This window comes from Muscardinus avellanarius (assembly GCF_963383645.1).
Source record: "Muscardinus avellanarius genome assembly, chromosome: 15".
NCBI lineage: Eukaryota > Metazoa > Chordata > Mammalia > Rodentia > Gliridae > Muscardinus > Muscardinus avellanarius.
This window is the reverse complement of record NC_137801.1, coordinates 2,061,739-2,203,187: the sequence shown is the minus strand read 5'-3', so window position 1 is coordinate 2,203,187 and position 141,449 is coordinate 2,061,739. Positions and strand designations below refer to the sequence as shown.

At 51.8% G+C, this 141,449-nt stretch overlaps 5 protein-coding genes across 5 annotated transcripts; 2 read left to right on the top strand and 3 right to left on the bottom strand.

Moving 5' to 3' along the window:
* Window positions 1-4,937: 4,937 nt before the first annotated feature.
* On the bottom strand, window positions 4,938-19,811 carry COLEC11 (collectin subfamily member 11; the record flags this gene model as incomplete). The annotated part of the gene is made up of 6 exons (XM_080711465.1): window positions 4,938-5,347; window positions 5,474-5,569; window positions 7,050-7,103; window positions 9,225-9,296; window positions 16,252-16,323; window positions 19,679-19,811. 6 exons carry the CDS (start codon window positions 19,809-19,811, stop codon window positions 4,938-4,940), a joined length of 837 nt encoding a protein of 278 aa, XP_080567591.1.
* Window positions 19,812-26,452: 6,641 nt separating this feature from the next.
* On the bottom strand, window positions 26,453-31,151 carry RPS7 (ribosomal protein S7). The gene is made up of 6 exons (XM_080710961.1): window positions 31,073-31,151; window positions 30,919-30,990; window positions 30,539-30,682; window positions 29,308-29,372; window positions 26,810-26,960; window positions 26,453-26,566 (listed from the first exon to the last, which is right to left on the bottom strand). Exons 1-6 carry the CDS (start codon window positions 31,145-31,147, stop codon window positions 26,489-26,491), a joined length of 585 nt encoding a protein of 194 aa, XP_080567087.1. The 5' UTR covers window positions 31,148-31,151; the 3' UTR covers window positions 26,453-26,488.
* Window positions 31,152-34,796: 3,645 nt separating this feature from the next.
* Window positions 34,797-44,096, top strand: RNASEH1 (ribonuclease H1; the record flags this gene model as incomplete). Its single annotated transcript, XM_080711029.1, has 8 exons — window positions 34,797-34,924; window positions 36,574-36,689; window positions 40,894-41,055; window positions 41,658-41,757; window positions 42,240-42,294; window positions 42,721-42,805; window positions 43,207-43,331; window positions 44,010-44,096. The coding sequence occupies 8 exons, from the start codon at window positions 34,797-34,799 to the stop codon at window positions 44,094-44,096; spliced, it is 858 nt and encodes a 285-aa protein (XP_080567155.1).
* A 10,974-nt stretch (window positions 44,097-55,070) lies between these two features.
* Window positions 55,071-67,854, top strand: ADI1 (acireductone dioxygenase 1; the record flags this gene model as incomplete). The annotated part of the gene is made up of 4 exons (XM_080711585.1): window positions 55,071-55,190; window positions 63,694-63,813; window positions 65,730-65,909; window positions 67,735-67,854. 4 exons carry the CDS (start codon window positions 55,071-55,073, stop codon window positions 67,852-67,854), a joined length of 540 nt encoding a protein of 179 aa, XP_080567711.1.
* A 7,249-nt stretch (window positions 67,855-75,103) lies between these two features.
* TRAPPC12 (trafficking protein particle complex subunit 12) lies at window positions 75,104-140,921 on the bottom strand (the record flags this gene model as incomplete). Its single annotated transcript, XM_080711028.1, has 11 exons — window positions 75,104-75,346; window positions 75,496-75,583; window positions 76,371-76,471; window positions 85,025-85,123; window positions 89,414-89,487; window positions 91,128-91,200; window positions 102,741-102,853; window positions 111,676-111,814; window positions 113,985-114,098; window positions 128,965-129,081; window positions 139,692-140,921. 11 exons carry the CDS (start codon window positions 140,919-140,921, stop codon window positions 75,104-75,106), a joined length of 2,391 nt encoding a protein of 796 aa, XP_080567154.1.
* Between the last annotated feature and the right edge of the window lie 528 nt (window positions 140,922-141,449).

Here is a 141,449-nt window from a genome sequence, read left to right as displayed (position 1 = left end):
TCAGGCCCCTCCGCAGGGACACCACTGCCTCCCTGTAGACCTGCAGGGGCAGCCCCTCCTTGGCCCCAATAGGTGCACCTTGACATCCCATCAGATTGGCTTCAAAACAGCTGTAATCATGCAAAGGTAAATTGGCTGGGTACAGATGCCAGCTGTGTGTGACTTCCCTGAGATTAGCACTAACATGAACTTCCCTCAGTGACCTAGAGAAAGAAAGGGGGCACTGTGTGATCGCAGATCCTAAGGTCTCCTGAAAGCACAGAGCTACTTCTGCCCAACAGACTCACCTCTCTGGGAAGGAAACCCAGGCCCAGACAGGTGTAGGGCGCAGCAGGAGGAGACCGCACCGTGGCCATCCAGCCCTCAGGAGCTAGACCCGGGCTGCGGCAGTCGGGACCGGAGGGGGATGGGCAGGCTGTGTCACAGGTACCATGGTGCCTTATTTTTCCTACCCCAGCACTAGATTATGTTAGCTTTAGATACATAGCACTCTGGTCCCGGGTGAGCAGGCTGGAGGACCCAACCACCCCCTTCCTGGACAGCACCCCTGACTCAGACCTCCAGGACTGGCGGGTGTGGAGCGGTGGGAGAGGCTTCACAGGCAGTGGATGTCACTGGTCAGCAGAGAGCAGCCGGGATGGCCCACACAGGCAAGGCTTGTTGGTGCACTCGGCAACAGAGCAGGGTCAGGAAGCGTCCCTACTCCCAGAGCCTCCGCAGAGCAGGTGAGAGACCAAGATTGCTTAATTAAAGATGATTGGAAGAGTCTGCTTCCTTCTTGACTGGAATGCATGCTGCGGGAAAGGCACTCGGCATGGTGAGGGCTCATCCTCTAGACAATTATCTCTGCCACCTCGGGCAGGAGGTAGAAAGGGGATACCCTCACCTCGTCCTCAGCGCACAGGACCCAGGACCCTAAGGGAGCACGGGCATGGGGCAGCTGCCTGGCACTGCTGCTGCCAGGATATGCACCGCCCCGCCCATGCTCCTGCCCCAGGAGAACCCGCTCTTGCCTCTCCTGCAGCGAGCCACAGTGTGGCAGAGTGGTAACCAGGACCATTCAACCTGCAGGTCTGCGGGTAATCAATCTCCTGCAAGAGCACACAGGGGTGCCCCAGCGTGGGGCGTGGCATCGAGCCCAAGAGTGGAGATGTGGGGACAGCCAGTGTTCATGGACACGGGAAGGGTTGGTCACACCAAGGGATCAGTGCCACAGGGTAAGGAGAGTGGAACAGGTCCCCGTGACCTGCCTGCGAAGAGCGGGATGCCGCCCGCGAAAAGCCGGGGAGGGACACACTGCAGGCCATGGCTCATTCTGCCGTTATTTTGTAAAATAATCACATATATTTAGCTGAGTGCAGAGGCTCACATTGGTAATCCTAGTGAATCGGGAGACAGAGGCAGGAAGATCATGACTTTGAGACCAGGCTGGGCAACATAGCAAGACCTTCTCTCAAAATAAAATAAAAAGTGTGGGAAGCCATTAAGGTTTTCCCCTAAAAGAATATTTCTGACTCAGCTGACTGTCCTTCGCCCAGAGTCAACAAAGTTTGGGATCATGGAAAGTTCAAAGTAAAAAGTCTGAGAGAAGATCAGGTGGTGATGGCACGAGGGATTGATTGACCTGACCATTATGCGCACAGGTGGTGATGGCACGAGGGTACTGATTAGCCCACCTGTAATGTATGTGCTTTGGATTGGCCTCTATTGTATTCTGGTGGTGGTAGCACAAGGATGTTGATTGCCCTGTAACTGTATAAATACCTCAAGAAAAATAAACCCATTGTCAGCCAGTAGGTGGCCAGGGAGTCAGCGAGAGAGAAATGATATTGACCTAGAAGTAGGCGTCAGTCAGTAGGTCGGCCAGTAGGATGCCCAGTAGAGATATTGACCCAGGATCAGGGGTCGGCCAGTAGAGATAGTAGGCTGATGCCCGCCCCCACGTTAGAGTTAAATATTCTTTGAATCAATTCTTCATCCTCACGGCCCTCTTCAGAACCCGTACTTTTGCCAGCTGGCTCCAGCAAAAAATGACAGGTGTGGTGGTGCACCCTTGTAATCCCAGCATTTGGGAGGCTAAGACCAGAGGATTGTGGTTCGCGGCCAGCCTCAGCTACTTAGTGAGGCCCTCTGCAACTGAGACCCTGTTTCAAGATAAAGAATAAAAAATAGGGCAGGAGGTGTAGCTCAGAGGTAGAATGCCCCTGGGTTCCATCCCCGGTACTGCAAAAAAACAAATGAAAATTAAACAAGAAGGACTAGTGGTGTAGCTCAGTGGAAGAACGCTTTCAATCCCCAGAACTGCAAGAGAGAGAGAAGGAGGAGGAGGAGGAGGAGGAGGAGGAGGAGGAGGAGGAGGAGGAGGAGGAGGGAGAAGAGAGCAGGAGAGGAGAAGAGAGCTCTGTATGTGTAATATACATACTTTAACAAATAAACATGGAAACACAGACTCCCAAATGGAGCAGAGTCCACTGGGAGACAGAAGGGAAGGGTTTTCTCTTGTAGTGTTTATCTGTGTGTCTTATTAAATGTGTTACAATCAAAACATGTGCACATTTTCCCAGTGTGGTAGCACAGGCACCGCCCCGGCCTGTCTGCTGTCCTTCTCGAGGCCCCGCTAAGGACACCAGTGCCCTGGCAGGTGGGGCGTGGTGTGGGGAAGCCCTGTGTCCCTGAGGAGGAAGATGGACCGGGCTCAGTCTGCGCCAGACCAGGAGCAGGGATCTCTGAGGACGTAGCCGTCTTCCTCTCTCCCTCCACATCACTGTCCCCTGGATACGGCACGCCCGGTTCATATGCTGGAGGAGAGGCTATCTGAAAGCTGGGGCCCATTTGGGTCAGACAGAGTGGACACATAAGAAACATGTAGCCAACGGTGCACATGTCCTGAGGCCGGCTGTGCTGGAAGGAGGTGGGCACCAGCAGGAAGGCAGGCCTCTCCTGGTCAGCCTGGACAGAGGACGCAAAAGATGTGGCGTCCTTGGAGGACCCCAACAGGGAGCTCTTCACACGAGCTCCTCTGCCTACACATCATTCATTTAATTCTACTCTTGGCCCCACAAAGGTAGAGAACCCATCTTCTCACCACGTCAGGTACCTCTCAGACCCCTGAGACCTGAATAATACACTTGTTTGCTATGCTCTTCCAGTGAGGTGAATAAATCCTTGGAAGTTTCCAGAAACTCCCGTCAAAAACTGTGAAGGGTCAGCCAAGAGTGGTGGTGCACACCTGTAGTCCCAGTACCTGGGAGGCTGAGACAGGAGGCTCGCAGGTTCAAGAATAGCCTCAGCAAGTAGTGAGACTCTCTTCAACCTAGCAAGACTCTGTTTCAAAATAAAAATAAAATTGTGCTAGGGGTATAGCTTGGAGATAGAATGCCCTTGAATTCAATCCCTAATACAAAAAAAATTTTTTTTTTAATTGTAAAGCATCTAAGATTTGCCCTACTCACAAACCATGCAGTGTGGAGCTCACAGAAACCCTGGAGCTCAGAGAACCCAAATCGTTTGTAGCAGGCAGTAAGCACGCATTCACTTTTCTCTAGCTGCAGACCTCATCTTTAGTATGCTGGGCAGGAGCATGCCTGCCCGTTGGCCTGAGAGAGCCACCGTCACTGTCTCCAAGGCTGCACACAAGCCTGCCTGCCTTGTCTCCAGAGGGGATGCTGGTGGAGGGAGATGCCGTTCTCCTCTCCCAAGGCAGCTCACCATGAAACATCCTTAAAAGGAGAATCCAGGCCGGGCGTGGTGGACACGCTTGTAATCCCAGTGCCTGGGAGGCGGAGGCAAGAGGATCACAGGTTCACAGCCAGCCTCAGCTACTTTGTGAGGTCCTCCAGAACTTGGTGAGACCCTGTTTCCAAATAAAGGAGACAAAACAGAGCTGGAGATGCAGCTCAGAGGTAGAATGTCCCCACGTTCAATCCCCAGTGCCACAAAAAAAAGACAGAATCCCAAGCAAACACAAGCTGGGGTTGCAATCCCTCTAGGATTGCAAGTGCATGCATGTATGTCCCTAGGAAAACAAAGATTTTTTTTTTTAACTAGGGAATGTGGAATGCCAAAAGAGAAAGAGCCGTGGGGACTGAGGAAGGCTCCCCACGAAGGCTCCCCGTGGCCCCCGCACCACCTCCTGAGCCATTCACTCGAGCCGACCAGAGCCAATGTGGAAGGACGTCCCTCCCGGCTCAGGGGTCTCTCTTTGGCTCGTCCTTGCTGCCCTGAGGAAGCTGACTCCATGTCGAGCTGCCCCTCCAAGAAGCCGTGTGTCGTGGCAGTGAGGGCAGACCCTGGCCGGCAGACCCGCAGCCCACAGGCAGCTGACCCTGCCAAAACCGCGGGGTAAGTGGCTCGGCTCCGGCCAGTGAGAACCCGAGGCAGAGGGCTCAGCCGGGCTCTGCGGACCCACAGACGCCTCCCCGGCCACTGAGGCATGGGGCAGTCATCTACGGGCAGCCGACAACTAACACAGCCTTGGAAGGAGTTAAGACGGCCAAATGATGCTACAGGCCCACGCTAAAGTTGGGAGAATTTATTTCTGTTCTCCTGAAATCTGGGTTTGAAGCAAAGCAAAACTGTGTCTACTTGGTGTATAGGGAAAAGGAACCTATATCCCGGTGTCCCTTATAGGAACATCGGTCACCGTCAATTGGGTTCTCTTCCATTTGGAAATTAAAAGGCAAGTCGTCATCCCAGCCTCCGCGACAACTGCTTGCACTTAGCTAGCGAAATATTCAGGGACTGCATTTCACAGCTGGACCCAGGCGAGAGCTGTAGGGCGGAGTGACTCTGAGTAATAATTTCATAATGAACATCTTGGCTATAATACAGGTAAGAAAACTCGGCTTCTTCAGGAGGAGCGCCCAGAAACACTGCCCTCCTACCATGCACCATTCTGGAAGGCCCGGCGGTCGGCCCTCCCACCACAAGCCTCTAGCTCACACGCTCTCCTTGTCGAATTCGCACATGAAGTACATGGTGGTGTGGCAGGCCACGTCGTTCCAGCCCCCCGAGGCCACCATCTCCACGCAGTCCTCCTCGTCGAAGGCGTTGTTGGGCTCGCCGCTGCGCCACTTGTTGAAGGTCTGCATGGGGGAGCGGTCGGAGTACACGAAGGCACCCTCTCTCTCCAGGTCGTTGATGCCAATGAAGACACGGGCCAGGCCGGCCTGCGCCAGGTACGCGGCCATCAGCCCATTGGCCGCCTCGTCCTTGGGCATGCTCAGCGTGCCGCCCCGCCCCTGGCAGGCCAGCTGGGCGTCCGCGTACCTCTTCTCCTCCTTCACCAGCAGGTAGATCTTGTTCTCAGTCTCTCGCACGCCGGCGACAGCTGCGGGGGAGGGCAGTGCTGAAAGGCCAGCACTTGTATTTCTATAAACAGACTCGAGAGGCACACCGCGCCCGGCCGGCCAGCACGCGCAGTGGACGGTGGCAGGTGGGGGCTCGGGAGAAGGGAAACCTCAGCCCAACATACCGTTTTTTATGAATTTTAACTCGGTCGTCAGCTGGGTGACCTGGTTGTCCATCTCCCCGATGGCCTTCCTCAGCTGGCTGCACTCACAAGGAATCCCTGCAGGAATGGAGCCCATGGAGGGTTAAGCCCAAGCCGGGCGTGGTGGTGCAGGTTTGTAATCCCCGAGGTTGGGAGGTGGAGACAGGAGGATCACGAAGGTTCGAAGCCAGCCTCGCTGGCTTAAGAGATCTTGTTTCCAAATAAAAATATAAAAATGGGTCTGGGAGTGTAGCCCAGAGAAGGGTTCCATCCCTAGGACCACACACAAAAAAACAAAAAGGGTTAAGCCGGGGGGCAGGGCTCAGGAGAGGAAGAGCACCCTCCCCCAGACAGAGCTGTCACTCAACAGACTGGATGATGATGGCACCAGTGCCCGTGTGTTTGAAGGTCACTTGGCTGCGGCTGGGAGACAGCAGAGGTGTGCGGGGTAAGAGGGGCCCTGGGGGCAGCGGGAGATCGCTGCAGGAGTCCTAGGGAGCCTGAGGGGTGGCACTGGAGACACTAGACCATCCTGGGGACAGAGCTAGTGAGACTCAAGATACTGAGCACCAAAGCCGGGCGTGGTGGTGCACACTTGTCATCCCAGCATTTGGGAGGCTGAGACAGGAGGGTCACGGTTCGCAGACAGCCTCAGCCACTTAGGCCCTTTGCAACGCAGTGAGACCCTGTTTCAAAACAAAGAGTCAAAAAAAAAAATGGACTGGGTGGGAGTGTAACTCAGAGGTAGAATGCCCCTGGCTTCCATCCCCAGTACCGCAAAAAAAAAACAAAAAAACAAAAACTGCCGAGCACCAGCAAGCTGGGGAGAAGAGGAGGTAGCATCTAGCCCAGAGCCCCTGCAGGGCGCCTGTGGATGGAGCCCCGGACAGTCAGGTGGAATCTCGGTACGTGTCTGGGCAGGGTAAGTCCAGGGTCCTCAGTGCATGCATAGGAGTCTTGGAGGCCGCTGGGGAGGAGTTGAGAGTGACCACAGGTGCACCCGCAGGTAAGCAGCAGGGCTGAGGTGGGGGTGGTGAAAAGGTTGGAAGAGCCAACGGACAAGGGGCTGCTGAAGGACCCAGGTGTCCCTCACAGGGACACACGGAGGCGGGCCTGGGACATCTCATCAGGATGCAGGCAGAACGGGAGGGCATACGGGACTCTGAGCAAACCCTCGTGGGACCAGACATGGAGCAGATAGAATAGGGCTGGGGGTGCAGCTCAGAGGTAGAACAGCCTTGGTTTCAGTACTCAGTACCACAAAAAGTAAAGTACCGTTTCAGTCCTTCTTTTTTTTTTTTTTTTTTTTTTTTTTGGCGGGTTTGGGGATGTAACCCAGGGGCATTTGACCTCCGAGATACACACCCTGCCCTATTTTTTTTTTTTATTCTTTATTTTGAAACCAGATCTGAGTTGCAGAGGGCCTCACTAAGTAGCTGAGGCTGTCCGCGAACCGTGATCCTCCGGTCTCAGCCTCCTGAATGCTGGGATTACAAGTGTGCGCCCCCACACCCGGCTTCAGTCCGTTTTATTAAAAATCTCGGTCTTTGTGTCATACCTGGCTCCCCACTGGGGCCGGGGGGTCCCATGTCTCCAGGATCTCCTTTATCTCCTGGAAAAGAGAAGCAGAATAGAGGTGACGCAGCAGAGGCGATGGGCTCTGAGTACAGCACATCAAAGTCAGGCAGGCCATTTCTTTTATCTGCAGTGCCCGCCCCTGCGCCAGACCCCACTCTGCTCCATGAACATGGGGAGCCATGGAACGTGGTTGGAGGACTCTTGAGGCTTTGCTCATGAATGCAGATGACAGGCCTTTCTGGGACTCCCGGTGATCCAGAGCACTCTGCAGGCAGCTCCCAGGAGTCCTCAGCACCACGAGCGGGGTGACGGTCCTCACCCCAGCGCCGCCTGCCCCTCCTAGCAGCAGGGAAGCCCAGAAGGGTTAGGGGGTCAGAGCTGGAGTTGTGTTTAGCAACGCCTGATCCAGGAAGGGTGGACGTGCTTTTAACTCCACGTAGAAACCCAAGTCCCTCTGACTCTCTCCAGGCAGCATGGCGTTCTGGAAGATCCAGACGCCAGGAGCCTTGGTCCAACCTCCTGCTAACCACGTAACCCCTTGCCCTTGATTTTTCTTGACTTCTAGAACAATGTGTTTCATGAAATGACAGCAGCAAACTTCCTGGCTACTGTAAAATCAAACCATGGGTCATGGCTCAGGAGTCGGGTGGGCATTCCTGAAGCACCGTCTTCCCTCTCACTGGGAGAACTGCATGTCCCCATGGAGGACAGCGGCCTCCCATCTGAACACCCAGTCCACTCGCATTCAGAGGAAGGAGCTTGGCCGTCACCATCTAACTCGGCCCTCTGAGTTCTTTCAACCAACATCGAGGCCTTGAAAGTGACTGAAAATTTGACAAGAGCCCAGGGTGACTGTCTCAAAGACAAGCAAGTCACATAAGCAACCAAATAGGGGTGGTCTTGGCAAATTGTTCTTTGGGGAGACTTGAAATCTTTCCAGAGCACATGTTGCATACTAAAAATATATAGATTCCTAGTTATATACCAATATTCACTAGGCCATCATTTACAATAGCCAACAGGTGGAAACACCCATGCTCATAGACAGATGATAGACAAACAACGTGTGGTATGTCCATGCGATGGAATATTATTCAGCCTTTAAAAGGAAGGGAATTGCCGGGCGTGGTGGCGCACACTTGTAATCCCCGCGCTTGGGAGGCTGAGACAGGAGGATCGCACAGGTTCGAAGCCAGCCTCAGCTACTTAGTAAGGCTCTCAGCAACTTAGACCCCGTTTCCAAATAAAATATAAAATAGGTCTGGGAGTACAGCCCAGAGGTAGAAAGCCTCTGGGTTCCACCCCCAGTACCACAAAAAAATAAAAATAAAAATAAAAATAAATAAATAAATAAATAAATAAATAAAAGGAAGGGGATTCTGGCACCTGCCTCAACATGGGTGATCTTTGAACATATTACACTAAACAACAACTGTTTCCAAATAAGAACATAAAATAGATCTGGGAGTACAGCCTGGAGGTAGAAGGTTTTGATCCCCAGCACCACCAATAAATAAATAAATAAATAAATAAATAAGCCAGATACAAAAAAACAAAAACTATGTTTCCACTTCTGAGAAATACTTGGAATAGACAGATATGTAGAGACAGAAAGCTGCAGGCTAGGGTTATCAGGTCTGGAAGGAAGATGGGGAGATATTGGTCAATAAGTGTAAAGTTTCTCTTTGGGGTAATGGAAAGGTTTTGAAAATAGATAGTGGTGATGGTTGGGCCCATTGCAAAGTACTTAATGCCACTGAATTGTACACTTAAAGACAGCTGAAATGGCAGATTTTATTTTGTGGTACTGGGGATGGAACTCAGGAGATCCTGCTTCTCCCCCCAGCTCCCTGGTACTCAGTTTTGTTTTTTTCCAGTACTGGGGATGGAACCCAGGAGCATTCTACCTCTGAGCTACACCCCCAGCCCTATTTTTTATTCTTTACTTTGAAACTGGGTCTCACAGAGTTGCAAAGGGCCTCACTTCACTAAGTAGCTGAGGCTGGCCACGAACTATGATCCTCCGGTCTCAGCCTCCCAATTGCTGGGATTACAAGCATGCGCCACCATGCCAGGCGAGAGGGCTCAGCCCGCTGCTGCGCTCAGACGCCGCGGGCCTGGGGAAGGGAGGGGAGGGAGAACCGCTTGGAGATACCTTTCGCCCCGATGGGCCCAATCTTTCCGTGGCGGCCCACGCTGCCTTTCTGTCCTTTGTCCCCCATGTCTCCTGTAGAAAACAGTAAGATCACAGTTGGTTGATGCACAGGCGGCCCGACGTGCCTCCTTATCAACACGCGCGTGCACACACACACACACACACACACACAAATCATTACGGGAGGGCCAGTCTGTCCTCCAGCCCAGCAGGATGGTGCTGCCAGCTCTTACTCCTGCACCCAAACCCAACCACGGCTTGCAGTTCTGTGAGCAAACATATCAGGGCGCTCCTGAGACCACCCGGACGTGTGTCAGGTGGCAAAGCCCTGGGCTCCTCGCTGGCTGCATTTGAAGTGTGGTCCAGGAGGGAAGGGAGCCGGGCAGGAGCCTGGGCCACTTCCTTGCTTGGCTGGGCATTCGGCCTGTTCTCCAGCAAGCGCCTGTCCCAGGTCCCCCTGCTGGCACCTGTCAGCATGGGGCAGCAAGCCCTTGCCCCCTCTTCTCTCATCCCTGGCAAGATGGAACAAGCTTGGCCGCGTGCCCATCGTGTCGCCCAATACCGTCCCTCTGGTCACTGGACTAAGAGAGGCTGTGGTAGCCCAGCCCCCAAGCAAGGTAATCAGAAGACAGAAGGGCTCAGGGCCAAGTTTTTCTCCCACAAAGGTTTTACACCCTGGGCAACCGCTCCTGCTTGACCGCTGGCGGCTCCCCCCTACCACACACCAAACTAAGGAGCGGGAAGCAGGTGCACAGGAACGCCGGGGAAGGAGCGGGCAACCCACTCGATTTAAGAGTGCCACCGCAGGCGGACACGCTCACGGGCGGCCGCACAGCCCACCGAGTGGCGGAAACAGACGGAAGCCCAGAGCAAGCCGCTCTCCCAGGAGGGCAGGCGACGCCCACACTGCACTACAGCCATGCTCCTGACAGCCCAGGGCTGCCCGCCAGAGCCCAGGGCTGAGAGTGGAGAAGGTGTTCCCGGACCCAGAATAGGAGGAGACCAGAGGACAGCACTCGGGGAGTCAGGCTGCCGTGGGAGGGTCACAGAATCAAGTGCCAATTTCCGAAGCACACCTGCATGCTTCTGTCCTCTAATAAAATGATCCTCCGATCGCTTCCGCAGAAGCGACTCAGGGTTTATGAACACTGTAGAACCAGACCGAGAAGCGGGACCTCCTGATCCAGGAGCTGGCGTGGTGGCAGCTGGGCCTCCTGCAGCCTGGGGTGCCAGGAGGGCCGCAGGGCCTGGGCTCCCATGCCACACCGGCACAGTCCTGGGCCCGTACAGTGCGTGGTGCTGGGGTGTGAGCAACAGCTGGGTCCGCTGGGGAGACCTGGGGACAACCCAGCAATTGAAACAGAACGAGGGTAATGGCAGAAGAGGCAGTGGGCAGAGGGGAGCCCCAGGGCCCTGACCACCAGGGGACAGAGGCGTGGCATGAGAGTAGGCTGCGCTGCGTCCACATCAGGGACGGGACGACTGGGGACAGCAGAGCGAGCAATCTGATTCCTGCCTGGGGAGCTACTGGTGAAGAGATGGAACCGTGCGCGGTGGCACACACTTGTAATCCCAGCATTCCGGAGGCTGAGACAGGAGGATCCTGGTTCGCAGACAACCTCAGCTACTTAGTGAGGCCTCTGCAACTTAGTGAAACACTGTTTCAAAATAAAGAATAAAATATAGGGCTGGGGGTGTAGCTTGGAGGTAGAATGCCCCTGGGTTCCATCCCCAGTACCACACACACACACAAAAAGGAAGCCAGGCGTGGTGGCACATGCTTGTAATCCCCGCTCTTGGGAGGCGGAGACAGGAGGATCGCACAGGTTTGAAGCCAGCTGCACTGGCTTAAGAGACCCTGTTTCCAAATAAAAATATAAAAAATAGGTCTGGGAGTGTAGCCCAGAGGTAGAAGGGCTTCCAGGAATCCCAGTACCACCAAAAAAAAAAAAAAAAAAAAAATGGAGACAGGTAGGGGCAGAGGTCCAGGGATAAAGGTAGACATCTATCAGAGCCTGGGGGAATGGGAAAAAGGGGCCGGATTGGAGGGGTACTTGTGAGGCAGAGTTGGCAAGCCCTTGGGAGTATAGGTACAGGGTGCCCACGCAGGAGCTGCAGACACAGCCTGCTGCCCTGGACTGAATAACGCCCTCAATCCTCACATCAAAGCCCCAGCCCCAGGAGGTGGAGCCTCAGGAGGTGGCCAGGGTTAGACAACGTCACGAGGGCGGGGCTACGGTCCTTACAGGAAGAAGAAGCCACCAGGAGACCCTGCCAGGCACCGCCCTGCTGGATCTCCATCCCTGAACTGTGTCTGTTGTAATGGCAGCCCCCGTGGAGCACCAGGCTCCCCTCATCCTGGACTCTCTTCACGTGGCCAGAAGAGCCCGGTTGAGGAGACACTGTCTTTCTCAGGACTGTCCCCAGCTGACTACTCCTGGGCCAGCTCCTCCACGCGCCCTTCCTGCAGTCCCAGTGGGCCCCAGTGTCAGGGACGCCGGCTGAGATCTGTGATCCCAGAGTGCTGCCCGTGTCCCTGACGCTGACAAGAAGCGCCTCCTGTTTGTTCTCCACTGGAGCTGGAGCCCGCAGCCCTCAGGAGGCGCACGGTTCACGTTCACTTTAATGAAGATCCTGCACAGTCCTTTGAAGTGGAGACAGGCGAGAGGAGGGCTTGAAATTCAGCTTCCTCGGCGATTTTTTTTTTTTTTTTTTTTTTTTTTTGGTGGTACTGGAGGTGGAACCCAGAGGCTTTCTACCTCTGGGCTATACTCCCAGACCCATTTTATATTTTTATTTGGAAACGGGGTCTCACTTAAGTTGCTGAGAGCCTCACTAAGTAGCTGAGGCTGGCTTCGAACCTATGTGATCCTCCTGTCTCAGCCTCCCAAGTGCTGGGATTACAAGCGTGCGCCACCACTCCCGGCTTCCTCGGCGATTTTTAATGAGGATAATGGCATGCTGCGGAACGCAGAGCCCACTGCTGGTGTGTGGCTGCCTCTGCCTTTGCTGGAGCCAGGAGGCCCGGCCCCTGTTGCAGAGGGTCGGCCAATGCTCTCTGCTGCAGCGTGGGACCAGGAACTAGACACCGTGGAGAAGGCTGAGACACATTAGGGTCACATCAGCAGCGTACCTACTGTTTCCACACAGCCCACAGCTTAGAAACTGGGTCTCAGAAAGGCACCCCACCAGCAGGTTCTCCTCCTCGGTAGGGGCTGCTCAACGTGGCAGTTCCAGGCAGCTCCTGCTGTGGGCCGGCCCCTGCACAGCCTGCAGCTGGTAGAAGCTGATCTGTCCAGAGCCTCCCCAAGCCACCCCAGGCAGCCCAGCCCCGTGGAAGCAGCACCTGGGCCTGCTGACACTTGTGCAGCCTCCCCGCCACCTCCTGAAGCCAGCTCTGCAGTTTAACAGGAGCGTCAGCTGCATAGGCGGAGCCCCCTCAGGAGCAAGCAGAGGGTGCAGGCCAGGAGGCGGCCAAAAGCCTCAGCCACAGACCTGCTTCTACACCCAGGTGGGGCAGCCCCCGCACCCGGAGCCAAACCGAGCCCATGGACTGGGGATTTAGCCCTGGCTGAGTTCATTCCCAGATTTCAAAGATGCTCATAGATATTAAACCTCAAGATATATATATATATATATATATATATATATATATATGTATATGTATATGTATATGTATATGTATATATGTATATATGTATATATATATATTGTTTTGTTTTGTTTTCGCATTCTACCCAGGGGCATTCTACCTCCAAGCTACATTCCCCAGCCCTATTTTTTATTCTTTATTTTGAATCAGGGTCTCATTGCATTGCGAAGGGCCTCACTAAGTAAGTAGTAGCTGAGGCCGAATGCAAACCTCAATACTCCTGTCCAGCCTCCCGAATGCTGGGATTAAAAGCATGCACCACCATGCCTGGCTTCTTTGTTTTATTTTATTTTATTTTATTTTATTTTATTTTATTTTTGTGGTACTGGAGGTGGAACCCAGGGGCTTTTCTACCTCTGGGCTATACTCCCAGACCTATTTTATACTTTATTTGGAAACAGGGTCTCACTAAGTTGCTGAGAGCCTCACTAAGTAACTGAAGCTGGCTTCAAACATGTGCAATCCTCCTGTATCAGCCTCCCAAGCTCTGGGATTACAAGCATGAGCCACTAGGCCCGGCTTCCATTTTATTTTTTAAAAGAGATTTTAGTACATTGCCCAGGCTGGTCTTGAACTCACGGGCTCAAGTGATACTACTCCCTCCACCTCCCAAGCAGCTGGGAGGTGGACACACCACCATGCCCGGTTTTCAGATAACTCCACGCTGCAGGGACAGAGGGAGGAGAGTAAGGACTCATGGGAGCGTGCTCCAGGACAGGGTGGTGGGGGAGGCCACCGGACCCTACACAGTTTGTGGCCACACAGATCGCACATCGGAGGACACTGGCAGGAGGTGAAGGCCAAGCTCAGCTACCAACAGGGTCGTATTTGCAGCTGCTAGACATAAAACCCAAGACAAGAAAAGCTCTAGGCAGCCAAGGCCATTGGAGGACCAAGTGGTTGGTGTCGTGTCCACATGAGAACTGCACCTGGACGGGGCTGGGGATTCTCTATCTGTTGGCCCAGGGTCTGACACCAATGGGCCAACAGGAGCTGGAGATGAAGCAGGACTGGGGTAGAGTTTCTTAGAGGAAGAGGCGCTTCAGCACCTCCTGATGCTTCTGCAAACACCCAGTCTCCTTCCCCAGGTCCAAGTCCAAAGCCTACAGCAGCCTGGAATTGTAGCTCCAAGAGGAAGCACAGCTCTGGCCCTTGGGCTGGTCACAAGGACACTCGCCCTCCTGTGCTCTGGAGGGCTAGGCAGGCATCCCACCCGCCCGGCTGCAGCTGCGTGTGCTGGCTCATGGCCGAGATGCCCAATAGCTGTGGCCATGAGCCCCACCCTGGCCTCCTCCATAGACAATCAAATGCTCCCGAAAGCGGCCCTGGGCAATGGAGCAAGCAGGCCCAGAGAGCACAGCCCGCAGGGCTTACAGGAGCATTGAAAGGAATGCGGAAAACAGAACGGTGCTAAGGCATCTGAATCTGAACGGAGGGCCTCACACCCATCTCCAAAGCTAGGAAAATAAATATGAAGTATTAGTCTTCTAACAATCTCAGAAGGAATCGCAATGGTAGAAACAGCCCTCACCAGCCAGGCGTGGGCACACACTTGTCATCCCCGCACTCGCCGGGCGTGGGGTGCACGCTTGTAATCCCAGCATTCGGGAGGCTGAGAGAAAGATCACGGTTCGCAGACAGCCTCAGCTACTTAGTGAGGCTCTCTGCCACTTAGTGAGTTATTCTCATCCTGTTTCAAATAAAGAATAAAAAATAAGGCTGGGGGTGTAGCTCAGAGGTAGATGCCCCTGGGGTTAATCTCCATTACCACACACACACACACACACACACACACACACACACACAAAGGCATTCAAATTAAAAAGAAGTAAAATTGACTCAGTTTGCAAATAGCATAGCATGATCTTACATAAGGAAAATGCTAAAGACTCTATCAAAAAAAAAAAAAATAGGGCTGGGGGTGTAGTTTGGAGGTAGAATACCCCTGGATTCAATCCCCAGGACCACACACACACACACAGGGAAAAAAAATTAATGAAATACTTAGGAATACATTTGAAGGAGAAAAAAATATCTGTGCATTAAAAACTATAAAACACCGATGAAGGAAAGTAAAGATGACACAAATAAAAAGAAAGATATCCTATGTTCATGGATCAGAAGAACTTGTATCATCAAAATGCCCACACTACTCAAAGCAATATACAGTTCAAAGAAAGCCCTATTGAAATGCCAAAGACACTTCTCACCTAAAGAGAAAAAACAATCCTAGAATTCACATGGCACCACAAAAGGCGACATGTAGCTAAGGCACTCTTGAGAATAAACAAAGCCGGGGAGCTGAGGGCACCACATTTCCCACTCTCAAATTACAGACCTACGGTCATGAAAATGACGTACTGGCAAAAAACAAACACTAGCATAAAAACAGACGCAGACCAAGAAAGCGTGAGAGACAGCCCATAAATAAAGCCAGGCATATGCAATCACATGATCTTCAACAAAGGAACAGAGATACAGGATGGCGAGCTAGGCGTGGGCGCACACTTGTAATCCCAGCATTCGGGAGGCTGAGACCGGAGGTTTGCGGACAGCCTCAGCTACTCAGTGCCGCAACGTAGTGAGACCCTGTCTCAAAATAAAGAATAAAAAATAGGGCTGGGGGTGTAGCTCAGAGGTATAATGCCTCTGGGTTCTATGCCCAATACTACAAAAAAAAAAAAAAAAGTTAGAATCCTAAAAACAGTTACATCCTACAGATGCTGACAGCCACTTACTGAACACCTGCTGCTCAGCGCGTCCGACTGTACACGTATGAGCCTCCTCCTTTACGAGAGTGCTCCCGCTCCTTCCTATCTATGTTCTAGCTCCTGTACCTACATGTCCTGGCTCCCTTGGTCCACGGAGGCTCAGGCTCCTGTGTGTATCTATGCTAGCCCCTCTACATGTATGACCCAGCCCCTTTACACGTGTGTTCTCATCCCATGTGATCACGCTCTATTCTTTTACATGTATACCTAGTCTTTACCCATATAACCGGTTCTGTCGCACATCTGTCTGTTTGCATGCGTGACCTACATGCTTGAGAGCCATGGTGCCGCTCACAGGTGGCCGGGCCACGCGCTCCTGGGGGAGAGCGCTGTCCAGCCCCAGGCTCGCCCTGTCCCTGGCCACTCACACAGCGGAGCCGGCTCACCTCCGTCTCCTGCTCACGCACATCCTCCCTCCGGTTTTCCAGACACAGCCAGAGAGTTGTGGGGGCCAGAGAGCCGGCTGCGTTCCCAGGACGCACTCTATTTCTTAGGGCCGTGAGGAGGACCATGGAGCGCTCCTTGCAGAGCCCCCAGTGCTCCCCAGCAGCCCCGTCTGCCTCCCTGAACTCACCTCCCTCCTCCCCCACGTGGGCTCAGGTACCTTTTTCTCCCGTAGGGCCGACTCTTCCAGGCCGTCCTGGGGCGCCTTTGTCTCCCTTCTCACCCGCGTCACCTGCAGAAGGAGTCACCTCTGTTTAGCAACTGCTCTGGCCGCCCAGGACCAGGGGACCGTGTGGAGGGGCAAGCCTCGGGAGGGTCTCGCCCTACACGGCCAGCCAGCTCCCGGCACCTCTGCGACACCGGCAGTGCCCTGCCCTGATGTCCCTGGGCTCAGTTCCATCCTTAGGACTATTTCCTGGAACCATCACCCCCCATTCCCCCCCTGGCCCGGCTCCCACTTCTGGTGGCGTTCAGTAAGTGACAGTCGTCTTCTGGCCACAACCCCCAACACCAAGGTGACATTCTGGCAAAGAGAAACGGGTGTCCTTTGGCACCACCCTTTTACCAGAGCAGGAGCCCACAGTGGACGCTGCCTAGCCCAGGGCTCCATTGCCTGGGGACGGGGACACAGGAGGCCTGGGACTCTCCCTGCCCCCATTCTGATCCTTACCAAAGTGATCTTCCTAAAACAACATCAGACTATTTTATATGCCTTCCCAGCAGGCATCTAAAACTATCAACAGCTGAATCCAATTATCAACAATGCATAGGATTTGGGTTTGTTTTTTTTTTTTTTTCCCAAACTGGGGGTGGAACTCAGGGGCATTCTATCTCCAAGCTACACCCCCAGCCCTATTTTTTCTTCTTTATTTTGAAACAGGGTCTCACTGAGTTGCAAAGGGTCTCACTAAGTAGTAGCTGAGGCTGTCCGCACCAAGATCCTCCTGTCTCAGCCTCCCGAATGCTGGGATCACAAACATGTGCCACCACGCCCAGCTAATGCCCAGGTTTTAAGATCCTCCTCCATATTGTCTGCCCGGAAGCCAGGTCTTTCACACGTGGCCAGGTGCGCCCTCTCATCTGTCTGCCCAGCAGCTCTTGCTGGCTCTCGGCTGGGCCTCTCTTTCCCCGGTGCCTGGGAGCCTACTCCATCTCGCAGCCTTTGACCCCGCCTCTTGCCCTTACCTGCCACCCTGGCCCTCCTACAGACCCTGCAGGAGACTGCGTGTCAGCTTGGACAGTGCAGGCCGACACTGCAGTCATCTCTAATTCCCTGCCACACTCCATCCACACCCTGACTTGTGAGCGGTCAACGGAGAGCACGGGTTTCCCAATGGAATCCCCTAAGCTGATCACTGGCCCTAACAGGGTCACATTCAATCAGATTAGGTTAACAGGGAGAAAAGCAAGGTGACCGCCACAGGCAGAGGAAGGCGGAGCTGGAGCTCCAGTGCCCAGGCTGGGCCCTGGCTGGCGGCCACCCGCGGGGCAGCCCAGCGGCTCGCAAGCTTGCCTGGTCTCATTCATTTGTGACCTAAGTCTCTGAAAAGGCTCAATTTTTTTCTCTCTTACCTTACCATTTTTTTTTTCTTTTTTGGTACTGAAGATTGAAGCCAGGAACATTTTACCTCCAAGCTACACCTCCAGTCACCTTTTGTGGGGTTTTTTTTCTTTTTTTTTTTGTCTCATTTTGTTATGTTTTGTTTTGTTTGTGTTTGCTTTTGTTTTTGAATAAAGGGCTTCAACCTGCGATCCTCCTGTCTCCGCTTCCCAAGTGCTGGGTTCTCTCTCTCTCTCTCTCTCTCTCTCTCTCTCTCTCTCTCTCTCCTTTTACAAAGAAAGAAATTATGCTGGTGGCAGTTCTTGGAGCAATGTTGACAGTTGTGCAAGAGATGTCAAGTATCCAGATGGGCACCATGGAGAGCTTACTTCCAAACTGTGCAAGAGAAGTGACCGCCAAGGGAGCGAGGGAAGGGCCGTGCCCAGGCCATCCTCGGGAAGACGGGAGAGGAGCCGGCGCCTGGCGCCAGAGTCGATGGCTAGGGGCAGGAGCCCTGCGTGAGCAAGTCCCCTCTGAGATAATCCGCTCTGCAGACAGGCTGAACTGAGAACAGCCAGCCCTGAGGAGGACCAAATATGAGGACCAAGAATTTCCACACAAGCCCTGGGAAGCTTCACTGGTTTTGTTTTGAATCAAGTTGAGAGATACAAAGGGGAAAAAGACCCCATAAATACCGATATATGCCTTACATGAATTTCAGAAAGGGAAAACAGACATTTGAAGCCTAGTGAGCGTGCAGGCTTGGCTACAGTTCCCCAGTACTAAGAAGACATCAAAGAATAGCAGGAATCGGCCGCAGAGACCAGCGGGAACAATGTAGTCACGTCAGAGTGCAGAACGTCAAGAAGAAAGAGAAAATTCTGCAAGCTACCCAAGAGGGAAAACACACACACACACACACACACACACACACACACTAAGGCCTGCACGCATGCCGATGAGGTTGACAAGAATTCTCACTAGCAACGCAGGATACTGAAATGAGACTGCAGCAAAAATGGTATGATTTAGGCTGGAAGACCAAACAGACTCTCTGATAGAGTGGCCTTTGAGCTGGAGCTACTGAACGAGCAGTGTGGCCTGCACAGTAATTGCTCTGAAGAAGGGACGGGGCACAGATGGGGTGGGGAGTCAGGTGTGCCAAGGGAAGCTTCACAGCTGGGCATGGTGGGCACGCTTGTAATCCCAGCATTTGGGAGGCAGAGAGAGGACAACTGTGCTTCGAGGCCAGCCTCAGCTACTTGGCGAGGCCCTCTGCAACTCAGTGAGACCCTGTTTCAAAAGAAAGAATAAAAACTAGGGCTAGGAGTGTAGCTTGGAGGTAGAATGCTCCTGGATTTCATCCTCAGTACTGAAAAAAAAACAAAAAGAAAAAAACAGACCCCGTTTCAAAATAAAGAATAAAAAAGAGAGGGCTGGGCATGTGGTGGCGCACGCTTGTAATCCCAGCACTTGAGAGGCTGAGACAGGAGAATCACGGTTCATGGTCAGCCTCAGCTACTTAGTAAGGCCCTTTGCAATTCAGTGAGACCCTGTTTCAAAGTAAAGAATGAAAAATAGGGCCAGGGGTATAGCTTGGAGGTAGAATGCCCCTGGGTTCCATCCCCAGTACTACACACACACAAAAGGAACAACTGTCAGGAACGCCCTGTAGAGTCTTAGGCAAATTGCTGGACCTCCGAGCCTCAAGGCCCTTGTTTGTAATAAGGGACCAAAGGAGAGCCTCCCAGGCTGGGCTCACGCAGGCTCGGCTGACAAACACCAGGAGCCTCAGCTGGGTTCCGTGGGGAAAGCTAAGTCGCAAATAGATTGCTAACTTCAGAACAACACAATTCCATGGCAGGAAAACATCACATAGTCCGACCTTTTACTTTGCAGATGGGGAAACTGAGGTCCAATAGATAGACGGGCACAATTGCTCAGGGTTCAGGGGAACCAGAGCCAGTCCTTGTGCTCTTCTGCAAGTTTCCTGACTGCACAGAGGCTCCCAAGCCACCCCCGGGTCACAGCCGAGCAGGACGGTTACCTTTGAGGCCTGGGACGAGGATCTGCACAGAGCAGGCATCCTCCGCGGTCTGCTGAGGACATCCAGATGGCAGCAGCGACAGGACGACGGCCAGGCTGATCAGCACGCCCACGAGAGCCCGGTCCCGCTCCATCGTGAGCACGGGCACCCACTCCTGAGGAGGAAGGAAGAACCGTGTGTGTGTCTGTGAGCAGCAGCCCCTCCAGGTCCTGGCGCCTGCAGCCGGTGCATCTCCACGAGGGTCCACATGGCCGCCGGGGCAGATGGGGCACTGGGCAAGCCCAGCCCTCCTGCCCTCCCTCCCTGAGCCTCAGCTGGAGGCTCGGGCTGTGACAAGGCCCATCAAGAGCCCCCTCTGATCCTTAGAACAGAGACTCAGGCACAGAGGACAGATCGCCCAGGACAGCACAGGCTGGGGGGAACAGCTGGAGACCTCGAGGAGCTCCGAGTTTCATGCCTCATGTCTCTGAGGGCCCAGATGGCCTGGCAAGACCAGTAAGGAAGCCGGGCGTGGTAGCCCTCCCAAATCCCAGCATGTGGGAGGCTGAGACCAGAGGATCGTGGTCACAGACAGCCTCAGCTACTTAGTGAGGCCCTTGGCAACTCAGTGAGACCCTGTTTCAAAATAAAGAATAAAAACTAGGGCTGGGGATGTAGCTTGGAGGTAGAATGTCCCTGGGTGCCATCCCTAGTACCCCAGTAAAGAGAGGGGCCGCCGCCCTCGGGGACCAAGTTGGGGTGGTGGCATGGTTGCCGTGGGCTTTGTTCCTGTCTCAGGAAGGTGGGGACCTTTTTCTTTCTTCATGAGGGGCAACAAAACTCTGTCTGTATGCCTCTACCATCTTGTACTCCATTAAGACGTATGACTACAATGTACCAATAAAAAAAATGAAAGCAGAGGACAACGGAAACCATCAGACTCGAAGGAGGAGAGGGAAGGAGAAAGGCGGCCAGGGTGGGGGGCCAGGCGGGCAGGGTGTGAACAGAACCAAGGGTAATAGCTCCGGAAGCCCGGGCAGGATCCAGGCTGTGACGCCCCAGCGTCTCAGCCCGGAGCCCACGCTCCTAACACGCCCGGGCCTGTGCACCATGCGTGGTTCATCACACACCGAGGGCGCTGCCTTGCATCCGCTCTTAGCATGGTGAGAAGCGGAATGTCAGGACATACACAACGAAGGCAGGGGTCTCCACCACCGCTCCCGGCTCTGACAATGATGCATGTCTCCGATGAGTTGCTTTAGATTCTCTTAGTTCAGACAGACAAGTTGGTAAGCGAAAGGGCTCCGGTGCTCCGGACGCAGGACCACAATCAATGGCTGCTCCCCCATGATGCCATGGTCTTCCCTGCATCACAGATGCACCCAGAATCCCCAGGGCTGGCCCACAGGTGTGCGGCTGAGGCCCACACTGGGATTATCACTGTGCCTGGCTCTGCTACTCCTGAGCGTTCGGTAACAAAGGGACCGTGAAGCCGGCAGGCAGCGCGGCCTCCAGAGTGCTCTTAACCGTAAGGCACTTAGCTGCCGCCTGAGCAGGAAGCCGGCCCCTGGGTTCCTCCCAGAACACAGCTACTGAAAGCAATAGTCAACCCTTACTGCACCCACTCTGAGCTCAGCCCATGTTACTCTTGGTGCTTGCTGGATACGAACTGTGCTGAGATACTTTTGAATTTCTCAGGTGTCCAAAGCCGACAGAAGAATTTCCCTCTGTTAGCAATGGCTCTGTCCAGAGCCAGATGTCTTCGCTGCTCTGGGTCCACAGGTCTGGGCGGACAGGCACACATGGCTTCAAGAAGGATCAGCTGTCGTCTCCCAAGAAAGGACGGAGCCAGGAGAGTTAGGAGCCCAGAATCTGCCCGCGCTTGGTTTTTGTTCTGTCTCCCGCGCTCTGATCCCCCTCGCCGTGAGTGTCTCTACGGGTGGCTGTGCAGGGCAGGCCCTCTCCAGCCGCCTCTCGCTGGTTCCAGCTGTGGGTTCTGCCCTTAGTTAGCGCCAGGGCAGGTAGGCGCCGGGCAGAGGCAGCACGGCTGGGAAGGGGTCCTGTGCCCCGGAGCTGTGACTCTCCTCCGCCTTCTCAGAAGAGGAATTCGGTTTTATAAACGGAGACACTGCAGCAAGCCCAGGATCTGTGTAAGAACAACATCCTTATCTCCCCACCAGAGCCCAAGGCGAGGAGGCCCTGCTTCAATGAAAGAGGTCAGCTTTGTGGGGAGAGGGGATTAAATGTGCAATTCATGGAAGAAACAAAAGAATCAAAGAGGAAGAAAACGTGACTTGAGTTGCCAAACATACGATTCGATATTTCCAGGAAGGCCCTACGGCATCTTATAGACACTGAGCCCCAGCCGGGGAGCACGGGAGGGGGCCATTTTAACCAGCACTCTGACACCCCCTCCACCCACTGCCCTGCTTCCTACAGCGACAGGGTGCCCCTCTCTCCCCAGTTCACAGTGGGAGATTTCTGCCCATAGACACAATCTTAGCTTATTACCAAGACCACCGTAAAAAAAAAAAAAAAGAGGCCTCTTCCCTCTTATCTCTCCCTGACTTTTAAGAAAATCACTGGCCCGTTCCCATCTTTGGTACATAGATTTCTTGGAATCATAGATAAAATCAAATAGCTATGAAAATTTGGGACATGCTCTGCCTAGCACTAAGCAGAATCCCATCAAAACAGAAACCCAGTTCCACATAAGCAGTGGCTTTAAGGCACCACCACTTAAATTTGAGGCGCTAGCTGGGCGTGGTGGCGCCTTGTAATCCAGCATTTGGGAGGCTGAGACAGGAGGTGATCCGGGTTCACAGCCAGCCTCAGCTACTTAGTGAGGCCCTGCACAACTCAGTGAGACCCTGTTTCAAAATAAAGAGTAAAAATAGGGCTGGGGTGTAGCTCTGAGGTAGAACGCCTCTGGGTTCCATCCCCAGCACTGCAAAAGTAAATAAATAAATAAACAAATAAATAAATAAATTTGAGATGCGGCCGGGCCCCTGCTCTAAGCAGACAGCCAGCTCCTAAGGGCCAGTTATCAAGGCAGGGCCGGTGCCACCCTCTGGAACTTTCCTGGCTTACCCCTCTGGTACCAAGGTCGGCGCCTCTGTGCGCTGGCCTCCTGCATTCCCCGCGGCCTCACACCTGGGATTCCCTCTGCCGGGAACAGGCAGAGTTGTGGGTCCCTGAAAGACCATCACTCACAGCGCTGACCCTGCCTCAGGCACGCCCAGGAACGCAGACCAGGTCTGTGGCCAGTTGGTACCCGGGGTTTGGAATTAGGAAAGATGACTCCTCACACTGGACCTCAAAGCCTTTGAATGCCACATAACCCCAGAGGTCAGGACTCCATTACCTAGCGACTGGTCCATCGGAACCTCCTCCTCAGTAGGCTCCTAGAAGTGCTGGTGCTTTCTGGAATCCCGGGGGGCTGGTTGGCTGACAGACTCCATCTTGTGCCTGGGTCTAAACAAACCCCCGCCTTCCTCCGCAGCCCGAAACCACGTCCTGTTTCACAGAGTCCCAGCCCAGCACCTGTACCACCCATTTCAAAGTCCCAGTGCGGCGCCTCCTACCTGGGCCCTCACTAGACCTGGGGTGCGTCCTGATCGTCGCCGGCCCTGGAGGACACTGCGCCCTGGAGCCTCATGGGTGCTATTTACAGAGCCAGCACCGTCCAGCAGCGGGAGCCCGCAGAGCCAGCTGGGCGGCCGCAGCCTTATCTGCCGGAGCTTCCTGTCTGAACACAGCAGCCTCCAGCAAGGCTTGGAGTGTGGGAACTGGACCGCGGGCTGGCCCCTGCCCCACCCCACGCCCCCTCGCTCTCTTTTGGCTTCCCTTCCTGTTTTTCTTTCTTTCTTTCATCTTTCTTCCCTTCATTCCTTTCTTTGTTGTTTTGCTTTTACAGTACTGGGGATTGAACTTAGGGGCACTCTACAACCGTGATACACCCCAGTACTTTTTCTTGAGACAGAGTCTCCCTAAATTGCCCAGGCTGGGCTTGAACTTGCAATCCTTTTGCCTCAGCCTCCCAAGGTGTGCACCATGTCCAGCCCTTCTCTTTCTCTCTCTTCTGGTGCTGGGGATCAACCCAGAGGCATTGACCTTCAAGCTACACCCTAGCCCTATTTTATGTCTTATTTGGAAAGTATTGGGGATGGAACCCACAGGCACTCTACTCCAAGCTACACCCCCCAGCCCTATTTCTTATTCTTTATTTTGAAACAGGGCCTCTCTGAGTTGCAAAGGAACTTACTAAGTAGCTGAGGCTGACCCTGAACCGCAATCCTCCCAGATGCTGGGATTACAAGACACCGGGCCCGGCTTCCCTCTCTTTTTAAAAGAGCATGCATACTGCAGAAATTCAGAAGTGTGAAGAAGGTGGCAACAATTGCCTGGCAGCACATCAGCCAGAAATCAATCCGGCTGAGATATTTCCTCTCACTCCTCTCCTTTGAGATTTCACTGCTGAAAGCTAGGAAGTTCTTGATCCAGGGAGACCCCAGCCACTCAGGTCCACTCAATGGAAGCACGCATCTCAGTGGAGTCTTGCAGGCAACGCCAAGCCTGCTTCCGCACACCTGATTCTTACGCACTGGGGGTCGGGGGCTTAAAAACATCTAAAACTAGAACCATAAAAACCTAAGTCCAAAGAGGTATATTCATTTAGAATATTCACAAATTAAAATTGTAAAAACAGCTGAACGTGGTGGCACACACTTGTAATCCCAGGACTCGGAGGCTGAGACAGGATTGTAGGTTTGCAGCCAGCCTCAGAAACTTAGTGAGACCTGTTTCAAAATAAGGAATAAAAAATAGGATTGGGGGTGTAGCTCAGAGGTAAATGCCCCTGGGTTCAACCCTAGTACAACAAACAATAAATGTTTACATGGTATAGCCAACCAATCCCTTGAAGTCACCCGGGAAACGCTGGCCACTTTCCGTTCAGGCGGCTTCTTCTCTCAACTTACTCACCACATCGAGGACGAGGCCACTGGGAGCGGCCTCTTGCCTGGGGAGCTCTGACCCTGCAGACCGATCCCTTCCGGGCCCAGGACCACACTCTGACCCACATCCAGTGAGCATTTACATTTTCCGCAGATACCCGAGAGGTTGGATAGCAGAAGTCAGATGAGAACCGTCTGTCCCTGGATGGGAAGCCGCGCGGGCCATGCCGGATGTGCTGCCGTATCTCTGGGTGTTTGTCCATCAGGACATTCGCCCTGGCTCGTTCCTCTGTCGTCCCCAAACCCTGCGATTCTGCAGTTTCCTCAGAGGGCAGACCAGCTCGGAGGCCTCGCTCCCTGCAGGCTCACTGACCCCATCCTCTCCTGAGCAGAGCCACTGGCCAGAGAACGGATTAAGAGTCCAGAGGCATTTAAATACTTTTTTTGGGGGGGGGTGGTTACTGGGGGTGGAACCCAGAGGCTTTCTACCTCCAGGCTATACTCCCAGACCTTTTTTATATTTTATTTGGAAACAGGGTCTCACTAAGTTGCTGAGAGCCTCACTAAGTAGCTGAGGCTGGCTTCGAACCTGTGTAATCCTCCTGTTTCAGCCTCCCAAGCACAGGGATTACAGGCGTGCGCCACCACGCTCGGCTCTTAAATACTTCTTTAAAATCTTGAAGCCTGGCATGGTGGTGCACGCTTGTAATCCCAGCATTTGGGAGGCTGAGACAGGAGGATCACGGTTCACGGACAGCCTAAGCCATTACTTAAGTGAGGCCCTCTGCAACTTAGTGAGACCCGGTTTCAAAATAAAAAATAAGGTAGGTGTAGCTGGGAATGCTCCTTGGTTCCATCCTCAGACCCAGCCAAAAAAACAAAACAAAACAAAACAACCTTAAGGTCCTGGATCCAAGGCCTTGCCAGTGGCCACACCCCATACCAGGACAAGGTTTAGCACATATACAGAACAAACTCTTCCACTGAGCTACAACCACAGCCCCAGCTTTGCAGTGTTTTGGGGGGTATGCATGTTACCTGGGGAGATTGAACCAGCAGCAACCTGCCTGAGCTACACCCCCATGCTGAGGCCAGCCCTGAACCTGTGGCCCTTTGGTCAGCCTAAGTACTAGGATTACACACAGGCACCACATCTGGCTGGCTTAGCAATTCTGCTCCTTGGCACAAAGCAAGACTGGAGAAATCAGCTTTCCTCCAGGACATCTCCCCACTCCAACTGCCGTGTAGGACTAGAGCCCCTGAGCCGTGGTGCCTCCCGCCGCTCAAAGGACGGCACGCCAGAGCTCCCAATTCCTCCAGGCCTTCACTGGGTAGGCTAGAAAGCCCTGGAGCTCAATGCCCACCCAAGCCTCCACACCCATTACAGTGACTACAACCCATTACCCATACTCCTACATTAAGTCCTGAAGGACCTTTGAACCTAACAGCTTGTGTAAAGACAAGCACCTCTGGGGAAGAGCAGCACTGCTGGATTATGGGTCGAGTTCCGGTCCCACAAGATGGCTGAGAAAGCTCTGGAGACGTGTTTCACAACAATATAGATGATATGTTTACGGCTATAGGCTTGTACACTTAAAACAGGAAAGATGGTAAACGTAGGTCTTTATATAAAGTGACTTTTATTTTAGGATTCTGCTATTTACTGCAGACATCAGCACGATTACGCCTATTACAAAAGCACTGGATACAAGCACCCTTCGCTACATCAAGCTCCCTGGTGCAAAAAGGCGCCCTCGGCCCAGGCCTTGTAGCAGCGCAGGAAGCTGCAGAAGACATGCAACCTTGCCCCTGGAATTTGAAAAACATTCTTAAAACAGAATACTGTGAATGATAAACTTTATTTAGTCATCTCTGCTTACAACTGGAACTCTGGGAACTCAAAGTTAACATCTTTGCCTGTGAGCTTCTTATAGACACCAGAAAACGTTTCAACCTACAAGAAAAATAAAATTCATCACAAAACTTATAAACCCACACTTCTACCTTAAAACTTAACAGCTCTGTGAAATCGCACCCGGTGTGGCCTTTCTCCTCACACGCAGCCCTGAGAGGGCTGCACAGAGCCCCGGCCCTCCAGCGCAGGGCGGGCCAGCCAGGGTCTCCAGGAGGGGACCTGGATGAGGCCCGCCTCCCGGCCTGCACGCCCTCCCCCGGCGGGCGGGGCCCTCCCAGCTACCTTGTGCTCCACGTTGTTCTGCTGCGCCTTGTCCAGATGCACCTTGATGAGCCGGCTGCCGTCCAGCTTCACGCGGATCCTCTTGCCCACGATCTCACTCGGGAACACCAGGTCCTCAAGGATGGCGTCGTGCACGGCGGTCAGCGTGCGGCTGAAGAGAAGGACCCATGTGAGCACACAGTGACGCCTGCCCTACGGCCAGCCCGCCCCAGGACAGGCAGCCGGCCGGGCCGAAACCTGGCAGCACCAGATTCCAAAGAGGCCTCTGCAACACGCAGCCCACTGCTTTTCACGGTCCACCCACTTTAAACATGGCTCCCTGCTGGACGTGACCACGTCTTCACGCACTCAGCCGCAGAACGGCTAGAGAGGAATCCACCTCAATCTTCACACGCACGGCTTCCCTTTATCTCTGTGGTGTCAGTGACTGAACCCAGGGCCATTCATTCTGCCTCCAAGCTACACACCCAGCCGCATTTAATTGTTTTGTGGTACGGGGATTGGACTTAGGAAGCACTCTTTTTATTCTGAAGTTGCTGAGGCTGCGAACCTGCCATCCTACCTCACTGCCTCCCAGCTATGGGATTACAGGTGTGCGCCACATCAACACAATGACCTAGTTACTGGTGTTGCATATCTTCAAACCCTGTTGTGAAAGTAATCTAAAACACCAAGACAAGAGGGCACACATACAATCCCAGTACCCGGGAAGCTGAGACAGGAGAGCCACAGGTCCACGGCAGCCTCAGCAACTTTGAATGCAATTGGGCTGAGGGTGCGACTTAAGATGATGGGCGCTTCTGGGGTTCACCCCTAGTACCATACACATGACACTTCACCCATCAAAGAACCTTCCAGAGTTGCCTGTCTCCAGGATGCTGCCAACACCCCTGCTTTCTATCCAGACGTTTTCCTGCACAAGACACTGCTGCCATAGCCCTGGGACAGCGGCCGGGCCCAGATCTCCTCTTGCTTGTCCAGCGCCATCAAGCTCACAACCCAGATGCCGCTTTACAGGAAGGTCCACTTACACACGCCCTTGACTTACAACGGGGCTGTAAGTGACTCCTGGCAGTCAGAGGGAAACCTCAAAACCACTGAATGCACATGTGCACCGCTTCAGCACCCGTTGCCCCAGGTACTCTGTCTCCTCGTGATCCTGGGGCAGGCTGGGGCTCACCGCTGCCCGGCACAAGGACAGTACCACCGCCACGAGTCTGGGAAAGACCCAAACTCAGAAGGCCACATCTCTACTCTGATCACTCTCGCAGCACCACGAAGCCCAAACACCCCACGCCTGGCCGTGAGCCTGTGATTCAAACCTTTGGGGTACCTGCACCGTAACACGTCACGACTAAGTCGAGGCAGATCTTACTTCTGAGAGCAGGCTGACATGGCCTCTGTCTGGGTCCACGCACCACCCAGGTGAGAGGCGTAGCTCTGCTCGTTGGCACACACACACACAGGAAGTGCTCCGAGGGGCTCAAGCCTGCCTCCCCTTTCACAGGGTCACTGCTACTCGGCACTCTCCACGGCGCGAGGGAGGAACGAGGGCAGACACATCTCAACTGCTCCTTTAATGACCACAGGCCTTGGACTTGAGACTCCGAGGAAAAATAAAGACCACGTAGAGTCAGCAGGTGATCCGAGCTGAATAGAGATAACTGCTGAAGAATCCCCAGGACCTGCCAGCTGAACCCTGGCGTAGATGGCAGGTGTGGGACGGGAGGCGGCCCTACCTGCGCCATGCCAGCTCCCACCTGGGATCGCAAACGCACATTCCTACCTACTCCAACTGCCCAGGGACAAGTCCCTGTGCCAAGCCACATGACTCGAGTTCTAGAAAACCCAGACCTACCTTCCCAGCCTCACCGCTACCCCTTCCTCCTGCACCAAATGCACAGCAGCTTCCACCCACACACCAAGCACCAAGTCGTCTGTAGAACAACTCAGCTTTAAAGCCAGCACTGCTATCAGCAGCTGTAATGAACTGTACCCCTCTCATCTGCTCACGAGGGACCCAACAAGTTACACTTCAGTCTCCTTTGGTGTTTAGAGCAATAACCAGGGCTTTCTCAAACTAGTCTCTAGGGAAAGGTCTTCAGGGCTCCTGCAATCGGAAGGAATCACCAGGCCCGAGAAGCCAACTAAGTCTACGCCATGAGGCTGCGCTCACGGTAATTTCCAGCAGCTTCGACACCAGCGGCCTGCCTCAGCCCAGGTGGGCACCAGAAGGCCCCTTACTCCTCTAACCCAGCAAGTGACTTCTCACAGAGCAGGACTGAAGATCCCTTTCAGAGAGAAGGGGAGGAGACAGTCTCACCTCCTGTGCCATCACTGATGAGACCGCCAGCTCCTGGGTGCGCACGCCTAAGCTTCGGTCTGGAACGAGCTCTAAAGCCTATCACTACACCCAGTGGAGACTGCCATGTGACCACCGCGGCACCATGCACCACCGCCCTATCAGACGCGGCGCAGAGCCGCCAGCTAGGACTCACCTTCGGGGGCGCTTCTGCTTGTTTTTCGTGCGGCTTTTCCGAGTTGGCTTAGGCAGGATTCTCCTCTGTAAGACAAGTTATGTAACAAAATGAGAAAGACCTAAAAAGCTGACCGAAAACCAAGAACTGTCAAATAGAGCAAGCCAGACTGTGATGGGGCCAAGGACAGTCTCAGTCTAGTGAGGCCCTCGGCAGCTTATTAGTAAGACCCTGCTTTAAAATAGAAAACAAAGAGATGGAGGTGTTACCTCAGAGGTGAGGGGAGTAGCAAAGTTCCAGGTTTGAGGAAATAAGCCAGAGCACGGAGGCCCAGGCCTGTAATCCCAGGACCTGGGAGGCTTGCAGGTTCAAGGAGCCTCAGCAAGTGAGACCATCAACCCGACTCCATTTCAAAACAATTTTTTAAAATCACCGCAGCTGAAGCTTAAAGGTAGAATGCCTCTGGGTTCAATTCCCAATAGCAAAAGATCTTGGAAAATTAAAACCTAGCCCAAAAATTTTCCTTAGTTTCTCAATAATCCATCCAGAATCCATAGTTTATACCATGAGGTTACTCAAGAAAAACTCCCAAACGCCCTACAATCTTTCTAGAAGCTCCAGCGCCTTTCCTAGGAACTGCTCCCTCCCAGTCCACATCTGACTGCGCAGAGCAGCCCGAGGCAGGAGAAGGTTCCAGCAACAACCGCATGGTCCTCAGCCTGGCGTCACCACCTCTCTACATAAGCAACTCCTGAACTTTTGGAACTGTAAATACAAAACGCCACCTTGGCAGCTTCAAAATACACCACTCATTTAACAGACTTCTTCTCTGGTACCGGGAATTTAACCCAGAGTGTCCTATCTCTGAGCAATACCTCCAGGGTCCCCCTCCTATTTGAAACAGGGTCTAAGTTGCTGTGGCTGGCCTTGAACCCGCAATCCTCCTGTCTCAATCTCCCAAGCACTGGGGTTACTGAGTGCCAGCAACAGACTTTTCGTATTAGTATTGTTTCCTTTTTATTCCTCATAGAGGATGGATTGCTGTCTCAATGAGATCCGGTTCTCTCGCACTCTACCTGCCCCAGCGTCTTTGTATCGTAACAGGCTTGTTTCTATCTTCTACCAACATGGCCTAAACACGAGGGCTAACAGTCCAGGACACAGATCAGCAATGAAGACACGAGGGCTAACGTCCAGGACACAGGCGCCTGAGCACTGAAGCCACAAGGGCTAACGTCCAGGACACAGGTACCTGGGCAATGAAGACCACATGTTTCCCGCTGAACTTCTTCTCCAGTTCACGTACTAGCCGGACTTGTATTTTCTGGAAAGACTTCAGTTGGGGAACGGGAACGAAAATTATGATAGCTTTCCGACCACCGCCAACTTCAATCTCCTAAAGAAAGAGAAAACGCGCCTTTGATGTCCGTAGTCTTTATTCTTCCCACGGTAGCACGATCCTACCTCTACCAATCAGTGTGGATGCCAGCTGTCGTGCATCAGGACACGGGGATCACCAGGACCTCCTTTCTACTCAAGACTGCACCCAGAGGCGTCGCCTGTCCCGCACCCCCGCCCCCACTTCACTTTTTACTGACAGGTCTCAGGCTGTGACCGGCCCGGCCCGCGCACCTTGGCGGCCGTGATGTTGAGCTCGCGCAGCTGCGCCTTGAGGTCCGAGTTCATCTCCAGCTCCAGCAGCGCCTGCGGGGAGACGGCGTGAGCCCGCGCCCCGGCCCGGCCCAGCGCCCCGCGGCCCGGCCCGGCCCGGCGCCGCCGCCCTCACCTGGGAGATGCCCGACTCGAACTCGTCCGGCTTCTCGCCGTTGGGCTTCACGATCTTGGCGCTGGAGCTGAACATGGCTGGGGCTGGGGAGACGCGCACGGTGAGGGCCCGCCGCCCGGCCCCCGGGGCCATCGGCGCGCGCCGCCCCGGCAATCCGCCGCATCCCCGCCCCGGCCGCGCGGCCCGCCGCCCGCACTCGCCCCACCCGGCCTCCCGCCGAAGCTCGCCGCGGAAAACCTCCGCGGAGCGCCGGCCGCGCACCTACCTTGCCGGGAGCCGGTTTAGGAAGAGGCCCGAGTCTCGCGAGAGCTCGTCAAATCCCGGCGGCGGAAGGAAAGAGGCGGGATCAATGGGACAGGGAGGAAACCGGAAAAACCCTGAGGACTGATGGGCGGCTTGGAGCGGCTCCGGAAGTGCCTCCGGAGGACCACTGCATGCGTAACGCTGGTCCGCCTAAGGAGTCTTCCGTGCTGTTTAGGAGAAGACAGTATAAGAGAGTTCCGGCTGGGCATGGTGGCACATGCTTGGAATCTAGTACTTGGAGGGCTAAGACAGGATGAGACCCCGTTTCAAAGTAAAATATGTAAAAATAAAATAAGATAAAATAGGGTTGGGGTGTAGCTCAGAGAGGTAGAACGCCCCCGGGATCAACCCCCAGCACCATTAAAAAAAAAAAAAAAGTTGGTACGGGCTCCCACAATCTGGTACTTACTTGGTCTTCAGTCTAAGAAGCTCGGACCTAGGTGGGCCTCGGAGAAAGAATGGTGTTAAACTTAAGGTATTAGGGAAGGCAGAATTTTAAAAAAGGGCTTCAAAGCCGGGCATGGTGGCTCGCTCTTGTAATCCCCGCTCTTGGGAGGCTGACACAGGAGGATCGCACAGGTTCGAAGCCAGCCTCGGGTACTTAGTGAGGCTCTCAGCAACTTAGTGAGACCCTGTTTCCAAATAAAATACAAAATAGGTCTGGGAGTATAGCCTGGAGGTAGAAAGCCTCTGGGTTCCACCCCGAGTACCACCAAAAAAAAAAAAAAAAACACAGTTCAAGCCACGTGTGGTGGCACATGTTTGTAATTCTAGTACTTAAAGGCTGAGACAGGAGGGTCACACAGGTTCGAAGCCAGCCTCAGCTACTCAGTGAGGCCCTCAGCAACTTAGTGAGACCCTGTTTTCAAATAAAATATATAAAATAGGTCTGGGAGTATAGCCCCGAGGTAGAAAGCCTCTGGGTTCCACCCCCAGTACCACAAAAAAGGGGGGGGGAGCTTAATCCTGAGCAAAGTATCCCACTGGAGCAATGGAAAGGAAGCAGATGTGGGTTCCTATAGGGAATCAATAAGATGATGTTTGTAAAAAGCTCTTTTGAATCCAAGTGCTTTGAAAATAAATGGGTGCTTTTTAGGCCGGGTGTGGTGGCGCACGCTTGTAATCCCAACACTTGGGAGGCTGAGACAGGAGAATCACATAGGTTCGAAGCCAGCCTTGAAGCCAGCCTCAAGTACTTAGTGAGGGTCTGGGAGTATAGCCCGGAGGTAGAAAAGCCCCTAGGTTCCACCCCAGGTAACACACACACACACACACACACACACACACACACACACACGTATATATATAGAGAGATATAGATATAGATGTAGATATATGGGTGCTTTTTCAGGTCCTAAATACCCAACTCTAATATCTATTGCTTGGTGCAGTAAACAGTTCTGGAACATCTAGAGAAAACTCTGTCCTCAGAACTTTTTCTGGCCCATTGCAATTCATATTTATGGGGTGTCGGCCATGAAGCTGAGGGTCAGCAGGGCCAGCCATAGAAGATACTGGGCCATGCCTGCCAGGACATCTGTGAGAGGGGAGGGTACTTATGCTCTTATGGTAAAGAAAGCATGGAGGCCTGAGGAGTGACACACGATCCTAGTGAGGACCGAAATGGAAGGAAGGTAAGCTGCAGCCTGAACTGGGGGATTTCATTTAGTCAGGGAATGGGCTGAGAGTAAAGGGGAAGTAAGTGTGATAAAAGATTTGAGGATGGTAAGTTGAAGTGGGCCAAAAATACACAATTCAAGCCGGGTGTGGTGGCGCATGCCTGTAGTCCCCGCGCTTGGGAGGCTGAAACAGGAGGATCACACAGGTTCGAAGCCAGCCTCGGGTACTTAGTGAGGGTCTCAGCAACTTAGTGAGACCCTGTTTCCAAATAAAGTATAAAATAGGTCTGGGAGTATAGCCCGGAGGTAGAAAGCCTCTGGGTTCCACCCCGAGTACCACCAAAAAAAAAAAACAAAAAACAAAAAAAACACAGTTCAAGCCACATGTGGTGGCACATGTTTGTAATTCTAGTACTTAAAGGCTGAGACAGGAGAATCACAGATTTGAAGCCAGCCTATGCTACTTAGTAAGGTCCTCTGCAACCTACTGAGACCCTGTTTCAAAATAAAGAGTAGAAAAAAAGGGGCTTGGGGTGTAGCTCAGAGGTAGAATACCCCTGGGTTCAATCCCCAATACAGGGGAGAAAAAAAGAATTAGTTTCTTTTCTAGAGAGGAACTAAAAACATGATTAATTCACATGTTTGATAATACCTTTACGATATGCTAGTACTATACTAGATATTATAATTATTCAGTAAAATTGACTGAGTTCTGGTCTTTCTACACTAATACACAGTTCAGTGAAGACACTATATGTATGTAGCATAACAATATATAATGACAAGTTGTAATCATTCATACAATGGTAAAGTGAGGGAAAGGTGGGGGCAGTGAGGGTGAATGCTACAAGAATTCACAAAGTCTTTTGAAAGCAGTGGTATTAACCTGAAACATGGAAGAGTACTGAGAGCTGGGGATGAGGGGAGGAGCAGGCCAGACATGGACATCGGAAACAGCTTCTGCCAAGGATCCAGCTGTGGACAGATAACTGAATACAGCTGAGCCTTAGCTGTCTGTCAAATTCAGTGGAAGTTGTTACCTACCATGGGCCAGGCACTGTGAGGCATTGGAAGCGTGACACTAGGTGCTAAGATTCCTAACCACTACTGCTAAGCGATTATCTCCTTGAAAATTAGGAGTCCAGCCGGGCGTGGTGGCACACGCTTGAAATCCCAGCGCTTGGGAGGCTGAGGCAGGAGGATCGCACAGTATGAATCAAGCCGTGTGTGGTGGCGCTCGCTTGTAATCCCAGCATTCCGGAGGCTGAGACAGGAGGGTCGGGTCGTGGTCCGAGGACAGCCTCAGCTACTTAGTGAGGCCCTTTGCAAATCTGTGAGACCGTTTCACAATGAAGAATTAAAAAACAGAGCTGGGGGTGTAACTCGGAGGTAGAATGCCCCTAGATTCAAGCGCCAGTACCGCAATAAAATACAATAAGAAAAAATAAAAATAAAAGAATAAAACATAGGGCTGGGGGTGTAGCTTGGAGGTCGAATACGGGTTTCATCACCGAAAAAAAGTAATGCAAGAATAAAAAATAGGGGCGGGGATGTAGCTTGGAAGTAGAATGTCCCTGGGTTCCATCCCCATACTGCAATAAATAAATACATAAATACATAAATAAATAAATAAATAACAAAAACAGCGGTGTCCACAGTCCTGGGCCTCGCCCAGCCGGCCCAGGCATCCCGGAAGCGAGGCGCGCAGGCCCCGCCCGCCGGCAGTAGGCCCCGCCCACGCGGGGCGCGGACGTCATCTCCCCGCGCCGACCCGGAAGCGCGCCGGCCGCCGGGCGGTGGCGATGCGCTGGCTGCTGCCGCTGGCCCGCGGAGTCGCCCAGGGCCGGGTGCGCTGCGGGCGCGGCTGCTGCGGGCCCGGGATGTTCTACGCCGTGCGCCGGGGCCGCAGGACCGGGGTCTTCCTGAGCTGGTGAGGAGGCGGGGAGGCCGGAGTCGCGTCTGCATCAGACACACCGCCTCCGAGCCGCGCGACGTGCGCGCTGCCGATCCCGGTGCTGGGGCGGCTGAGACCCGGGGAGGGAGGCTCGCGGGCAGCCTCAGCGACTGTGAGGTCCTCCGCAGCTCAGTGAGACCCTGCTTCAAAATAAACGCTAAAAAATGGGGCTGGGGGTGTGGCTTGGAGGTAGAATGCACCTGGGTTCCACCCCCAGCCCCGCAGGAGAAAAAGAGAGGGAGGGAGGGAGGGAGGAAACGAAACGCCGCTTCTAGTTTTGGGGTGGGCATGGGCTTCTGTAATCCTTGGTTGCAATTGAGGAATTTCCCAGAGGTCACACAAAGTCAATACCCACCAGCGCTACCAGCGTTCCCATACATTAGCCAGGAGCTAGAACTCATAATCTCATCTGTGCTTTTAAAAAGAAAAATCCTGGTAAACTAGTATTTGCACGTGGGCTCCTGTGACAGTCCGTGGGGTGAGTGGCATTTCCCGCGTAGTTACTGACGTCAAGAAGTCCTCACAGGGCAGGTACCTGGCAGAAGGAGGACTTGAGCCCAAGTTTGATGACTCCATGACCAGGAAGCGCCCTTTTCGGCGTGGTGTCAAGGTTTCTGTTGTCTGTGCCCAAGTGTGTTTCCATAAACAGCTCCAGGACTGAGGAAGAAGTATCTCAGGTGCTGACCCTTTTGCCACATAAAGTGATTAACAGACTTCCAAAGACCTCGACATACTTAGTGTGCTTTGAGTTTGAGCAAAGTCTTATGTTGCCGGTTTACCACTCTGCCGGCATATGGCAGGACAGGCGATGTAGAATCTGTCATGCAGGATAAAACCATAAACTTTAAGGTGACCCTTTGCCCCAAGGAACTGATAGCCTACCCTTTTTACACTGTGGGTACGCTAAGAATATAAATCGATTCAAAAGAAGGTACAGAGACAGTGCACCAATAAAATTTTTTTACAAAGGAAAATTGCTGAGTAGATTTTATTTGTTTATTTATTTATTTATTTATTTTTGCTGGTCTGGAGATGAAATCCAGGGGCATTCGACCTCCGAGCTACACCTCCTGCCCTGTTTTTTAGTCTTTATTTTGAAACAGGGGCTTACTAAGTTGCAGAGGGCCTCACTAAGTAGCTGAGGGTGTCCGCAAACTGCGATTCTCCGGTCTCAGCCTCCTGAACGCTGGGATGACAAGCGTGCGCCACCACGCCCAGCTGCTGAGTATATTTAAAGTCTTTGTCATCACAAACAATAAGTGTACGAGGCAATACACATGTTAAATATCTCAATTTACCCATCCTACAACGTATACATATAATAAAGCAGGTTGTGAGCCGAGTGTGGTGGCGCACGCTTGTCATCCCAGCATTCGGGAGGCGGAGACCGGAGGATCGCGGTTCACAGACAGCCTCAGCTACTTAGGCCCTCTGCAACTCAGTGAGACCTGGTTTCAAAATAAAGAATAAAAAATAGGGCAGGGGGTGTAGCTCGGAGGTAGAATGCCCCTGGGTTCCATCCCCAGACCAGCAAAAAATAAAAATAAAATAATAAAGCATGTTGTGCAACTGAAAACGAAAGAAGAAGAAAAGGAGGTAAGAGATGATGTGCATGCCTTTCGCAGGAATGAGTGCAAAGCACAGGTGGACCGCTTTCCTGCTGCCAGATTTAAGAAGTTTGCCACAGAAGATGCAGCCTGGGCCTTTGTCAGGACGTCTGTGAGTCCAGAAGGCTCAGAAGGTATCCACGTCTCCCATTGCTGTGACATTTTAGCCCATTCAAAGCCTTTGATAGATCTGTGCAGACGGAGATCTCCTGTTCAATTTGTTGTACGCTTTAGGCCATAATTACTTGTCTTTTATTTATTTATTTTGCAGGTCTGGGGATGGAACTCAGGGGCATTCTACCTCCAAGCTACACCCCCAACCCTATTTTTTTAGTCTTTTATTTCTGAAATAGCATCTCACTGAATTGCGAAGAGTAAGTAGCTGAGGCTGTCCACCAACCACGATCCTCTGGTCTCCGCCTCCCGAATGCTGAGATGACAAGCGTGCGCCACCACGCTCGGCCTCTATTTTTTATTCTTTACTTTGAAACAGGGTCTCACTAAGTTGCAGAGGCCCTTACTAAATAGCTGTCCGCGAACTGCAATCCTCCAGTCTCAGCCTCCCAAATGCTGGGATTACAAGCTGCTCCACCACGCCTGGCTTTTATTTATTTATTTATTGTGGTACTGGCGATGGAACCCAGGGGCATTCTGCCTCCGAGTTACACCCCCAACCCTTATTTTTAACTCTTTATTTTGAAACAGGGTCTCACTGAGTTACAAAGGGGTTCACCAAGTCACTGAGGCTGGTCACAAACCGAGATACTCCTGTCTCAGCCTGTCAAATGCTGGGTTTACATCATGCGCCACCACACCCAGCAGCTCCTTATCTTAAAAAAAAAAAAAATACTTGTAGCCTCCGTATGAGGGTGCATGCCTGTAATCCCAGTACTTGGGAGACTGAGACAGGAGGATTGCAGGTTTGAAGACAGCCTCAGCAACTTAGTGAAGCTCTCCAAAACTTAATGAGACCCTGTTTTGAATAAATAAAAAGATAGGGCCTGGGCATGTAGCTCAGGTAGAATGCCCCTGGGCTTAATCCACAGTAACAAACTAACACACACACACACACACACACACACACACACACAAATTGTGCTGTTATTGAACTAAATAAGCTATAGTTTTAAAAGTGTATGATTCCTGCTGGGCGTGGTGGCGCACGCTTGTAATCCCCGCGCTTGGGAGGCGGAGACAGGAGGATCATGCAGGTTCGAAGCCAGCCTCGCTGGCTTAAGAGACCCTGTTTCCAAATAAAAAGTATAAAATAGGTCTGGGAGTGTAGCCCCGAGGTAGAAGGGCTTCCAGGAACCCCAGTACCACCAAAAAAAGTAAAAGAGTATGATTCCTTTTATGGGATGAATCTATGTAATGTTTCCTTTTAATTGGGGATTGAGTCACACAATTTGAATTTCTGTTTCGTGTGTTACAGAAAATGTTAGAAGTTTAAGGCCTAATATAACTAACATCAGAGCCTGACATGGTGGCGCACGCTTGTAATCCCAGTGCTTGGGAGGCTAAGACAGGAGGATCGCACAGGATTGCACAGGTTCGAAGCCAGCCTCAGCTACTTAGTGAGGCTCTCAGCAACTTAGTGAGACCCTATTTCCAAATGAAATATAAAAAACAGGTCTGGGAGTATAGCCCCAAGGTAGAAAGCCTCTGGGTTCCACCCCCAGTACCAAAAAAAAAAAAAAAGTAACATCAGATATGCAAGATTCTGATCTCTAGTACTCAGATAAGCAAAGTAATCATGGTTTATAGCACATGATTTAAAAACTTAGATGGGGCTGGGGACACAGCTCAGCGGTAGAGTGCTTGCATACTGTGCAGAAGGCCCTGGGTTCAAACCACAGCACAAGATCAGTTTATGTGTGTGTGTATCTATCTGTCTATATATAGCTCTGAATCTACCTTGAGGAAGTAAGTTTTCAGGAACTTACAAACTTTTTACAAGTGATTAAGACTGAGCAGAGCCTAGTTTTACTTTTCATTTTGAAACAGTATCTCACTAGGTTGCAGAGCTTCCTAAATTGGTGGGGCTTGTTTCAACCTTTCAACCTGTAATCCTATTGTCTCAGCCTCCCAAGTACTAGGATTGCAGGCATGTGCCACCATGCCCAGCCCATTTTTTTTTTTTCAAGTTACTATGGTTTACTTAAATTGATTGACTTAGAGAAAATCCCCACAATTTTGTGAAGTCAAATTATCTGACAACTGTTTTTTCCTTCTTTTGAAGTCTTGTCTGGTTTTTTTTTTTTTTTTTTTTTGGTGGTACTGGGGTGGAACCCAGAGGCTTTCTACCTCCAAGCTATACTCCCAGACCTATTTTTTATACTTTATTTGGAAACAGGGTCTCACTAAGTTGCTGAGAGCCTCACTAAGTAGCTGAGGCTGGCTTCGAACCCGTGTGATCCTCCTGTCTCCGCCTCCCAAGCGCGGGGATTACAAGCGTGCGCCACCACGCCCAGCTTGTCTGTTCTTTAAAAACCTTTAGCTGGGCGTGGTAGTGCATGCTTGTAATCCCAGAATTGGGAGGCTGAGACAGGAGGATTGTGGCTTGCAGATAGCCTCAGCTACTTAGGCCCTTTGCAACTGACCCTGTTTGAAAATAAAGAATAAAAATCAGAGCTGGGAAGCCGGGTGTGGTGGCGCCCGCTTGTAATCGCAGCATTCGGGGGGCGGCGGGGGGGAGGGGGCTGAGCGGAGGATCACGGTTCGCGGACAGCCTCAGCTACTACTTAGTGAGGCCCTCTGAAACTCAGTGAGATCCTGTTTCAAAATAAAGAATAAAAAATAGGGCAGGGGTGTAGCTCGGAGGTTGAATGCCATTGAGTTCCATCCCCAGACCCGCAAAAAAAAAAACAACAAAAAAAACAGGGCTGAGGTGTTGCTCGGAGGTGGAATGCCCCTCGGTTCCATCCCTAGTACTGCAAAAACAAGACAGAAAATCAGCTTTCAGTCCGGTTTAGCTCTCTATGTTATGGTAAATAAAGCATGTCGATATTTAGATTCCACACAATGCCTTTTGACCTGCACCTGTGTACCTCCACACCTGGACTGTTGCTTGTCCCTTAATATTGCAGTTATAAATGACACAGTTAGCGGGGAGTGGTGGAATACTCCTGTAGCCTCGTTTTCTGCGATACTGAGACAGGAAGACCGCAGGTTTGAGGTCAGCCTCAGCAAGGAGTGAGACTCATCAACCTAGCAAGGCCCGGTTTCAAAAAATAGAAATAATCTTCTGATCCGTAGTCAGACGCGTTATCCATTACGCACCTGGCCCGCCACTAAAAAGTAAAAACAAGATAGGGCTGGGGGTGTAGCTCGGAGGTAGAATGCCCTGGGTTCCATCCTCTGACACACACACACTCTAATAATGATATCACTATTGTTCGTATCCAGCAGATGCCCGGTGAACGTGAGGGCGCCATTCCTCCTCCTCAGGGGTAGGCGTTTAGAGCTGAAGGTGAATCCTGGGGCTTGGGTTGAGGTTGCTATTTGCAGGTTTTGGTTGAGTTTGACGCTCCTTCTGTGTCCGGTTCACCCTCCGTGGAAAGGTGGTGGTGTTCACTTTGCAGAAGCCCGGAGGGTTGGCGTCCGCGGGCGAGGTCACAGCTGAGGGAATGGAGCGCAGCCTGAGCCCGGGTGCTTGAGCACGCAGCCTCAGAGGGCGAGAGGCCCTTTGGGGTTGACCTCCAGTGCGCCCTGAGGAGGACCTGCCTCGGTCCTGCCCCCGAGGGGCCCGGGCTCGGCCACTGTTGTGCGCGGTGTCCCTGGCACCGTGCATGTCACTGATCGGGACAAGGTTTGGGACCTTGTTTTTCCCCGGGATCTTCAGCCCGTGCTCTCACAGGGAGCTATCTGTTACCTCCATCGAAACCAGTCATTTATAACTGCAATATTCCATTCTGTTACTTTCCACAGAAGCCTGTTCTAATCCTCACACTGCCCGTATCAAGCAGATAAGCTTCCACTGGGGATTATTTCACAGGGTTGCAAAGTCTGAGATGTCATGTTCTAAATCTTTTCCTTTTATAGGGCCACATACAAGGGGACTTAAGTCTAATTTCTTGCTATTAGATAATGTACCGGGATCCTATTTTTAGTGCTGGGGGTGGGACCCAGGGGCGTTCTCCTTCTGAGCTATCCCCCAGCCCTTTTTTTTAATTTTGAAGCAGGGTTTTGCTTCGGTCGCTGAGAGTCTCAGAGTTTCTGAAACCGTCCTGGAGTCTGCCATCCCCCTGTCTCAGCCTCCCAAGTGCTGGAATTGCAAGCACGCACCACAACGCCCAGCTCTGTTTACTGTTTCTAGCTGATAAGTGGACTGTTTTCCAGGGCAGAAAAATACACCTGAACAAGAGTCACAGGCGAAAGCCAGCAAGCGGCTCCGGGAGCCCGCGGAGGAGGACGAGGAGAGCACGGAGCCCAGCGCGAAGCTCGGGAGGCAGAGCTCAGAGCCAGCCCCCTTGCTGAGCAAGGACACCTTTTCCTACATGGGTAAGTCTTTCTTGGATTTGTTTATTCTTTCTTTTTTCTTTTTTTTTTTTTTGTGGGTCTGGGGATGGAACCCAGGGGAATTTGATCCGAGCTACACCCCCTGCCCAATTTTTTATTCTTTATTTTGAAACCGGGTCTCACTGAGTTGCAGAGGGCCTCACTGAGTAGCTGAGGCTGTCTGTGAACCGCGATCCTCCGGTCTCAGCCTCCCAAATGCTGGGATGACAAGTGAAACCAGCGTTTGTCACAGGACGTCACCTTTGGGCAGGCAGGGTCACCATCCTGCGGAGCGGCGGTTTGGAAGTGTGGCTTGTTGGCAGCGAGGGAGGCCCTGGCCTGGGCCGGGTGGTGCCTTGTCCTCTGACTGTGGCAGGTCTAGTTCTGCCCAGCGGTCACCCTCCTTTAACCTGCCTGGCATGTGGTACCGAGCAGAGAGTGGCATGTGCCCCAGGGAGGAACTCATCATGCTTTCCTGGACAGTGAGCCTCATCTTTGTAAATCACCCTGTGGCCTTCAAATGCAGACTCAGCGTTGCAGATGTTCGCGGCGCACTTCGGCTGGGCACGGTGGCAGCCCAGCCGCATTCCCTTTCCCTCTCCTAGGAGACTCTGTCATCGTCTACACTGATGGCTGCTGCTCCAGTAATGGGCGCAGGAGGCCCCGGGCAGGAATTGGTGTTTACTGGGGCCCAGGCCACCCTTTGTAAGTAAACCAAGAAAGGTCAATTTTTCAAGCATCAGATTTTACTGAATCCTGTTCTAAAATGTGTGAAAAGATAAGGCAGAGCCGGGCGTGGAGGCACATACTTAAAATCCCAGCTGGGACTACAAGTGTGCACCACCACGCCCGGCTAAGCTTTTGTATCTTAAATAAAAATGTGAAGCCGGGTGTGGTGGCGCACACTTGTAATCCCAGCATTTGGGAGGCTGAGACCTGAGGATTGGGGTTCGCGGACAGCCTCAGTTACTTAGTGAGGCCCTCTGCAACTCAGTGAGACCCTGTTTCAAAATAAAGAATAAAAAATGGGGTAGGGAGGTGTAGGTCGGAGGTCAAATGCCTCTGGGTTCCATCCCCAGACCCACAAAAAAAAAAAAAAATGTACACTACCTTGTTAGCTCTTGAAAGGAATCACTTTGAGAATTAGCTGTATAATCTTATTTTTTTTTTGTACTGTTTTAAAACAGAAATGTAGGTGTTAGACTTCCTGGGCGACAGACAAACCAAAGAGCAGAAATCCATGTAAGTTATCAGAGAAGTGTCTGTCATTCCTGGCCATGTTCTGAGATGTATGAAGGTCTGTCATTGTTTAGCTCTGACCTTACACACACCCAGTGCGCACTGTCGGGAGTTCCCAGTCCTCACCCTTGGCGTTATCTCTGCGCATGTCACCCTTTCCTATTTCACTGTCCGTGTATATGAGATAGTCAAAGTCCAGAAGAAAGTTTGGGTTTGTAACAATTCTGAAAGATAGACTTGAGAATTATTTTTAGAGATTCCTTATTTCGGGTTGGTGTCGCCAGGAGATTTGCGTGCTTAGCATTTCCTATGTAGAATGATCATCAGGGAACAGGGAAGGAGAGCGGGCTCAGTGTTGAGGTCACGCTGGGCACTAGTGTCGGAGCTAAGCATGTTCGTGTCGCGTGACCGTGGACTCACTCTTTTAAGGCAGCCTGCAAAGCTCTTGAGCAAGCGAAGGCTCAGAACATCAGCAAGCTGGTTCTCTACACGGACAGCATGTTCACTATCAACGGTGAGCTCCCGCGCCTCTGGTGACTCGAGCCCCACGGAGGGAGAGCGCCTCCTCCGCTGGCCGGACTCAGAGCAGTGGACGTGCCCTGGGGCTTGTCCGTGGGAAGGAAAGGAAAGAGGGAGGAGTTTGGAGTCCGGTTCTGCCGTCAGGGTGGACACAGCACGGCCCATGGCGCTTGCAGCCCAGCGTGCACAGTAACTGGGGGTCAGGCCTGGACTTCCTCGGGATGTCCGACCTGGAGTGCGTGGGGTTGCACGGCGGTCAGCTTGAGCTGCAGGTTGAGCACGGCTAGAGCAAAGGGAGAGAGGCGGGAGGCCCCGCAGCTGAGGACAGGCGGCAGAGCGGGTCCAGGCGCCTCCGCGTGCCGGCGGCGCTCAGGCCAATGGCGGGCTCTCTCCTAGGAATAACCAGCTGGGTGGGAGGCTGGAAGAAGAACGGTTGGAGGACGAGCGCCGGGAAGGACGTGATTAACAAGGAGGACTTCGTGGAGCTGGACAGGCTCGCCCAGGGCATGGACATTCAGTGGGTGAGTGGCGACCAGGGAGTCCCGAGGAAGAGGCCCCGGTGGGACACAGGTTAGAAAGGAAAGATGAGCGTGCGGTGGTGCTACCTTGGGAGAGGCGCTGTGAAGGAGGCTCCGGCATGCGCAGTTGGCTTTGAAGGCTGAAGTTTCTTAGCAGTGAGAGTGTAGTCATGTTGATTGTGTTAAAACTAGGAAAACTAAGCCGGGCGTGGTGGCGCACGCTTGTAATCCCAGCATTCGGGAGGCTGAGACAGGAGGATCGTGGGTCGCAGACAGCCTCAGCTACTTAGTGAGGCCCTTTGCAACTCAGAGAAACACCGTTTCAAAATAAAGAATAAAAAATAAGGCAGGGGATGTAGCTCAGAGGTAGAGTGCCCCTGGGTTCATTCCCAGGTACTGGGAAAAAAAAAAAAAAGCCAAGATTGGTGGCGCACGCAATCCCAGCGCTTGGGAGGCTGAGACAGGAGGATTGCACAGGTTCGAAGCCAGCCTCAGCTGCTTAGTGAGGCTCTCAGCAAATTAGTGAGACCCTGTTTCCAAATAAAGTATAAAATAGGTGTGGGAGTATAGCCCAGAGGTAGAAAGCCCCTGGGTTCCACCCCCAGTACCACACAAACACACACAGACACACATACACACACACAAAACTTAGAAAACTAAAGCAAAAATTAATTTTAACAGATGCACGTTCCTGGTCATTCGGGGTTTGTGGGAAACGAAGAAGCCGACAGGCTGGCGCGAGAAGGAGCCAGGCAGTCTGAAGTCTGAGCGGCTCGCGGTGCAGGGGACCCCGGCGGTGGCCCCATCTCCTCCCTGGTGTGGATGGTGGGGCCCCTGGTGTGGGCTGCTGCAGGACACAGGCGGACACACAGCTATCTGGGGCCGGAAGGCGCTGTGGAGTCGGGTGCCCGGCTGGATGACGAGTTGCAGGCCTGTCCGAGTGGGCAGTTCCAAGCCCATCGCTCCGGGCATGTCGGCCTGTGCTCACTGGGCGTGGTACTTATGTTGTTTGCTTTATTGTTTTCTGGTTCCAAATACTTGCTTCTTATTTTTCATAAGGAATGAATAAAATATTGCTGAAAAGATGCAGACAAGGCGTATTCTGAAAGTTCCCTTGCCCTGTAGTCTGCCTTGTGTCCATGTGCACATCACAGAAGCCGCACCACATGGGGCACTTGCTGGCGGAGAACATGGCGTGGTCCCCACCGCGCATGCCTGGCACCAGTGTGCGGGCCAGAGCCCGCGCGGGTGACCTGGCTACAGAGGAAGAAAGGTGAGAGCTTGAGTCCGTGGTGGGCACGCTTGTAATCCCAGTACTCAGGAGGCTGAGACAGGAGGATCGCTGTTTGTGGCCAGCCACAGCTATTCTGTGAGGCCCTCTACAACTTGGTGAGATCCCGTTTCACAATAAAGGATAAAAAAATCGGGCTGGGGGTGTAGCTCAGAGGTGGAATCCTCTGCATCCAGTCCCCAGGACCACATACACACAAAAGAAAAGCCTTCGTGGGGACTGGAAGCAGAACGGGCCAGGGGAAACAGAGAGGTGTGTGCAGATTTTTGGGCTGGGCAAAGTCCCACCCAGAGTCCTGTCTGGAAGCCCCAGCCTCCAGGATCTCAGCTGAAACTGGAAACGCGGCCTTTCCCAAAATGACTAAGCAGCGGAGTCCAATCTGCCGGTGTCCTCCTGGGCAGATGTGATGGAGCCGGCCACACTGTGCACACCTGCAGCTCCAGGGTCTGGGGAGGCTGAGCCGGGATGATCCCAAGTTGGAGTCCAGCTGAGAAGACTTAGATGCTTTCTCAAGACAAAAAATAAAAAGGGCTGGGTGTGTCTCAGAGGTGGAACACCTCGGGCTCAATCCCCAGCACCAAAAAGTAAAGGAGAGAGGGGTACACTTTAACATGGAGAGACGCTACTGGCCCGTGCAGAGGAAGGACCCGGTGAGGACCCAGCAGCGCGGTGCTGTCTGCAGGCGCAGAGAGAGGCTCAGGAGAAACCAGACGGGCGGGCCTTGGTCTTGGGCTTCCAGTCTAGGACCCAGATGGACTGTGGTTCAAGCCACCAGAGTGGTATTTCACTGACAGTCCTGATAAAACAACACAGATACGTAGGGAACTGTTAACAGTGTGACCTCAGGCGGTAGGACTACAGTTGACTACAGCTTACCCTTCAAGGCTTGCTGGCTGTGCTTGTCTAATTTTTCTCCACTACATAGTATTTGATACAGAGGAGCCGAGATGGAGCCATGGAGGGTGAGCCGCTGCTGAGGTGGGGAGGAGCCGGTGGGCTCTGGAGACCAGCTCCTCCCTGACCTGGGCGCAGCTCTGGGGCCAGGTGTGGCTTGGGGAGAGGAGAGGGTGTGGAAGACTCTGAGCTGCCACTGAGGGAGTCTGGAGAAGCTGAGTTTCCCAGCGATGCCTGCTTGCAGTGTAGGGATGGTGGGGCTCACAGAGCCAAGCCCTCGGATCCAAATGTGTAGGCAGGGTTGTGTACTGGGATTGCACCGAGGGGCATTCTGCCTCCAAGCTACCCCTCTATCCCTTTTTTCCTTTTTTTGTTTTTTTTTTTTTTCTTTTTGCGGTACTGAGAATGGAACCTAGGGGCATTCTACCTCTGAGCTACACCCCCCCAGCTCATTTTTTTTTTTTTTTCCAGGTCTGGGGATGGAACCCGGAGGCATTTGACCTCTGAGCTACACCCCCTGCCCTATTTTTAATTCTTTATTTTGAAACCGGGTCTCACTGAGTTGCAGAGGTCCTCACTAAGTAGCTGAAGCTGTCCGCGAACCGCGATCCTCTGGTCTCAGCCTCCTGAATGCTGGGATTACAAGTGTGCGCCACCACTCCCAGCTCCTAGCCCTATTTTTTATCCTTTATTTTGAGACAAGGTCTCACTGAGTTGCAGAGGTCCTCACTAAGTAGCTGAGGCTGTCCACGAACCGCGATCCTCTGGTCTCAGCCTCCTGGGATTACAAGTGTGCACCACCACACCCAGCTCCTAGCCCTATTTTTTATCCTTTATTTTGAGACAGGGTCTCACGAAGTTGCGGAGGTCCTAAGTAGCAGAGGCTGGCTGCAGACCTTCCATCCTCCTGTCTCAGCTTCCCAAGTACTGGGATTTCAGGCGCAGCAATTTCTTCATTACGAGCTGCGATGGTTTGAACGTGATCCCAGATCATGTGCTGGAGACGTGACCCTCTGGTTCGCACACTGATGGGATCTGGAGGGGGCTGTGAGAGGGTGCTGGGGTTCGCTGAGGTCACAGGGCAGCACTAGTGGCTGTCCAGAGAACAGGAACTCATTTCTTGCCGGGCGGGCTAGTTTCTCAGTTTACTTGAATTGGAACATGTTTGGGGTGTCTTATCAGAGCGCGTTGGGGACAGTTTGATCCTGAATCTGATGAAAAATGAAGAGCACAGCTGGTGGCCTCACCCCGGAATAAACATTTGGTTTGGGAGCATGGAGACTTGGGAGAGTTCTCGGCCACTGTAGATAAGCCGCCTGCATCCTTGTAAGAAGAGCCTAGGGTCATGCACATGCCTTCCCTCCCCACTTCAAAGCTGTGCCAGGGCCCAGAGACGCGCTTTCTTTTTAATTAGTTTGAACACAATTTTGCTGAGTGCGGTCTCCAGGCAGCTGTTTCTGAATGTGGTTCTCTTGTTAACAAACCTAGACCCAGACTCCCTGTTTTCAATTAGGAAAACGTACAGGCACAGATGGCTCATTTCTTAATTTATAGATAAAATAGCTTTTAAAAAATCGAGGGAAGAGGGGACTGATTTTCAAAAATAAACAAAAAAGAACATCCATAGATCTGGCCCCAGCTTCAATAAATACCAACATTTGATAACAACTTCGAATGATATTCTGGAATTGTTCTTTTTCATATTTGGTTATTACGCATTTTTCTGGTACAAGAATACATTAAAGTCACTGGGTATGGTGGCACACACCAGTAATCCCAGTACTTGGGAAGCTGAGACAGGAGGATCACTGGTTCAAGGACAGCCTCAACAAGTAGTGAGACTTTCATCAACCTAGCAAAAGAAACATGAAATAGGGAGCCGGGCATGGTGGTACACACTTGTAATCCCAGCATTTGGGAGGCTGAGACAGGAGGATCGCCAAGAGCCTCAGCTACTTAGGCCCTTTGCAACTCAGTGAGACCATTTCAAAATAAAGAATAAAAAAATAGGGCTGGGGGGTATAGTTCAGAGGTAGAATGGCCCTGGGTTCCATCCCCAGTACTGCAAAAAAAAAAAAAAAAAAAAATACAGCCGGGCATGGTGGTGCACGCTTGTAATCCCCGCGCTTGGGAGACGGAGACTGGAGGATCGCGCAGGTTCGAAGCCAGTCGCACTGGCTTAAGACACCCTGTTTCCAAATAAAAATATATATAAAAAAAATAGGTCTGGGAGTGTAGCCTGGAGGTAGAAGGGCTTCCAGGAACTCCAGTACCAAAAAAAAAAAAAAAAAAAAAAAACAAATAAGAAAATAAATAAAATAAAATAAGGATGGGGGTGTAGCTTGGCGGTAGAACGCCCTGAGTTTAATTCCCAGTTCCACAGACAGAAGAGCCTTCCAAGCTCTGTGACGTGAGGTGCCTTCTGGGAACTTGCTGTGTTCCCTTGGTGTGGAGGAGCCAGGACAGTCTTCGCAGGCCCGCAACACAGTCTCTTATTTATAGACGGGCCCCAGCATTTCAAGCACGCCTTTATTTTTAGCACCTTGTCAGATGCCCCACTCATGCTTTCTACGCAGGAGCTCCCTGTAGCTCCCGGCCATTGCTCCTCCATTTTACATGAAGCCTGCACTCCCTGAGCCTTGCCCTGCCTCCCACACGCCCTTCAGCCCTTTCCTTTAGGAGACATTAGCCCAGTTTGACCCTACCCGAGAAAGCAGTTGGGCCAGATGCCTGCACACAGTTCTCTGCCCTGGCCTTGCTCATTGGGTCCTGGCAGGAGCGGCCATGGGGGAGGACCCAGAGACCCAGGCCCAAGGGCAGCTGTGCCACCCTGCACTCACTGCAGGGAAGGTAGCAAGTTCAAGGCCAGCCTGGGCAACTTAGTGAGACCCTGTCTCACAAGAAAGGGCTGGGGAGCCGGGCGTGGTGGTGCACGCTTGTAATCCCAGCATTCAAGAGGCTGAGACAAGGATCGTGGTTTGTGGACAGCCTCAGCTACTTGGTGAGGCCCTTTGCAAGTCAGTGAGACCCTGTTACAAAATAAAGAATAAAAAATAGGGCAAGGTTGTAGCTTGGAGGTAGAATGCTCCTGGATTCCATCCCCAATACAAAAAGCGGGGGCTGCAGATATGACTCAGTGGTAGAGTACTCCTAGCCCTGAGCCCCAATAAAAAAAGGAGAGGTTTGAGATAAGGAGCATGGAGGCAGGGGTGGGGGAAGAAGAGAGGAGGGAGGGAAGAGGAGGATAATGGTGGACCCACACGCGCGCGCGCACACACACAGGAGGGTGGGGGAGAGGAGGAGCTGTTGGCATCCTTTGAGCCCTGAGCCCTGTGTCTTACAGGAGACGCCCTTCTCAGTTGAGTCAGTGCGCGGTTTGCTCCAGCAGTCCCTTGGGTTTCTGCCACTTGCACCCGCACTCCGGGCTCCTCTCCCACAGCAACGGACTTCGCAGGAACTGCCCATCGGCATGTCCCCGGGGCACTGTGTCCAGGAACCTGAGCACAGGCTCTGGCCCTCTGGCTCCTGCTTCTGCCGTTGAGTAAGTACTGTGCCTGGCTCTCTCCGGCCAAGGGCCCTGGAGCTTCTGTTACAGAATTCCATCCAGGCCAGGCTAACCTGTCAGCTGCAGTCAGGTTCAAATCTCACACTTCAAACTTCCTTCCACAGGTCAGGAGAGGAAAAGTACACTGGGAAATCCAATAAAAATTGAACATTATTATTATTATTATTATTATTATTATTATTAGTGGGTCTGGGGATGGAACCCAGGGGCATTCTACCTCCGAGCTACACTCTCAGCCCTATTTTTGATTCTTTATTTTGAAACAGGGTCTTACTGAGTTGCAGAGGGCCTCACTAAGCAGCTGAGGCTGGCCGTGAATCGTGATCTTTGGGCCTCAGCCCCCCGAATCCTGGGATGACAAGCGTGCACCACCATATCCAGCTAAAAATTGAACATTATTAATTTGGGCGTGGTGGTGCACGCTTGTAATCCCCGCGCTTGGGAGGCTGAGACAGGAGGATCGCATGGGTTCGAAGCCAGCCTCAGCTACTTAGTAAGGCTTTCAGCAACTTTGTGAGACCCTGTTTCCAAATAAAATATACAAAAGGTCTGAGAGTATAGCCCGGAGGTAGAAAGCCTCTGGGTTCCACCCCCAGTACCACCAAAAAATATAAAAAAATAAAAATTAAACATTATTAAGAAGACATGGCAGGGGCTGCAGACACCGGGCTGTGAGCCAAACCCAAGCCCGTGCCAGTTTTGAAGATCCCATACGCTAGGAATACTTTTTACATTAGAGATGGCTGTTATTAAGCCAGGTGTGGTGGTGCACGCTTACAATCCCAGCATTTGGGAGGCTGAGACAGGAGGACTGCGGTTCACAGGCAGCCTCAGCTACTTAGTGAGGCCCTTTGCAATTCAGTGAGACCCTGTTGTGCAAGTATTGGGAATGGCCTAGGAGGATTTGAGAAAGCTATGATTATTAATATATTTCAAAAATTGGGTGAAGGGCAAATCTGTGAAAGGACTTGGTTTCTGCCTAAAAGTAGGCAACTGTTCCAATATAAATTAACCTAGCTAAGGGCAATTAACCAGTCAATAGGAGAGGAGAACTAGGCCTGTCTCTATCTAAAGACAGGTCTTAGTTGAGGAGAACTAGGCCTTTATCTAAAGACAGATCTACATGATTGGATAAGCTAGCTAAGATGGTAGGAGGGGTCGACCTTCATGAAAGTAGACACCTCACCACACCTTATTGGGGGAGGCACCTTACACGGTAAGGGGAGGTACCTTACAGGGACGTTCACTACGTCAGAGTCACGCAAACAAGATGGAGGTCATGGGTATAAAAGGCTGAGTCCATGTGTAATCCCTTTGGTGTATTCAAGTCATCCCCTCATGCCATTCTGGCATGGGGCTGTATTTCTATTTTCTGTATTTCTATCTTTCTAATAAACTTCTTTAAATCTTCAGCAACTGTCCAAGCTATGCATATTTACTCTTATCTTAGGACAAGAACCAATGGTAATTTTCTGGTTTTGGTTGTTTGGGGCTTTGTTATGGGTTGGGGGAAAGTGTGTCCAGGACCCTAGCAGCGGTCCCCGGGAAGGGCTTCCCCAAACCATAGTCTCCCAATCCGTAACACCTGTTTCAAAATAAAGAATCAAAAATAGGGCTGGGGTGTAGCTCGGAGGTAGCATGCACCTGGGTTCCATCCCCAGTACCACAAAAAAAAAAAAAAGAAAAGAAATGGCGGTTATCTAGAAAGCCTGAAGAATTGACTCTCTGGCCCTTGATAAAGTGTGTCTAGAGGTCTGTCTGTGTTCTCCGCGTCCATACACGGTTTGCTCGCGGCCCTGGGCTGGGAGCCCTTGGCATACCTGGAAGGCTGCTGGCCTGGGCAGCAGCAGAGACCATCTGAACAGGTCCTCAAGCATCTTGCACTGGGCTGATAAGTTCTAGTCATGAAACATGTTTCTGGGCTCTTCCTGGCTGTTCTTCTTGAAGAAACAGTTCAAGTTCAAAAGATTCTTCTTCAAAGGAGGGATCCCAAGGGCTAGCTCTGTCCGAAAGGAAGAAAATAACGAGTGCCGTTTTCTTCAGCCTGCGTGACTTTGAACGGCGGGCAGAGCGGTGGGCAGAGAGCTGGGCAGAGCCTTCCACGCTCCCTCAGGGCATGCTGACTGGCTTGCTTTCCCAAAGTATTTTTTTTTTTTTTTGTGGGTCTGGGGATGGAACCCAGGGGCATTTGACCTCCAAGCTATACCCCCTACCCTATTTTTTATTCTTTATTTTGAAACCGGGTCTCACTGAGTTGCAGAGGGCCTCACTAAGTAGCTGAGGCTGTCGTTTTTTTTTTTGTGTGTGGCATAAACTGCTCCCCTCTCCTGTCCCCAGAGGGAAGGAGAAGACGCCCACTCGAGACAGAGGCCAAGGGGTGACGGAGGCACCGCTGTGTGGCCTGCTGCGGCCGGTGGGGAACTGGAAGTGTCCTCTCAGTTTCAGATCAAATGATTGCTTCTGCTTCGGCAGGACAAAATCAGCGCATTACTTCCTGCCCATTGCTGGGCTAGGCTGAAGTCCAACCCCAGTCTGGCCTGTCCCGGCCCCTGGCTCTGAAGGACGGAAGCTCTGGGCCTCAGTTATTTCACCTTCAAAATGCAGATCATAAAGCCGGGTGTGGCATGCGCTCGCAATCTCAGGCTGAGGCAGGAGGCTCACACAGGTTCAGTGAGGCTCTTTGCAACTCAGTGAGACCCCGTTTCAAAACAGAATAAAAAATAGGGCTGGGGTGATGCTCAGAGGTAGAATGCCCCTGGGTTCCATCCCCAGTACTGAAAAAAAAATTACAAGGATTTTAGCAGCCATTATAAAAGTGCTACAGTGAGCGACTATACACACTTGAAACAAACAACAAGACGAGTCTTGGTGGGCGTGGTGGAGCACGCTTGTAATCCCAGCGCTTGGGAGGCTGATACGGGAATCGCACAGGTTCAAAACCAGCCTCAGCTACTTAGTGAGGCTCTCAGCAACTTAGTGAGAAGCATATCTTTTGGTGTTCATTCATAGCTAACTGTCTTAGGCACTAGCTTAACTTTAGAGAATTTCCTAATGATTTTCTGTGCATCGTAATCTTTGAGTGCTGAATAAACCTTGCAACAGTGTGGAAAGGCACAAGTCGTGTGTGCCACGATTTACAGGTCAGGTGGGGTGTGGCTGGAGGTGGGTGATGCTGAGGGTGAATCCTTGTGGACCGCCCGAGTCCCTGAGCTCCTCCATGCTCTCTCTTGCTTCCAGGTTCGGTAAGAGCGGATCCCTGACACGCAGACACCCTGCTCCCACTCCACGGGCTCAATTCCACCTGCCAGAAACAGGCCAAACCCCAGAAATAAGGCTTCCAAATGAGCCTCCCGTCCTCTAAGATGTTGTCAGGGTATGGGGCCATGGCAGTGACGCAGCTGATTGAAGCCCCTGGCGATGCTGTCTCCTCGGAGTGGGTTAGGAGGGAGTGGGGGTGAGAGGGCGCCCCAAACGGCCCTGGCCTGAAGCCAGCGAGGCCCACGAGGTCTTGGGTATGATCCTGAAGGACGAGCAGAAAGGACTGTCCTGGGGCCACACAGGAACTGCGGGTGTGGGCGCAGTGCCCGCCGATCACCAGAGCAAGAGAAGGCAACCACAGATGCTGCCTTTCTTTCTTTCTTTTTTTTTTTTTTTGGTACTGGGGATGCAACTCGGGTATTCTACCTCCCAGCAACACCCCCAGCCCCATTTCTTTATTCTTTATTTTGAAACAGGGTCTCACTGAATTGCAAAGGGCCTCACTAAGTAGCTGAGGCTGTCCGCAAACCGTGATCCTCCTCCCGAGTGCTGGGATTACAAGTGTGTGACACTACGCTCGGCTAGACGCAAGCTTTCTGTGCAATGTTCCTGTCGCTCTAGAGTGAGCGGCAAGCTTTTCTAAGATGTGCTCTTTGAACTAGCACAGTCTGCTTGAAAGTTTTGGGGTTTCCAGTTGCTTGGTTTGCTAGATACCAAGGAAGTGACTGAGCAGGGCATGGAGGCACCGCCTGTAAGCCCAGTACTTGGGTGGCCGAGACAGGAGGATCGCAGATTCCAGGCTAGCCTCAGAAATCTAGGGAGGTAATGTTTCAAAAAAATTAAAAATAGCCAGGCGTGGTGGCGCACGCTTGTAATCCCCGCGCTTGGGAGGCGGAGACAGGAGGATCACGCTGGTTCAGAGCCAGCCTCGCCGGCTTAAGAGACTCTGCTTTCAAATAAAATATAAAATAGGTCTGGGAGTGTAGGCCGGAGGTAGAAGGGTTTCCAAGAACCCCAGTACCACCAAAACAAGAAACAAACAAAAAAAGTAAGCTGGGTGTGGTGGCAGAGAATTTGGGAGACTGATACAAGAGGATCTTAGGTTCCCAGCCAGCCTCAGCTACTTAGTGAGGCTTTCTGCAATCAGTGAGACCTTGAGCTGGGCGTGGTGGCACAAATTTGTAATCCCGCCATTCAAGCGGCAGAGGCCGGAGGATAGTGAGGACCTTCACAACTCAGTGAGACCCTGTTTCAAAAAATAAAAGGACTAAAAGATAGGACTGGAGGTGTAGCTTGGAGGTACAATGCCCCTGGGTTCCATCTCCAGTACCGCCAAAAAAAAAAAGGCAATTTAGTGAGACCTTGTTTCAAAGTAAAGAATAAAAAATAGGGCTGGGAGGATAGCTCAGAGGTAGATGCCCTGGGATTTCATTCCCAGTACCAAAAAATAAGGAAGTGCCTGAGAAAAGCTGATCCTTTGAACAGGCTCTGCAGAAAAGCTAAATCCCAGCTAATCTAGCTCTTATCAGTTTGCAGCTGCTCCTCCAGTTACAATGGTTATAGACCCTATGCAAACTGGTGTTGGGAGGGGAATGGAGCCATCTGTAAACACATTCAGTACACCAAGCCTGGGGAGTGGTGGCCCAAGCCTGTAATCCCAGTGTTTAAGAGGAGTCTCAGCAATTTAGCTAGATCCTGTTTCAAACTAAAAAATAAAAAGGGCTGGGGGTAGCTGGGTGTGGTGGCCCTCGCCTATAATCCCAGGACTTGCAAGTCGGGGACAGGATCCTAGGCCTGGAGGCCAACTTTAGTAAGTTAGTGCGACCCTCAGCAATGTAGTGAGGCTGTTTCAAAAAAAAATAAAAAATAAAAGGGCGAGTATATGACTTGGAGGTAGAATGTCTCTGGGTTCCCTCTCCAGTCCCCAAAGAAAACCAAAACAAAGTAATAATAATAATAATAATAATAATAATAATAATAAACACCAAACATACTGCACTAAGCCCACTGATTTTTTTTTTTTTTTTGGTGGTACTGGGGGTGGAACCCTAAGTAGCTGAGGCTGGCTTCGAACCTGTGCGATCCTCCTGTCTCAGCCTCCCAAGCAGGGATTACACGCGTGTGCCACCACGCCCGGCGCCCACTGAATCTTCTGAAAGCCTAAGGCGGGACTACAATTCAACCGCGTCGGCGGTCAGAGAGTACTATGCTCAGGTAATTTACTGGACTCCGCTCCGGGGACAATCCTACACAAAGCTAACGCACACCGGGCTCGAGACCTCTGGGGCATGAGCACCACCTGGAGGTGGGCCGAGGCCGGCCCTTCAAAACCGGGTAGGGCGGGCGCGGCGGTGCACGTGGGAGGCGGAGACCCGAGGGCCGCGGGTTGGAGTCCAGCCTCAGCACCTTAGTAAGACTTGTCGTGAACACACCCGCGCAGGGGAGACTCCCCAAGCCCATCCCCGTACCCTAAAATAACCCAGAGCAAAGACCCAAGTATGATTCCTGCCGAGGCACGCGCTCCCCCAGCCGAAGCGCGGTCAGCAGGGGCCGTCTGCACTGGCGGGAGGGGCGGCTGCTTCCATCCTAGCACTCAGCAAGGGCTGGAGAGGGGTAAGATGGCGGCCATCCGGGCCGCAGTGGGCGCCGCGCGCAGTGCTCGCCCCGCCTCGCCCCGCGGGAGGAGCCGGCCCCGCGCCGAGGCCCCGCCCGCCGGCCCCGCAGACAGGCAGCCATGGTGCAGGCCTGGTACATGGACGAGTCCGCCGCCGACCCGCGCCTGCCGCACCGCCCGCAGCCCGAGCGCGCCGTGGGCCTGGAGCAGCTGCGCGGGCTCGGCGTGCTCTACTGGAAGGTAGGACGGCCGGCCGCCCGCCCAGCCCGGGCACGCCGGCGCCTGCGCACTGCGGGACGGCTGCGGCTGCGGGCGGCGGGGCGCACCGCGCATGCTCTGTGCGAGCTGGGTGGTCGGCGGCCCGGCGGAGGGCGCACTGCGCATGCTCAGGCGCTGGGCCGCGGGTCCGAGCCCCCTGGCCTAGGCTTGGGGGCTGCGCCGCACTGCGCCTTCTCGGCCCGCGGGGTGCGCGGCGAGCTTGGGGTCCTGGTGGGGGAAGCAGGCGGTTGCTGGGCAGGAGACGCGGGGCTTCCGCGGGCTGGGGTCCCGGCCTTCGGGGGGGCTCCGGCCTGCTGACGTCAGCGCCGCAGAGCTCGTGCACCTGCCGGGGCGCCGATGTTTGGTGTGGGCACCGCGCTGGCGCAGCTCGTTCATTTGAGATATTTGAGATAAAGGCTTCCCGCAGGGGAGGGCCAGGCGAGGTCGCGGGGATTGGTGGGGTGGCTGGGTCAAGTCTTGGGGGTTGTCTGCTTTTTGCCAGTCTCCATTGGAGTGGTCAGAATGGAATACCAGCCCAGCCCTAACCCTAACCCTCGCCCTCAGGCGGTGGAAGTCTCGCCAGCCCCTGGCTTTGGGGGTCACCCGGTCCATTTTGGTGCTGTGGAACCGGGCCAGATCTCCCCGCGGCACAGTAAGCCAGTCGCAGAAACAGCCTGTCTTGCAAAGAGTCTGTTCACAGGTAGCCAAGCGTGGAGGTGGGAGAGCCCTGTCAGAGGGTCCTCCCGGAGAGTAGGCTTACAGTGACGTTTATGGGGTGAAGACGCAGTCGGAGGGTGATGGAGGAGGAGTGGCCGGTGGTCTGCACGTGGCAGTTAACCTTCACGGGTCTCACGTTCAGAACACAGGTTAGCACCGCCTGAGGGCGGAGATCTGGCCTGATGTCAAGGGTCACTCCTTGGTCGCCTGTGCAGGCCCACGCGAAGAGAGGCCTCTGTCATCCTGACCACAGCTCAGGAGCTGTCTGCGGGAGCGCTGCTGAGGGACCCATACTAAGAGGCTGAGCTGGCAGCTCTACTGAAAAGATTTTACAAGCTAGTAACAGCCACGCATGGTGGCGCACACTTGTAATCCCAGTACTTGGGAGGCGGAGACAGGAGGATCTCAGGTTCGAAGCCAGCCTCAGCAGCTTAGGCTCTCCACAATTTAGCGAGACTTTGTTTCCAAATAAAAAATAAAATAGGGTCCCCGCGCTTGGGAGGCTAGACAGGAGGATTGCGCAGGTTCGAAGCCAGCCTCAGCTAGCTTAAGAGACCCTGTTTCCAAATAAAATATAAAATAGGTCTGGGAGTGTGGTCCGGAGGTAGAAGGCCCCTGGGTTCCATCCCCATTACCACCAAAAATAAAAAAAAATATAAAATATGTCTAGGGAGGCATGCGTGGTGGTGCATGCTTGTAATCCCAGCACTTGAGAGGCTGGGACAGGAGAATCACAAGTTCCTGGCCAGCTTGAGATCTTTAGTGAGTGAGGCTCTCTGCAACTTAGATTCTGTTTCAAAATAAAGAATAAAAAAATAGGGTTGGAGGTGTAGCTCGGAGGTAGAATTCCCCTGGGTTCAATTCTCAGTAACACACACAGTCAGCTGCTGCCGGGCGTGGTGGCGCACAAGTGCTTGGGAGGCTGAGACAGGAGGATCGCACAGGTTCGAAGCCAGCCTCAGCTGCTTAGTGAGGCTCTCAGCAAATTAGTGAGACCCTGTTTCCAAATAAAGTATAAAAAATAGGTCTGGGAGTGCAGCCCAGAGGTAGCCCCTGGGTTCCACCCCAGTACCACACAAAAAAGTCAACTGTTTACTGTTCTAGCATGCCGTAGACTTTTGTCTTATTTTGTGGCTTCTGTACACTCTTATATGTTTTCTTAGTAGCTCTTCTGGATTAGAGGCTTCACATGATAAGACAGAGCAATATTTGCTGAAGATCCGATTGTCTTTTGAGGCTCATGAGTCAGGACAGTCAACAGTCTATAAAAAATACCTGGCTACATCGCAGGCTGTGCACCACAGTTCACGCAGCTACTCAGTGGCTGGATTTATTTTTATTTTATTTTTATTTGGTGGTACTGGGGATGGAACCCAGAGGCTTTCTACCTCCGGGCTATACTCCCAGACCTATTTTATATTTTATTTGGAAACAGGGTCTCACTACGTTGCTGAGAGCCTCACTAAATAGCTGAGGCTGGCTTCGAACCTACGTGATCCTCCTGTCTCAGCCTGCCAAGCGAGGGGATGACAAGTGTGCGCCACCACGCCGGGCTCAGTGGCTGTATTTAAAAAGTTGCATCTAGCTGGGCGTGGTGGCACACGCTTGTAATCCCAGCATTTGGGAGGCTGAGACTGGAGGATCCTGGTTCGCAGACAGCCTCAACTACTTAGTGAGGCCCTTTGCAACTCAGTGAGACCCTATTTTTTTTTTTTTTTTTGGTGGTACTGGGGTTCCTGGAAGCCCTTCTACCTCCAGGCTACACTCCCAGACCAATTTTTACATTTTTATTTGGAAACAGGGTCTCCTAAGCCAGAGCGTGGGGCTGGCTTCGAACCTGCGCGATCCTCCTGTCTCTGCCTCCCAAGCACGGGGATTACAAGCGTGCGCCACCACACCCAGCATGAGACCCTATTTCTTTTTTTTTTTAATTTTTTTTATTGGTGCACTGTATTCATACATCATAGTGGGATACAAACTTTTGTAGACATACATGCACACATCGCCCAGTTAGCCCCCACCCAATCCCCACCCCATTCCCTCCCCATCCCTCCTTCCCATGCTTGGCTTAGTGGTTGACATCTAGTTTTATAGCAATTTATCCAAAATTAAAAATGATAATCTCACATAACAGTTTCATTTGTCTGATACCAAGCTTTTGATAACTTAAAGATAATATTTCAATATTTATTTTTGCTTTCTTTCTTACCAGAGAATATTTTTTTTTCTTTTTTCTTTTTAGGTGAAACTATCATATATTTATATATTTATTTTTCAGAAAAAAATCTATCCTAATATGGAATATGGACTTTAAATACCCAAAACGATCTCGAAAAAGAACAAAGCTAGAAGATATATATTTTCTGATTTCAAACCATATAAAGCTACAATAATTGAAACAGTGTAGTACTATTCTAAAGGCAGATATATAAACCATTGGAGTTAAATAAAAGCCTAGAGCTAAATTCTTCCATATATTGTCAAGTTATTTTTGACAAGGTTTCCATGAACATTTGGTGGAGGAAATACTAATCTTTTAACTAAATATTGTTGAAAAATAATAATTATATGGAAAAGAATAAAATTGGACCCTTACCTAATCCCATATACAAATATTAACTCAAAATAGATAAAGGACCTAAATATAAATCTTAAGACTATAACCTTTTAAGGCCGGGCGTGGTGGCGCACGCTTGTAATCCCAGCATTCGGGAGGTTGAGACCTGGAGGATCACGGTTCGCGGATAGCCTCAGCTACTTAGTGAGGCCCTCTGCAACTCAGTGAGACCCGGTTTCAAAATAAAGAATAAAAAATAGGGCTGGGGGTGTAGCTCAGATGTAGAATGCCCCTGGGTTCCACTCCCAGACCCGCAAAAAAAAAAAAAAAAAAAAAGACTATAAACTTGTAGAAGAAAATCTGGGTCATAAAAACTCACAACATTGAAATTGGCAGTGATTTCTTGGATATGATTTCAATGGCACAGGCAACAGAAGAGTATACAAACTCCCTAAAAAATAAAAAAATATTGTATATCCAAAGACAATGTAAACAGAATTAAAAGTTACTGATAGAATGGGATAAAATATTACCAAATGCTATATCTGAAGGTATATTAATATTCCAACTAGAAATTCTAAAAATTAACAACAATCAAAGCAAACAATACAATTTAGAGATAGGTAAAAGACTAACATAAATAATGAATCTCCACAGATAACCAATCTTAGTTGTCTGTTGGATGGAAAATCTTGTTTCTCTAGTTCTGGTGTGTGTTACCTATTTCTTCTTTGTAGTTAATCTCTTTGAGTATTTTCTCTAGCGCTGGTTTTGAAGACATAAATTCCTTCAGTTTCTGTTTGTCATGGAAGCTTCTTATTTCTCCATCTAATTTGATAGAAAGTTTTGCTGGGTAGGAAATTTTTGGCTGGAAGTTGTTTTCTTTCAGAGTTTGGAATATGTTACTCCAAGCCCTTCTGGCTCTCATGACTTGGTTTGGGTAGTCTGGAGTGATTCTAATCGGTTCGCCTCTGAATGTCACTTGGCCCTTTGTTTTTGTTGCCTTTAAGATTCTCTGCTTGGCTTCCACATTGGTCATTTTGACAATTATGTGGCGTGGGGATCCTCTTCTCCAATCCTGTCTAAAGGGAGTTCTATAAGTTTCCTGGACCTGTGTATCAACCTCTTGCTCTATGTTTGGAAAATTTTCTGCTATTACTTCCTTGAAGAGATTGTTGATCCTTTTGGTTTCACCTTCTTTTCCCTCCTCTATTCCAATTATTCTTAGGTTAGCTCTCTTAAAATGGACCCATATTTCTTCAATGTCAGATTCCTGCTGTCGGATTTTTTTTTCTAGATTAGATACTGTGCGTTCATTTTTGAATTGATCATCTTCTAAGAGCGAGATTCTGTTCTCCATGTGGTCTAATCGGTTGTTTGTGCTTTGAATTGAGGCCTTTACTTCATTAATTGCATCCTTTATCTCTTTTTGGCTCTCTCTGAATTCTTTTCGAAACACCTCTATTATTTCTACAGTTATTTTCCTGATTGAATCTTCTATAAATCTCTGAATTTCTGTTTTATCGGGTTCTGATGTTGTAGGGTTGTGGGCATTCATTGCTCCATTGTTATTCCTCTTTCCCATGATTTCAGAAGTTTGTGCCTTTTCTAGGTTCTTCCCTTAGGTCACTATGAGTTCACTTAAAGTGCTCTGGATCTCGAGTCTGTGGTATCTGAGACCCCACTACTCCTTTACTGGGTTGTATCGCAGAGTCTCAGACCCAGGGAGTCGATAGAGGCTGCTTTAAACTATGGGGGGTGCCAGGTTGCACGTTCTCCTATGGTGTGATATCTCTGCCACCGCCACTCCCCCACTGGGTCAAGTCCCTGGGAGTACAGTACTGGGATTTTTCCTCTAGGGGCTGCAATTTGACTCACCGTTGTTGGGAGCCAGATGGAGCTGTAGTGGACTCAGTAAATTTGCTGCTGCTGCTGCCGCCGGTGGCAATATGGCACCGCTGTCACGCCCTTGGCCGTGATACTGGTGTATTTCTTCTCTGGTTTTGAGCTCCGCTCTGAGTCCCTGCAGCGTGTGCTGAGCTCAGCCACTGGGAGCTTTAGATGCTCCCTGTGCTGAAAAATCCCGCCTGGCTGTTCTGCGGCGGCTCACCTCGGCTCGCTGTAGCCATCCGGTGAACTCGCCGCTGCCACTGGCAGTATGTGGCGACTGCGTCCTCGGGTGTGAGGGTGGTGTATCTCCTCTGTGGCTCTGAGCTCCGTTCTGAGTCCCCTTCCTCTCTGGAGCCTGGTGATTTTTTTGTTTCTCTGGTGATGGTGTTTTCTGGCTATGAAAGGCGCTGATTTTGTGGTAATGGAGATTGGTTGTTAGCAGGGCTCTTAAGCCCCGCTTTTCTCGGTCGCCATCTTCCTAGAAGTCGATGAGACCCTATTTCTAAATAAAGAATAAAAAATAGAGCTGGGGGTGTAGCTCGGAGGTAGAATGCCCCTGGGTTCCATCCCTAGTACCGCACACACACACAAAGTTGTATCTGTGTTGAGTCTGCACGGACTTCTCTTTCATAATCTAGAGATGACTTGGGGACATGGGAGTACGAGTCAAGTTTACCTGCCAATCCTGCGTTGTTTTACGCAGGGATTTAGGCTGGGTTCTGGTAGTGCGTGCAGATATGCTGGAAGCTCTGAGGACAGGAAGACTGTAGAAGGAACACCCCCACTGGGTGATGGCAGAAGTGAGGTTAGCTTTTTAACACTTCACTGAGGCTTTACGGTCTCACGTCGTTCATGGCACTGGTGACATACATGTACCACGTGGTGGGCTCCCTGCTCCCTCCCCACCCCCTCCTTACAAGGTATTATGGCCTCGTACACTCTGCTCACACAGTTGTAGGGTCCAGTGTTTTAGTTTGGAACAGAGTCTTATTTCACTCTTGTTCGCTGACAAAAATACCTTAGACTGGGTCGTTTAAAAGCAATAAATCTGCCGGGCTTGGTGACACATGCCTGTAATTCCAGTTGCTTGGGAGGCTGAGGCAGGAGGATTGCAGGTTTGAGGCCAGCCTTGGCAATTTAGGTCCTCTGGAACTCAGCGAGACCCTGTTTCAAAAACACACACACACACACACACACACACACACACACACACACAAAGTAAGGCTGGGGGTGTAGCTCAGACGTAGCGGGTCCCTGAGTTCCATCCCTAGTACCACAAGAAACAAACCCAAAAACCAAACAAATTCATTGCCCAAGTGGGGAGGCTGGGAAGGCCGGTTCTCGCCCACAGCTCCTCCTCCCTGTGAAGGTAAACGCTCCCTCACGAGCCTGTGGTGGGGTACGAGGGATGGCACCAGGAGTATTCTACCTCCCAGCTACACCCCGGCCCCAGTTTAATTTTATTTTGAGATGAGGTCTCGAGGTTGACTAGTCTCACTACTTGCTGAGGCTGTCCTCAAACCTGCGATCCTCCTGTGTTAGCCTCCCCGGTACTGGGGTAACAGGCACGCCCCACCACGCCTGGCTTGTATAGGGTCCCTAATCCCTTCAGGAGGCCTCTGGACCAGCCCCCTCTGAGGCCCCGGGTAAGTCCCATCCTGTGTCTGAGGAGGGCGCACCCTCAGACCACACAGACAGCGCCGTACTGTGCAGCCCGCTCCAGGGCTTGCTTGTTTTTGAGTCAACTTTGCAAAAAATTATGTACCAGTGACTCGTACCTTGAGATATTCTGAAGTGTGCTGTTCTGAGATGGGGAGAGATGTGCATCTTACTGCCAAACAAAAGCCAACATTCGCCGAATTCCCGGCCAGCAGCTGAAAGTAGCCCAGACGCCTTCTGCTGGGGTCCCCATCGGGGAGTGCTCAGGAAGACGGTGACACTGCATTCGGGCCCTCAGGAATAGATCGGAGCCTAGGGCGGCTCATGCCCTCAGTCCCGGTTCTCCAGAGGCTAAGACAGAAGGATCTCAGGCTTGAAGCCAGCCTCAGCAGCTTAGCAAGGCCCTGTTTCCAAATACTAAAATAAAAAAGGCTGAGGATGTAGCTTGAAGGTAGAATGCCCTGGGTTCAATCCTCAGTAACACACACACACACACACACACACACACACACACACACACACACGTGAGCCTGGTATGGTGGTGCACTCCTGTGATCCCGGTACTTGGGAGGCTGAGACAGGAGGATTCAGTGGCTTGGTAGGAAGGGCTGGGGTGTGACTCAGAGGCAGGATGCTCCTGGCTTGTATCTTCTGTACTACAAAAAGAAAAGAATGAGTGGATAGGGGTATGATAAATGAAAATACTGACCAAGCATTGTGTGTGTGTGTGTGTGTGTGTGTGTGTGTGTGTGTGTGTGTTACTGGGGTGGAACCCAGGGGCTTTCTACCTCCAGACTATGTGCTCAGTCCTATTTTATTTTATTTGGAAACAGGGTCTCACTAAGTAGTTGAGGCTGGCTTTGAACCTGCGCGATCCTCCTGCCTCAGCCTCCCAAGCGCGGGGATGACAAGCGTGCACCACCACGCCCGGCTGGCCAAGCACTTTTTGAGTAGCAAAGCTATCTCTTTGGTTTAGAGCACAGATTTCTTTAAAAATTGGGGGCAGGGGCAGATAAAAGGAGAAAAGTCACTGCAGTCAGGTGAGGAAGGTCCTGCGTCCCAGACCCCAGACGGTGAGTGCGCTATAGCTGTGGATTGCGCCCTGCTTGTTGGTGTTTGGGAGAGCCTGGGAAGTGGCGGAGCAGCGGGCGTGGGGAGGGAGCTGTGCGCTGGGCAGGTGTGAGGCGCTGGGAACCGCCCCTAGAAATAGAAGGCCCCAGGAGGACAGTGGGCAGGAGGAAGCAGAACTCAACAGCACCGCACAGTTTCTACTTGGCATTTTTTGTTTTGTTTTTGCGGTACTGGGGATCGAACCCAGGGGCATTCCACCTCGGAGCTAGAAGGTATTTTTTATTCTTTCTTTGGAAAGGGTCTCACTAAAAGGTGGAGAGGCTCCTTAAGTAGTGGAGGCTGGCCGTGAACCGCGATCCTCCTGTCTCAGCCTCCCAAGGACTGGGGTTACAGTGTGCGCCCCCACGCCCGCCTCGTGGGCATTTTGGAGAGAGGAGAATGCTCCAGAGGGTTAGTTGGAGCTGCTTGGGGCGGCAGAAGAGTAAATGGCGCATTTGTAGTACCACCAGAGGGAAAGTCCGGAAAGAGAGGTTCCCCACGTCCTGTGTTAACGGGGTCTCTTTTTTTGTTTGTTTGTTTAAACACACGTAGCTGGATGCTGACAAGTACGAGAGCGATCCAGAACTGGAAAAGATCCGGAGAGAGAGGAACTACTCCTGGATGGACATCATCACCATCTGCAAAGAGAAGCTTCCCAATTACGAGGAGAAGGCAAGGCCGCCTGCGTGTTTGGGAAGGGGAGCCCTGGGACTCACTCCTGCGGATTCTCCTTTTTCTTGCGCCATCTTTATTTGACACGGGGGCGGGGGCGCAGTCCTGGGCCGGCCCCAGGGTCTTGGAGGGCGCGGGTGGGATGGTGGTATCTCCTCTTTGGGAGGCTTGCCAGTGGAGCCGTCTGGGCGCAGTGGAAGGTTCTTAGCCCGACTCCAGCCGCAGTAGACGTAGGGCTGTTTACATTCGTCTTTCTTGGGAGTGTGCCTGCCTGGGTGCGTGTCCATGGATGGCAGCCCCTGCCCTGCGCTTGTGAGCCGGCCCCTCTCCCCGCCCCGCCCCTCCTGGGCCTGTGGGCGCGGACACGATTTCCCTGACCCTGCAAAGAACGTTTGCTCTCATTGATTTTTTCCCTTGTTCTATTTTTTATCCTATTGATTTCTCCTCTGGTCTTTGCCTTCAATGTACTTTGGGTTTAATTTGGTCTTCTTTTTCTAATTTCTTGGGGTGGAAGCTGAAGTCACTGGTTTTGAGCTCCTTTTCTTTTTCTCTTTGAAGAAAGAAGGCATTCAGTGTTGTAAACTCCCCTAAAGGCGACTCTCGTGGTATCCCACAAACTCTGATATGTTGTGGGTTTTTATTTGCCTCAGTTAAAATTTCCTTTATGATTTTGTCTTTGACTCAGGAGGATATTTTTGGTCCTGTTTTTACACTTTTTAAAATTTTTTATTTTCGTGGTATTGGGTATGGAACTCGGGCATTCTACCTCCGAGCTACACCCCCAGGGAGCCGCTGAACCATGTTTTTTATTCTTTATTTTGTAACAGGGTCTCACTGAGTTGCAGAGGGCCTCCCTAAGTAGCTGAGGCTGTCCTCGAACCACGATCCTTCTGTCTCAGCCTCTGTAGTCCTGGGATTACAAGTCCGCGCCAGCACGCCCAGCCGTTTTTTTGTTTATAGATACGTATTGTTTTCCCTTTTTTTTTGTACCGAGGATTGCACTCAGGACTTTACTCAGCGAGGCAAGCATTGTACCACTGAGTCGCACCCTTGGCTTCAGTTTGTAATTATTTGGGGTTTTTATGGAGACTTCTTTGCTTCTAATTTCATGTGGGCATGCTTTGAGTTTTTGTTGAATACCTCGAGGTTGTTCTCTGGCCCGAGCGTGGTCTCCTCTGGCCTGTTCTGCTGTGCGGGATCTCGCCGTCTGCGCGCGTCCTCCAGAACCCGCAGCCCGACCGCGTGGCTCAGCCCCACAGTCCTTGCTGCTGTCCTGCCTGTGGAGTCTGCTGTCCTGATGGAGGGTTGCGAGTGTCCAGCACGACACGGCCCGGTCCATTTTCCTTCCGGTGCTCTCAGGGCGAGCCTCCTGGGCTTGGTGTCCTGTGTCAACGCATACAAGTTCAGGATTGTCACGCCCTCTTGGAGAATCGACCCTTTCTCCGACAGTTCTCTCCCTGGTTGAAACGAACATAACTGGCAGCTTTCTCTTGATTAGTGTTCACATGGTAGACCTTTCTCCATCTTTTTACTTTAACAGATCAGTCTCTTTATTTTATTTTTGCGGTATTTGGGACAGACTCTACCTCCTAGCTATACCCCCAGCCCTATATTTTATTCTTTATTTTGGAACAGGGTCTCAATAAGTTGTGGCGGGCCTCACTAAGTAGCTGAGGCTGGCCGCGAACCCGCGACCCTCCTGTCTCAGCCTCCCAAGTCCTGGGATGACAAGCGTGCCCACCACGCTGGCTCTCTTGGTCCTCACTGTGCGAGCACGCTGGGATTTCTGGTGGGCCCCAGTGCCAGCCTCCCAGGCAGCTCCTTCCCCCGCTCGTCCAGGCTCGGGCTGCAGGGCAGATGTCTGCTAACTCGCACGACCGCTGCCCAGCAGCCTTACAGAGATTCCCCCATCCTAGATCAAAATGTTCTACGAGGAGCACCTGCACCTGGATGAGGAGATCCGCTACATCCTGGACGGCAGCGGGTACTTCGACGTCAGGGACAAGGAGGACAAGTGGATCAGGATCTTCATGGAGAAGGGGGACATGATCACTCTGCCGGCCGGCATCTATCACCGCTTCACGCTGGACGAGACGGTAGGAGCCGCGGGGCCCGCCAAGGCCCGACTTGCCTGGACACATCACGCCCTGGCCACGGTGCCGCTGACGCAGGGGTCTGCTGCCGTGCTGCGGGAGCCCGGCCTCTCAGCTCACGGCCCTGGGGCTTTTGCTTCAAGGAGAGAGGCAGCTGGAACCTGTGGCTGGGGCCTGGCGGAGCCAGTCCACAGGCTAGCTTGTCCTTGGCCGGCGCTGGCTCCGGGTTAGTGGGGTGGGTGGGTCAGCAGGAGAGGCCCCAAACCCACTGCTTCCAGGGCTTGTAGTGGTGAGACCCTGTAGGCTGGGTCCACTTTCATTTTGGGAACTTAACAGTAAAAGCACAGTCATTAGGATTGGAAAAAAAAACACAAATAAGTAGATGTTGGGTTCCCAGGTTATGATTTGGATTAAACTGGAGACTTAAGCATGATTTTTATTTTTTAAATTTTTTTTGTGGTACTGGAAATGGAACCCAGGGGCATTCTGCCTCCAAGCTGCACCCCCAGCCCTGTTTTTTTTTTTTTTTTTTTTTTTTGTGTTGCTGGGGATGGAACCCAGGGGCATTCTACCTCCGAGCTACACCCCCAGTCCTATTTTTTAGTCTTTTTTATTTTTGAAACAGGGTCTCACTGAGTTGCAAAGGGCCTCACTAAGTAGCTAAGGCTGTCCTTGAACCAATCCTCCTGTCTCCGCCTCCCAAATGCTGGGATCACAAGTGTGGCACCACGCCGGGCTCTTCACTCTTTTCTGGCTAGACATAGTTCCGCACTTTACTTTTCTCCTTGACGCTTGGGGATCATTTTACACCCGTATGTTTATTCGCAGATTACTTACAGCCGCATAGTATTCCTGTCTCAGCTTCCTCATTTAATTAACAATTTATTCTTTTCTTTTTGGTGGTACTGGGGTTCCTGGAAGCCCTTCTACCTCCGGGCTACACTCCCAGACCTAATTTTATACTTTTTTATTTGGAAACAGGGTCTCCTAAGCCAGCGCGGCTGGCTTTGAACCTGCGGGATCCTCCTGTCTCCGCCTCCCAAGCACAGGGATTACAAGCGTGCCCACCGCGCCCGGCAGTTTAACAATTTATTCTAATGAATGGATGGTCCCTAATCGGTGGCTGTATAAATGGCTTCTACTTTTTTTCTTTTTTTGTGAGTAGTACTGTAGTAAGTCACATTATACATTTGTAGTTTCGCCCTTATGTGAGTTAATCTGTAGGATAAACTCCTAAAAAACAAATGCTTGGTTGGAAGGCACATGCACTTCTACATGTGTGTATGTTTGTGTGTGTGTTCCTAGGAACTGAACCCAGGAATGTTCTACCTCTGAGCCACACCCCCAGCCCTATTTTTTTTTTTAATTTTTATGTTGAAAAAGGGTCTCACTAGCTTGATGGGAATTCCACCGCTTGCTGAGTCCGAACCTGCCGTCCTCCCGTCTCGGCCTCCTAAGTATACTGGGCTTACGGGCGTGTGCCTTACCCGACTGCATTTCTAGTTTGGGTGGATGGTACCAGGTTGTCCCAGCTGGCAGGCTGGGGCCTCAGCGCTCTTGGCAAAGCTTGGCCCAGGGAGGCAGAGGAAGCTGGGCATGTCCGTGAGCTGGCATGGTGCCTGCATCCCCTGCCGCTCTCTGGAGTGAGTGAGACCTGATCTGTGACGGGCCTGCCACTGAGCACAGCACCTCAGCGTCCGCCACTCCACAGAGGGGACCTATGGGCCGAGTGCTGGGGAGCCTGGGGCCGCGAGGCCTTCCCGAATGTTTGGGGGTAAATCAGTCGATGACGAGGTGCTGAGGGAGACACGAGGTATTTGTCTTCCAGAACTACGTGAAGGCCATGCGGCTGTTTGTGGGAGAGCCAGTGTGGACGGCGTACAACCGGCCGGCTGACCATTTCGACGCCCGGGAGCAGTACGTCAGGTTCCTGGCCCAGACGGCGTAGCGGCCCCCGCGGCCCCACACACGCCTGGAAGGTCGCGGAGCAGCTGATCAGAAGGCCTCCGCTGCTCTTGTTTTTGTTACAGACTTCAGACTAGGTTCTCTCTTCTCTGCAAGGTTAGCTGATCAGAGTATTTGTAATGAAAGGAGCCATGTAGCTGATTTTTACATGAAAGCAAATAGAATCGTAAACAAGTCACCTTGATTTTCTTTAGTTTGGCCCAGACTGGTGGTGGGCAGGGCAGGGCTGGTGGTGCGTCCACGGATGACGGGATGCAAGCCCATCTCCAGAGTCATTGCTGGGCTTCCGCCGGGTGGGCCTGAGGCTGTGCCCTCCCTGTGGGCAGGTGGAGTCCTGGAGGACGGAGCTGACCGGGTGGAAGGCGCTGCGCTCCCTCCCGAGCAGTGGGAAGACCTCGAGGTTAGCACGCTCTGGGTTGCCTGGGCCTCCTTCTTGTTCAAATAAAGTAACTGCCTTGATTCTGTGCTCATGGCATGGACTCTCCTTATTTATTTATTTGGCATTACTGGGGATAGAACCCAGGGCCCAGGGACATCCTACCTCCAAGTTATACCCCCAGCCCTATTTTTTATTCTTTATTTTGAAACAGGGTGTAAGTTGCAAGGGCCTCACTAAGTAGCTGAGGCTGTCTGCAAACCCAGATCCTTCGGTCTTAGCCTCCCAAATGCTGGGATGACAAGCGTGCGCCACCACGCCCAACACTTGATTTTTTATTTTGAAACCAGGTTTTGCTCAGTTGCTGAGGCTTGCCTTGAACCTGTAATCCTCCTGTCTCAGCCTCCCAACTACTGATACGGGTATGCACCACCAGGCCTGGCACACTCTTTATGTTTTCTTTGGAAACAGTCTCCCTAAGTGTCAAGGCTGTCCTTGAACCTGTAAGCACTAGAATCCTCCCAAGTACTAGAATCCCAGTGTGCGCCACCACACCTGGCTGGATTTAAGCCTTTTTGTTGTCGTAATGGGGATTGAGCTCAGAGGCATCCAACCCCTGAGCCACGCTCCCTCTTTCCACCTCCCACCTTTTTTCTAAATTTTTGTTTTGAAATAGGGTCTTGCTGGGTTGCTGAAAGTCTTGCTAAGTTGTTGAGGCTGGTCTTAAGCCTGCCATCCTCCTTTCTCAGCCTCCCTAGTTCTGGAATTATAGGTGTGCACGGACAAGCGTGGCTCAGTTTTTTTTTTTTTTTAGGAAGTAAAAAAATAAAAAAGGCCAGCCAGGGCTGGGCGGAGCTGCCGTGGATCTGTTTGCAGGAGGCCACCCTCGCCCCTGGTATCGCACCTGCTCTGCCACCTCCCGGGCCTGCACCCGGAGGCTGGCCATGACGGACAGGCCTGAAAGAGCCGCTCGGGCCTCCGACGTTCCCTGCCCGCTCCCAGGAAGGGCAGAGCAGCCAGGCACCCGAGGTCCCACTGCGTCTCCAGGGGGTGTGACCTTCTCCTGACTGGGAAGTGTCCTCTGTTACACAGCAAATTTTGCAGCTTCAGACATACTCTTCTTTTTTTGGTGGTACTGGGGATGGAACCTGGGGCATTCTACTTCTGAGCTACACCCTCAGCCCTATTTTATTCTTTTATCTTGAAACAGGGTCTCACTAAGTTGCAGAGAGCCTCACTAAGTAGTGGAGGCTGGCTGTGAACCTGCGATCCTCCTGTCTCAGCCTCCCAATTACTGTGATTACAAACATGCACCACAACGCCCACCCTCCCTTTTTTTGATGCTGGGATTGAACCCAGGAACTTGTGTGTTAAGTGAACGCTGTACCACTGAGCTGCACCCCAGCCCGTGCATTTCCCTTCCCTAATCTGGCTTTGAGCACTAAAATGAAGCTCTTCTGCTTAGACTGGGTTCAGTGGGTCGCAGAGGGCAGGGCCTCTGCAGGGCGAGCAGGGAATTCTTTTTTTTTTTGCGGGTCTGGGGATGGAACCCAGGGGCATTTGACCTCTGAGCTATACCCTCTGCCCTATTTTTTATTCTTTATTTTGAAACCGGGTCTCACTGAGTTGCAGAGGGCCTCACTAAGTAGCTGAGGCTGTCTACGAACCGCGATCCTCCAGGTCTCAGCCTCCCGAATGCTGGGATTACAAGCGTGCGCCACCACGCCCGGCTCTAGTTTTTATTCTTTATTTTGAAACCGGGTCTCACTGAGTTGCAGAGGGCCTCACTAAGTAGCTGAGGCTGTCCGTGAACTGCGATCCTCCGGTCTCAGCCTCCTGAATGCTGGGATGACAAGCGTGCGCCACCACACCCAGCTGCGAGGAGGGAATTCTGATGGTGCTGTCACGTGGCTGTGAGTTAGGCAGCCTGGTGAAATCAAAACATCTTACCTTGGTGGGCCTGAAGAGGTGGGAGGGCTTAACCATGCGACATGTCAAGAATTTGTTGTGTAAGGGCTTTTGCACATTTCTAGTGCTTGACGTGTGGTAAAATTCAGTATGTCTTGGGTGTGTGGGCGAGTGGGGGCCTGCAGGAGTGGGGAGGAGTAGGTGGGTGGGGGGATTAATGGGGGTGGGTGGGTAAGCAGAAGAGAGGATGGATGGGTGGGTGGGGAGTGGGCGGGAGGGTGGGTGGGTATCTGGAAAAGTAGATGAACTGTAGGTAGGTGGGCGGGTGTCTGGGTAAGTGAGCGGGTGGGTAGATGGATGGGAGGGTGATTGGTGGGTGGGTGGATGGATGGGTGGGTGAATGGGTGGGTGGACGGATGGATGGGTGATTGGGTGGGTAATGGGTGGGTAGGTGGGCCCCCATCCACTGGGCAAGTGGGTGGGTGGATGGGTGTGTGAGTAGGTGGGTATCTCATGAATCCGGTTTTGTCATACAGATTTGGAATGTTAGATTCAGATGTGATCTGAAAAAGTCATTTTTTCCTGAAATTTGTTTTCTTTTGGAAAGAATATCACAGGGAAGATTTTAGAAGCCTCAAATAATTTTGACTTACATGATGAAAACATAATTGCAAAAAAAAAAAAAGGTGAAAACCTTATCACCCTGAAGTTCCCGGGAGGGGCATGGAGGGGCCACGTCCTTTGTTCCAGTGCCACGCTGGGCCCTGACTGTCCTGTCCTGTGAAATCCTGAAGCACGAACACGCAGAGTTTTGGCATGTCCGTGGAGAGGCAGAGTCAGATATTTCCTTGTTTTAGAACATGCCAAGGAAAAAGCTCATGAAGCCACATGCAGACGGGCTCCGAGTGCGTCTGTTCTGCATGCTGGAGCGGGCCCTGATGCTCAGCTGAGCTGTCTCCCTGCGGTTTCCCTGGCAACCAGACAGCACCAGCTGCTTCTGCCACAGCTGCCTTATGGATGTGCTGCGGCTCCTGGGCCCGGCATGAGGAAGCCGCCTTCCCACTCACGCTCCGGAGGGCTCGGGTGCGCACGCGCCAACCCACAGCCCGAGGTTCTTTGGGAGTCAGGTTAGTGAGTTGGAGAGGGCTCTGAGTGTGTGCACGAGGCGGCCCCTGCAGGCATTGGGCCGCCATGGTGCAGAGCCAAGGAGCCCGGCCGGCAGTGACCTCAGACCTCCCTTCAGAAATGTTTCTCCTCATTTCCTGAGAAGGGTGAGGCCGCGGTGCATCGTGACCCGCTGCTGGAGCAATATTTGCCTCCTCTGTGTGGGAGCCAGGCGGTGGGTGCAGAGCCACCTTTAAGGTCTCTTTGCATGTACCATGTATGTGTGTGCTGAGACCCTGTTTAAAAATAAAGAATAAAATACAGGGCTGGGGGGTGTAGTGAGGAGGTAGAATGCCCCTGGGTTCCATCCCCAGTTCTGAAAAAACAAAAACAAAAACAACGTCAAGGGCCTGTTGTTGCTTCAGAACTGCATACAACATCCCTGTCCCAGAGGGTCACAGGCGCACGGCCATGGGTGAACCCCTAGTGCCTCACTAAGTAGTAGCTGAGGTTGTCTGAGAACTGCGATCCTCCTGTCTCAGCCTCCCAAATGCTGGGAGTTGCTTTCCTTCTGTTTTTTTTTTTTTTTTAATTGTTTCTTGTGGTACTGGGGCTTGAACCCAGGGGCATTCTACTGCCAAGCTACACCCTCACCTCTATTTTTATTCTTTATTTTGAAGCAGGGTCTCGCTAAGTTGCAGAGAGCCTCACCAAGTAGCTGAGCACCTACGATCCCCCTGTCTCAGCCTTACAAGTACTGGGTTACACACGTGGACCACCACGCAGCAGCTTGTTGAAAGCCTCTAATGGCTCTTGGGAGGAGTCTCCTGAAGACCCTGGGATAACTTCTCCCTTTCTCTTAAGACTAAATGTTAGGACTGGGACATGGCAGAAAATTGGATCCAGGTGGCAGAAGATGGGTTCATTGTCCTGGATACAGTGGAGCAACAGACTTTTTAGAAAGTATGTATATTTTTGTTATTATTGTTAAACAGATTTTTTCTGGTACTGGGGATTGAACCCAGGGGACTTCTACCACTGAGCTAGCCCTCCAGACCTATTTTATATTTTTATTTGGAAATAAAGTCTCACTAAGTTGCTGAGAGCCTCACTAAGTAGATGAGGCTGGCTTCGAACCTGCAATCCTCCTGTTTCAGCCTCCCAAGTTCTGGGATTACAAGCATGCGCTGCCATGCTCGGCTGCAAGTTATGACTTTTAAAGCATCTTGTAGTGTCTGGGGCCCAGGCCAGTGCGTCTGCACCAGGTACGGGTGGGACGGTTCTGGAACGTAGCCTGCTCCTCTGGACAAATGCTCTCAAGACCCCGCTCCTTTCTCTTGTCGTTATATTGTAATGTCTTCTGTTCTCTGGGTTAAAAATGCATGTGTATTTTGCACCAACCAATACAAAAAAGCCTATCCGTTTGAAAATCCAATTTCATCTGCGCTATCCAATCGCCCGGCAGAGGGCAAATCGATGGCAGCAGTGTGATTTGCTGTACTGGCCACAGGTTCTGTAGCCTGCCCTGTCGTTAATGAATCCTGACAGCCCCTGGCGCCCGGCGTTGTTAAATGCAGAAGGATGGGGTCTCACCCGGGGACACCGAGGTGCTGGCAGGGTCGGGCCGAGGAGAGCTGCCGCCTGCACTGACTGGTCCCTGAAATCCCAGGACAGTCGCCAGTGGCACATCGGCTCCTCCCCCCACAGACAGCTGCACGTGTGGGGCGGGCCGGTGGAGAGGACTGGGTGGGGGGAGGACACCGAGAACCCAGTGTTGGAAAGTCCCAGCGCCAACTGAAATGGCAGAGTGACCTTGGGCAGGTATTTCAACTCTGGGAGCCTCAGTTTTCCTGTCTGTGAAAGGGAACCTCACTGCCCACTGCGAGGGCTGAGGGGAGATTCACGAGCGCATGCACGAGGCCTCAGGATGGTCCTGTGCCAGCCCGAGGAAAGGACAACCGACGACCCTTAATTTGCATACACCGCACATAACCCCACACGAATGCTCCTGGGTGGGTGTGCTGCCTTGAACAGTGGCCACCAAACATTCTGTCTAGGTGGGCGTGGGGGCGCACGCTTGTAATCCAGCATTTGGGAGGCTGAGACAGGAGGATCACGGGTCGCAGGCAGCCTCAGCTTCTTAGTGAGGCCCTTTGCAACTTAATGAGACCCTTTTCAAAAAAGGAGAACAAAAAATTAGGGCTGGGGTGTAGCTTGGAGGTAGAGTGCCCCTGGGTCCAATCTCCAGTACCGCAAAAGAAAAAAAAAAAATGCTGTCTTAGAATGGGAGAGACAGGCCCGGGGAGAAGCCCGGGGCCAGGTGGAGCTGGAGTAGCTGTGGGCGGGGAGCCCAGGGGACTGCAGTGCCGGGAGCTGGAGGACCTCCTGAATGCTGGGATGACGCGCGTGCGCCTGGCTCGAGATGTTATTCTTACTCCTCTGCACTTGTGATCAGAGCACACCAGCCCCCACAGTGGAGGCCTCCTGAGCCTGGTTATCCTGGGCTGTGGAGGCTCTGCTTCATGTTCAGCAACACGTGCTCTCTCGTCTGGAAGGATCAAGCGGGCCCTTGGCCAGCCTGAGACGGGAGCCCAGCCTTGCGGTGGCTGCGGGAGGCCCCGGCCAGCGTGGGGCCGCCAGCCACCGCTCCCTACTCCTGGGGAAGCAGCCAGCGCTTGCTAGCCCTCTGAGCCCCGGGGCGATGGCCCAGGCTTGGCCTCATGCCCCCACCCTGCGCATGGAGCGCGGGCAGAGCACCTGGATGTGCAGCGCCGGCTGCGTCCTGCTTGTGTGCAGGGAAGGCTTTGGCCGGCCTGAGAGGCCGGGTCCGTGGTCGCAGGTGGCCAGAAAGAGCTGCTTTTCTCCCTGAGGCCAGACTTGAAGGAAAGCCCTCAGCCTTCAAATTGTACCACAAATAAAAACGTACTTATTCTGGAGTTGGGGGTCTCACTATTTCAGGCTGGCCTTGAACTTCTGGCCTCTACTGATCCTCCTGCCGCAGCCTCCCAGGTAGCTGGGGCTACAGGTGCACCTGGTTTTAAATATTTTTTCTCTTTTTATAGACAAAGATTTTCAAAACTTCATGTTGTCCAACAATTACTGTTGCTCGTCCCAACTCTCTCCTCTTTAAGTGGGAGATTATATTTGAACATATATGCTGAAACCATATGCCTGGGGCATGTATCTTTCTACTTTATCAGAATCCTTCAGGTGGGTTATATTTTAAAATGTACTAGGAAGTTGGAGATTCAAAGGCAGGCATGAGTACAGTGAAGACACTTGAGACATTCAAGGTGGGAGTAACCATGTGAACGTGAAGCCAAGTGCCCTAGGTGTCGGCTCGCACACCCACTGCCCGCACCCTGAAGCCTCTGGGGGTCGTGTGTGCAAGCTCCCGCCCACCCCTCCCCCCCAGGCAGCCTGGGATTAAGCACCCAGTGCCGTGGGGCTGTCCACTGCTCCCACCCGCTCCGGATGGTCTGTACCGGGGAAGCTAGCTCGTTTGGTTTTGGGCGTGGAGGGGAGCGCTGGACAGCGATCTGAGTGGGCCTTCATCCTCCATGACTTATCATCCTGCAGAACACTCAGGCTTTTGGTGAGCACCACTGGCACATCCTCCAGCCTTCCCCTGGGGACAGCCACAGCTAATAAACGGAGAGAGTGAGTGTCTAGGACTAGACCAAAGGGACTCTGCGTGCACCGTGGGCACCTGCCTAAACCCCACTCATAATTCCAACAAATGGAGGGCCCGGCCAGAGGAGGTGCTTGCTCGCAGACACCAGTGAGATGGGCCTTACTGAGCCCGCAGCACGGAGCCCGGGGCCACAGTGCGCGAGGAGCGGCCCTAGGCCAGCTTGAGGCACTGCGTGTTGAAGCTGTCCCCCTCCTTGCTGGCCACGGCCTCCAGCAGACTCTGCTTCTTGCGCACACTGCGCGAGGACTCCAGCTCGTACATGGTGGTGAGATTGAAGAGCACGCTCTCGTGCAGGCAGTGCTGGGGGTCCTGCTGCACCATGGCCTCCAGCTGCCGCAGGGAGTCCTTGAGTTTGCCCAGGTAGAGCAGGCACACAGCGGCGTTGTTGTTGGCCTGCAGGAGAGGGGACAGCACGCTGGCGGGAGCAGGGCCGGCCACCCAGGATGCCCCACCCTGGGAGCTGGCAGGGCGTGGCTCCCAGTGTTGGAGGGTGTGATTCAGGTGTCACCAGACTAGCGGACCAGGGCTCATGGGCACCTTACCGCTGCATTTGTGGGCTCCATCCTCAGAATCTCCGTGAAAAATCTGTGGGCTTCCGCAAAGTTGTTCTGGCCGAGGTGGAGGAAGGCCCTGGAACAGGAGCGACAGGTCAGCACTGATCCTGAGAGTCAGGGCCTCGGCGCACACCTGGACCTGCTGACGCTCAGATGGAGGCAGAGCCGTTTCAGCTGCCGAGACCCCAGGGGCATGCGGGCCAGAACATCTCAGCTAATGGCGGACAGAGCAAGCCCTCTTAGGACTCCCCCCTGTTCTGCTGATCCCTGGTCCCTGTACCTCTCTAGGAGGGCGCCTGTACCGCGGCTGTGCTGGCCTGTCATGCTCTATTCAGTAAGCAGCCTGAAAGCACTGGGACCTGAGTCCAAATGTCCAGGTGCCAGAGGCAGCGGCTGTCCTGCAAGCCTGTGCTCAGGCCCTGCAAGCAGTTCTCCGCAGAACAGGGAGAGCTCCTAAAAATCAACGTGTGTTCTTATGTGGGCTCTAAGAAGAAAGACAAGGGACCTCATGAAAACGTAGGGGAGCCCCAGAGTACTGGAAGGGGCTGAAGGAGAGGCATGGGCCAGGAATGGGCGAGGGAAGCGGGAGAGAGAAAGGGAAGGCCGGGGCAGGAGACGGACCAGATCACGCGTGCAGTGAGTGTGTCACTACAAATCTCACATTGTGGAAAATTATAATGCATTGGTAATTTTTTTAAAATCAGATTTTATGGCCAAAAGAATGTGGCTGCAATCCTGGAAGCCATGGGCATACCCAGGGTCTGAGACTCCCTGGAGCTCCATTCTGAGCAGAGGAGGCGGCGGGCAGGAGCGCAGGGCTCTCGGGGAGGCCGGGAGACACGTGTTTGCTTTACAACACTTACCTGTTCATTAAAACCATTATTTTACCCTGTGGTCCATCCAGTTTCTGTGTTACTTTCTCAACGTCTTGAAAATACTTTTCAGCTGTTTTTATGTCTCCAATCTGCTTTGACAAGACATCTAATTAGTTGATGGATTAAGAGATACTAAATCTACCCCATGTACACAGTTGCTAGTATCGTGTCAGAATATGAGGCTGTTCCGATGCCAGGCAAGGGCCTCCACAGCCCTCAGTGACACTGCCTTTTGTAAAAGGCAGGAGTGTGGGGAGCCATTAAGGTTTTCCCCTTAAGAATACTTTTGACTGTCCTTTGCCCAGAGCCAATAAGGTTTGGGGTCATGGAAAGTTCAAGGTCTGAGAGAAGCTCAGGTGGGATTGATTGGTTTGATCATTACATGCATGGGTGGTGATGGCACGAGGGTTGATTGACCTGGAGCTGTATAAATAGGACGAGAGGGATAAACCCAGGATCGGTCAGTAGAGATATCGACTCGGGAGTGTACTGGCGATCCTTCCATGATAGAATTAAATATTCTTTGAATAAAATTCTTAGAATCGAATTCTTTTCATCCTCACGCCTCTTTTCAGAACCCGTACTTTTGCGGCTGGCTCCGGCACAGGAGACATGTGAGACATGGTGAGGGCCAATTTTGTGCCCAAAATTAAGTTAATACGAATGACTGATTTGACAGTCTCACAGTTGAGGAACTCGTGTTCTCCAAAATGAATTCTGAAATGGCACTAGTAAAAATAAAATAACTAATAAGACAAAAGATGAAACACCTAAACTTTTGGTACAATACGGCAGGCTCAGTTTTGGGGTATCTGTGGTTAGTAATAATGGTACGCACCATCACATTTGCAGATTTCAAAGTCATTTTTTGACAAAATAATACAAAATTCTGCTATAAAAAAACCAACCAGAAAACACACACACACACACACACACACACACACACACCATCAGTTCCCTTAATCAAGCAAAGCTGTCCCCTTTGGGTCGGCACTGGAAGTAGGTGAGGGGGTGACCAGGTGAACGTCCTAGCCTCAAGTCCTGAACCCCATGTCCATTTCTGATTTCCGGGCAGCCGCAAGGCTGGCTTTTAAAAGGGAAAGGCAGGTTTTCTTTTGCCTACAAGTATCAAGGGAAATCAGTGTTTAAGTGAGGCTGTAAGAGAAGTGGATGAAGAAAAAGATCCCATTATGGTGGTAACGTCACACGCGGGGAGGGAGGCGAAAGGACTGTCCGGCCATCCGGAGGCCAGCCTCTCTTCACAGCCTACGGTGGTAGCTGCAGACACCCTCCAGTCGCCCGTGTTCTGACACCTTGCAGGGGGCACTGGCTAATCTGCTCAATTTGCCCTGTCAGGGATGTCTGCACACAGGGTAACCCGGAAGCCAGAATGCATCCCTCCAGGGCAAAGGGCAGGACAGCCGTCCCGTCAGACGTGAGTGTTCCAAGTCAGCATGATTCCCCTGAGACGGGCCCTGCTGAGGGCACCGGCTGGCCCCTGCCCAGGCCCCCGAGGAAGCGGGGCTCAGTGTCTGGCGAAGTTTACGACCCTCTGGCTGGCCTGTTGCCGTGGTGAGACCATATTCCCTTTGTCTCTCATGCAGGGATTTCCTACCGCTTGCCACGTCCACGGAACCTCAGCTAACTCCAGAGCTTGCAAACAGGCACGACAGTCTGTTCTTCACAGAGGCTGATACTACCCACCACAGGAAATACCACGTCCGGACCAAACCACCACAAACGCGTCTGCCCGCTGCTTCCTCTGCCGCAGTGGGAGGCCCTCCTCTGTACATTTCTGGCCCCTGAGGCACTAAGGAAGCCAAATTCAGGGCGGCTTGACCGTGTGGCCCTTACCAGACCCCCTGGGCACCCGGCAGTGTGCTCACATCTACTAAAGCCCTGCTGGTCAGGGCGATGTTCATGTTGACCTGAAACCCCTGCCGCTAATGATCAGGCCTTAAACACGCAGGTGCTTAAGCACAGCACATCATTACGTGCTTGGTGCTCCAAGCACAGCACATCAACTCTGTGACACCTGTGCCGTAGACGCTGCTAGTTCCTGACGAAACAGAAACCCAAAGCAAAAACTCACTGGGAAAGATGAGGCAACCCCTGTAATCACACACTACGTGTGGCGTTGTGGGACTCGGAGCCAGTCTGCCCAACTCTGAGCCAGGTGCTCACGCTCTGTGCTGGAAGGCCACTTGCAGGGCAGGGCCTTTCATGGAAACAACTTCTCAATGGCGAGACAGAGACCTTAGGGAGTCCTTTGCCACCACTGACCTTCCTGGTGATCAGAGAGTGTGCACCTTCTTCAGTGTTAAAAGGCAGTTAGGATTTAGAATCCGGCTGACTTCTAGGAGTTAGAGGCAGCTGAAGAAGTAACCCAGAGGGAGGCGGGGCAGCTCACCAAGAGCTGTGTGCATGTAGGTCCCTCTCTCTGAACCACGCAATGGTGTGGGACTACAACGCACTAAGAAGAGTGTTTAAAAAGTAAAAAGGATGAAGGCAAGGAAAAGAAAGAGCCGGGCGTGGTGGTGCAGGCTTATAATCCCAGCATTCAGGAGGCTGAGACCCGAGGGTCTGGGTTCACAGACAGCCTCAGCTACTACTTAGTGAGGCCCTTTGCAACTCAGTGAGAACCTGTTTCAAAATAAAGAATAAAATATAGGCCTGGGACGCCGGGCGTGGTGGCGCACGCTTGTAATCCCAGCATTTGGGAGGCTGAGACCTGGAGGATCGCAGTTGGCGGACAGCCTCAGCTACTTAGTGAGGCCCTCTGCAACTCAGTGAGACCCGGTTTCAAAATAAAGAATAAAAAATAGAGCTGGGGGTGTAGCTCAGAGGTCAAATGCCCCTGGGTTCCATCCCCAGACCCGCAAAAAAAAAAAAAAAAATAGGGCTGGGGGTGTAGCTCGGAGGTAGAATGACCCTGGGTTTCATCCCCAGGACTGCAAGAAAGGAAAAAAAAAAAAAAAAAAGAAAGAAAAAGAACACCTATATTGCACTATTGTAGAGTCAAAAATAAATTTCTATTGTGCAAATCCTCTAGGGAAAAAAAAAAACAATATAAGCCAGGTGTGATGTTGCACACTTGTAATCACAGTACTTGGGAGACTGAGTCAGGAGGATCATAGGTTTGAGGACAGTCTTAGCAAGTAGTGAGACTCTCTTTAACCTAGAAAAACCCTGTTTTAAATTAAAATAAATGAAATAGGGCTGGGGGTGTAGTTCGGAGGTCCTCTCTGTCTCTCTTTCACACACATACAATATAACAAGCAACTAAAAGCATTATAGAAGATCCAGAAAATAAATAAAAACATTATTTATTCATTTATTTGGTGGTACTGGGGTGGAACACAGGGAGCTTCTACCTCCAGGCTACACTCCCAGACCTATTTTATATTTTTATTTGGAAACAGGTTCTCATAAGCCAGTGAGGCTGGCTTTGAACCTGCGTGATCCTCCTGTCTCCACCTCCCAAGCTCGGGGATTACAAGCGTGCGCCTCCACACCTGGCAAAACACTAGTTATTAAAAAAGCAAAAACATAGACAAGCTAATCAAGAAAAAGCAAGCATAAACACACAGAAACAGAACTGTAAGGGAGAAACAGCCACCGTAGAAAGCAACTGAAATAGCCTGTGCTTCCAGTGCTCTGACAAATGCCCGTGAACAGTGAGGGCCAATCGGGGGTTTCTAGGACACTCTACGTTACCAAGATCCATCCCAGAAACAGAGAGGAAAACCTCAAGCGCAGAACACTAGGCGGATCAGAACATGAATAAATCATGAAAAATGCTCCGTGTCACTCCAAGTGCTCGGCAGAGGCATTTCTAGGTGAATTACTCAAACCTTCAAGGAATAGATAGTTCCCAATCACTAAAAAATTTTGAGAACAAAGCAAAAAAAAGGAGAGCGTGCACCTTGTTTCTACGACTTGAAGTCGACACGGCTCGAGAGCTTGCTGGTGTGCACAGGGCACCGCGAGCCGTTCACTTCCAGCCCTGAGGGCACAGATCCGGAGGAGGCGCGCGCCTGCGGCTCTGGCCAGGCTCTCTGCGGTGGCCTCAGTGTCCCGGCAGGACCAGGCGCTCAGGGCCCCGCGGCTCTCAGCGGCTGTGAGCGGGCAGGAGTGCTTGCTACCCTCCTGCCACCAGCAAGAGCACGGGAGGCGGCGGCCGGTGCCCACATGGAGGGCGCCGTGTGGAGCTGCAGCCTCAGAAGCCAGCGGGCCGACGTCCGTGTCTCACACAGGCCCCACGTCGTCTACAGTTCTCCATGTTCCAAGACTGTGTGTGCGGTTGAACTTAAAGGTGAGAATGATTAATCTGATTAATCTGGCAAGGCGTTTTTGAGGGGAACCTTCTCGTTCAGCTTGTTCCCCAGGTGACCCTGTCTCGCACCTGACAGCCCCCAGGCACGAGGACAGCTCTGACCCAGTTCTTTCCCCGCGTTCTCCTCTGTCATAGCTTTGGGTTCTCCGCCATCTTGGTGGCCCCTACAGCCACCTTAATGCCAGTGACCACCGTTAAGAGGTTCCCAAGACCAAATCCCGTGCCCATAGCTGTGAGCTGCTCGGTAACATATCTTCCCCGTGACAGAACAACGTAAGTCTACGCAGTTCTCTTCATAGCCACATCAGGCAGCCTGATCAGCTTAGGTCTGTGGTCAGCTAAAAATCCTAGTTTTTTTCATATTTACTATTAAAAATTTTACTTAAAAATCAAAGGTCTGAAGCTGGCAAGGTTCTGACATTTTTTATCTTTGTACATGAGACATTTTCATGTTTTAGAATTTATATAAAAAAAGGCATGTCCCAAACTGGTAAATCCTTACAAATTAATATACATCCAATAATAAAAAATAAAAACTGCACCCTATTTAACAATAGCCTAGGCTTGCGTTTACTCTTCCTCCCTGGATTCTCTTTTGCCAGCACCTCTCCCCAGCTCCGACGTGATGGGGCCCAGCCCAACTGGGTGCTGTCTTCTGAGCCCCCGGACGCTCTCAGCACCTTCCCTACAGCCCTGGCCCCTTACCCCTCCCTGGCGCCGCTCTGCAGACCTGGACGTCCTCACCTGCACACTCTGCCTCCAGCAGCCTTGAAGGCAGTCAGTCCACAGCTGGATCCGTGGCAACAGCCACGGATCCAGTTAGGGGCCCTGTGTCACCACCAAGCCCCTAACTGCTGAGCGAGGCGTCTCACCCTCGCGTGTCCAGGCTCCGACCCTCAGGTAGCAGGGCAGGACCACCTGAGAGGCACAAGTGCTGAGCGGCCTGGTACCTCAGCGCACCACCCCAGGGGCAGTGTCACGCCTGCTTCTGCTCATCCCACGCCTGGCTTCTGGGCCCGGGGATGCCGTGGAGGTGGGGAGGCAGAGGCCCTTCTGTGTGGCCCTGAGGATGGACGGGCGGGACTTGCATTAGACATGAGGAGGCATCTGGCTGCAAGATGGCGCTCACAGACAGGGGTGTGTGCTGCTTCGTCCAGGTGCTGCGAGTCTGTCACGGTGTGGTGGGAGAGCAGAGGACAGGAGGAGAGAGGCAGGCTGGAAGTCATCCGTGAGGCCACCTTACAGGAGTTCTGAACTCCGGCCTCAGGTGGGCCCAGCAGGGGTGCTGACCAGCTGGGAGGCTGGCAGCAGCTTTGGAGGCTGGGGGCAGCAGAGGCCCGACAGCCCCATGCCGCTCAGCGCCACCTGTGCAAGAGGGCGCGGGGGTCAGTTTCGGGTGGGTTGGCCATGTGCTTGGGTGCTGGCAGGATTGCAGCCCGGGCTGCTGGGCCACAACCTGGGTGAGGTCAGCACAGCACTGACCATGCACCTCATTCACTCAACCAGTGCGATCCTCGGGGCAAAGCCTGCCCGCTCCTCCATCTTCCCCAGCCCTGAATGCTCACAGGGCAAGCCTGATGGGACAAGCACTTCCTGTGGGTGCAGAGATGGCGCTGCAGTGACTGGTGGGCGGGCTGGGCGGAGGTGCCATGGTGTGACGCCTCAGATGCTGAGAGCTGCAATCCCTGCGTCCCGGGAACGACCAGAATCCAGGGCTTCGCTCTTCGGCAAGACAGTAAGTGCTTCTAAGCAGGCATCAGGAGGCCCCTGAGTGGACGCTGCTGTCGTTCTCCTGGCTGTCCCACTCTGTGGGGCACTGACTGCCCCCAACACGCCGACAGGTTACTCCAGCCTGCGCACGGAGGACTCCGCGAGGCCCAGCCTTCTGCCACAATGCTCAGCACACCGAGCCAATCACTCCCACCACGAGAAGAAATGGTCCTGGGCGCGAGGCGGGCACAGCTCAGCACGCACACAGCTCAGCATGCGCACACGCATCTCCAGCTTCGCCTTCTCAAGTTCTACAGACGAAACTCCAGCATGAAGCTTCTGAGCCTGTCTGCAGGGCAGGGAGGGGTCAGGTCCAGGAGACGATGACCCGGAAGGGACGGCATGCACGGGGCCCAGCCGCAGCGAGCATCACATGGATGGCAGCGCGGTCACCACGAGCACCGTGCTGCGTGGCAGGGAGGCAGCGGGCAGTGCCAGGGAGGTGCACCCGCGGGCAGGCTGGGCTCTCGAGGGTGCGCCCTCACCATCGTGCTGATTCCAGGTGAAGGCCCAAGTGCGACGCTCCACGAGCCGAGAGTGGCACACCGAGGATCGTACAAGGCCGCGTGGGCAGCTGCCCTCCTCTGACCACCATGGGTGGAGAAGGTGTGCACCTGTGTGCGTGTGCACGTGTGAAGAGGGAGGGGCTCGGCTCCGGGCACGGAGGCCTTGTTCACGCCTGGCTTCCTGTGGCTGGGTCTCTGGACCTGGCACAGGCTGCTTGCCCATTTGGAAACCTCAGTTTGTTAATCTGTCAGATGGGCCGGTAACACCGCGATGTGAGGTGTCTGTGGATGGCTGTGGTCTGCTTCCTCCTCTCCCCGGCCATTCCTGGTCCACTCCCTCTCCCAGGAGCTCCAGGCAAAGGAGGCAGGGAGCCCGCCTGCTGCTCAGCCTCCTGGCACCGACAGAAGCGACGACAGGGACCCGTCACCACCTGCCACCAAGTATGCCAGGAAGATGCATTCCCGCTTCCGTGAGGCTCACACAGAGCTGAAACAGCGCCCCGCCTCTGCGTGGCTGGGACCGTGCTTCTGCCTGCCTCTCCTTTGCCCAGGACACACACAAGGCCAAAGACCAGCGAGCGGCTGTGTTACCAGCCTGCAAGCTGAAGGAGAGGCTTTCTGGGTTAGTCAACCCTCTTCTAATTGCAGGGGGCATTTTAAAAAACATATTTTTATTGGTGCATTGTAGTCATACATCTTTTTTTTTTGAAGGACTGAGGATGGAACCCAGGGGTATTTGATACCTTCCCTATTTTTTATTCTTATTTTGAGACAGGGTCTCACTAAGTTGCAGAGGGCTTTACTAAGTAGTCGAGGCTGTCTGCGAACTTTGCTCCTTCTGTCTCAGTCTCCCGAATGCTGGGATTACAAGCGTGCGCCACCACGCCTGGCGTAGTCATACGTCTTAATGGAATAAAAACACTTGTGGATACGTGCATGCACACGTCACCACTCCCCATGCCCCCCCCCCATGCTTGATTTAGTGATAGACTGTGACGTGTTTAAGAACATCCTGTGCTTTAAAGAGTCTCCATCTCCCCTCCCACCCCTCACATAGGTCACCTCACTTGCAGATACGCATGGATTGGTTTGGTAGTTTGGTTTCCATTCTTTTGGGTAGATACCCATAGATAGTACCGCTGGATCTTATGGTAATTTCGTTTTCATTCTTCTGAGAATCTTCCATACTGTTTTTCAAGGTGGTTTCATTAATTTGCAATCCCACTAATAATGTGTTAGAGTTTCTACTTCACCACACCCTATCAATTACAGTTTATCTCTTCCTTGGAAGTCCTTCTTTTATTTTCCACAGATTCCCATTTGCTGAAATCCTGACAGCCAGGTGAGTGACTCTGCCGAGATGACCCACTCACACCCAATTTTTTAATAGAGGTCACTTGGGTCTGGGAATCTGCTGAGATGGGCTGAGGCAGCAGCAGCCTCAAGTGCTTCCTGACCACACGACTGTAGGACCCGCTGGACCTTTGCCGTGCAGCAGGCCACAGCACCGGCCTCTCAGGCCTCGGCACCAGCCTCGCCGCACAGCAGGCCACAGCACCAGCTTTTCAGGCCCTGGCCTCACCACCCAGTAGGCCCTGCCACTGGCCTTGTCACCTGGCAGGTCCCAGAACTGGCCTCACAGGCCCTGGCACCAGCCTCACCACCCAGCAGGCCCCAGAACTGGCCTTGCCGCCCGGCAGGCCCTGGCATCCGCACCGGACTCCGCCTCGCGGCCTCACCCCTGCAGTGGGGCATTTGTGAAGTTCTCCATTTTGGTGTCTCTAGTGAGATTCCTGCAAACTAACTTTGAGCCACTGGTTGCCCACTGTGTCAAAGCGGGCAGGACTTAACAGTCAAACCTGAGGTCTCACAAAGAATCAACATTTTGATGGCCACACTAAGGTGAGCTATTTATGTGCAATTCCCTGTATTTATGAAATTCAATTCTAGGCCACAGAATCCTAAGAGCAAGACCCTGCTTGAATGAAGACACCATGGCTCAGTTCCTGAGCTGCCAGCGGCACAGGTACCTGAAGGAGAATCCGGCCGATGCCGCTCAGCAGCTGAGGCTCCTGCTCTGGGTAATACTTGATGACAGCGCGGTACGCGTCCACAGCCAGCACGTAGTCCTGCGGGGAGAGACACAGAGAGCTAAGGAAAGCCTCGCGGCTCACACGTTAGCAAGAGCACAACTGCTGGCAGATGCAGATGCACACAGCTGATGGGACCCGGCGCCCATGTGGAGAGTGGCCACTCCTGCCGACAGGTGGGGGCCAGGCCCAAGTACTCTGTGACAAGCATGTGTCTGTCACCAAGAAGACCCTGTGGCCTTAACCCTTGAGTTAGGCCCAGATGCTGGCGTCCTAACTCTATCTTCTAAGTAGCAGATCAGAGGTCTCCTGGACTCCGACTCTTGGCAAGGTTAGGTGGAGTGATGATTTTGGTGGTACTGGGGTTCCTGGAAACCCTTCTACCTCCGGGCTACACTCCCAGACCTATTTTTTAAATAATTTATTTGGAAACAGGGTCTCTTAAGCCAGCGTGGCTGGCTTTGAACCTGTGCGATCCTCCTGTCTCCACCTCCCAAGTGCGGGGATTACCAGTGTGCACCACCACGCCCAGCTGGAGCGATGATTTTGTGATGACTCCATCCTTTAAATAATAAGCCCAAGCTTTAAAATGATTTAATAATATTTTCCATGCTAGGAATTGAAGTAAAATCTCTAGAGCAAATAAAGTTGGCTGGAGGAATGAGCCTAACATCCTAGGCTGTCCTTCTGTCGCAGGACACTAGGATGTTGCATAGCACGGGAAGAGGCCTAGAGGGAACATCTGAAAAGGTGCTGCGGCCTTGTGCTGGGCATCCGCACCTGCCCGCAGTCCTCAAGGCAGGCCTGGCTGTCACGGTCCAGTGTCCCTGTGCCCACTTGCGATGGCGTGGGAGTGGAGGCACTGAGAAAGCAGAGCCCTTCCTAGGTGGGGAGTGGGTTTCGGACTGGGAATTCTGCCAGCCACGTGGTGCACAGGCCACTCCTCTGAGGCCAGGACACACCAGTGCATCCGTGTGGCACGGACCACAACATGGTGCCCGAGGAGTGAGTTCTGTGTGGCAGGCGGCTGCCGCACGTCACTCTGTCCTCTCAGTTACAGCCCGCGGTCGGCAGGCAACACCACGGTCACCAATACCGTTTTCCCTTACCGCTCACCATAAAGTCCCAGAAGGTACTTTTATTTCTGTATTCGTCTACATTTTCAATTTCCTCCAAAATGGGACTAGAGTTACTAGTTTGCTAATTGGGATGTTATGAAGAAAGGCAGACGACAAGTCAAATTCCAGTTTGGCAGAAAAAAAATGAAGACTCTCCAGTCTGGTACCTTCAAGTGCAGCTCATTAAAACTAATTTTATTCAAGGCATGATGCTCACAAGGAGCCAGACAGCACATGGTTTGGTTTCCTCGCCCATGACTTTTTTTTTTTTGAGACAGGGTCTCACTAAGTTGCCCAGAGTGGCCAGGAACTTGTGAGCCTCCTGCCTCAGTCTCTGCACCTGGCTTCTCACAAACTCCTGTTCCGTGGCTGGACTGTCCTGCCTCTGGGTGTGCGTGTGTGCGTGCGTGTGTGCGTGCCCTGCGAGGCCCCCCCAAGGAGGGGCTTTGCGAGCCAGGATGGCGGGGACGGGAGGCCTTGGGACCCCCGGGAGGATGAGACCCCATGGCAGGGAGGAGCCAGGGCGGCTTTGCAGCGAGGTGGCCCATCTGGGCGGTCTTCCAGCCAGGCGCCTCCAGGTTGCCAAGAGGCAGAAGGAGGGCTGGTGCGGTGCGTACAACTGTGACCCAGAGATTCTGGAGGCGGAGGCAAGAGGATCTCAAGCTCCTGACCAGCCTGGGCAACCTAGCAAGACCTTGTCTCCAAATAAAATGGAAAGGGGTGAGGAGGCGAAACAGTGGTAGGTGCCCAGACACTCCCCAAACACGAGGCTTAAGGAGGGAGGTGGCGTTTACAAGAGAGGATGGTGGGTCTCCTCCGTGTATCACAGGAGCAAGCATGCCTTGCGGTGTCGTAGGCAGGTACGGGAGGCTGTGGCATATTAATAGATTTCTCATCATTAAAATGTTAATGTTTACTTCACTTTAGTAGAAATTTTATTCAAAATGAGATAGCTGATTAAATAACTCATTTTCAGCCCTTACACATAAATGAAGGAACAGCAGACCCTGTGTACGGAGCAGCCACCGCTGCAATACCGAGTATGCTCACTAGATGGCGACAAAACGCAAGTGCCTGGATTGGCCTTGATTACAGTATTTTTTCACTCATTTTTTAACTCATGAAAATTAAAGATTAAGTTAAACTTTCGAATTACATTGTCTCCATTTAAAGCACATTTTTGAAATGCAGTGATATTCTACACTGAGTCCCCACAACATAGGTGGAGGCCTTATGCTTAGTGCTTGCTACCGTCATTCCTACAGTAAGGTAGGCATTGTAATTCCGTGATTTTCTTTATGTGGCACTGGGGATAGAACTCAGGGACATTCTACCTCTGAGCTACACCCAGCCCTATTTTATTCTCTCTCTTTTTTTTTTTTTTGCGGGTCTGGGGGTAGAACCCAGGGGCATTCAACATCCGAGCTATACCTCCTGCCCTATTTTTTATTCTTTATTTTGAAACCAGGTCTCACTGAGTTGCAGAGGGCCTCACTAAGTAGCTGAGGCTGTCTGCGAACCACGATCCTCAGGTCTCAGCCTCCCGAATGCTGGGATTACAAGTGTGTGCCACCACGCCCGGCTCCTATTTTATTCTCTATTTTGAAAAAGGGTCTCACTAAGTAGCCGAGGCTGGCCGTGAACCTGCAATCCTCCTGTCTCAGCCTCCCAAGTGCTGGGATTATAAGTGTGCGCCACCACGCTCAGCTTAAAGTATCTGAAAAATGCAAGTAAAAGCTGAACAGTGGACAGCAGCATTCCTTCCTCGCGATTTTAGCCTCCTGATTTTGAAGCATCAAGGTTGAATCGACAATTTGTTCTTCCTGTGACCATGTTCGTGTCTCTGTTCTGGCAACTTGGAGCTGGTGACTTTCAGGAGAGGCTGAAGGGCCTGGAGGCCCGGGCCCGCTGCATGTCTCTCTGGGTCCTGGGCAGGTGTTCTGAGGTCAGCAGCAAGCAGCACCAGGACACTGGCCTGCTCTAGAGGGCAGAGAGGACAGGTGTGGGGTTCTGGGTTGCCCGGTTACTGCCAGAGCTTTGGGTGACGAACACTGGCCCTCTGGCACCTGCCCCTTCCAAAACATCCAACGTGAGGGAAGACAGAAACTGGTTCTGAGCAAAAGCAACTCCTTAGAGTAGCCAGTGCTCTGAAGGGCAAGGAAAAGCCTCGAGTGGAGCGGGGTTTCAGGGACAGGACACCCTCCTGAGGGAGGCTGAAGCCGTGTCCAGGTCACCTGCCACAGGGGAGGAGCCTGCCTGTGTGCACAGAGGCTCAGCTGAGGAGGAGGGAGCAGGCAGGGTGCAGGCCGCCCTAGAGCTGAGGTGTGCCTGGACACCTTCCTAACTAGACTGTGAGCTCCTGGCTACTCCGCCACACCCAGCCTAAGGACACAACCTTCGCCAGGGCTGCTGCGGGCTGTGTACAGCCGGGCTGTCGCGTCCGGGATGAAGAAGGGGCCCAGGCGGACATTTCTCCACCTGCACACTGCCTCCTCCTCTGCTGTGAATCCAGCTCAGGGATGACCTTGGGCAGCCTAAGCACCTGAGTGAGGAGTTATCATCGATCTCAGAACAGCCCAGAAGGTGTTACTGGCGCTGCACTGGGCATCAGAGTGCACAGCTGGCAGCAGCCACCAGCTCTGCAGCAGAACAGCCTGTGCCCAGGGTGCGAAGTGAGCCAGGCGCGGGGCGCACTAGGAACAAAGAGAGGGGCCGGAAGGCACTGCTGCCGGGCTGGGAGGGTCTGCGGAGCGCCATCGATGGGGGAACGGGTGACTGACGGCCTCGGCACTGGCGCCTCGGGCGGAAAGCTCTGGGTGAAGTCCTCAGAAGTCGGTCTATTGGGGAAGCCTGTCTTCAGATGTCGCACGCATCAATCACAAAATCAAACTGAGATGAGAAAAACCCACCCTCACTGAGACGGGAGAACAAAGCATACCTTTCTGGGATGGGATTCAGAAGTGAACGGGGGATGAGTGGCTTTAATGAATTCATCTAGACCCAAGCCTGCAGTTACGGCTGGTAATGTGAATTCTGCTCTTTGCAGAAACGTCTTCCAGTGGAAACGACAGCTGGCTGGGCCCCAGTGTGTCTCTGAGCTCGTGAACAACGGGGGCTTGGCTGGACTCTGCGTGGGAACGCTGCGCTCCCTCCCAGCTCCGCACCGCGCGGCTAGGACATATGGCGCTTGGCGGCTCGGCCTCCCACGTACCTTCATCAGGAGCAGACAGTTTGCCATGGAGTACAGCACCCGGCCCAGACGCGCCCTCCACAGCTGAATGGAGGCTGCAAGAGAAGAGCAGCCGTGAGCGGGCCTGAGGCCTGAGCCCCAGCCGCCCTGCACGATGCTCCCATCCCCCCTGCATGATGCTTCGAGCCCCCCTGCACGATGTCCCGAGCCCCAGCCCCCCTGCACGATGCCCCATGCCCCCCTGCATGATGCCCCCAGTCCCCAGCCACCCTGCAGGGCCTTCTAAATTCTGAGGAGAAGCCGGGTGTGGTGGCACACACTTGTAATCCCTGCGCTTGGAGGCTGAGACAGGAGGATCGCGCAGGTTCGAAGCCAGCCTCAGCTGGCTTAAGAGACCCTGTTTCCAAATAAAATATATAATAGGTCTGGGAGTATAGCCCGGAGGTAGAAGGCCCCTGGGTTCCATCCCCAGTACCACCACCGCCAAAAAACAAAAACAAACAAACAAATAAACAAACAAACAAACCAAAAAACAAAAAACAAATTCTGAGGAGAAGATCCCTCCCGCTACTCCCCAGGCTTTGGCCTGGAATATTCAGTGTGCTGCTGGCTGCACTGAGACAGGAGGCGCAGTGCCCTTGCTGAGATGGCTGCAGGGCCTGGGAAGAGGCCAGCTTCACACACCGGGAAACCTGGGGCGGGCAGCTGCTCAGCCTCAGCTCAGGTGGGAGCCAGGCAGCCCAGCAGGAGCCTTCCCAAGCCAAGCCCAAGAAGCTGGCATGTCTCAGCTCTGACCTGATGGGATGCCCTTGCCTGGGCCGCTGGGGGGCTTCTAGAAGCTCCTGTGGGAGCCCCCCTCCATCCCAGGGCTGGTGGAGAGGCAAGCTCTCCATGGGCTGTTCCTCAGTCCCTCCCTTTCTCTCTCTCTCTCTCCTTCCTATCTCTTCCTTCCTTCCTCTGTCTTCTTTCTTTCTTTCTTTCTTTCTTTTTTTCTTTCTCTCTTTCTCTCTTTCTTTCTGTGGTATTGGGGATTAAACACAGGAGGTTTCTACCACTGAGCTACACCCCAGCACTTTTGTTTATTCTTTGTTTTGAAACAGGTTCTTGCTGGGCTGTCAAGGCTAGGCTTGAACCTGGGACCCTCCTTTCCTGGGATTCCAGGTGTGTGCCACAGGCCAGCTGGGGCAACCTGGAGATGAAACGAAGAGGGAGGAGAAACAGCGAGAGCTGCTCTTGGGCGCACCCAGTCCCGGATAAATCCAGGAGCTGGAGAGCAGCGTCCTGCCAGAGGCCAGCCCGGGCTCGTGGCCTCCCCCCTCCAGAACTGGGAGGCACACAAGGCTCTCTTCTTTACAAACTCGCCAGTGTCCGGTTTTTATGACAGAAAACAGATGAAGACAGTGCTCTTGTCAAGCCCGCCTCGGCTCTCAGGGAGACCTTGGCTGTGCTGGGTCCAGGGGCTGTGCGTGGCCGCCTCCCCGCCAGCCTTCCTGCCCTTCCCACTTGGAAGCCTTGGCCCTCCACCCCAGCCTCAGAGCCCCGCCTCGTGGGAGGCCCTTCCCCATGGGCTCCGCTCGCCGTCTGCCCCACCTATGGGCAGTACAGTGGACACTGGGATCTTCACCCCCAAGAAGATTCTGGAACCTGGGCATGGACAAACGCCCGGCTAGCCCAGGGAAAGCGTGCGGGTGCGAGCAGCCAGGCCGAGGCCGCCACGGAGGAGGAGGCCACTCACCTTGCCTGCTGTCGTGTGTGAGGCTGCTCATGCCGCCGTCCTCAGCCAGGCCACGCTCCAAGTTGGCCAGGATCTGCAGTCATTTGAAACAAGAACAAGTTTGCGTTGAGACATGGCGTGCTATGTTCTAGGCAGAGCTCTGTCAAGGAACGCTCATGCAGACACCTCCAAGGCGGGGTGGCAGGACACTCATGCCGCACTTTAGACAGCACCCGCAGGGAGCACGTGGCTTCGCTTTTAGGGAAAGCAACACATCTGTCATACAGGAGGGCGCTGGTCACCGAGGACTGCCCGTCTGCTCCTCCAGGCAGCCCGGGCCGCAGCCTGCGTAAACGAGCCTCACAAGCAGTGCAGGGCCACTCCACGACTCACCCTTGCTTCGTGACTTGCTACTTTTTTTGTGGTCCTGGGGTGGAACCCAGGGGCTTTTCTACCTCCGGGCTATACTCCCAGACCTATTTTATACTTTATTTGGAAACAGGGTCTCCCTAAGCTGCTGAGAGCCTCACTCAGTAGCTGAGGCTGGCTTTGAACCTGCGCAATCCTCCCGTCTCCAGCTCCCACACACGGGATGACACGCGTACCCGCCACACCCGGCCTGGGATGACATGCGTGCCCGCCGCGCCCGGCCTGGGATGACACGCGTGCCCGCCGCGCCCGGCCTGTGGCCACTGTTCAGTGGGTAGAAGATTCTGTTGTTGTTATTATCATTTGTGTGTGTGTGGTGCTGGGGATTGAACCTAAGGGCATTTTATCTCCCAGCTACACACACAACTATATATATATATATATATATATATATATATATATATATATATATATATATATATATATATATATATATATATATATTTTTTTTCTTTGCAGTACCAGGGATTGAACCCAGGGGCATTCTACCTCTAAGCTACACCCCTAGTCCTATTTTTCTATTTTTTTATTCTTTTTTTTGTGTATGGGTTTGCGGATGGAACTCAGGGGCATTCGACCTCTGAGCTACACCCCCTGCCTTATTTTTTATTCTTTATTTTGAAACAGAGTCTTACTGAGTTGTAGAGGGCCTCACTAAGTAGCTGAGGTTGTCTGTGAACCGTGATCCTCTGGTCTCAGCCTCCCGAATGCTGGGATGACTAGTGTGTGCCACCATGCCCGGCTATTCTTTGTTTTTGAACAGGGACTCATTAAGTTGTAGAAGGGCCTAAGTAGTTGAGGCTGGCTGCAAACCTGTGATCCTCCTGACTCAGCCTCCCAAGTACTGAGACTACAAGCATGCACCACCATGCCTGGCTTATTTTTTGCTTTGAAACAAGGTCTTGTTAGGTCACTGAGGGTCTTGCTAAACTGCCGAGGCTGGTCATGAACCTGTGATCCTCCTGTCTCAACCTCCCAAGTACTGGGATTACAGATGTGTGCCACCACAAGGTGGGCAACTTAATGACACTCTCTCTATACATAAAGAAGGTGGGAGTAGCTGAGTGACACCGGGAGTCCTGGCCAGAGGCAGTGCTAAGAGGAGCGGGCGTGCGCCACGTGCCTGGTGACAAGTCGTTACCTTGTTGAGGGGCAGAATGAGAAGTCTTCAGAATAAACACAACGTGCTAGGAATGGGGAGGGCGCTGGGGGAGAGCTCACCACGCGGTTCGCGGCCCGCCTCAGCTACTTAGTGAGGCTCTCTGCCACTTAGTGAGATCCTGTTTCTAATTAAAGAATAAAAAATCAGGGTGGGTTGTAGCTTGGAGGTTGAATGCCCTGGTTCAATCCCCAGCACCACACACAGACACACAAGCACACACTGTGCTGGAGAGGACTGGAGAAAAGGAACCCTCGCATGCGCTGCTGGGAATCCAGATCAGCACGACTCACGGAGCGCAGCATGGTGGGCCTCCGGAGGCCAGAGAGACGCACCGTGGGTCCCGGCACCTCGATACTGGGCTCATAGGCCAGTGAACGAGCTGGCATACCAAAGGGCTGGCTGCAGCCCACGCCTATGCCCACTCCTCACAAGAGGTGGAACCAGCCTTCCTACCCATGCCGGGAGGACAGAGGAAGGGGTGTGCACACAGACGATGGAGTACTATTCAGCCACAAAGAAGAACGCAATCCTGTCATTTGCAGCAAAACTGATGAAGCTGGTGAACACTGTGGAGCAAAACAGAAAGCCCACATCTTCCCTCACACGCATGGGATTACAAGAGTCGGCCTAATGTAGCACCGTGGTCACAGGAGGCTGGGACAGTGAGGGTGCGAGAGGGAGGACAGTGGATAGAGGGAGGCCAGACTTGGTCAGTGCTTGCTCCAACCCAGCTGTTGAAAGAGCACACTGAACCCTAGTAATATGGTTTTTTTTTTTTTTATGTACTGGGAATGGAACCCAGAGGCATTCTACCTCTGAGCTACACCCCAGCCTTGTTTTTTATTCTTTATTTTGAAACGCGGTCTCACTGAGTTGCAAAGGCCTGACTAAACTTGAGTTATCAATCACCACATAAGTTACTCCTAAACTCTGTGCCTAAAAACAGATTTCTTTCTTTTTTTTTTTTTTGAGGGTCTGGGGATGGAACCCAGGGGCACTCTACCTCCGAGCTATACTTCCTGCCCTATTTTTTAGTCTTTATTTTGAAACAGGGTCTCTGAGTCGCAAAGGGCCTCACTAAGTAGCTGAGGCTGTCCGTGAACCGCGATCCTCCGGTCTCGGCATCCCGAATGCTGGGATGACAAGGGTGCCCCCCACGCCCCTAAGGTAAGTTATTAATTGACTCAGGTAAGTCAAGTTGCCCTGTGCTTTTTAGGTAAGGCTCCGTGAGTGAGGGTGCGGAGGTCAGGGAGCTGAGAGGCTGGAGGCTTAGCTCTGTCTAGTCTGGGAGTTCAGAAGGGGGCTTCTTGTGGGGCATTTGAGGAGGAGCGCTCTGAAAGCACAAGTGGGGTGACAGGAGGCTGCTTGGCAAGGAGGGGAGTCGGAGCAGGACAGGGCTCGGCTGGCCGCGGGGCTTACGGTCAGTGGGACGCAACAGGAGGGGCTGCCTGGTGGCCCACCTCAGCCCCACCGGGCATGGCCTGGACCAGTTCCAGGCCACACAGACTCCTCTCCAACAGCGCACACAGTGGTCAATACCCATCTACAGTAGGGGCGGGAAGACAAATTAGTCAAAAGAAAAAACCTGGTTGCATTTTGTTCAAGGAGAAAATTACATGCCTTGAATGAATGTCCCAGCTGTCTGACTCCATATATAGCCAAGACCACTTGTTCGCCACAGCATTTACGAAGGCAGTTTGTAACCTATTCAGATTTAAAGGACCCACATCCCTGTCCTGAGCTATGCAGTGGCAGGGCCGGTGGCAGGCCGGTGTCCTAGTGGGGTGACATACACCTTTGGTCTGGCTGAGGTCTGCAGCAGGCTGAGAGAAAGGGGCCTCCCCTCACGGCCCTGTCCCTTCGGGTCAGAGTTGCGGGTGGACGGACAGCTTTACTTGTGAGGCAGCAGCTCACAGATGGCAGGGAGGTGGGTGCTAACTAAGGACCCCAGCCTCCGAGACCCCTCCGCCAGACAGACGGCGGCCCAGATCTGCCCTGGGCCTCGGACCTCTCGGAATCCCAGGGTTCCCCTCCTACCTCCGCCTCCACCTCCGCCTCCACGGGGACTTTTAGTAAAGGGTTTTCTGGGAGTTGCTCCGAGGCACTTGGCTACATCTCTCCGTGTACCAGCACTGTGCTGAGCCACTGAGAGGTGTCGCTGACCCAGCCCTCTCGGCTGCCCAGGAGGCTATGAGGATACTACTCAGTCCAGCCCAGGAGGCTGGGCAGCTAGTCACGTGGCCAGAGGGTCACGGTCCATCTGGAAGTCCTCGCTGCGTCTGCATGACTCCAAAGCACCCTTCCATCCGATGCCCAGGGCCAGGCAGTGTTCTCTGAGTCCCCACACCCGGAGAGAATGCTCTCTTCTCTCCACTCCGATGAGAATGAGAGAAGAAGCTGGGTGTGGTGGCTCACGTGTGTAATCCAGCATTTGGGAGGCTGAGACCAGAGGATCACAATTCGCAGACAGCCTCAGCTACTTAGTGAGGCCCTTTGCAACTTAGTGAGACCCTGTTTCAAAATAAAGAATAAAAAAATAGGGGGGACTTCCGGGAAGATGGCGACCGAGAAAAGCGGGGCTTAAGAGCCCCGCTAACAACAAATCTCCATTACCACAAAATCAGCGCCTTTCAAAGCCAGAAAACAACATCACCAGAGAAACAAAAAAAAATCACCAGGCTCCAGAGAGAAAGCAGATTGAGAACAAAGTTCAGAGCCACAGAGGAGATACACTGGCCTCACGCCCGAGAATGCGGCAGCAGCGCCATACTGCCGGCGGCAGCGAAGAATTCACCGGACGGCTACAGCAAGCCGAGGTGAGCCGCTGCGGAACAGCCAGGCTGGATCTTTCGGCGCAGGGAGCATCTAAAGCTCCCAGTGGCTGAGCTCAGCACACGCTGCAGGGACTCAGAGTGGAACTCAAAACCAGAGAAGAAAAAATACGCCAGCCTCACGGCCGAGGGTGTGGCAGCGGCGCCATATTGGCACCAGCGGCAGCAGCAGCAGCGAATTCAACGAGTCCAGTACAGCTACATCTGCGTACTCAAGAACAGTGAGTCAAACTGCGGGCCACAGAGGAGAAATCCCAGTACTGTACTCCCTGGGACTTGACCCAGTGGGGGAGTGGCGGTGGCAGAGATATCACACCATAGGAGAACGTGCAACCTGGCACCCCCCATAGTCTAAAGCAGCCTCTATTGACTCCCTGGGTCGGAGACTCTGTGATACAACCCAGTAAAGGAGTAGTGGGGTCAGAGATACTACAGACTCGAGATCCAGAGCACCTTAAGCGAAGTCATAGTGACCCAAGGGAAGAACCCAGAGAAGGCACAAACTTCCAAAATCATGGGAAAGAGGAATAATACTGGAGCAATGAATGCCCACAACCCCACAACATCAGAACCCGATAAAACAGAAAATCAGAGATTTCTAGAAGATCAAATCAGGAAAATAACTGTAGAAATAATAGAGGTGCTTCGAAAAGAACTCAGAGAGAGCCAAAAAGAGATAAAGGATGCAATTAATGAAGTAAAGGCCTCAATTCAAAGCACAAACAACCGATTAGAACACATGGAGAACATAATCTCGCTCTTAGAAGATGATCATTCCAAAAATGAACGCATAGTTTCTAATCTAGGAAAAAATATCCGACAGCAGGAATCTGATATTGAAGAAATATGGGCCCATTTTAAGAGAGCTAACCTAAGAATAATTGGAATAGAGGAGGAAAAAGAAAGTGAAACCAAAGGGATCAACAATCTCTTCAAGGAAGTAATAGCAGAAAATTTTCCAGACATAGAGCAAGAGGTCGATACGCAGGTCCAGGAAACGTATAGGACTCCCTTTAGACAGGATCGGAGAAGAGGATCCCCACGCCACATAATTGTCAAAATGACCAATGTGGAAGCCAAGCAGAGAATCTTAAAGGCAACAAAAGCAAAGGGCCAAGTGACATTCAGAGGCAAACCAATTAGAATCACACCAGACTTCCCAAACCAAGTCATGAGAGCCAGAAGGGCTTGGAGTAACATATTCCCAATTCTGAAAGAAAACAACTTCCAGCCAAAAATTTCCTACCCAGCAAAACTTTCTATCAAATTAGATGGAGAAATAAGAAGCTTCCATGACAAACAGAAACTGAAGGAATTTATGTCTTCAAAACCAGCACTAGAGAAAATACTCAAAGAGATTAACTACAAAGAAGAAATAGGTAACACACATCAGAACTAGAGAAACAAGATTTTCCATCCAACAGACAACTAAGATTGGTTATCTGTGGAGATTCATTATTTATGTTAGTCTTTTACCTATCTCTAAAGGGTATTGTTTGCCTTTATTGTTGTTAATTTTTAGGATTTCTAGTTGGAATATTAATATACCTTCAGATATAGCATTTGGAAATATTTTATCCCATTCTATTAGTAACTGTTAACTCTGTTTACATTGTCTTTGGATATACAATATGTTTTTTATTTTTTAGGGAGTTTGTATACTCTTCTGTTGCCTGTGCCATTGAAATCATAACCAAGAAATCACTGCCAATTTCAATGTTGTGAGGATTTATGACCCAGATTTTCTCCTAAAAGTTTATAGTCTTAAGATTTATATTTAGGTCTTTTATCTATTTTGAGTTAATATTTGTATATGGGATTAGGTAAGGGTCCAATTTTATTCTTTTCCATGTAATTATTATTTTTCAACAATATTTAGTTAAAAGATTATTATTCCCACTACCAAATGTTCATGGAAACCTTGTCAAAAATAACTTGACAATATAGGGAAGAATTTAGCTCTAGGCTTTTATTTAACTCCAATGGTTTATATATATGCCTTTAGAATAGTACTACACTGTTTCAATTATTGTAGCTTTATATGGTTTGAAATCAGAAAATATATATCTTCTAGCTTTGTTCTTTTTCAAGATCGTTGTGGGTACCTAGAGTCCATATTCCATATTAGGATAGATTTTTTTTCTGAAAAATAAATATATAAATATATGATAGTTTCACCTAAGAAATAGAAAAATAGATTCTCTGGTAAGAAAGAAAGCAAAAAGAAATATTGAAATGTTATCTTTAAGTCGTCAAAAGCTTGGTATCAGACAAATGAACCTGTTATGTGAGATTATCATTTTTAATTTTTGATAAATTGCTATAATACTAGATGTCAATCTCTAAGCCAAGCATGGGAGGGAGGGATAGGGAGAGAATGGGGTGGGGATCGGGTGGGGGCTGACTGGGCAATGTGTGCATGTATGTCTACAAAAGTATGTATCCCACTATGATGTATGAATACAGTGCACCAATTAAAAATAAAAAAAAAGATAAATGGGAAAAAAAAGAATAAAAAATAAGGCTGAGGGTGTAAAAAAAAAAAAAGAAAGAAATCAGATGATGGTCTCACTGCAGCTCATAACAAGACATTATAAGTAATGGCAAGTAACAATTTGATTTAAACTATTTTTCTCAGTCTAGGTCACCTAAATCCAAATGTTTTAACCTTTAAAATAAACTCTAAGAAATAAAAAAAAAAAATAGGGCTGAAGGTGTAGGTCATAGGTAGAATGCACCTGGGTTTCATCCCCAGTACTGTCAAAAAGAAAAAAAAAAAAAAAAAAGAAAAAGAAAAAGATTGAGAGAATGCACAGTGCCAAGAAGAACAAAGTGTGGTAGACTGAAATGAAGCCTTTTCTTATTCCAATGGCCACGTCCTTGGGCCGCCATGGCGACAGGGGTGCTTCTCTGCTCCCTGCGGCCTAAGGCTCGGTTTTGGCACACAGACGTCACCCGGGGCAGCAGGTGCCCCGTGGCACAGTGGGCCACTTAAGCCCGTGGCCTGTGATTACAACCTGGGGTGCATCTCCACTGGAGCAGAGGCAGGTGCAAATCCTGCCAGCCCTGAGGACAAGCAGAGCCCTGCTCCCGCGTGGCCACAGAGGCTGCTCTGGGTTGCGCTCACAGGCTGAGGGCGAGCCTCGGTGCCCTGGGTGCTCCGCGTCTGAGGAGGCCGTCCACGCCTCGCCCGTTCTTCCCTCTGCCTGCCAAGTGTCCTCATCTTCTCTGATTAAGCCCTAGCTGATGTGTTCTCTCTGGGAGCAGCGGAAAAGCGGAGCAAGAGGCCCCAGGCCAGGCGAGTGGCGGCGTGCGGAGGCTGGCCAACAACAGGGCCGGGCTGGGTGATCTCCTTCTAACTGTGTGTAAAAAGAAACAGCCAGCTGAATCATCCATCTGTCAGGACTCCCTTCAGGAAGATCTTGACCCGTCTTGAGAAAAGCTTCTCACCACCGCCTCACTGGAGCCACCGTGCAGAGGCAGCGCCACCGCTGCCAACCACGTTTGCTTTCCCAGTGCACGAGAGCACGACTCATCCTCTGCCTCCTCCACGTGGCTGTGCTTGGGGAAGCGCTTCCTTGTGCCTGGTGCCCTGGGCCAGTGCAGCCGGGGGCAGTGGAGGCCGTGGGCAGCATCGGCATCAAGCCTCAAGCAAAGGGGCGTCATTATGGATTATGGATCTACTTAGGCAAAGGGATCTTAGGAACATGTTTACGTGGCCCTTTCCCAAATGGTCTGCAAAGCTTTGTGACACCAACAGGCAGACACAGCCTCAGAGCCAGCAGGTAGTGCAGAGCCGAGACGGAGGCTCCTGCGCTCAGGACGGATGGCCCCCAAGCCGCAGCGCGTCTGCATGTGTTTTGCTCTTTTATGGGGTAAGTCCACTGAGTCACACATTTGCTAATTCACCGCATGGCTAAAGAACAGCAGGACAACCCAATTCAAGAGTCCTTTGTAAAGGCCGTAAGTGATGTCTGCTGGGCTTGGCCCCGTGTCAAGGCTCCCAGCACCACCCTGATCTAAGTTCCCATGCTGTGCATGCAGGTGCTAATCATTCTTTGAGGAGTCTTCCAGATTAGGAAAAGGCTGGCTTTGGCTGAGCACATGATGATTTCCTGGAAGCTGAGTGTTCTGAAATGGTTGCATGGCCCTCCCTGGAAGCTGAGCGTTCTGGAATGGTTGCATGGCCCTCCCTGGAAGCTGAGTGTTCTGGAATGGCTGCACGGCCCTCTCTGGAAGCTGAGTGTTCTGGAATGGTTGTATGGCCCTCCCTGGAAGCTGAGTGTTCTGGAATGGCTAGACGGCTCTCCCTGGAAGCTGAGTGTTCTGGAATGGCTGCACAGCCCTCCCTGGAAGCTGAGTGTTCTGGAATGGCTGCACGGCCCTCTCTGGAAGCTGAGTGTTCTGGAATGGTTGCATGGCCCTCCCTGGAAGCTGAGCCTTCTGGAATGGCTGCACGGCCCTCCCTGGAAGCTGAGTGTTCTGGAATGGCTGCACGGCTCTCTCTGGAAGCTGAGTGTTCTGGAATGGTTGCATGGCCCTCCCTGGAAGCTGAGCGTTCTGGAATGGTTTCATGGCTCTCTCTGCTTCAGTGCTGCGGCGCTGAGGCAGTGCATTTGCTTCCAGCACACCTTTTGCTGTAGCAGCTGTACCACTGGGTACGTTTTATTTCTCCTTGTCCCATGGTCCTCGTTTAATAGAAGTCTTATTATAAAACTAAGACACGCTTTGCACAAGAACAGCAAACACAAGTGGACTGAAGGCCCTGGCTCATAGCACTGCCTCCCTTGCCTGGAACTTGCACCGCTAACGCCGCTCTGGCCCAATGAACCCTACTGCCATGGCTGGGCCGTAGCCTGCCTCTGGCAGTCCATGGTATCTTGTGAGCCACACCACGGAGGGGAGATGAGCCTGGGAGCCATGCCACGCCAGGCCCCAGGGAGCCCAAGGACGCACCAGCCCAGGCCTCCACCTGCAGCTGCTTGCCCGTGTGCAGGCAGAGGTGCCAGTGCAGGGGAGAAGCCACACAAGACAACAGCAGGTCCTGGTTGGGAGCATTCACCCTCCAGCCAGACTGCTGGGTCCAAACCATGTGAGCCTGGGCTGATCGTGTGACTGCTCAGTGCCTTGGTCTCTTCCTCTGTAGACAGGATAACACACTGGTTTCCTGGGGCTGCTGTGAGGATGAACAGTGGCAGATGCCAAGGCGTACCGGGACACACTGTCAGTGCTCACCGAGCAGGACAAGCACAATGGCCAGGACGGAGCCTGAGGGCCTTGTGCCCTCACCTCCTACCTGCGCCAGGAAACGCAGCAAATGGGGAACATGGTGCTGCTCACGGCACATACCAAGTGCCAGGACGCTGGCCTGACTGTCCACTCTCAGGTCACAGGACTTGGCTCTCAAATACTAGAGAACGTTCCTGCTACAGGACATGGCGTGAACTGAAATGCCAGTCTGTTATCCACCAATGACCACCAGGAGCCCAGGTTCCAATGCAACTGCAGAAGGGATTTTTATTCATACTCGAGCTTGGGCTCTCCACACATACCAACACAGTGGTCACGGAGGAGGAAGAGCCTCGTGATTTCCGAGAAGAAAGCCTTTATCCTTTAGAAAGGTCACCCAACCCACCTTCGTATTGGTTATTTTAAAACAAAAGCCTGGTGTCACCCCCCTCGATTGGTTTAGCTTTCCCGCCTTGGGAAGGGGTTGTCACCAATGAAGTATTGGCCATATTAGGTGGCCTTTAAGTTGACTGTTCTGGCCCAAGGCGCTTATCTCAGGAATGTTCAGGATGGGTGGGGATCTCTTACTGGAGCAGAGTGGCCTCATGCGGGATGGGTGGGGGGCAGAGTGACCTTGCCTGGATGCCTGCAAATTCCAGATCTAGGTATACTTGATACCGATTGGCTGTTGCTAGGGGAAGATCAGATTAGCGCAGTTAGCAGCTTCTTCCAGGAAATAGAGCAGTAGGTTACAGGGGAACAGAAACTTAATTTTAGACAGAAACTTAGGCCTATTCTACTTAAAGCTTTAACTGGAGCCTCTCATGGCGTCTCTTTGGTCCTTCAGAACAGAGCATGATCTCTGTACAGTTAGAAAGTTACTGCCTAGAGTTTCTCAACATTGAGAAATGCACTTCCTACTTTGAGAAGTAAATCTCTTCCATCACTTCCTCCTCCTCCTTTTCCTTCCCTTTTGCTTCCTTCCTTGTCTTCCTCACCACCATCACCATCATGGCCTTCGGCTTGCCAGGCAAGTGCCCAGCCCTGCACATTTCTTCCATCCTGAGTCTTGGCGTGGCATAAGCAGCTGGGAGCATGGCGGGCACGCGCGCCTGAAGCCTTGCTCCTGCCCGACCCAGGGCGTTTTCTGCACCTACCAGGAGGGAGCTCACTTCCAAGCTGCTAGGATACTGACACCCCTGTCCTGGAACGCCACAAAACTTCCCTAAGAACAGCTGGGACCTGAAAGGAGAAGTCTGACAAAAACGACCTGATGTTTTCCCAAAACTATAACGTGCTGCAGCTCTTAACAGCTGCATTTGCTGTTTTCAAGCACTTTCACACAGATTCCTCTGCGCGGCCTTCAAGGAGCTCAGTGGGCAGGTGGAAGGCGGTGTCACTTCTACTCAAAGGACCTCAGGGTGGTGGTGGCTTGCAGCCTGGGAACAGCAGGGGCTCTAAGCCCCGGGTGTCTTCAGAATGTCGCTAATGTGACAGTGTGGTCTGCTGACAACTGTCTGGTGTCTGCAGGTAAGTGCCCCTTCTCAGCCAGGTGGGTTGGGAGAGCACTTGCGCCTCCGGGGCGTCACTGCCCGTGTCCCCAGTGACGCTGCTGTCACGGGGCACACTGTGAGTGTTTCGGTGCCATGGCAGTGTACAGGGCGGCGGCGCGGGTGCGGCTGCCTGCCTGTGGGTGCGTAGTGCTTTGGCATGCTGAGACCCTGCAGGTGGCGGCCAGCACACACTTGTGTGTGATCTCCATGCGGGGAGAATGCACCAAGAGACAAAGGAGAAAGATTCCAGGATTCAGGCTCTGCCGATAACCATCCTGTACCCTCAAGTGGCTCCAGCAAGAGCAACAAATATCAGTCATGCTACGCGGCACCGAGGTTCCAGGGGAGGGAGCGGTGCTGTCCTGGCTGGGATGGTTGTGGCTAGCGAGGGCACGCGCTGTGTGCAGGACCGAGGGTGTGACGAGCTTACCTTGCCGCAGACGGTCTTGACCCGGTGCAGTCTGTCCAGGGACTCCTGAGGGTTCCCCAGATACTGCTGTAGCTCTGCGTGCAGGACGCGCATCGAGAAGGGGACCATGGAGCCTAGAACGGAGATCACAGCTGGGTTAGTCTGCTTGTTGTAACTACACGTGCTTTCAGACTCAGTGCACGTAGGAGATGTCTGCAGGGTCCATGGCAGTCAGGATGGAGCCCCTTATCTCGGTGTCAGCTCTGAAGCACATGCTGACTTTTCTGCAAAGTAGGTCTGCGTGTCTAGACAGTGATGAAGGGAGATGGGTGGAGGCCACCATTGCCAGTCATGAAAGGGACGACGGAGCACCCAGGGCTGCTGCCTTTCCTGAGGACAGCAGGCTCACGTGGATGGCTGTCTAGGGACCGGGCGGCGGCACGTGCCAGTGACCCAGCCCACTCGAGAGGCTGCGCAGGAGGCCTGCAAGTTTAAGGCAGCCCGGGCAACTCAGAGCTAAGCCACACTGTGGACGGCAGGTGCTGTTGTGATTACAAGCCTGTAGAAAGGAATGTCAACAATGACCGAATTTACTACGTTTGAACGTTCTTTTTGATGATACTCATAATTTCTGTACCTGAAGAAGATGAACAACTGAGTTAAATCATGGTACGAGCCATTTCAGTGTGTGGGGAAGACATGGTAAATCAGGTAAGGTCCTGTCGATTCTGTCCCCATGTATCAAGTAGACGAGAGGTGGTAATCACTCTGTATGGTTTGGAGTTCAACTCTAGGAAGACTACCTCAAGAGCCCCAAGCTCTGAGTCAGGCATGGAGACTAGCTCCAATTCCATCCAAGAATCAGCTGTATGTATGAAAGGTGTTAGGGAGCCGGGTGTGGTGGCGCACGCTTGTAATCCCAGCATTCGGGAGGCTGAGACAGGAGGATTGTGGCTCACGGACAGCATCAGCTGCTTAGCGAGGCCCTCTGCAACTCAGTGAGACTCTGTTTCAAAATAAAGAATAAAAAATAGGGCTGGAGTGTAGCTCGGAGATCAAATGCCCCTGGGTTCCATCTCCAGTACTAGGGAAAAAAAACAAAAAAAACAAACACCCCCCCCACACACACACACAAAACGGTGTTAGGGAGCAGCTTGTGCTTGCCCAGATAACTGCCTGTCCACTGACCTGGGCAAGTTTCTGTTTTTGGAGGAACATGTAAAAATGTCATTAACTAAATGATAATAAAAATAAAACTTACCTAAAATTGTGGAATAAAGCAAAAGCAGACCTAAGAGGGATGTTTTTCAACATTAAAAACATCCATTAGAAAAGAAATATCTAAAACCAATAATTTAATTTTGACCTTAAGAAACTTGAAAAAAAGACCAATGTAAGTCTAAAATAAGCAGAAGAAATAATAAAAAATTGGAGCAGAAATCAATAAAATTAAGAAAATTTAACAAAACCAAAAGCTTATTCTTTGATAAGATCAATAAAACCCATAAGCATCTCCAGCTAACTAGGAAAAGAGAAGATATGGGTTACTAGTACTAAAAATGAAAGAGGAGGCATTGCTATTGATCCTACAGTCATTAAAAAGATAATAAATTGGGAGGTGGAGACAGGAGGAGCGCGCAGGTTCGAAGCCAGCCACACTGGCTTAGGAGACCCTGTTTCCAAATAAAAATAGAAAATAGGTCTGGGAGTGTAGCTTAGAGGTAGAAGGGCTTCCAGGAACCCCAGTACCACACACACACAAAAAAAAGATAATAAAGAGCATTTCGAACTGCTCCTTGTCCAAAAATTCTGAAAGAAAAGCTCCCCCCCAAAATGAAGGATCAGGCCTGGATGGCTTAACTGTGATTTTTACCAGACAGCTAAGGAAGAAATTATCACAATTATCTACTTTCTCTTCTAGAATACAGCAGCAGAGAAATAATTTCTGACTTATTCTGTGAGGCTAGCACTACCCTACTACCAACACCAGAAAAAAATGTTACAAAGAGCTGGACGTGGTGGACATACTCGTAATCACAGCATTCAGGAAGCTGAGACCAGAGGATCGCGGTTCGCAGACAGCCTCAGTTACTTCATGAGGCACTTCCCAACTCAATGAGACCCTGTTTCAAAATAAAAAATAAAAATGGGCTGAGGGTATAAAGGTGTAGTTCAGAGGTAGAATGCCCCTGAGTTCCATCCCCAGTACCACACACACACAGCTTCCAGTACCACACACACACACACACACACACACACACACACACACACACACACACACGATTTACCTAATAATGTTATTCAGAAATATAATTCCTGTCAACTTTTCTCATAGATACAAACCCTATACTGGGAGAAACAAACTATTCTAGAGTAATAATTAAGAAAGAATTTTAGTTAATTAAATTTTTTTTGTGGTACTGGGGGGTGGAATCCAGGGCCTTTCTAGCCCTATTTTATAATTTATTTGCAAACAGGGTCTCACTAAGTAGCTGAGGCTGGCTTCGAACCTGTGTGACCCTCCTGTCTCAGCCTCCCAAGGGCTGGGATTATAAGCGTGCGTCACCATGCCTGGTAGAAAAAAGATTTTTAATTAAAAGGGTTGTTTAGAATTTTTGCATCTATATTCATTAAGATATTGATCTGTAGGCCGGGCGTGGTGGCACACGCGTGTAATCCCCGCACTTGGGAGGCGGAGACAGGAGGATCGCACAGGTTCAAAGCCAGCCTCTCTGGCTTAAGAGACTCTGTTTCCAAATTTTAAAAAATTATATATATATATATATATATATATATATATATATATATAAAATAGGTGTCTGGGAGTGTAGCCTGGAGGTAGAAGGGTTTCCAGGAACCCCAGTACCACACACACACACACACACACACACACACACACACACACACACAGATACTGATCTGTAATTTGCCTTTCTTGAGGTATCTTTATTTGGTTTGGGATTAATGTGATACTGGCCTCATAGAAGGAATTTGGGAGAATTCCATTTCTTTCAATTTCCCGGAACAAGTTTTGAAGTATTGGTATTAGTTCTTCACTGAAGGTTTTGTAGAATTCAGCTGGAAACCCATCAGGGCCTGGGCTTTTCTTTGGTGGCAGAATTTTTACTGCTGTGTCTATTTCGTTGCTTGCTATTGGTTGGCTTAGGCTTGCTCTGTCCTCTTGGTTCAGTTTAGGTAGGTTATATGTGCTTTAAAATCTAACGATTTCTTCCATGTTTTCCAGTCTATGGGGTATAAATTTTCAAAATAGTTTCTGATAATCCTTTGAATTTTCCCACTGTCTGTGGTCACGTCTCCTTTTTCATTTCTGATTTTAATAATTTGAGTTGATTCTCTCTCTTTTGGTTAGTTTGGCCATTGGTTGTCAATCCTATTTATCTTTTCAAAGAACCAGTTTTTTTGTTTTGTTGATTCTCTGAATTGTTTTTTTTGTTCTCCATTTCATTTATTTCTGCTCTGATTTTAATAATTTCCTGCCTTTTTCATTGCAGAAAAGAAAGGCTGGTTCAACATGCCCAAATCAATACATGCCATTCACCACATAAACAACCAAGCTAGGAAGTAGTGGGAATGCCAGAGGGCTCCAGATCACGGAGGGGAGACCTCAGCAAAGCCAGAATGGAAGGACAGGAGAGGAAGAAGATCCCCGAGGAGCGGGGTCCCTGCGGAGGAGCCCCAGGCACGCGGAGCCCACGCTCGGCAGGGGCTAGGAAGGACAGGCGAGGGACGGAGCCCTGCACCGTGAGGGGTGGACGTCAGCGTGGCCGCGAAGCCCTCCTGAACTGGAAGCACGGCCACGCAGCGCGGCAGGGCCTCCCTTCAGGCCTCAGAGAAAGGCGTGGACTCGCGCAGAGGGCAGAGCGCGGGCAGGCCCAACGCCGCCCTCCACAGGGGCCGCGAGCCGGGGACCCTCAGTGAACATCTCTGGATACTCACAGATGTGGGTAAAGTAGCTGGGGAAAAGCAAGACCAGAAAAGGCATGCTCACGATGTATGGTTAAAGCAAATGAGAGTGTCCATGTATGCCTCTACCATCTTGTACCCATTAAGATGGTGACTAAATGCACCAGTGAAAAAACTCAGAAAGCATCAAAAGCAAAAAAGACAGACACTCTCCCTCTCCTCTCTCTCTCTACGTGTGTTTGTATTTGTCTGTGTCTGTGCGTGTGAAGGGAATGTAAAAACAGGATCTGGAAGGACATGGCACAATCTCATGGTTGTGACTGCTCTGGGGAGGGCTGGAGTGGAGGAGGGACTTAAAGGTGTTATTGATAGTGGATACTTTCACTTACCACAAAAATCTCTGGAGTGAATGTACAAAAAGTACCTGTGAAGTGAATGTTTAATATTTATTTCATTTATTTATTTATTTGCGGGTCTGGGGATGGAACCCAGGGGCATTTGACCTCCGAGCTACACCTCCCGCCCTATTGTTTATTCTTTATTTTGAAACCGGGTCTCACTGAGTTGCAGAGGGCCTCACTAAGTAGCTGAGGCTGTCCGCAAACTGAGATCCTCCGGTCTCAGCCTCTCGAATGCTGGGATTATTTAAACATTTTTCAATTTCTGTTGAAATTGAATCAAAGAGTGAATTTAAAGCTGGGCGGGGGCACAAGATTGTAACTGGGAGGCTGAGACAGGAGGATGATGGGTTGAGGACGGCCTCAACAAGTGGTGAACCTCTCAGCAACCTAGTGAGATGTTTCCAAATAAAAATAAGTAGGTCTGGGGACACAGCTTGAAGGTAGAATGCCTTGGGCTCAGTCTCAGTACCACATATACACACAAAAATGAATTCCACCAGGGAATCTCCCCAAACAGGGTTTCTCTAAGGGACAGAGCAGTGGTTAGAATGGAAGCCGGCAGTGTGCAGAGGAGATGCTACTGACATAGTAAGGGGAACCAGAGCATGCGGTGGGCGGACGTGTGCCGCGGGCAGCAAGCTCTGCACAGGTAGCCTCGGGGTCCGGCCGAGCAGCTGTGCCCCATACAACAGGACTTGGCAGACAAGGGCCTCCCTTCCAAAGTCAGAGGAACACCAACAGGAAGAGGAGGCAGGTCCGCACCTCACGTCCTCTGAGAGACCCTGGCGTGGGACCAGCTTTAGAGACAAGCCAGAGGCTTGGAGCATGCCTGCTGTCCTGGTGCCTTCTGCACCTGCCTCACGATGCTCAGCTCCCTGAAGCCCACACAACAGCGGGGCAGCAGCTTGGGTTGAGCTGGCAAAAGCTCCCGGTCTTTAGAGCTGCCGGGGGACACGGTAGACCCCAGCCGATGGAGAGGCACAGAGTGGGTGCCAGCAACCTCCTCCACTGGCGTGAAGCATGGGGCTGGGGAGCCACCTGCAAGCTGGGCCCTGAGCTCTAGGGAGGCAAAGCGGGAGAGCAGGAAGGAGGGGAGCGGCGAGGACCAGGAAAGGCGGGCAGAGGCCTCCTGCGGCTCTGTGGTCCCCTCGCCTGCAGGCCCCAAGCTGGGGCGCTCCTCTGCACCGTCCTCGCTGCCCTTCCGCGAACCAGAGGGGATTCACACAGCAGGCCAGATGACCGCTGTGCCAGGGAGCAAACCTGACTGCACTCCCAGGGCTAAATGTGACTGACGGGGAGGCCGCAGACATCGGGAAAGTCTCTAGCACAATACTGCTCCTCTCTGGGATGAAAAACGATGCCAAGGTTACACATGATGCAGCACGTGTCTTGTTACGAATATTCTGAGTGAGCAGGAATTATGCCGATATTTAAATGAAATATATCGAAGCCCATTCATAAAAGTTATTTATTTGTTTGTACGGCTACAGCCTTCTTTATAAAGCACATTTTAATGACTTGCTTCACTTATGTATTGTGAGCTAAAATGAAATGAATGAATCACACTCTTCCATTTATGCTTGTTACTGCACGCGGTGCGGAGCGGCGAGCGCAGCCCGCATTACGGTGCTGGCGGTTAGTACGTTCGCTGGGGCGCACATGTGATTTATGTCTGTCTCGTCATGTGAATTAGCTGCCTAATGATGCACGGCCACTGTCTTCTCTGTATCTTGGTGCTGTTTAATTTTGGGCCACGCTGGAGCTCACGTTACAGCCGGCACATCCTTACGAGAACAGGGCCTCAGAGCAGAGAGGAGTGACGGCCGTCTACCCTGAACTCAAACCCGCCCTCCTGTGCTTACAGAAGCGCTGTCCTCCCCGGCTCGCCCCAGGGAGAGGAGTAAAGAGCGCAGGTTCTCTGCGCTCAGAGGGGATGCGCTGAGCACTCGGATGGTAGGGACTAGGACCACAGGAGCCCCCAGAGGAAGTGCCTGCCTTCCAGTCTCACCTTAACACCTGCGAGACACACAGAAGCAGGGATGTGGAGACAGGCGTTTATAAACTACAGCTCACACAAGCCTCAAAAGCACGGGAGCCGGCCACTCCCGCAGCTGGGCCTCAGGGCACCTGGCCGCTTGGGGCCAGTAAGAGATGGCCTGTGTGCTCCACGTTCTGAGCTTTCTGTTGCAGCAGACATATGGTGATCAGAACCAGCTGCTAAGCCCCGGACCAGGCAGAGGTAACGGAGGCCTGGCCTCGGCCCGTGGGAGGAGCCAGGTAGGAGGAAGCTGGGCTGCTGCCAGGCGGTGGAGGAAGTTCTTTTTTTCTGGTACTGGGGATTGAACCCAGAGGCATTCTACCTTTGAACTACATTCCCAGCGCTATTTTATTTTGAAACGGGGTTTCTGTAACCTGTTGACGTTGGCCTCCAGCCTGTGATCCTCCTTTCTCAGCCTCCCAAGCACACAGGAAAGTCTCTGTGCTGAAGGAAAGACTAGCTGTGTTTCTGAGGATGAGCAGAACACTGGCTTCCATCAGAGCTGCTAGGCAAGACTGACTACAGGGAAGGTCCCGACTGCCCACCGTGACCGACGCCTCCAGCCCCGCCACTTCCTCAGAGCCACGCGCATGGGCCAGAGGCTTACTCCTCTCTGGGCTAGAAGCTTGCTCATGGCCTTGAATAGAAAGATGAACCTCAGACGGAGAGGGTGGGGGCGCATAGAAACGGCAGAATCAGGGGCACTGGACAGTTCACAAGGTCAGACAGTGTCCTTGAGCTGCAGAGATGGCCCCACCTCTGCAAGGCAGGGAGGGGGTGGGGAGGTCAGCCCCGTGGAGTGGACGAGCTTCAGGTTCAGGCCCAGGAGAGGAAGCCAGGTACAGCCCTGCTTCCCCGCGACAATGCCATCGACCCGCCATGACCCGCTGGTGGCTTCCTGGCTGCAGGTGGAGAGATACCCCAGGCATCCACTGTCCCGGGGAGGCAAGCCCTGGGCGCCTAGGCTCAGAAGCCCACCGAGCCCCTCTGCCCTCTGCCCTCTTCCTGGCTGCTTGCACGGCTGGGCGGGCAGCTGTGCTTCCGCCTCCTCCCCCCAGGCCTGCCGCTCCCGCCTCGCCCAGCCGTGCAGGAGGGGCCCGCTGGAGGGACCCGCAGGCCCCAGGTGGGTGAGAAGTCTCGAGGCCCCGCCTCCAGGTCCACCTGGCTGGCTGGCTCCCCCTGACCCACCTGGCCAGTTCAGGAAAGCGCTCTGGAGTTATACTCTGCTTCAGGTCTTACCGTTCCTGTTCCTTCTTTTCTAAAAGGGCGAAATTCCTAAATGATTTCCAAACTGCTGCAGGTGAAGGTCAGTGCTACCCTGTGCTGCGGATGGCAAGAGCCTCCCTCCACGCCGGGACGACCGGGGCCGCTCTGTCCCAGCCCAGTGTGGAGCACAGGAGGAAGGGGAGCAAGCACGCTGGCCACCGCTCGGCTCTCGGCAAGGGGACGACAGCGGGACAGGAGCTGGGACCCTGGCTGGACGCGCAGGCCTCGTGGCTCATCCATTCGCCTCCTCAGGCCCGCAGGCTACGGAGGGCGCGCGTGGCTCTTGGAGCTTCCACAGAAGCCTCAGCTCCTGGACTGCACTACGGGTAGGCCAGCACCACCCAGCTCCAGCTCGGCCTACGCTTCCACAACAGGGCCTTTCTTTCAGCCCCACTGCTGCGCCCAACTAAAGGCCCGAGGACCTGGCAAAATGACGGTGCACTCAGCATAGGGCACAGCAGGAGGCGCGCTGGTCACTGCGTGCCAGCCACTGTTCTAAGCACCAGCACGCAGGACATCCCTGAGTCCTCCCATCACCCTGGGAAGCGAGCCCATCACCACTCCTGCTTTGCTGATAAGGACGCTGGGCACAGACAAGAGGCTCAGAGAGGCTGGCTAACACCCACGGCTGCACAGGAAGCCAGCAGGACGCCAGGTGTGAGCAGGCAAGTCTGGCTGGAGGGCCAAGCATCCAGCACCTGCTCACACTGCCTCTCAGCAGGCACCGCAGGACGCTCTCCTGCACACGAGGGACCTCCTGTGAGGCCCTCAGCTTCCAGGACACAAGGCTATGCCCGTTCTTCCTTCTGGCCTTATTTCTCTCCTGTCCTGGAACCAGCCCACAAGATGGCCCCGGGTTTCCCAACAAGGTCAGGACTCAGACCCCGTGGAGGGCCTGCAGCAGACCTTAAAATAAAAAAGAATCGAGGCAGATGGGAAAGCTGGTGGTGGCTCCACACGGGAAGGGCGCGGGTTTCATGACCCTTCTCGTCTCAATACAGACAGGCACGCATCGTGCTAGGTCATGCACAACGAGCTCCTCCTGTGGAGCAGGAGGAGAGTGTGGCCGGACACCCAGGCCCACCCCGCCCGCTCGGTCCTAGCAGGTGCTCCACACACAGCTGCAGAGCCACCAGAGGCTGTGCCGGCCGGCCGGATTTCTAGGTCAGTGGGTTTGTAATACGGAATGGATCACTTTATAAGCTGCAACTTGTTGCTGGGCTGCCAACTGGATTTTCAGGATCAGCGGGTAAGTCAAATGGGGACACCTAATTTTGCATAAATCAGAACAGAGCGAAGGACATGCGAACACTGAGGCTTCTCTTACCTCTCCGCCCAGGGTAGACGTGCGGGTAGTATTCGTAGTAAAGATCCGGCTGGTCCAGGTTCCCAAAGGGTTCAAATTCCAACTCGGCATTCTGGAAGAGGCCCAACTTCACCAGCAGCGCCAGCCTCACGAACCAAAGCTGAAACCCAAGACACGATTGGGACTCCGGTAGCCCTGGGTCGTGTTCAGAAACTCCTTAGTGGCCTGCCCCCAGACCTCGGATGCTCATACAGCGGAAAGGGGGCTCAGCTCATGTCCATCCCCGCAGAGCTGCAGAGGCCCTCGTTTAGCAAGGTCCTCCTGGGCGCAAGCACAGTGCTGTAAAGGATTGCCTTTGCTTCGGTTTATTTATTTATTTTTATTTTCTGAGTTACTGGGGATGAAACCCAGGGGCATTCTATCTCGGATCCATGCCCCCAGCCCTATTTTTTATTCTTTATTTTGAAACAGGGTCTAAGTTGCAGAGGGCCTAAGCAGCTGAGGCTGTCCTCAAAACACGATCCTTCTGTCTCAGCCTCCCAAATGCTTGGATCACAAGCATGCGGCACCGCGCCCTGATGGGGCTGTGTGTGCCAAGCACTGTTCAAGGTGGCAGAGATAAGGAGCCAGTCCAGCCCCTCCCCAAGGAGACGGCCTGCAGTGGGGAGGGGGTGACAAAAGGAGAGTGGGGAGGGGTGGCCAGGAGGAGAGGAGGGCTTGGTGCAAGTTGGCTATGCTGATCTCCAGGTGCTGAGGAGGGATCCGAGGGCCGAGGGCCAGCGAGGATGTGGCTCCGAGCCACAGTGAACTTGGCCGCTCCCTGGGGCTGGATCTGGTACTCGTAGGGAGCTGGTGGGATCTGAGTCAGAGAGCAATGGAACTGCAGACTGCTAGTGCTGACATGCACCTTGGAAGCCTGAGTCGACCTCACTCTACTGATGAGGAAAATGAGATCCATGAACTGAATGAAATAATAAAATACGGTATACATACTCAATGGAATACTACTTAAGACTTAAAAAGGAAATTCTGCCATCTGTGATACCATGTTCAAACCTGGAGCACATAATGTTAAAAGCCAGCCAGGCACAGTCGGCGCTTGGGGGTCAGGGGCCTCAGGGTCACGGGGTCTCGGGTCTCAGGGGTCTTGGGGGTCTCAGGATCTCATGCCAGGCCCTCCCTTGCTGGCTCCGGGTGCAGGGCCAGAGCTAGAAGGCTGCACAAAGTGTGAACGGCTGTTTAGCTGGGGTGGCGGAAAGGTGCCGGGAGCTTGGGAACAGAGGGCGGGACATCTACACGGTGCTGCAGGACGTCTTTGGCTGTCACACGTAGAGTGGAGGGGACAGACAAGGTTGAAGTGTATTCCCAAGGCTGCCCAGCAAGAGCCTGAGCTGGGCCGGCGCAGGTGTGAGGCCTGGAGAACAGCCTGTGGCTAGCGCGCAGGTGTGAGGCCTGGAGAACAGCCTGTGGCTAGCGCGCAGGTGTGAGGCCTGGAGAACAGCCTGTGGCTAGCGCGCAGGTGTGAGGCCTGGAGAACAGCCTGTGGCTAGCGCGCAGGTGTGAGGCCTGGAGAACAGCCTGTGGCTAGCGCGCAGGTGTGAGGCCTGGAGAACAGCCTGTGGCTAGCGCGCAGGTGTGAGGCCTGGAGAACAGCCTGTGGCTAGCACGCGCGGAGGAGGCAAAGCTGCCCTTGGCCTCCTGTCCCGGGTGCCAGGCTCCTGGCATGAAGAGAGGAGAGCGAAGGGCCCAGTGCAGGACCGGGCCGGGCCTCCTGTGTGCCGCAGTAGTGCTGGGGAGCCGGAAGGCTGGAGTTAGCCCGAAGCTCCCCGGGCAGCAAGATCTGAAGCTCCCCAGCAGGCTCCTCACGAGAGCTCTGACACTCCTTGGACCTCCCCGTTCCAGAGCGTGGGAGTTTATCCGGGGAGAGCACACTTGGCCGGAGAAGCCCTGGTCCCTGTGGCCGACAGACCCCAGAGCCACACCATGTCGGGCCGGGCACAGGCTGGCACCCCTCAGAGCGGATGCACCCCACCTCAGAGGGAAGCCCCTGCCTACCAAACCCCGCCCCCCTGGCCTGCTTCCCAGAGCAAGTGCCGGGCACCCCGCCCCGGCTCGGGCTGCACGAGACACGCACAACAGGCAGTGTGGGGCTGTCCGTCTCCGGTTGGCAGAGAAATACCAACAGAAATCTAGGAAAGGAAGAGCTAGAGCGATCAGATGTGGAAAGTACGTTGAGGACAGGGAAATCCAGTTTTGTTCTTACTGGGATGAAAGCCCAGGGCCTTTCTGTGTCTGCAAATTATGATAAAGAAAAGCAAAGGCATGCTCACCTGCAAGGAATCCGTGGTATGGTTGGTGGGCAGCCCGCTCTTGCCGTAGCCTTGGCCGTGGGCTGTGAGGAGGCGTCCGCACAGGTCCACCGCCGCCCTCCAGTTTCTGCAGTTCTGTAAGACACAGCGGGATACTGAGCACACTCCACTGGAAGCACCCGTCTAGCCGTGGTGTCCACGGCACGGCCAGCAGCTGGCCAGGCAGAGCGACACGAGTCAACACTACGCGTGCCATCAAACAACAAGAGCCAAGCGTGGGGCGGCTTGAGATGCCCGCATCATAAGGACACTTCAGGACAGACAAGGCACAGAAAGGACCGTCTTTTGGGCTGGGGATTGAACGCAGAGGTGTTCTACCTTTAAGCCGCACTCCTAGCCCTTTTTAATTTTTGTTTAGAAATATGGTCTTAAGTTGCTGAGAGGCAGACAAAATTCCCAAGGCTGGTCTTGAACCTATGACCCTCCTGTCTCAGCCTCCCATGTACTGGGATTACAGGCATGCACCACCACACCTGGCTAAAAAATTCTAACTGCTTTCATTTTTAGCAAGGTAGAGCTCTTCCCTACTCAGCACAGGAGGGGCTGCCAGGCAAGCAGCACCCTCAGAGGGCATGTAAGGAGGCTGAGTGGCTCTCAGGTGGTGTGGGCCAGACTCCCCCTCAGGTGGGCAGAAGGCACAGGCCTGAAGGATGGCCAGGTCGAGGGTCAAGAGTGGGCAGGACCATCCAGGCAGAGGGAGCGGCAGAGCGAAGACCTGCAGGTCCCCCAAGGCAGGGGGCTGAGGAGTGGCCGGGGCACAGTGGAGGGGGTAAGGAGAACGAACAGGCAAGGGCCTTAGCGGTGCGAGACCCCAGGCTCCCCCAGGGTGACAACGGACAGGCGAGGGCCTCGGCGATGCGAGACCCAGGTTCCTCAGGGTGACAACGGACAGGCGAGGGCCTCAGCGGTGTGAGACCCCAGGCTCCCCCCAGGGTGACAAAGGACAGGCCAGGGCCTCGGCCATGGGGGACCCAGGCTCCCCCAAGGCTGACAACGGACAGGAAGAGGGGCTCAGCCATGGGGGACCCAGGCTCCCCCAGGATGACAACGGACAGACAGAGGGGCTTGGCCATGGGGGACCCAGGCTGACCCAGGGTGACAACGGACAGGCGAGGGCCTCGGCCATGGGGAATCCCAGGCTCCCCAAGGCTGACAACGGACAGGTGGAGGGCCTCGGCCATGGGGGACCCCAGGCTCCCCCAGGGTGAAAACGGACCGGAGGAGGGCTTTGGCCATGGGGGACCCCAGGCTCCCCCAGGGTGACAATGGACAGGCAGAAGGGCTCGGGCATGGGAGACCCAGGCTCCCCCAGGGTGACAACGGACAGGCGAGGGCCTCGGCGGTGTGAGACCCCTGGCTCCCTAAGGCTGACAACGGACAGGCGGAGAGCCTCGGCCATGGGGGACCCCAGGCTCCCCCAAGGTGACAACGGACAGGCGGAGGGGCTCGGCGGTGCGAGACCCCAGGCTCCCCCAGGGTGACAACGGACAGGCGGAGGGGCTCGGCGGTGCAAGACCCCAGGCTCCCCCAGGGTGACAACGGACAGGCAGAAGGGCTCAGGCATGGGAAACCCAGGCTCCCCCAGGGTGACAACGGACGGGCGAGGGCCTCGGCGGTGCGAGACCCCAGGCTCCCCCAGGCTGACAACGGACAGGGAGAGGGGCTCGGCCATGGGAGACTCAGACTCCCCCCGGGTGACAAAGAACAGATGGAGGGCCTCTGTGGTGTGAGACCCCAGGCTCCCCCAGGGTGACAAAGGACAGGCGACTGCCTCGCCGGTGCGAGGCCCCATGCTGCCCCCTAGGCTGACAATGGACAGGGAGAGGGGCTCGGCCATGGGAGACTCAGGCTCCTCCAGGGTGACAACGGACAGATGGAGGGCCTCTCCATGGGGTACCCCAGGCTGCCCCAGGTGAAGGGCCAGCAGAGGGCTCTAAGCAAGGGGAGACCCGAGCCTGTTTAAAGGCGCAGGTGGTAGAACACACGGCACCCTTTCCCATATGCTGGCTCCCACACGTGCTGTTCCACATAGCAGCTAGATCTCCGCTCAGCAGGAGGCAGAGAGCAGAGCCCGCTAACGAGAAGCTTGCATGCAGAAAGCGACGGCCATTCTCGTGAGTGGTGCTGCAGCCTGCTGGAGCTCCTGGGCAGGAGCGAGTGCACGGCCCTGCTCAGGGAGGGCGGGGACCTGCAGGCAGGAGGCAGGCCTTACCCTCCAGTGCCGAGATGCCTAGTAGACGCAGGGTCAGCTGGGCTTACAGAGCTGGGGTCACTGGCCCCACCTCACTGACAGGAGGGTGGAAGGAGGAAACACAGGTGAAGACGCTGAGCATGGGGCTGGGTGTGAAGGAGACTTAAAAGTGTTCACAATGCAGGTAGAAAGTGCCCTCCTTGTTCCTACATGGACCCAGCCTATTCTCTCTCAGTGTGACTTTCTTTTATAATGCTGTCAGCCAGGACCCGAGGCCACGTCCCAATCACACACACCCGGGAACCTGCAGGTGCACAGGGAAAGGCCTGCGGTGGCCGGACGCAAGCTGGACTGTCCCTGGCTCTTCCAGGTGTCTGGGGCTGCAGTTCGCATCCCTGTGCCGAGTAACATTCCAGAGGCAGCTGTGCGCTCGCTCACTCGGTCACCTAGAAGAGAAGAGCACCTTGGCTGCCTCTGGTTTCTGGCAGCTGTGAATCAAGCTGCTCCAAGCATCACGTTCAGGTTTCTGTGCAGACAGAAGCACTTAACTGGCAGATGAGGCAGTTGCTTAACTGCTGGACTGTCTGGTTAGAGCAGCTTAGCTTTGCAAGGAAGAGTTGAGCTGCTCTCCACAGTGGCCGCCCTCCACACGCACCCCGGGTGAGGGCTGAGAGGCGGGCAGCTCCCTCCCGCCTCGCCTGGCCAGCACTTGAAGCTGTGGGCGCCCTGGGCCTCGGCTCCGCTGGCAGGCTGCTGCTGGACGGGCTTCGCGCCTCTTCTCCACATGACGAGCCCTCTTCGTGTGCCTGCACGGCCTGACAGTGGGCACCAGCCCCACACTGCCAGCCAGCAGGCTGCCACACCGACAGGACGCTTGCTGCAGCTTCTCCAATGTGGCTTTAGCCTTCTCCTTGCTCTCGGTGACGAGGACACCTGCACACACAGTGCAGCCAGGCACTCCACACCTCAAGCTGTCGCCGGCTGTGTGCCGCCCAGGGCTTCCTCAGAGCCATTCGCAGGGACTTGAACAGTCTGAGAACCACCGGTCAACTGTGAAGATGGAACTGGTGCTACACTCCCCCAAACCGTCCAAATCACGAGAAAACAGTTGCAAGTGATATAGGACTTCCATGTTCTGGTTGACAGCTCCGAAATATTTTTAGACTGGTTAAGATAATTTACTAAAATGCTCTCCAAATGCTTTCTCCAGCCTGAATTCAATGCAACGATCACTGTGTAACACGAGTGGCTGTGCAGTCTCTTTGCATTGTAAATGTGGAAGATGAGGGGTCCTGCCAAGTCGGCAGCAGCTCTGCCGGTCTCTGCGATCCCACGTGCGCGGGCTCACTGCTCCCCTTGGCTCTGGTCACACATTCTGGCCCTGCCTGTTAGTGGCGCGGACCTGACCAGAAAGCCGGCAGCCTTCCCGCAGGGAATGTGAGGGCCGGCCCAGGGGCAGGAGAGGGAGGGACGTAGTGAGGACGAGGGCCATGATGCAGCCCCAGGTGGGCAGCATGAGGCAGTGAGGCCGGGCCTGTGGCACTCACCGGGCACCGAGGGCATGGCCACAGTGGAGCCACCATCACACTCTGAGTGAGGAGGGAGGTGTCAGCAGCAGGCCCCGCAGCGCAGGCTGCACTGGTGCCCGCGTGGCCTGCGGCTGGCCCGCCTGGGCCTTCTGCAGTTCAGAGGAGCCCGCCTCCCGCGCCTGTCTGTGGTGTGCGAAGGCTTTGTGCCCAGCTACAGCAGCACTGCGGAGTTACGTAAAGACAGCCAGAAAGCTTGGAACATGTCCTCTCGGCCTCGCCACACGTGCTGGCTGGCCCCACTGTTGCCCACCACTGCTCCGCGGCCGGGCAGGGCCGGCTGGTAGGTGAGGGCTCCGGGACCCACAGCCCAGGGCAACGCGACGAGCCGGTCTGTGCTGGACAGTATCAACAAAAGGGGCTTGGGCTCGGTACATTTTCATTTCACTGTTCTTGTAATTACTCATTTGTATTGATTTTTGGCCTGCTAACGACTGGGTGATTTAAAACCAGCAGAACAATCCCTCAGAGAACGCGCGAGGAGTACGGGTGAAGGTGGCCCGGGGCGTGTGGCGGCGCAGAAGGCCCAGAGGCCAGACCTGATGGCGCGTGGGACACACTCAGAGTCTGACCTGGTGCGGGTGGTGCCCAGCTGGGGCAGGAGACTAGGAAGGGGCGTGCTCAGGGATGGGATGCAACTGGACTCTGCACTGAGACTTCCGGGAGGAAAAGACAGACAGCTGGACATGGGTCTGATGCTCACAAGGCCTGGGAGGGCTGCCAGGAATGGAACCTAGGAGACTGCTGGCATGTGAAAGAGCTGAGCACGGCCAGTGGCCTGCAGCAGGGCGGGCGGGAGAAGGGCAGGGGCAAGGAAACAGTAAGAACAAGCATGTTTGGGGTTTTAAAAAAGAGCGATTTTGAAATGTGGCCCATGGAAACTGAGTTGGTGAAGGAGGAAGTGGAGAACTCTGTGTGTGTGTGTGTGTTACTGAGGATTGAATCCAGGGTCATTCTACCTCTGAGTAACAGCCCCAGCCCTTTTTTATTTATTTATTTTTATTTTTTTGAAGGTCTGGGGATGGAACACAGGGGCATTCGACCTCCGAGCTACACCCCTGCTCTATTTTTTATTCTTTACTTGAAATAGGGCCTCACTAAGTAGCTGAGGCTGTCCACGAACTGCAAACCTCCTGTCTCAGCCTCCTGAATGCTGGGATTACAAGCATGCGCCACCCCGCCCGGCTTCCTTTTTTATTTTTGGAACAGGGTCTTGCTAGGTTGCTAAGAATCTCACTACATTGCTGACAGTATCTTCAAACCTGTGAACTTCCTTTCTCAGCCTTTCAAGTACTGGGATTACAGGCATGCACCACCACACCGAGCTAAGGAGTCTTAATGCACAGGGAGAAAGCTGATTAGTGGCCAGGTGTGGTGGTGGGTGCGGTTTTCAACATGGCATTTTTCCTTTCTCCCTCCCTCCTTTCCTTCCTGTGACTTGCAAGGACTTGCCATGGTACTCAGGCCTCCAGCAATCCTCCAGCTACATCCTCCCAAGTAGCTGGACCACGGTACCACCACACGTGGCTTCTTAGGACCTGGTTTTTAATGGCTGCACGAGGAGGCCAATGGAGATGCGTTTGTGACTACTACTTCAGAGACCTAACACGTGCTGGTTTTTCTGAAATGTGAAACCAGTTGCCATCGGGACGCCACCAAGAGTCGTGGTGCACCTGGGCGGACCCACAACACTCCCACTGTGTTATCCACGAGTGTCAGGGCTTCTAGGCTGGCCCTGGGCCCCTCAGAGGTGTCCGGGGACCAGAGAATCCAGAGAGCATCCTCGAGCCCAAGGGTTTGGCTTCTGACTATCGCAGACAAGCAATATGGACATGGGACAGAGAATCGGAACATTCTAGATGAAGAGACTGGCTCTACAGCGGTTAGACAACAAAGGCTGCCAGCTGTATGGAACAGAAGTTCAGTTATAAAAAGACAGAAGCTGTAAGTCATCGGGTTATCACTCCGAGCAAGCACTAGATGGTTTTCTTCTAGGTGGGTCCTTGGAAGCAGAGGCGACTGTTTTGGTGTTTAACAGCTGAAAAACACCCTCACACCTAGCAGGCATTACTGAGTGCACTGCAGTTGAGCACATTTTCCTTATGTCTGTTACTCGACAACTCCCATTCTTCCTGCATGTGTAGCCCAGTCGGGCCCTTCTGGCTGTACTTCTCTGCTTCCTCACCCACTTCTGTGTAAACGGCACATTTCCATTAGCCTTGTGCATGAGCTGCCCAAGGCTGACCTGGCAGCTCAGCCTGGGAAGCCCAGACACCAGCCATTCAGACCAGACTCGCCTGCGCCTCCTGCTGCCCGACGGTGGAGCTGCGGGTACGGCCCGCCAGGTCTCCAGCACCCTGCCTCCTGCTGCAGGCCCTGATGCCTCCTGCCACCTGCTCCCTGGGTATTCCTCCAGCCAGCAAGAATCAGGACTCCTGGGGCAGCGCCTCCCTGAGGATGCCTGTGGACTATGGCGGGAGCCCACCCTTCCTCCGCGGGCGCACACATTCTCAGTGTGGAGACGTTGCCCGAAGGGCCGGATTCGGGATGCGGGGATAGAAGACCTCGGGTGACAAGGATCGGTCGGCGCCTCCCAAGGATGAACATCATCCAGCAGAATCTCACTCCCTAGCATTATGTCATGGGTCTAGAGGGTGAAGGTGACAGAACAGGGAAAAAAGTCTAAAGTCCTCCTCTCTGGGGCCAAAGTGAGGAAAAGCCAGGAAGGGCTGGTCTAGCGTACGGGCGGTCTCAACCACACTGCACAGAGGAGGGCTGGCCTAGTGTTCCAGGTTAACTACCGTTTGTTTTTGGTAGTACTGGGGATTGAAGCCAGGGATACTCTACTGCTGATCTTCTAACGGTTTATTTTAAATCACTAAAATTATATCATGTTGCTGGGGCTGGCCTCGAACTCAAGATCCTCTTTGCTCAGCCCCCAAGTAGCTGGGACTACTTGCACCCCAGCCGAGCTCGCAGTTAACTTTGCTTAGGACAGTCCTGCCCTCCTCTAGAGCTCGATGGGCTGGGCCTTGTCTAGGGCAGTGCTGTTTAAATTCTAAGCACATGGCTTTACCATGGCACTTAGCCTGTGATAACATTGAAAGAACTGCGGAGTAAAGAGAAAATTGGTAGCCTAACAAAAAGCAAAAACTAAAGTAACATTTATACTAGTAATCAAAGAAATCCAAAGTGTAAAAAAGCAAACTCCTTTCATAGCCTCAGAAATGAGAGAAAAAATTAAAAAGCAGTCAGGACAGACAAGGTAACACAAAGGCAAGTGCACTCATGCTGTTGATAAATGTAAACGGGAATCATTTTTCTGAAAATTAGTAGGTATGGAGAGCCTCAAAAAAATGGCCATCGTCTTTGACCTAGTAATTTGCTTCCTAGGGTTTATCCCAAAGAAAGAATCATATATGCAGAAAAGAGTTCTGTATAAAATTGTTAATCCCAAGGGTATTTATAAGAGCTTCAGATTATGCAGCTATTAAAATATGTTTTAATTTAAAGGCTCTTTAATATGAGAAAATGTTTGTTACAAGCAATAAAAAGACACAAAACTATAAGCATAATATGAAGTTCGTGTGTAGTATTTATGCAAAAGAATGTAAGGCATTTTTAATGCATACATACATTATGTACAGGTAGATACATACATAAACATACATATATACATGTACACTGAAACGTTAAGGGCAGTCATTCTATATGGCAAATCTTTTTCAGTGTTTCTTAGGCCAGCACAAGAACATGCTATCTGTGGGATCAGGAAAAGAGGGGTCTGTGAATGAAGGGACAGGACATACGCCAAGGCTTTTCCTTCCCGTCTTTGGAACTGGGCCACGTGCACGGTCTGTCCCTCAGCGGGCTGATGGCCTATGGGAAGTACTCATCACCTCTATACCGAGGACAGTGCGTGACAGGCAGACGGCCCCCGTCTCCGCACCCACAGCAGAACCTGATATGCAGAAACAAAACCCATGACTGTTAAAATACAGTATTTTTAAAAACAAGAACAGAAGGTACAGTTACTACTAAATATGGTAGTTAAAGGAAAGGTTGCCTCTCCCCTGAAAAGTGGAAGGATTTAGATCCGTAAACAGTCTTCTACATCTGCAAGTTCTGTACGTGCAGATCCTACCACCCATGGGTCAAAAATATTGAAACAAGCTGGGCGTGGTGGCGCACGCTTGTAATCCCCGCGCGGGAGGCGGAGACAGGAAGATCGCGCAGGTTCGAAGCTAGCTGTGCTGGCTTAGGAGACCCTGTTTCCGAATAAAAAAGTACAAAAAATAGGTCTGGGAGCGTGGCCCGGAGGTAGAAGGGCTTCCAGGAACCCCAGTACCACCACACACACACACACACACACACACACACACACACACACACACACACACACAGAAACAAAACTGTGCCTGTATCCAACATATACAGATAGTTTTCTTTTCAACATTCCCTAAACAATAGAGAATAACAACTATTTACAAAGCATTTAATTCCTAACAGGTGTTAAAATATTCTAGAGATGACTTACAGTGGGGGATGTGCCTAAAATGTGGGTGAATGCTGAGTCATTTTATACGAGGGACTTGAGTATCTACACGTCCTGCTATCCTCAGAGGCTCTGGAAGCAATCCCCATGGATACCAAGGGATGCCTGTATTAGATATGGAGTCACTTGACCTGTTCAGGTCGCAGTGGATTCTATTTTTATTTATCTGATGGACCTTAAAGGCAATTAGAATTTGTGTGGGTGCAGAAATATGTAAATGAGGAAATCTGTTTATAGATATTTGTATATTTTTGAAACAAACAGGAAATATTACACAGTAAAGGCTCCTATCTCATTTTATATCCACTACATATAGATAACCACTATCAATAAAACATTTAAATGTGTAATAAAATTATCTGCAAGGAGTTTGTAAACATGAAGTGCTCCATAAATGATTAAAATAGTAAAATGTATCACATAAAAAGTCTTCAGCACTTACTATGATTTCATATACTAAGATGCTTTTCCTGTATCTCAAACTAGATCACTACTATTAAAAAGAAGCAAAAATCTCCCCTCTTAATTATTCATTGTTTTAGTGAGTGTAAATCTTCTAAAAAGCGGCTTCTGAACTAAAGAGTAGAAGTGTTTACATTCCTCTTAGTCTTCCCAATAGAATTTTCCCACAGACGACTGACTATAAAAGACTGACATGGACAACTGCCACTATCGACTAAGTGTGCACTGCTAGGCCGGGCTACGCTCTGATTAAAATCCATTAGTCCACAAGCGACATGAGTCATATCCAGACAGACTTACACCAACCCGAGAGCCAACTTTCTACAGTGAGAATGACCTAAGTCCTTGTGACAGAGTCACACAGGCAGCCTGTGGCAGGCTCTGGCGCCCTGAGCACTTGCCTTCTCAGGACAGCGCAGCAGGCCTGTGGAGACCCAGAGCCTGGAGTGCAGGGCGAGGGCCGGGCTCAGCGGCAGGAAGGTCCCACTGCCGGCAGGACCAAGCCCAGCATCCCAAGTGCCAACCCAGATTCAGATGACTGTCCGGTCTGAGAGCTAGCCAGGCCCAAATAGGGAAACGGACAGCCTGGGGCGGGGGATTGTTATTTTCTTTGTATCAGAAAAGTTGACCGTTTCCAATTTATGCTGCCCAAATAAATTTTTTTCTGATGAGAGAATAAAGATGCCGATTTGGTGACAGTTCAGGTTTACTCTGTGCTTCAAAGGCACTTCCAGCCTAGGAATGTCTCCTCTCACCGGGGTGAACCAAGACCATGCGGCCTCTCCTTGCTGAAGGAGGCTGTTGTCAGAGGCTCAGGGTCTGGGCAGGACATGAGGGCTGCCAGGTCACGGTTCCTGAAGAACTGGAAGGAGGGACCCTGCAAGGCACAGGCAGGGCCACACCCAGAGAGAGGACAGTGAGCCCGAGCGTGACCCAGAAGGGCCAGCCTGCAGGACAGCCACAGCCCCAGGCCGGGAAATAAGTGGAAGTGAATGTCCAGCGGCTGCCAGCTGAGCTCGGCCAGCTCAGGCTCGGCACTGGGAAAGCGTTCCAGGCTTTAGGACTCCTCGGTCTCTCAATCGCAGCTAAGGACCCGCCACCTGTTGGCAAACGTTAATGAAAGCCGGCACACTGTAGGCACCGGTGCAGTTTGCCTTTGCTGCTCACATTGCTTTGAAATGCATCGTACCGATGAACGTGCTCTAGCACATTTACTTCAATTGCTCCAAAGTACTTAACCAAGTCTTTCTTGTTGATTATTACAGCTTTTGATAAAATTTTGGCTAATACAAACAATATGTAACATTCTTGAATGTGACTTTTTACACGCATGTACAAAGGGATTTTTAAAAGTATAGAATTGGAAGTGGGACTGTCGGATCAAAGGTTATATGAAGCATCCCTGTCCTTTATGAGCTCCTGGTAGATTGCTCTGCAAAGCAGTTATGCCCGTTGGCGTCCCCACCAACAAGGCAGGCTGCCTGCCAGCAGCGGGTGCTGCCTGCGGCGGGGGCTGACCAGGACGCTCCTTTTCTGTTTACACTTTGACCCCTCGCGCGATCAGCGCTTCCCCATGTCCATCGGCTGGCTGGTCTCTGCCGCCTCACGCCTTCTTCTGTCTCTTTCTCTTACTAATTTGCAGAGCTCTTTCTAACCCAGATGTAAGCCTCTGCCAGCTCCGTGCCTTCCAAGTGTCCTGCTCCATCTTTTGCTCCTTTTCAGATGCTCTTTCTGGGTTTTTGTTGTGTGCAGCTTTCAGACGTATTAAAAGTGGTCATAGGAACCAATCGTTCCCTTTGAGGTTTAGTTTTTGTCTCTGTGTAAGAAGCACTTCTCTATCCTGAGCCGCTAACAGTCACTTCTCTTTTATGAAATGAGAAACATCCCACTTAAGGGACCCACTTTCCCACGTGCCTCTCCAGTGGAGTCAGTGCCACTGTTATTGATGAGCGCATCCTCCCCTAGTACTGCAATTCTGTACTGACTCTCCGAGTGCACACCTGGCTGCACGCCATCCCCAGCGTGGCCGTGCCCAGGCCTGCTGGGTCCGTTTTGACCGGGTGTTTCCATGTGGGGACCGAGAGCTGGGCCACCCTTGCCTTCCTCTTGTGCTGGGCAGGTGCATGGTCCCTGCCTCAGTTTCCTTTCCCAGCACGTCTCTGCCTGCTGCAGTGTGGCGGATGTTTCCCTGGCTATGCAGAGCAAGCTCTCCGGTGTTGGAGTCGATCTGGCCAGTCCTGCACGGCCCAGGCCTTCTGATTCTGGAGCTTGCCCGGGAGAGGACATGGAGCCAGCAGGCTCAGGGCTCCTGTGAGTGGAGAAATGCCTGGCCCTTGCCCCGTCTCCTTCGTCAGCTCTGAGCAGCCTCTCGAGGGCGGGAGCCAGGCAGGAGCTGTGCCGGGCGGGGGCAGGCGCGGGGCCAGCGCACGGCCTCCTCCCACCACGGCTGTGCTTGCCACCTGTGAGGCCGGGCCCCGCGCGCTGCTGCGCTTGAGGTTGTGCTGCCTATCTTCTCAGCTTGTCTTGCGCTATCTTTAGCGCACTGTTTCCTGCCTTCTCGTTCCCCGACCGGTGGCCTGCCTTCATTTTCGATGTCAGATGTCAGAAACACTCAGGGAAGAAATTATTCTTAAAATTAGAATTTAAAGCATGTGGCATAAAGCTTTAAGTGCCACGGAGGAAATCTTGTGGAAATCTCATAATTACTGTGTATGACAGGTAGAACTCTTGACGATGAAGTCAGTTTGACATGAGAAAAATATCTAGATTTAAATAAATACTACTTTTTTTAAAACTGGGAAATAAGGTATTTGAAAACCTGAACAAGTACATCCATCCTACAACTTCCAAAAGAAAAAATAGTCCAATAAAAATTACTCAAGTAACAAATAGCACATACATAGCTCTTCTCCATCTGAGACTCAAAGGGAATCATTAACTCTACATATGATACCATTAAAGTGATTAAAATGTCCTTCTCCTCAGGCTGTGACATTCATTTCCCCATAAATTACAATCTTGGAACACTCTGACATGACTTGGGAAAATACATTTAGAAGCTCTTTTCTGGCCTTAAGACAATAGGAATTATTTCAGGACATAATTAAAGTCCCAGGGTAAGATAATGGTCCTTTTATAAATACATTTCCCACCTTAAATACGTTTCCCTGTTAGGACTCTTAATAAAACCCCTAATGGCCTCAAGTATTTTCAATGTATTAAAAACACTTGCCGGGCATGGTGGTGCACGCCTGTTATCCCAGCATTTGGGAGGCTGAGACCAGAGGATCGCAGTTCGCAGACAGCCTCAGTTACTTAGGCCCTTTGTAACTCAGTGAGACCCTATTTCAAAATAAAGACTAAAAAATAGGGCTGGGCGCATAGCTTGGAGGTAGAATGTCCCTGGGTTCTATCTCCAGTACCACAAAAAAGAGAGAAAAAGAAAAAGAATAAAAAATAGAGCTGGAGGTGTAGCTCAGAGGTAGAATGCCCGAGTTCCATCCCTAGTACTGAAAAAAATTCAAAACATTGTATATATTTATTAGTACTAAGAATAAAAAAATGTAAAAAGCCTGTAGATCCAAATTAATTATAATTAATATGTATGTCTTTGTGTATGACTTAAATTCATCATTATAAAATGAAGTCATACTTCATATATGGCCTATTACTCATGATGATGTAGTACAACAGTTTTTTCAAGGCCAAATAAAGGGAACGAGAATCACTGTGCAGACTGTGGGAGGTAGGGCAGTGGAGACGGCACAGTCATGGTGAGGGCGTTGGGCTGTGTAGACTGTGGGAGGTAGGGCAGTGGAGATGGCACAGTCATGGTGAGGGCGTCGGGGCCATGCAGATGGCAGGAGGGCGGGGCAATGCATGAGCTCTTTCTCCTTTTCTTTAACCCAGCGTTCTGATTCTACTTCTTTCTCATGAGTAGCTCCTGCCTGGGGACCTCTTCTCTGTCTGCTTGCCCATTTCTCTCTTTGTTGACACAGTGTGGTGTGCCTGTTCAGCCTGGAGAGGCTGAAGCTTCCATACTGTCGCAGTGCCACACGCGTCCTTCGTTCCTGTAACTGGCTTTGCCTGTGCCCAAGCTACCGCACTGCTCCTGGCACCAATGCTGCGCCACCGTTGGGCTCAGGCACCATAAAATCTTCACAGAACCGAGTCACCAGGAGGACGCTGATGAGGTCCAACACATCCCAAATCAGACTGGCACCAAGACCTTAGTGGTTTTCTGTGCAAAACACAGGAGATTAAAGGGAGATAGCAATCAAGACTAAAGAATGAGAATATGAGAAATGAGCTTGCAATAGGAGGGTCTGTTTCTCCTGGCTCTCGCAGGAGGCCAGAGATGGGCTGGCAAGGAGAGGAGAAGGGAGGAAGAGAGAGGAAGAAAGAGAGAAAACTGAGAGGGGGGGGACAGAGAGAAAGAGAGAGGACTAGGAAATGAAAGCCGAGTGTCAAGTCAGGAGGAGGCCCAGGAGGCCAGCGCAAGGGAACAGTGTCTACGCAGACAGCACCACGAGGCCATGTCTGACCCTGGCCGCGTCTGAGAGGCCTCGATGTGTCCACACTTGGGTTGTGCCCCACACGGGGCCGCTCTGGGCGGCCCCACCACTGCGGCAGGCAGGCAGGCTGAGGCTCCTGAACTAAAAAGGCTTCTTGTAGAGAACATCAGTCACACAACTCACGCTGTTGGAAGGATGTTGCATTTAAGAGAACCAGTAAATTAAGAAGAATAATTACACAGCTGTGCTAAATGTTAAAGATCAAGAAATCTCTCTTCCCCCCGAGTTTTGGTTCAGGACTTTACCTCGGAAACACTGGTAGTTTCTGGAGGAAGGAGGATATGTAACTTTGAATAAGAATATAACTAGAACTATTTTATTCTGAGTTTTGCCAGAAGGTCTTTGTGCAACTAAGTGATTTACATTTCTATTGCAACACAAAAGATGGTCACCTCTAAGTTGAGGCTGAATCGTGGGCTTCTCCAAAATAAACTAAGAACTCTTCTTTTTCTTTTTCAGTTTTTAATTCATAGTCTTCATTTCTGATTTAAATGGGCTACAGAATAAATTCCCAGTAAGTATCTAAACCTTCAACTATTATCTCCCGAGAAACCCAAACTTGTTTAAAATAGGTGAAACCTAAAGCCAATTATTGAAGAATTAGTTACAACTGAGATGAACAAGGGGGGGAACTCTTAAAAACAGAAGGAAAGTGGAGCAGGAAACTCCACTCTCCTGTCTCAAGATTGAAAGTCAACGCATATCTTTCAGTTTGTTGGTCCAAACCGAGAAGAGCTACTTTGGGCAACGTACCATGGACATAGTTAGGGCGAGGGCTGCCGTTCAAAGCCAGGGTTTGGGGCAGCTGGCTGGAATTTGGCACCTAGGCAAGCACGGGAGTTTTCCAGGCCCCTGAGGGTGTGCCCCTGAGCACGCTCAGGCTCAGCATGGGCCTCTGCGTCCACACCTGGGCCACCTGGACGAGCAATCCTAGAGTGCGCGAGCAAGCATGATTCAGAAAAGGAACCAGTGTCTGGATGTGGCTATCACTTGGGAGTATTTACTTACCAGAAGGCTAATTCAGGATTACTAAATGAAACAAGCATGATAAACTTCCCAGTATTTTTTCCTTGATAATCTAAGAAAGCAACCCAACACTGTTGAAGCTCTCTTAGATTATGGATTCATTGGAAACAAACCAATTTGCCCAGTAGTGGTGATCTAGTATTGATGGGTTACAAAAACCTATTTATAAACTTTAAGGTGAAATTAAAAATGAGAATTCAGTCATTCTATAAAGAAACTTTCAATAGCAACGAGAGAAAATGAAGCATAGTTTAAAAAGAACATAAAATCAATTGTATTGATTACATGTGATGAACCACATTTGGTCCAAGTAGATGCTGCTTTAAGTCATTTGACCATTTAAAATAACGGCTTTCTAACTTGCTGACTTTAAAAAACTATTATTGTGCGAATACGATTTTTTTTGCTACCCAGGACAGGCCTCTAACCCACCAAAATTTTATTTATGTGGAAATGCATCTGGTAATATATTCAAAGTAAGTAACTTCTATGAGGAAAGGCAGGACTTATCCACAAGAAGGCTGGGATTCAGTGTGTTGTCACTCACAATGAGCTGCTTCAGCCCCACAAAGGACTGCTCCACGGAGCTGGCTGTGAGGACCTGTCTCTTTGCTGCGGCTTTCTCACCCAGGAAGCGAAGCATCAAGTCCTTGACTGCGTCTCCCTGGAAAGGAGGTAGGAGAAACATGTCAAGACAGTAAGATGTTAAACCTCGCTAGCCGGAGCCCAGAGCCACCGAGACGTGCTTACTCCATGGGCTCGCGGGGTAACGACGGTGGATCTAGTATAGGAAACCTCGATTCCCCGGAAGCCAAATCACACAGCGTTGATGTCATCTTAGAACTGTGTGTGTGTGTGCTCTTGCTCTGCGTTCTTGGTACTGGGGATGGAACCCAGGGGCACTCTACCTCTGAGTGACACCCCCAGGCTCATTCTTTTATTCTTTATTTTGAAATAGGGTCTCTCTGAGTTGCAAAGAGCCTAAGTAGCTGAGGCTGGCTGGGAACCTGTGATCCTCCTGTCTCAGCCTCCTGAATACTGGGATGGGAGGCAGGCGTCACCACACCTGGCTGCACTGCATCTTTGAGGAGGAAATGTTATTTCAGCCCCACCAGGCTCACAAGAGGTGAAACCTGACTCTTCAGTTACACATAATGGAAATGGGATAAATAATGCTAAAAGTGGAATCTGGCCAGGTACCTGGCATCTGCCCGTAATCCCAGGACTTAGGAGGCTGAGGCAGGAAGACCACAGGTTTGAGGCCAGCCTTAGTGACTTAGTAAGATTTTGTTTCAAAGTAAAAAAGGTTGGGGGTCTAGCTCAGAGGTAGAATGGCCACAGGTTCAATCCCCAGATCCCAAAAGAAAGGAAGTGGAGGTGGAACATGCTATTTACTTTGAAGGGAGCCACAGAAGGAAAAAGGGGAGGAGGAAGAGGCGCCTCTGGGCTCTATGGGAGAAGCGTGCCCAGGGCCTGGAGTGACCCAGGAGAAGTTCGAGAAGCAAGAAGGCCGGGCGGGGAGTGTTCACAAGCCAGGGGGGCTCCTCGCAGCTACAGGATGGGGCGTGTCAAAGCAGAAGCCACCACGTCAAATGCTCCTGGGCAAGCAGCTGTCGCCCAGTACCGAGAGCTGTGAGGTGGGGGGGGCTCACTGCTGGTGGTTAGGGAGCTGCACAGGCTACCTGCTGGGCACAATGCCCCGGGCGGCACAGCAAGGCCGTTCACTGGGGCCCATGGGAGGAGAACCAGGCTGCTGAGGTCAGGACAGCAGGACCAAGCCCTGGACCATCCCCTCCCTCCTGGAGGTGCGGATGCCTCGTAGCAGGAGCAGCAGCTTTGAGGCTGAAATGCCCAAACAGGCCCGGCCCAGCCAGCTGACATCCCAGTGATACCAGCGTATCCTCGCAGCTGCCCACAGGAACCAGAGGGTCAGGGCGCGAAGGCCGAGGCCTCGCAGGAGAGATCAGATAAACCTGGCGGGCGGGTGCGAGTCCAGGTCTCTCCAGCTCAGCCGGAGCCGGCTGCAGCCACAGGAGAGCTGACATGATGCTGCGGGACACGGGCTCGTGGTGGCCACTCGTGGTGGCAGGCCAGGGGGGAGAGAAAGCCAGGAGAGGCGCGCCGCATGGCATTCGCCACGCTCAGGCCCTTCCTACTGCTCCCCACTTGTTGGAAAAAAGTGGAGGAGTAGGTCTATTTATAATCAGGCTATTTCGATCTTTTGCTATCTTTCAAAATGGTGACACTTCAAAAGGAACGGAAAAGAAAAGGAAAAGCAGCAGTTGGACCCTGTGAGCGAGCGATGCGGCGTGCCGCGGAGACGCTCCCACCCGTCAGAGGCAGCCCCAGCCCGGCAGCAGGGCGCCGGCTCCGGGCCTCGGCTGCATCTGCCCTTGGGTGCTGAGTCCGCTGTTCACGGAGGCCAAGCCACGCAGCCTCCTACACTGGGGCAAAGACCTAGAAGCAGTGATTTAAAATGTGTGTTTCTGAAGAGCAAGGTGAAATACTTCTGATGGCAGAGCCACAGAAGCAGCTGCGTGACAGAGGAGGGATAACGAAGGGGCAGATGGAAAGGGCGCAGTCGTGATAGAGGAGGGATAGCGAAGGGCAGATGTAAAGGGCGCAGTCATACAGGTCCCCGAAGCTCTGCAAAGGCGCAACCAGCACTGGAAAGGTGTGCTGGGGCCACCGCGGCACGAGCCAGGCGGGCAGGCCGGGCCTCGGTGCTGAGGGAGGCCAACCTAACCCCCCTCCAGGATGTTCTTCATCCATGTGGCCACGCTGCAAAAGCCTCTGGGCCTTACAATTCTCTGCTAGTCGACATTTTGGTCACCACAGGAAGGTCCTGGGTAGAAGTGTGTGGATGACAGCCCGTCTTGCTTGAGAAAGTTCAAGACAGGATGGATTCCATCCTGTGTGTCACTGATGTGAGGGCCACTAAGGCCCAGGAAATGGAAAGTCCTGCTCAGAATGAAGACAAATGACATGTGCTGTTTTCTCCTACTTAAAAAATATATATATGTGGAGGGAAAAATGGGAACCTCTGTAAATGTCCTGCCCACAGTGACGGGGACTGGAACCGGCTGTGCGGCGAGGCTGGGTCTGGAGCAGGTGAGGCCGGGCCCGGAGCCCAGTGCGGGGCAAGAGGCCGGGTCTGGAGCCAGCAAGGCCAGGCCCAGAGCCTGTTGCACAGCAGGCCTGGAACTGGGCCCTGCTCCACAGCAAAGGGCCAGCGGGTTTCTTCAGCTCTGTGGCCAGGAAGCAGTAGAAGCCGCCTCTGCCTCACCTCATCTCTCAGCAGATTTCCAGATCCAAGTGACCTCTATTTAAAAAAAATTGGTTTTGAGTGGATCATCCTGTCAAAGTTATTCACCTTCTGGCTTTCAGGTTTTCAGTAAGTGGGAAGAGTGTAGAGAAATAGAAGCTCTAATACATTGTTGATGGGACTGCAAGTTGGTGCAACCACTTTGGAGAACAGTATAGAAGATCCTCAGAAGAAGGAAAATGAACTTACCATATGACCCAGCAAGACCACCTCTGAGTATCTACCAAAAAGAATGAAAACCAAAATACCAAACTAATGCATGAACAACCATGGTCATAGCTGCACAGTTCACCATTGTCAAACTGTGGAAACAGCCAAGATGTCCTTCAATGGATGAGTGGACTTCAAAACTATGGGATATTTACACAATGGAATTTTGCCCAGCCATAATGGAAAACAAAATTATGGCATTTACAGTGAAATGTCACAAAAAACCCACAATAAATCAAATGCTTTTCTTAGCCGGGCATGGTGGCACACGCTTGTAATCCCCGTTCTTGGGAGGTGGAGACAGGAGGACCGCGCAGGTTCGAAACCAGCCTTGCTGGTTTAAGAGACCCTGTTTCCAAAAATAAAAATATAAAATAGGTCTGGGAGTGTTGTCCAGATGTAAAAGGGTTCCATCCCCAGTACCACCCCCCCCAAAAAAAAAGCTTTTCTTAATGTGCAAAATATTAGGGAGAAATGGGTAACAGGAGGAACTCTACATGAAGATGGAAGAAGGGACCCTATAGAGAAGCAATGAAGGTGACATATCTGAGGGGATAAGAGGGAGGATAAGGGAAACTCTTTAAAGCACATGATGTACTTAAATATATCAAAGTCAATTAGGAAGCCAACCATGGGTAGGAGGGAGTGGGAGGGAAGGGGTTAGAGATTGGATAGGGCTGATTGGGTGATGTGTGCATGTATATCTCCACAAGTTGTCTTTATCCCATTGAAATGCATGACTCCAATGGACCAATTTATAAAAAGAATATTTCTGCCCTTCAAAAAACACCATAAAAATGCAAAAGCAAGGCATGGAAAAGCAGATTTAAACTCTGATAAAATAGTACTACATATCCACTAAGATTGGTAAAGTGAAAAAAGAAATGCTGGGTCTACCTACAAAGTTTACCAACCAAACTCTTACATGTTAAGGAAGATGTAAAATGCTGTGTCCATTTGTAGAACCAGTTCAGCTATTAATCAGATAGTTCAATATACATTTACCATAAAATATAGCAATTGTACTATTGGGTTTTTATCCAAGACAAATAAAAACATATATCTTTATAAATGATTGTATACAAATGTGCATTCCTAACATTCTTATTTTACTGAATTATTAGTGAGAGGAGTGTATGAGTGTATGACACACCTCCATACTGAGAGACTATATACAAAATCAGCGCTCTATAATGAGTTTCACATACATAGTCCTTTGTGTCTTAGTCTGAAAACCTACCAACAATTTGCTAGAAAATGGGTTTGGAATTTCCTGACAGGCTGGATAATGTCTGCAGAGGCAGCCACACAATTACCAGCAACGGTTCAAAGATGCCATCAGTTACAGTTACACAGAGACCTTCATCGCTGGAGAGACTCATGGTAGGACATTCATTAGTCACGTACTAGTCTTTGGTCGTACCTCCTTCCAGAGGTAGGACTCAGCGTGGCCTGGGCATGCTGTCGCATGCTGTCGCCTAACTCGTGGCACTATCTGCAGCCTTCCTGGAGCTGGCGTGGCCTACTGGTCGAGCTTTGGAGGAAGGCACAAGGAGACGTGAGTGGACCTTGCCTGAGCTCCAGGCGAGGCATCTCAGAAGGAACCTGTGCCCCACCCTTCAACCCGACGGAGAGGGGACAGGACAGGTGGAGGAGCTTCCTGGCCTTTGTCAAGGAGGCAGAGCCACACTGCAGCCCTGACCCCACACTGCTGACCCTTCCCCCATGGGGCACAAACTCTGGTCCTGGTATAGCCACTGACCTTAGCTTTCTATGTTAGTGCGGCTTAGCCTACGCCCCAGCTGATGGACTCATCAAAGCCTTTCACTTGACAGGTAAGAAATCAAGCCACAGATGTTCAAGGAATTCCTCTAGGTTACTCGGGCCATGGGTGCAGCAAGCATGCAAGACCAAGTCTTCCAATTCAAGGGTCTTTCTATAGTCACATACTGAGCAGGGCCATGTCTATGTTCGTATCTGCCTCCCTACCATCCCTGGGAAACCATCGCTGTACTTTCTGCTATGATTTCAACATTTTTTTAGATTCTACATATAAATAAGATTATGTGGTCTTTATCTTACTCTGCCTGGGTTATTTTTCTTAACAATGTGTGCTCCAAGTTCATCCATGTTCTCACAAATGGTAAGATTTCCTTCTTTTTAAAGACCGAACGACAGTCCATCGCGTGTCTGCTCCATTTTCTTTATCCCCACCCAGAGATGGACTTAGACTGACTCTGTAACTTGGCCGTCATGCACACTACTGCAGTCAACAGGAGTGCCCGCCTCCTTCCTTTTCTTTCCTTTCTTCCTTTCTGTGCTGTATATTCAGTCGGCATTGAACCCAGGGGCATTCTTCCTCTGACCTACAATCCTATTTTTTTTATTTTGAAAAAGAGTCTCAATAAGTTGCTGAGGGTCTTACTAAGATGCTGAGGTTGACCTCACATCTGTGATCTTCCTGTCTCAGCCTCCCAAGTATGGGGATTACAGGTGTGAGCCACCATGTCCAACTGCAGGTATTTCTTTGAGATACTGACTTTTTTTAAACTGGTGCATTGATACATTACCTAGAGGTAAAGAGTGACAGGAATATGCACAACTCATGAAGTATTTCCCTCCGGGTCCCACCCGCTCCTCCAAGTCTGCACATATCTTTGAGTTTGCTATTGGTAGCTTACCATATGTGCAGAGCCTTATTTCAACGGTTGCCTTTCCTCTGTCTCTACCCCATTCCCTCCCTAAACGCCCTCCGTGCCTCCACTGGAGTCTCTGCTTGTCCACCTGAGGTCACCCTGTTTCCTACCAATCCCATTGTTGGGAGTAGACTGGCTACTCTCACTCAGCCAAGAGGACATAAAACCAACACTCCGACATACAGGCACTAGTGGAAATTTCCTCACAGGGCCTCAAAAGCTCAGGAAATTAAAATGAGAACAAATGGGAATTTATTTAAATTAAAAAGCTTCTGTACAGCAAAGAATACCATCAAGAGCCTAAAGTGAAAGCCTACAGAATGGGCGAAGATATTTGCCAGCTAAACCTCTGATAGAGGAAAAATACCTATTATATACAAAGAGCTTAAAAAACTTCCCACTAAAAAACAAATAATAAAAAGTGGGCACTGAACTGAACAGATACTTCTCAAAAGAAATAAAAATGGCCAATGAATATATTCAAAATGCTCAATATGATTGGCAATCGAGGAAATAAAAATCAAAACTACACTGAGATTCCATCTAACTCCAGTTAGAATGGCAATCATTAAGAACACAAACAGCGGGGTGAGGTGGAGCACGCTTGTAATCCCAATACCTGGGTGGCTGAGAAAGGAGGATCCAGAGGATCTGGGTTCGCGGCCAGCCTCAGCTACATAGTGAGGCCCTCCACAACTAAGTGAGACCCTGTTTCAAAATAAAGAATAAAAAATCAGACTGGGGGTGTAGCTTGGAGGTAGAGTGACCCTGGGTCCAATCCCCAGCAACACACACACACACACACACAAAATAAATAAATAAATAAATAAATGCTGGTGGGGAAATAGGAACTCTTACACACTGTTAGTGGGACTACAAATTAGTACAGCCACTATGGAGATCAGTATAGAGGGTTCTCAGAAGATTCGATGGAAGCACCATATGACCCAGTGATACCTCTCCTAGGTGTATTTCTAGAAACTGAAGTCAGAATATTATAGCAGTACATGTATATCCATGTTTATAGCAGCACAACTCACAACAGCCAAATTATGGAGCCAGCCTAGGTGTCCATCAGCAGATGACTGGATCACAAGATTGTGGTATATTCACACAATGGAATTTTACTCAGCCACAAATAAGAACACAATTATGGAACACAATTATGTAATTTGCAAGAAAATGAGTGGAACTTGAAGTACTGATTTCAATTTCTTTGAAAACATACAAAAAGATGGGATTGTTGGATTATATGACCATCCCATTTTAACTCTTAGTGTCTTCCACAATGGCTTACTAGTTTACATCACTACTAACAGCCTTATCTTTGGTCTTTTTGATAGCAGCCATCCTAGCAGGCATAAGGTTTTGATTTGCATTTCTCTGATTAGTGGTGATTTCTAGTTCTTTAGTTCAAACACAATTTAGGAAAGAAACAGAGTTAGTAATTTATGCAGTAGACAGGAAGAGGCCGCTTCCCCGGGCCTGGCTGGTAGGGCTGGGCTCAGTGAGCTCAGGCCCGCCGCACCCTTCATATACAGATGCCAGGCGCTCGGTCTCTTGCTGTGAATGCACGGATCATTCTGGTCTCAGGGTCTTCTTCATGCAAAGAGACCTGGACCCAACTGGAGACCCCTGACTCCTTAGGGTGCAGGTGCTCTCCACGCCTGCGAACCTCTGGGCTCATTTTTGGGCTGCCGAGGACAGAGCAGCAGTGCCGTCTCTGGCTTCTGGAGGTTCTGGGGGTTTCTGATGTGAGAACCCTGGGTGGCCTAAGCAAGGGTTTAATATAGACTTCGTGGGCATTCTTGATGGGAGCCCTGTCAAATCCAAACTTTAAGAAGGCTGAGGGGCAGGAGGGAAGGAGGGAGCAGGATAAGAAAGGGGTAGAGGAAATACCCAACCTCAAGGCCTGCCTGTGAAGCTTCTCCACCCACCAGCTGACCAAGTCCTCACTACAAAGGCCTAAAACATGGAGCTAAATCCCATTACCTTCGCTACAAAAATTTGGCTGTTTTTATTTTTACTCTCCTCTCTGTCTCTTTTCTGAATAAGTTTCCTACAAACAATTCTCCAACTCTCACTCCTTACTTGTTCTTAAAATTTCTTCAAGAAAAACAAATGCCATCTACGACTATAATGAGCTGCAAAGGCACATGTTCTTTGTATGGTGCTACTGTACTTGAAATTTTACAAGTTTACTTTTAAAGGCTCTAATTTAACAAGATTGTTATAAAAGTCACTTAATAAAGAAGCATTTAAAAATAATTTTATCCTCTAAGGATGGAACTTTCAATTAGATACTAGTAGATGAGCAATCTGAAAAAAATTTCTAATACAAGTGTTTTAGAAAGCTAATTTAAAGCTAACAATATTTTAACCGTAACAGCGTGAGAGGAAAACTCAGTAGATTAACTGAACAAATGGCCGGCTGACATCTTAAAAATTTGGTGTGCACAGAAAGTCACAGAAAGACATTCTGTGTTAAGCCGATCAAGTCCTCAGCAAGGAAACCCAGCATTCCACTCAAGGCAACTGTTATTAATCTTTTTTTCCACCCCAAGAATAAGAGTTTCTCCAAAGGATAATGTTCAATTGAAGAGACACTAAGTGAAAAGCTCATACACTTGTTATTTGTACAAGTCAAAGGTGTTTTTAGGACTATTTTTGTTCAAATTCTACTCACCAAGAAGTTTCCAAAAATAAATGCTGTGAATTGCAAAGGGTTTGGAATATACTATTTAGGACCTGAAGGAGGCGAGAAACATATACACACGCTCCTGGTTGGTCCTGGCTACCTTTACATGGTGGGTCTCCACAGATCCTGGCTGATGGGTGGAACCACCCGCCACTCAGGGCAGCGCGGCCTTGGAAGGGGAGGTGAGCGCCGGAGCGTCATTAAGGCAGACCCACAGAGCCCCTTCCTTGTGGGCAGACTCCAGCTTGACCTCAGCTAGGCTGTTGCCATGGTTGTTCCTCAACTCAGGAAGGACCTACGTTTGGGGCACGTGATGCTCCGCTGTACGGTACTTCCCAGCCGCTGAAGGACAGACAGCATTCTTGGACTCACCGACTACAAACAGGTCATTGTGAGGAGGAGAAAAATCAAATGTATTTTACCAGTCTCCTAATAAATGGGCTTTTAAGATGATTTTAGGTTCTTTGCAATGATAAGCTGCACTCTGATAAACATCCTAACAACTGGATATTTGTATACAGTATGACTTTTTCCTTACCATATATTCCTCAGAGTGGCATTTCTGGGCCAAAGAATATGCACATTTTGATGCATTCTGAAACTTAAAGATGTTTAACAAGTCCTGGTCCCATTAGGGCTGCCCCAGAAAGGCTGTTTCCCACACTCCAATAATGAATGATGATAAAACATCTAATCAGATGGAAAACAGACTATGGCGACTGTCTCTGATCACCCATGAGATTGAACATCTTTATATTATTATTTTGTGACATTATTTCTGGGGCCATCCATATTTTCTTACAGAATCTTGCCATAGTTTAGACTTAGTTTAAGTATATCCCCTCAGTGACCTGGTGCTAAAGAGACTAGCTGGCTAGGGGCAGGATGCTTCGCACGGAGACAGTAAGAAAGAGGCCCAAAGAGTATTTCAGAAATCTTTCAGGTTGTCCATTATGGGCGCAGGGGCCCACCAGGGGACCAAACCTGGGGTTCTAGATGTTCAGGGCCACCTAGGGGTTGTGTTCCCTGCCCTGGACCCTGGTCCCAGCGGGCGCAGGTCCAACTCATGTGGCAGGTTGGCACACCTGTGTGGTGCCAGTAGTGCAGGTGTGCAGGTGTGAGCTCTGAGGTCACGGTGACTTCCTCCAAGATTTCAAGAGAAAGTCTGGGAACCAGGTGGTGGGCCACCACAGTGGCAGAGGCGGTGCATGGACTCTCCACTGGGAGACTGTCTCAAGAAGCCATGGGGATGACCTATGGGAGGTCATCAGGTCCTTCGGGGTGCAGCCCTGGGTAGTTCCTGTGGGGTGCCTATAAAGAGCAAGACCGCCCCTGTCTTGCCCTGTGATCTCTGCTTCCCTCAGGTGCCCTGCATGATGTGATGTGGCCCGGGGAGCCCCGGAGCCAATGCCATGCCGCTTGGGCTTTCAGTCTCTCCACCTCTAAAGTCATGTGCTAGTCAGCTTTCGGTTGCTGTGACCAAAATACCTGAACATCTTAAAGGAGGGAAGGTTTATATGGGCTCACAGTTTCGGAAATTTCAGCCCATGCTCAGCTGCCTCCGAGGCAGACAGAGTAGAAGAGTGTGGCAGAAGAAAACTGCTGAGCTCCTGGCAGCTGGGAGGAGGAGGAAGCTTGAGAAGGGAGAAAGAAGAGGGAGAGGGGGCCAGGGACAAGGGACAGTTCCCAAGGGCATGCCTTCACCTGTTTCACCTGCCGGAAGTTTTCACCACCTCCCAGAAGCGTTCACATGGATCAATCACTGATGAACTTAGAGAACCAATGACTCAATTTCTTCCTAACAGTCCTACCTCTGGATTGCCACACTGGGGACCAAGTCTTCAAAATAGATGAAACTGTGGGGGACATTTCAGATCCAAACCACCATTTTTCTAATAAACCATTTTTCTAATAAAGTATCTAGCCTCAGGCATTTTGTTATAGTAACAGAAAAGAGACCAATACAAATCTATAAAAGACTATATCAAACCTGTTATCTGTATTACACTTATATTTTTCTATCTTAATAAGAAGAAATGGATTTATTATCTACTGGAAATTAGTTGATCACACAAAGTATAGAGCTACTTCAGAGTTTTATAATTATTTGTTAATATTTATTTCTACTACTCTGAGTGGTTGGTATCTTAAATACATTAGAACATTCAGAAAACCAACAGAGTTCCTGATTAACTAGAGACCAAATAACACTGACTCTCACAACCAGATTCTTAGGAATGGCTTAAGAATAAGGATTTCTTTCCATCCTTTGAATGGTATTATGTATATTTTATAGAGACATGAGAAGAGACGAGGTGGGGACACAGAAACATTCCCCACTTTACCTGAATGTTGTCGAACTTGAGGCCTGGCATGGTGAGGTTCTCCTTGTCGATGAACACAGTGCTGTACTGCTGGGTCGCTACTGAGATCAGGACATCTCTGGTTGCCTGGCTGGGAAGCCAAGCATCGTTTCTCCGGTCCATCTCACTCATGCTCAGGGCTGTGGCAAAAGGGTCGTCGCTCCCAGCAAAGACAGTCTGTATCTGTGAAAATGGTTTTGGAGATTCAGGGATTTCCAGAGAAGCTGTAGAAACGCCAGATTCTGATCTTTCCAACCCTGCAGAGTAAGATGGTTCAGTAGAATCAGGAGACTTTTCTCCCACAGAGGCAGCGAGGGAAGACAGCTTTTCTGGAGCTGAAGAGGCTGCGTTGGGGTTGCTGACAGAAATGAAAGTGGAGGTGGTGAAGGAGTCAAAGAAGTCAGAGGCCAAGGAATTCGTGTTGATGGTATCACCAAAAAATGTGCTCAGGCTGGGACTGGGCTGGACCACCTGAGGAGGGGTCTTGGCTGATGTCTCGCTCGCGCTGCTGAAACTTGGAGATTTGACCATCTGCGACTCGAAGCCATCGTGCAGAAACAAGTGTGGCTGCGAGGGAGCTGGATTCCCCTGGCTGAAGATGGTGCACACGGGCACAGGCTCCTCTTTGGAAGAGGGCTGACTAGAAGACATTTCTGAAACCTGCTCTTCTGGGCCAGCCTTTTCATCCCCGGGCACCAGGTCCTCTGCACCGGAGTTCTCAACAGTGGCTGTGCCTTTCACGTCTTCCCGGGCTGAGTCTTCTCTATAAGACGCTCTGCTATCAGAGGTCATGTCTGAAATGTCTCGGGGTGTATCATCTCCATCAGTTCCACTGTCGTTGCTCAGAATGTCCATTTCTTCTTTATCTGTGATAGTCTCAAGTCTGTGATCAGTGGGGCCTCCTCCGGGCTCCACGACATCCTGCAAACAGCCAAGGTCGCCCACATCATCTTCGCTGTTGTTAGGAGAGTCAGAAATGAGGACGCTCTCCATCATGTGCTCGTTAAGCTTATCGACGAAGTTGTTGGAATCCTCTGATATGGTTTCATTCCCTTCAGAGGCGAACTCATCTCCACCCAGGTCAATGGTTTCCTCGTGATACAGAAGCTGCCCCTGATCCTCCCGAGGCACCTGCTGTGTGATGCTCGCAGCTCCCACCTGGGCCCGAGGAGACTCCTCCTGCAGGCTCTGGTCACCGCCCGTGTTCTCCATATTGCCTGAAATAAAGGCAGTCACAAATCAACCTCACCAGCTGTCTAGATGAGGTATCATCAAACCATTTTTATCTTGTTTTTTAATTGAAGGAATATTTGTTTAATTATGTAATTATTGTTTATTATTTAGTTTATTTATTTAAATGAGAGTTTTAGAAAACTCTCTTCCTCTAGGTTTTTCTTTTATCTATTTCAATGGGGGTAAAAATAAGCATACCATAAAATTTGCCCTCTTAATCACTTTTAAGTGTATAGTGTTCAGTAGTGTTAAGTACATCCACGGTGTCGTACAACCAATCTCAGGATCGTTTTCATCTTCCCAAACTAAAATTCTGTAAAGATTTAAAAAGTCCCCTTAACTATCCCTAGGCATCCACTGCAATTTCACCCCTTTGAATCTGACTAGGTGCCTCCTACAAGGAGAATAATAGAGTTGTCTTTTTGTAATTGGTATGTTTCACTTAGCATTACGTCCTCAAGATTTCTTCCTACTGTAAGTTGCATATGTCAGAACCTCCTTTCTTTT

What these genes read in the sequence shown, in the direction of transcription:
- RPS7 (XM_080710961.1), bottom strand. Translation starts at nt 31,147, where the DNA reads ATGTTCAGCTCCAGCGCCAAGATCGTGAAGCCCAACGGCGAGAAGCCG. An exon ending in TCAACATCACGGCCGCCAAG is followed by an intron (nt 30,683 to 30,918) that starts GTGCGCGGGCCG and finishes CTCTTTCTTTAG; the next exon opens with GAGATTGAAGTTGGCGGTGG. An exon ending in AAGCAGAAGCGCCCCCGAAG is followed by an intron (nt 26,961 to 29,307) that starts GTGAGTCCTAGC and finishes CCTTCTCTTCAG; the next exon opens with CCGCACGCTGACCGCCGTGC.